The following is a 144,179-nucleotide window of genomic DNA, read 5'->3' as shown; positions in this document are numbered from 1 at the left end:
GTCTAACTTCGCTGATTCCGGCACCGTCGCCGCCGCCACTGCCTGTTGGTCCGCGCAACGGCAGCACGTACCTGCACCGCTCTTGGGCCAACGGTGACTTCGCTGTAGGTGTCGGAGAATAAGAACGCGACAGGCGTGACTTAAACTTCCATGCCGCGTCGTGCGAGTCGGACGGAAGCAGCGACAGATGACACGGTCACGCCGTGCTGCGCGAACGCTGCGCTCCCCGACGCCGTAAATCAGAACTACCATCTTCATCCCTCCGCTACGGAGGTATGCCGTGCGGGGATAGGGGGGGGGGGGGGGGGGGGGGCGTGGAGGCAGCGGTGTTTTTTTGGAATACTACATCTTCGATGGCGGGCCTAGACTCGAGGCACAAAAAGAAGAAGAAAAAACAAAGCTACGCTTCTGAGTTGCGACTCTTTTGTCCGCTATCTTGGCGCTCAAAATCACCGTTGCCTGTCAGCCAAAGCTTTCGCTAAAATCTCTTGAACATATTTCCCCGCCTCTAGGAATATTAAAACTGTCGGCGACAGAGCAAAGTGATATTGTTTGAGCTTCCTTACACATCATCTAAAGCTGGAGTCGCATTTTCGAATCGTAAGGATTGCCGCCAGTTGTGCCAGCTGCTCTAATCTAAACGCCAAATTGTCTGCACCAGTAAGAAACTTAAGGAGTGAAGTGCTGATACTCTAAGCCTGGCTTCTATATATTGACCAGGCCGTGAGAGGTAGGCATCCTCTCGACGTTGTTCGCTGACTTTGTGACGTGGATCGGACGAGTCCTGCTTCCGAGAAGGCTGCTGGCTCGTTCGTCGTGGCGGGTGGGAAGACCGGACAACATCACCTGTTCACAACTATTCGTAGCGGCGTGATTTGGGATATTGTGACGAGCAGCCGTGCACATGAGGAAGCCTTGAGCTTTCCTACGATTCTGCCTCGGGTGTTGCCGCGCGCTTGATGTGTTTCGGTGAGTTTAAAGCGCTTCACGATAAAGGACTTGAGGAGTGACTTGGAGGTGCAGCTGGGGGTTCCTATGAGACTGGGGAAGATAATTTTTTTAATGCATGTTTAACATTAACTTTAGTTCCGGTAAATAAAAACTAAAATAAAAAAACACTCTTTTTCACTTATAATAATTTTATTTAAATGCTCCGTAGATTTGATGCAAACATGTCCCAATGTCTCATTGCCGTCTGCAACGCCTCTTTTTAAAAGCTTACCGAATGAAAAAAATCGAAAGATAGCGAGAGAAAGAGAGGAAGGGGAAGTCATGACCTGCAGCATAATGGGAAAGAGTCAAAGGTCGGAAGAAGGTCCAGCGCATTCTGACACAAAGAGTGCTAGGACGAGGACCAATAAAAGAACGCACACAACGGGCGCTGTTTGTCCTACCTTGCTGTTCACTTCTGCTAGTTCTTGTCTTTAGCGATGTTTTTGTCAGAATGCTTCTTCTTCTGATGTACGACGTGAAGATCAGTCGCACCGCAGTTTAATGGTCAACCAATTTGGCTCGACCGAACAGCGAAAACTGTTTCGGATTACTCACCGTTGCTCAACAAGCGCTCGGCGTAGCTGGTCGGGCATAGTTATGAAGGATCAATTTAAGAATGGCCACAAGGCCACGTTCACGTAACCGCCTCCTTATTCTATAATTTTATTGCCGCCGCTGAGCAACCTAGCCATCCCACAGCAGAGATATCTCTGGGGACAAAGCGAAAGCTCGCGCTAATTAATATATGCGGTCTCGGTAGGTAGCTAGCCCCTGCAGTTCAACGAAAACCAACGGGAGGATTAAAAAAAAAAAGGCTTTTCGTTGCTTACGACGATGTTGCAACTAGCCTGCCAAAGAAAGCGGGGGGATATATTTGCGGCCGTCCAACGCAGGCTTTCACGGCGCAGACGGACATTTGGGACATTCTCTGTAGGTTCGCGTTTCCTTTCAAATGTGGCCGGGCACTTTCACGGGAAACTGGAGGAGCTGAGACGATCATCTGTCGTAGGAACTGAAGTGTAAAAAAAGAGAGGGGAGGGCAAAAACGAATCTTGTGTCGCGCAGACACTCGCCCGCTGGCAGCACGTAAGCGTGAGGGACCTAGAAGTGGATAAAAAATAAAAGAGATACCTTCGGGGAGAAAGTGGGACTCGGCGGGGCACTCACATTGGACGGACGGGCGAGAGTTTCTCTCTGGGGAACTGCGGGACAGGAGCGGAGCATTTATGTTTGTTTTGTTTTCGAGCAACGGGAAGCCAAGCACCTATAGTCCTACCACGTCCTGGTCTTCCGTATCGTTCCTTGATCCACTTCATTCAGTTCACTTTCGCTGGCCTCTATCTTGAGGAGTGTGTGAGAAAGAAGCAGAAATATTATCAGTAACGAAGCTTACGTTTTCTTTTCTCTTAGTTTTCTTTTTAGTATACCTCTCGAGTCACTGGCGCCAATTTGAACAAAGTGGGTAGAAAAAGGAGAAGGGAACTATGCACTTCGAGGCAGACATGAACGAGTTGCTGCGTCGAATTATGTTTACGCTGAAAGAAGCGTTACCGACGGACAATCTAGAGAATAGTGATCGTACCACACTACTTTGGCTATTTTCTTTTTCGTTTCTTTACTAGTCGAAATATGGTTGACTGGCAACACTAAAGACTATTTTTCTTTTTGTACCTAAGCAATTCATGACTCCTTTATTGCCTCACCTTTTCGAGTACGAATTTACATACACGTCTAGGGGGAAACGACAGAGATACATGTTTCAGATCTATTTGATGCAAAATGTACCCTGAACAAAACGTTAGTTTTCAGACGACTGAGAACTCAATCATGCTGTCTAGGTTACGTAACCTCACATAAAAAGTGGAATCTTCACTAATTCGGAAATTTTGAAATTTTTCAATGATCCAGGCCATGATGAAATGAACGCTATGCTTAAGCGTCCTTACTCCAACTTAGAGTAACTGCATAGTCCCTTTTCATAACAAACGCCACCAGGCGGTGATCCAGTCTTTGACGTCTCAGAGAACTTCCGATTCATAAAAAGAATGAATAAAACCAACTTAACTGATGCTTGCAATGTCAATGAAACGTTTAACCAGTTTCCCCGGTGAACGCCGAAAGAACGAAGAATCGCGAGATCTGTTCAGATTTTTCAAATGTCCTTGCAAACCAACTTCCCTCCTCCAAGACCTTTAATTGTACGGCCGAAAGCCCTTGATAAAATCTCCAATTTTGCTATCCGTGCAGCATTTATGCTTCCTTGCACTGGTGACATAAGCAAGCTCGGCGGGCTTGTGAAGACGGAGCGATCGGAAGTCCCTTGGGACGCAAGCGGCAGTTCGTGTTTGTAAACAGTATAAAGGGTCTATGGGAGTATTCACTGGTGGCCATAGCTGTGTGCATTACTTTCTGAGCGCGTGCTGACGGCTAGCTTCCAGTTTTCTGGCAAAATGCATTCCGCACCAAGATTACCGGTCTTAGCAGCGTAGTATCGTGAGCTTGCTAGGCATGCGCTCTAAACATCACCCTCTAAACATCACCATCACTCTCCCAGCCTGGGCAACAGCATCGAGCTGTGACCCGCATCCCGTCGCTAACGCCCGTGGGTTGCCTCATCCAGGGGCGCGGGGCACCCAACTGCGCGAGGTGCGACGGCCCGGTATGCGCCTTAATTTTATCGAGGTCGCGACCTTACCGAGCGAAGGTATCCATAGAAACCCGTGGCATTCATTGGCATGCAGTGACGGGAAGATACCTCGGGCATTTTTGTTTTGTTTGTTTGTTTGCTCGACACACTAGCTGAAGAAAGAAAAAAAAATACCTCTTGCATTTGTTGTTTATTGAGGGGAGAACCGGGGTGGAAATTCAAAAGGAAACCGCTACGAGGAACGAAGGGAGGCAGAGCGCCGACTCGTGAAGTAAAAAGCAAAACTAGGAAGAAAAAAAAAGAACAGGAATTATTTTGTTATAATATCTCTCTACAGAGGGGCATGGAAAGTCAGTTCCGCTTTATCAGCATCCATAGCTGCTTGAAAAATTGTTCCGTTCAGCCCATGCTGAAACGGAACAATTTTTTTTTTATTTGTTAGACGAGCAAACGTTTTTGCGACCGAGGCGGGCCCTCACCTACACCTCTATGTGGCAACAAGCGATCTTTCCAAAGCTTTGCTCCTCGTCGCCTCGTTTAAAATTTCAGGTTGTAGTGTAGCGTTATCTTCTAGTAAATTTTGGCTCATGCATTCCCTTTCATTTTTTTCTCACCTTTCTGGATACCTTTCGGAGGCGCCTTTGAAGCATCTTTCGGAAGTACCATGAAACTATTTTTCTACTATAGCTAAATATTACGCCGAATCGCTCCCTAACGTAAATAACAGAATAAACCTGCCTTGGGTTTTCCTTTCTAAGCAATGGCAGTCGGAAAAAAAATTCGAGAAATACGAGCATTGCTCAAATAAAGAGATGTCTCTCTCTCTCTCATCCACCCAACTCGTAACCAGAACAAGCGGCCACATGCACTGGTGTCTATCCTGTGTCGCCAACGTTAATCATAGCCACGCGCTGGAGTCGGCAAATTAGAAAACGCGTGCCCAGCTCCAGGCACTTTTAGAATTCGGCTATGAGAAGCACGCTAAGGGCGCATCTGTTTTCGTCACTATGGGGAATATACGTGCAACCCACGCGGTTACGTTTTAATTTTCATAGCGCATACAAGCTTGGCATTGCACTAGCTTGCACCAGCAGAGGAAGTAAAGTATCCTCATACTTGGTTGTGAAAAAATTCAGCCAGGTGGCGATACCTAAACTTCTCGCCGCGGATTTTAATCACCTGACAGAGCCACTACCCGAGTGTCCGCACACGCAGTTCCCGTGCCCAATCCATGAACCGCGCTCGACTGTCGTCAGGCGCGTGGTTTCGATCCCACAAATACGTCATCAAACTTTGCGATGGCAAGACTGAAAGAAATAGTCCCCTTTTTTCCTCAGAATTTTCCCACAAACAAGAAGCTTCAGTATCAGGGGCGGTCTGTGCGAGTATACCTGGGGCACACCAGGACCAGTACGCCTCTATAATTATGAACATTCCAACCCGACCTCGTTTCATCGCCCCCTTATGAGGTATCCACACGAAGGAGAAATCCGTCACTTTCCTCCGGTGATCGTGCATCACGTGAGACATACGTCATCCATTTTTGATGCCTCGTGGCGCCGTCTTCCTCCGTGGCGGAGGCTTCGTTCTTTCAGCACGAAAGCTCTGCGGATGGGCGGCGCAGTAGATCGCATTTAGCTGCGTTTAGCGACACTCTTTTGCCCCGCCTGGCCACGGGGGCCACCGCGTTCTTTTCGCGCTTTCGGGATCGCCTGCGCCATTACTGTTGTAGTAACGGGGTGGTAGACTAGCGAAAATAAATAATAACGCCAGTTTTTTTTTTTTCTTTTTTTGAGGAGCACCAGATTCCAAGTAGCTCAGTGTCAGCTGGAGACGGGTCTTCGTGCTCACAGTACGAGTGATATTTGTTATTTGCCTCTGCATTCGCGGATAGTAGCGGGCCAGTAGTTCAACGAAGACGTCATGGGGCACCCGAAGGGGTCTGATACTCCACGGTTTCGCTTTCTATAACTGGTTCTGTATACCAAGTTCTTTCTTCTTCATCCAACCTTTCACCCAGAACCTTCTTTTAGTAGGTAGAATGTCGTCGTCGTCCATTTCTAGCAGCGACTCTGCCATGACGGTATACCGCCGCTTCATCTGCGCCTCCATTTTCCCAACTACGGCGCGCACGCTCTCTTCAGCGTGCTCCAAGCATTGTTGTCTTGAGTGCGACCGCTAAATTCGGCTGGTAACACATCCCTCATGGCTCCCCGCAGTCCATGTGGCTGCTAGAGTCGAGGACGGAGCTTCCCGGGTTGCTGACGTCATGACATCCGTCCCCGGAGTTCTCCTTCGTGTGGATACCCGTTTAAGAGATGTGAGCGCTTAGGCTGCTCCTCGTAACCTGCTCAATTTTTGGTCCTTTTTCTTATGTTTTCGCAGCCTTTGCTGCGCCATCATTGGAAGATAGGAATAACAGAGGTCGAAGGAGCGTGACCTTCTGTGATTTTTCAGTTCCTTACGCTCAAAGATGTTACTATCAGTCTTGCAACGAGTTTTCTTGTATTAATTATAAAGTAAAGTTATTGACGCCGTGTTGTACGTAATTAAGGCTGAGAACTGTGTGGTTGCTGAAAATGGACGTTTCTGTTCGCGTGACAATCACTAATCATCATCGCGAGAATATCTCAACAAGCAAACTATCGATAAATAAGGAAATGCAGCACCCAGGGGTGAAATGCTTTCACAGCAATCTCGAACTTCAATACTGATTAGGAAAAAAAAAAGCATAGGTTAAAGAAAAACAATAACAAAAGAGACAAATTTCAAAAGCGGCTAGGGTAGTTATCGACGAATGAAGCACCTACACTCTTAGAAAAAAAAGAGGTATCGATAGTCCTCCCTAAATGGAGGAACGGTCTTGTAACCTATGTTCCTTTAGAAAGGGAGAAACTTTCGCCCCCCGAAGCAGAGGAGCAAATAGTTCCTCCGTTGCCTGCATCTCAATATGGCGGCCCTGAATAGAGCAGATCGAGCTCAGTGAGGCTTAACGAGGACGCTAGGTCTCTTGTACGGGACGAGAGGAGCAGCAAATAGACGCGTAACACGAGCTTTCCGCGAGCTGTGTTTATTTCCGAAGCCAGATTCCCCCCGCAGGTACAGAAACTTCCGTCTCTTCTCGTCGTCAGCACTGCGATGTTAAACGGAGACAACCGATACCCAGTTACTTCGCGTCCTTTACGTCTTACCTCTGCTGTTCCTCGAGTCACAATTTCTTCGTCAACCGCACATCACGGAGGAATGGAAAACCAATCCGCGAAACCGAAAGCCGCTCTCAAAAGAACAAACTCGAAGCCGCTGTTTATCGCGTAGCATGAAAGAAGGTTAAATCGCTTGCCACCAGATGGCAGGGTCAAGCAGAGTAATTGCAAGTAGCTAGGCTAGGTGGCGCTAGGTACCGCCCAATTCATGTTCTACAAAAAATATTTTATTTCCTCAGGCCGCCATTACGCATCGGGATCTTCTGCGACCTCTGCTACACACACATTTAGGCGCATTACCAAAGCACATTACGCATACTACAACCATCAGGTGAACATACATTGAGCGCATACACATACATGACACATACAAACATCAATACAACAGCACACTAACCCGAACACTACACCCGAGCGCTGCGTTTCCGTCTTTCATACAGGTCCTTTTGAACGTACGGAATTTCTCGGTGACTCCCTAAGCAATAAAAACTATTCCCAGCATGTTCATTTTTTACCAGCAATGTCATCCCTCTGAGAGTATTTTGAATGGCTCAGGGGAAGACTCTCTTATTAAAAAGTAAACGCTCGATCTTGCCGTAATTATTTGAAAGCCAATAAATCAAGCCGCTCCAATGCGGTCCGAAGCCATGAGTTTGTTTCCCTGTACGGCACGCCGTAGCCTGTATTTCTATTGTAGCGTTTGTTTTTCTATTTGGCTGCAATTTCCGTCTTGAACTAATCTCTGTAGAGTGGATATTCACTCAGCTGGAAGTGATGCTTCACGCAGAGAAATCGCTTTTCGATCAACCTGATTGCAGTCAAAGCCGCGACTTGCGGCAGGTGTTAAGTGTCCGGAGCTTCGCCGTGGCGAGCTCTAAAACTTCTAGCGCTCATTTGAACGCGCCACTCAAAGGGCAGTTTTTCGAGGAACTTTAGTATATTTAAACAGCAAAATAAATGGTAGCTTTTTTTTCGATTTTACCTATAACTTTTAATGTTAAAAATTTACACGGTAAATATACGTACTTTCCGTCATAATTTTGTACTGTTCAGTCCTTTCCCCAGAGCGCAATCGCTTTCGGCGAGGAGACAACTGACAGTCACATTGGCCACTGCACGATAGGAGCTTACAGTTCAGACCAGCGTTCCAACAGGACTATCCGCAAGTCAATCGATAGCGCGTGCCTAATCCCTCAAGTGGTCTTAAACTGTTTGATGTAAAGCGGAATGTCAACCTGTGATACCCCGCCCCCTCCGATCACGGCCCGACCAGCGGCATCAATGCCCGACAGTTTACGTCATCTCATCTTGTTGTTACACCACAGATACGCGAACACACGATCACATCGGCGATAATTCCAGTCTTCTGTTCACAACCCACAGCACTGCCATCACGATCTTGCTGCTATGTTGCTAACACGCAGAAATACAGAACCACGTTGAACGCCGGTTGGCACTCAGCATCGGAAAACAGAACCGAACTCAGCACGGAAGGCACCCAGGCAGCCGGCAGCAAAACCTGCCTGTCTTGAAAGCAGTTCCTGCGATTTCCATAACGTCGAAAACGTCGATGCAGTTCCGCGTGGTTCCGCTACTGTAGTTCGGCGTGGGTACCGCAATTCGGAGACGGCCATCTTACCCAGTGTACGTAGCGCTGCTGGCGCTGCTCTGGAACTTCGCTGTTTCTAGCTGCTTCGTTTGCTTTCTTGATAAAATTAGTGATAAAAACGTCAATGCAACCAAAACGTTCTGCGCGTTTGGACTAGAAGACGGAATTACAGGCGGCCTTTCGCTGCCGCTCTAGCTCAGTCAACTCAACAACTTTTATAAAACAACGTGCGCGACGTTCTCGAAAAAACAAAAGCGAAATAAGATGAGTCGGGAGGGCGAAAGCTCCCACCCGTCTGCCGGGAGAATGAGGAAAACGTTTCGTTCCTCCCTGTTTCTCGTGTCCGCTGGGGGGCGCGTCAGTAAAAGGGAGGAAGACGCGCCGTTGCTACCTTTTCCCTTCATTTTTTCTTAGAGTGTAGAATCTATACGTAAAGGGGAAAACTAGACGTTTTGATGTACCTTCCTCAAGGCTTGCCCGGGTTGTAAAATAAATTGATTTTACTATTGAACGCACTGCTGCAGGCCCCTGCGGTGCGAACTTCCGTATGAAAGTAGCCTTCACAGGCACCTCACGGAGTAATTTAGTTTATACGGCATTGCCATTTCGATAGCGATGTGGGAACATTTAGTTGGTCTAGTGCCCCAGTCATAATTAATAGGGTGACTTTTTTACTGCACCTTGCTTCTTTTCTTTGAGGTAAAAGAGGAGGCATCTATCTTACAGCTAATAAGGGCAGGGATCTGATCACATGTATTTTTCGAGCTGCTAGTTCACGGCTTTAGTAAAAACGCGGGGTTATTTTTACGTCTATATAGAGTGCTTTGTGGGATCCCTGAAGATGCGCAGTACGTTTGCCAACTCGTGGCCTTCGACATCTACATTGACGTCAATGACTCCCATTCAAATCGAAAACGACAAGAGTGCAAAGGCAAGTTCACAAATAACTTAATATTGATCGTTCTATAAAAAACATATTAATCTTTATCTTTCTAATAGTAAAGTGCATTCTTTCTTATCTTTCTAACTTTTGTTTTATTTGGTGTGCCAACGAACACAGGACACCACAATATATTGAGTCTGACTCTGAGCTAACATCTAAGTTGTTTTATCGTGCTACTTTACGCTTTGTGCCTTGGACATATTACCTAGCTAGATAACGCTCTTCCTGTAAATGCCGCTGGGATGTTTAATTAACATTCGACTTCGAGATTTGGTTCTAGAAACCTTCAACACCGATAGACTGATTCACCCCAATCTAGTATCTGGACCATACAATAGCGTATGTGATCTAGACAGATGTCATGTCACAATTATTTTATGCCCGAATAACCCCAAGATGTGTGGCTATTCGCAATAAGTCATTCTTCGTGGACACTTGGATAGGCGCTAATCGCCCGCGTATCTCCTCCGCAGGAGGATGGGAACTGATGGGCAGATGCAAATATAATCTGGAATGAAACAACTAAAAAAACACTGTTTAATATCGTATCTCATGCAGGTTCAGACTGAAATACCTTCTCACCTATCGGTGCCAGTCTGCAGGCGTACACAAGGCTTTCTTCGACCGTTGATTCTCGGTGCAATAGAAAACAGAGAGGATGGATTTAATTATAATTGGGTTGTGTGTGTGTTTATACAGCCTAGAACTTGGTCTGCCTCACAGGGGCGACGAGTCTCCCAGCTGTAGATGAGAAATTTAGCCAGTGCGGTACAGCCGCTAGCCTGGGGTCTTTAACGTGCCTCACGCAGTAGTGATACACGACCGCACGCCGGTACGATGCTCATCCAGATCGAAACGGGCAGGGGTGGGGCTCGAACCCAGGATCCCTGGGTTCTGCAGCGCGAGCTTTCGCTCCACGTGCTCCGAGCTGGTGTGCGCTAGACCACTCGGCCACCGATCCCCCAGAGGCTGGATTTAAAAATATTGTTTGAGCTATGAGGCACATGTGTTTGCTGTAACTCGTTTTTCTGCATTTTTTGCCTAGGTGGTATGCACTAGAAATATATATATATATTGTCGCTCTGAAGGTGAAGGCAAGTGTAGACTAATCGATTCCTCTTCAACTGCTTGCTATTCTAGGTTGTATTGGTCAAGCTGGCTCATTGTGTTTTCACAAAGCCGCGATCATAACGACCAGTTTGAAATGTATCCACAGGAACGACCCTTCTATACCACACCGCGTTCTTCATCGCGGCTCATTGAACGTACCTTCCCCGTTGTACGTAGCGATACCCCTCGAAGCGCGCTCAGCCATTCATTTCACCGCCATAATTCCGCCACTATCTCCAATAATGCCGCTCGTGCGGCTTCACAGATGATGAATGGCTCATTAGAATTTAAAATTCCGGTAGCCTTCAAGGCTCATAGGAGTGAATGATAGCCCGTCCGTTATCGCGCTCTCGTCCCCTACGTCATCAAACCCGAAGTAGCGGAAGTGGATTTAAGCTTGCGGGCATCTTCTAGCTCCGATTCCCACAGACCCTGTTCCCGTATGAATATGACACTGCAATACTTCGCTCTCGGCAAAAGGGTTTAATCACTCACTCATTGCCTTGGGGGGTTTCGGGATCGGGGGACGGTTAACAGCGAGGCCGCGGGAGAGTCCGCTGCCATAGCAGCTTCTCCAAGTCCCAGCGGTGGTCATCCACACCGCGTCATGGGGACGTTGTCGTCCAGGGTCGCTGTCCGGTCCGCTTGTCGAGTCCGCCACTCGACGTAGTGCCCGCACTCCCCCGCGCCAGCGTCCGGCGCCGTCCGAGCTCGCCTCCGTGACCGGTCCCTTGTGTAGTCGGCAGCCCAAGCCCCCTTCCTTTGTCTTCGTTCTCCTTTTGAGACCCTCCCAAGTCCTTGTCCCGCCGACCGTCCAATCGGGAACCTTGCTGCGAGCCGACCCTCCGACGTCAGCGCTGGGTGAGGGGGCGCTTGCCCCGTACCTCCCGGAGAGCTCGGACATTCCGCGACAGGCCGGCGACTGGAAACGGGAAGGTCACAGGGAACGAAGGAGCGCCCGACAATACGGCGGCGGGGACCGGCAAGGTCACGGAGAGCGGAGGAGCCAGGGAGAGGGGGTCCCCACACCTCCCCTCCCTCAAGGCTCGGACCCCGGGGGGCTTGAGGTTGCGTGGTCCCCAGGACCCTTGGCAGGGAGCTCGTTCAGCTGAGTGTCGCCGATGACGACGAGCACCCTTGATGATGATGATGGCATCAAACCAAGCAGGTCAGCGGTGAACGTTGATTCACTGGGAAGCTCGTGACCGACGGAGCACGGTCCACGAACTGGTCCGGAGCACCACAGCTCACAACACGGACGGGCACTCAGGCACACACAACACGCCGGCACTTAAAGTTCACTTCCGTCCCTAATGTAACAGACAGCGAAACGCGCAAAAACGAATAGCGGCACGCTATATCAGACAGCGCGACGAAACCAAAATCTTTCGATCGTTGGACATGCCACGAAATAAAAACGAAACTCTTCATCTCAATACTAGCACGCAGGCAATCATCAAGAACATCACGCTGCGCGTTCATGAGGTACTTAAGTGGAAAACCATTCCTGAACTAAAAGTATGAGCACTCATTGTATACTCAAATCGTACATACGCCCACTATACAACATTTGCTCCTATCAAACTCAACCGCATTCCTTTAAAACAGTAAGCAATCTACCAGAGCGTCAGAACCGCACACCTCTGACAACAATATTAATCTCCAACACACTCGCGAAGAACGCACAAAACCTCAAAAACTAAGAATAACCTTCCGTAAAACAGAAACGGTCACAAATCCAGTCCCGTTCGCGAGGTGCGACTCGAAAAAACACGCTGCCAACAACCCATGACGGGCACTCATGCACTCGGCGTTCACGCTACCCGAGCTACAAACACGCTACAGCCAAGCTACGCAGCACGCCTTCATCAGAAGGGGTAATCACCTTACTGAGAGGCCGTTGTTCCGTGGTACCGGCCACTTACACCAGTACAAAGGGAACAGTACCTGGATCGTGCGAACAGCAGATCTCATTGGACAGCCTATTTACACGGCTATGTCCGTAACGTCTGGGCATGTACCAGATGTTACCGCTTCACCGCTCGGAGGTGACCACCCAACAGGAGCGACGAGCGCGTAACGGCGGTCCGCACCGAACCCCGCAAGGGCTCGATAACCGCGACAAGCGCATCGACGCACGTTAGAGTTCTCCCCCGGCCAAACACCGACACCGCATAACTAAAAAGTCTTCCAGCTGATGTCAAGGCCGGCCGGGATCGAGCAATAAAGGTACGCCGTCAACGCGTCTCGCGACTCTTCAACGTTCTCGAATCGAGCAACGTGTCCACACACAAACGCAGTAGGTTACGCACAAAGCTCGCCCCCAGCCAAGTCAACACGCTGCATGACTGAAAAGTCTTCTTGCGACTGTGAGGACAGGCAGGATTCGAACAATGTAAGTATCCCACACACGCACCTTTCAACTTCCACACAACGAGCGCGATACCGAAATGCCAAATAATCTAACCGGCCGGTCTTGGAAATGGACGAGCTAATAAACTATATTTGCTCTGCATAAACAGTTTCCGCAGCGTCGAAGTGTCTACAGCATTTACCGCCGCATTCCAACACCCGCTACCCATTCATGCAAAGGCTGCAGTTAGTACAGCGACGGGCTGACCCAACGCACAACAGTTATAGGCCGCCGACGGCCATGCCGCTGCCATAATTTCTAGGCTTCCCGGGCACGTACCGGCCGACGTGAACCGTACGTTTTCCCGGGCCAACCGCGCATCTGTACAGGATAAAACTCTGAACCACTCGTCACATCCTCGCAAGACCGCCACTTCCCTCGTGCAGCTCTCCACTGCACGAGCACAGCTCTTTCCCCACCTAGCTGTCTTTTCTCCCCTAAATTTATATGTTATCTCTAATCCAGGCCTCTGCACGACCAATTACGCTCTCTACGCCTTCGCGTCCCAACGCGAACCAAAGCACGGCTGAGAACCGTACTGTACCCGGCGGCAGCGCAAAGCGCGCGCTAGCCGCCGCTCCTCCGGAAACGGAGAAAACGAAATTAAAGAGTAACTCCCGCCGCGAGGCTCAACCTTCGATATGGCGGTGTGAGGATCCGGAACCAACTGTGCACAGAATTAAACGGGATCAACCTCACGACTCTACAACCAGAAACGCACGGGTCATGCCCATCGCGTCAGACGGGACTCCACGGAGCATTACACACGCACAGCCACTGATAAAGTGAAAACGGAAACTCTGTGGTTTGCGGTATTCCGATGTCCATGCACCGGACATCGCGTACCCGGCACGATTTAGTGGGCCCAGCCCCTAAATGCAGCGTCTGGCCAGAAGGTACTCGTTCAAAGCGATCTTGGTCGGAACCACAAGAGCGCATCCGTACCTTAAAAACGCTGTCAACTAACGACGCTCCAAACCGCGCCGACAGCTCAAGCAAGGCCAACCGGGAGCTAGCATGCCGTCAAACCGAGACGCTAGTCTCCTCCCGGACAAAATGCAATGCGGGAATAATTTCCAAACACAGTCCATGCAACCGCCATCCGCAATGGGAGCATTCTCCACCCTAAGCGATGCCTCTTTAACGCGTCCGATCAGTAACAAGCGTTACAAACCATTACATCGATACGCGAACAAAGGCGGTTAGGCGCGTCACATCCCCCGAAGCGTGAGCCGGCATCTTTCCCAGCGGACGCGGACGGCTGGAGGCGTAGGTGGGGTGAAGCCCGACGCTACAGGCCTCGAGAGGTGCGGTAATTTCGACGCACACAGCGCTTTTGCGTAGCGGGATCAACCTACCAGCATTCATCGGCGCGTTGAACAGCAAAAGACTCATGGCGCTTCTCGTAACGGGGGATAAGTAAATTCCTGACAGGCTGGGCAAAAGGGTTAATCCCTTAAAACAGCGGTCAAAATCCGCGCCTCCTAGTCAGGCAGTCGATAATGTCAGGGCCTCCGTGCGGCGTGCCCGCAACGAAACTTCGTGCGGCGCTCCCGCGACAAAGATGACCCCCAAAAAGAGCGCGAAACAGTGCCCCAATTCAACCGGAAACAGGTTAGGAATCGGAATGCCTGCCTGATCCAAAATCAGGCCCCACGTTGGGCGCCAGTTTATGCGGGCATCTTCTAGCTCCGATTCCCACAGACCCTGTTCCCGTATGAATATGACACTGCAATACTTCGCTCTCGGCAAAAGGGTTTAATCACTCACTCATTGCCTTGGGGGGTTTCGGGATCGGGGGACGGTTAACAGCGAGGCCGCGGGAGAGTCCGCTGCCATAGCAGCTTCTCCAAGTCCCAGCGGTGGTCATCCACACCGCGTCATGGGGACGTTGTCGTCCAGGGTCGCTGTCCGGTCCGCTTGTCGAGTCCGCCACTCGACGTAGTGCCCGCACTCCCCCGCGCCAGCGTCCGGCGCCGTCCGAGCTCGCCTCCGTGACCGGTCCCTTGTGTAGTCGGCAGCCCAAGCCCCCTTCCTTTGTCTTCGTTCCCCTTTTGAGACCCTCCCAAGTCCTTGTCCCGCCGACCGTCCAATCGGGAACCTTGCTGCGAGCCGACCCTCCGACGTCAGCGCTGGGTGAGGGGGCGCTTGCCCCGTACCTCCCGGAGAGCTCGGACATTCCGCGACAGGCCGGCGACTGGAAACGGGAAGGTCACAGGGAACGAAGGAGCGCCCGACAATACGGCGGCGGGGACCGGCAAGGTCACGGAGAGCGGAGGAGCCAGGGAGAGGGGGTCCCCACAAGCTTTTGTCGAGGGACGTGCAGCTGATAAGAAATATATACGTATTATTCTTGGAAACAGATCGGTTTTTGGTAAACTGCCTGGTAGTTTATATCCTTCAAAAGTATAGTTCAACTTTAGAGCAAGGCACACGGCTGGACAGCAGTAAAGAAAGTAGCCGTCATCACTGACAAAAATGAATAGCAGGGAAGCAGAAACTTACTTCCAAAGAAGCACAGCCATTCCTTGCACTTTGTAGAGCTTTGCCCTACGAAACGAAAATCCCATGGGCTTTGCCGATGCATAGTGTAATCTTGGGTAAAGTGACGGAGACAGCTTCAGGTATGACTTAGATAATACGTAGACCTTCTTGGACAGCAAACTCAGCTTGTCTTTCGATGAAAGCCGCGGTGAGACAAAAATGACGTAGAAGGCGAGGCTACAGACTCCAGTAATGTCAAATGCAAACGGTGCGTTTCTCTTTTATATTTGTTATTTCGACAGCAAGACACACGTTGAGATAACAACCGCGATTCGCGCTGCAATTGAGGTATATAATTCGGTTGGTGTAATACGACAGCAAACCTTGTATCTGCCACGTGTAATGAAGCGATTGCAATTAATCTCCGTCCACATTTGTGAACACTGAACGCGTATCGCGAGCCACGACTTACTTGAACTGGTACTGCCATGGAACGGAGAACTTGTTTCGCTCTAGCTACTCGAATAGAATATATGATTACCATAATACAGTTGCTTTAATAAAAGACTCCTCGCTCGTATGCGTTATGGTGCTGACTTTGGAATGTACATTTGTACGTCAGTACGCCTGCTACACCAGACACCTCGTGAGAGACTATAAACGAACCGACGCCACCGGCCGCCAATCACGGTAGCGCTCAAATATGAGCATAAGTGCTAACGAGAAACAAAAAAAGATATTGGAATATACAAAATCTGCGTCTCTTTGCCTTTTTCAAGTAAACGCTAGCTCGTTAATCGATTCTGTGAGCGCGGCTGTATATAAAATAGACCCCGGCGCCAGCTTCTCGCGTATTCCTGCACTGTCGAGAAAACTAAAACTAAAAATAAAATGTGACATCTCAGCTTCCAATTCCCGTTTATACAGCTGCAAGCTTGTTCTTATTGGGGCCTCCGCTTTTCCGGGTTGAATTTGGCGCCCCCGCGCACAGGCACAAGCCAATTGACAAGGGGAGATGGTGGAGGCTGCGACGTCTCCAAGCAATCGGAGCACCGCGTTTGGCGTTAGCGACAAACCAGGCGTCAGGGAAACGAGAACAAAAAATAATGAAAATAATTCCTGGAGATGGGGAACAAGAGGGACAAAGGACGGAAACAATGCTCCAAACACACCTATAGGTGACTGGTGCGCGACCGAAAAAGCCACCGGGTCCGGGTATCGAACCCGGGACCTCTCCATTACAGGTGGAGCGCTCTACCAACTGAGCTAACCACGGGTTAGACGCCAGTAGAGCAAGCAGGTTTTATCAGCTGCCACCAATCTAATACCTCTGTCAGACGGGCACCTAAAAGGACCTTTACCACAAAGGCCTTTAGGATTTTCAAATTACCTTTACGTTTTGCCGTGCCAGACAGAGCAAGTAAATGTCATTTAGACGACGTTTACAGCGATTGAAATCTTGTAGCTCGGTTCAAACGCATAAATCACGTTCACAACAAAAAAAACAATGTTTTGGCAATATAAATATGGCTGAAAGTTTTTTTTTTTTTTTTTTTAAGCAGGCATTATATTAGAGAAGACACAATGACGAGTTCAGTCGAGTTCTGATAACAAAGCCCACTTTAAGCCCAAGGAAAGTGTTCGTTTGGGAATTAGCGGCAACCCTGGGCGTCTCCCGCTCACGCAGTCCCAACGTTGCTCAGTGCTCCCGATCGTTTCCGTGCTTCTGCTGCGCCTTTGCCCTGTCCGGTTCGGCAACGAGCTCGCGCTTGAGGTTCGTCGCACACGTCGGAGGTCCTCCAACCGGTCCTCCCCAAGTCGTTTCAGCGCCCAGGTTGCCTTAATTATCCAATGGAAGCTCGGCGATCCCTTCCTATACTCGTGGACGCACCTCCGTCGTTCGACGTATCGCACGACGCGAGAGTAAGATACAGAAATATATACGGACAAAAAAAAAAAACATTAAATGTATACAGTATGTATAGCAATACACTATTAAAGGATGGTAAAATATAAAGTAGAGAAATAAAAGCCAAATAACTATAGGGTCGCAAGAGAAATCGAGAGGAAGAAAACCGAGATGCCGAAGCGGACAATGCGAGCAGGCGGCGACGAGACCTACTTGATAGCTGCGGCCGTGAGCACAGAAAACTATTCGTAGAGCGAGGTTTGTACATTATATATGTAAAACACGCTCTTTTTCAATAATAAAAATGCAAAAGCATTGATTTTAGATATCGGTACGATCCTTTATTTGAATTCGCTTCTCTAGTTTAGACCGCTGCTGACGAGAGTAGGCTTTTACCAGCCGTAAAGGAGTTGCGGGAACTCAGGTCCACGAAAAGGACCTTTACGCTGAATGCTATTTCAGTTGCTCTGTGGCACTGCCTAAATGACATTTACACTAAAAGTCCTTTGGCGTAAAGGTACTTTTAGGCGCCCCTCTGACAGTGGTATAACACCAACAGGGGTGAAAGGCTTGCATTTTAATGTTTTGATTATAATGCAGTTAAATGCGTAGGTGCAAGCGAGCTGCACAAGAATGACGAAAATAATGTTGGTGCTAGACTGATGGCAGCTGATAAAACCTGTTTGCTCTACTGACGTCTACCCCCTTGTTAGCTCAGTTGGCAGAGCGCTCCACTGGAAATGGAGATGTCCCGGGATCGATAGCCGAACCAGGTGGATTTTTTCGGTCGCGCACCAGTCACCCAGCTGTGTTTGGAGATTGGCGTTTGTCCTTTGTTCCTCTTGTTCCCCAGCTCCAAGGATTTTTTTCGTCATTCTCGTCCAGCTCGCTTGCATCTTTGTATTTAATGGCATTATAAAGAAGATAAGCTTAAGACCAGCAAGCAGAAGAGCATGTTCAGCCATCCCGACTACCATTTGTACCGCTGCTCTCAGCGTCCAAGTGATTTCTACTCACTTGCTCACTTGCAGAGGTGGCCGACAGGACAGTCTCGATGGAGCTCCATCGAGAATTTGCTCTGTCGGTGTCGGTGCTCCTAGGAGCACCGACAAGCGGCCTTTTTACCCATCGCATTCTCCGGCTGGGCCCAGACCCGTAGATTTGAGCATTGATACCCGTGTCATTGTTAGTGTGTGCTGCCGGCGCAATCGCTCGGGATGCGAGCTTTGTTCTGTGCACGAGGTGTATTAAAGTGGTGCAGCCGGGGAGAGAGCTGCTTTAAGATACGCGCGGCACTATACCGATGCTGTGTAAAGGGGCGGGCATTGAGTTCGTTTACCAGACGTCGTTTTTATACTAATAGAAATGTACATTTGAAATTCGCGGCCTTGGAGACAGCAGCGGGACAGGTGGCGCAGTTGGAGGCGGCTGGAAAATTCGGTTGTTGGGGAAAATAGGGAGAGACACTAGAGGGCTCGCTGTCGGTGCCTTGATCTTGGGGGACGATCACGTTGTTTGACCATTGCCTTAGAGTGAAATGATTTCAGGTAATATAATGGGTTGTTCATGCGATAATATTTTTATAGACCATTCCTCGCCCCGTGAAAGAGACTAATTATGCAGCTTTTGCAAACTTTTTTACAGTGAGGCTGTCAAGCTTTCCGCTTTTGTTTAATTAAAAAGCGTATGCTGCAGCAAAAAAATAAAAAATAAAACAAGTTTCATTATTTTCACTGCATTTGCTTTTTTTTTATTTTTTTGATAGTTATATAAATAAAAGAAAAGTGGATGCATAACTCCTTTTTTAAGATATATGTTGCCTGGCAGACGCAGCCGACTATTAGTGAATGACCAAAACCACCTGGTGTTAATTTGGGGTATGATCGTCCAATCAAGCTTTCAATTTACAAGGCATCTCGCAAGCTCCTTTCGTATCATGCTCTACGGCACTCATTAATAAAATCAACTGAAGGGTATGTGTGCAATCCGTAATGAAAATTTTCGAGCGAAGTTTTAACTGAAGTGCCACAAGCTAATGATATCATCAATGGTAATTACTTCTTGTTGTCAGTTACAAAGTAAATCCTGTGCAGAAGCAAATCAAACTGGCCCTATTTACAAAGCACCGTTCCCGACCTCTTCGTACTGTTTATTTTCCTAATCAGCTTGAATTTACTAAAGAACCATATCAACATTTTTGACAGAAAGAGAAGCGAAAAGCTTGCAACCTTCTACACCCTTCGGACGCAGGCACCGCCTGTGCAACAACGAAGTCTCACCATAGCCCTGAGCTTAGCTAATACTCCCCGCTGAGATCCGTTTATCGTGGCTGCCTCGTCCTGCTAATCAACGACATTCCGCGCCTCTAATATAACAGTAACACAAACGTCCGCACACACAGCTGACACACGCGTAGACACATGCGCCCACATGTGCACAACGTCCACATGAATCTGTTCAGCTGACGCTACATCGACACATGGGAATGCAATTGCTCCTGTCATCTGTGATGCCGCTGCTTATCTGGCGCCTCCGCTTATTAATACGTGAGGCGACTAATTAAAGTTTTTCTGGCACCGCGAATGCCGGGATTAAAGTGTGAGGACCGAGGTTCACTGATATCGCCTCAGAAGCCGCTTCTGAGCGCTCCTTCGTTAAGCCCTCGCACTGGGGTAAGCCGACAGCGTCTCGTGCTTCGCGGGGCATCGCAATTAACCGATGTTTGGTTAATGTTGCGTAATTGTGCATGTTCTCACTTTTAATGCCACGTGCTAAAGCTGCGCGTCTACCCAGGTAGTGACAATACATTTCGGGGCGTAATATCAGGCCAGTTTTAAGGGGTCAACGTAGTCATTATCACAGAAACCATGTCAGTATCACTTTCCAGTGTTACAGCATTTGTTTAACGCGAATTCCGCTTCTAGAAGGCTGATCCTCGCACTTCATTGCATGCAGTCGAACCCAACAATGCCCGGAGGAAGCATCAAAACATTGAAAAAAACTCGATTGCGTTTTTTGTTTAGAAAGTATAGAACAATGAGTTTTTCGTTTTAGGACCCAGTAAGTGAAGTTTCACGCAGCATTTAGCGCCCGAGGAAGGTTAATTTTATGGTTTCAATGCAAAGTTCGCTGTGGACAGGCCAGTCGTGTGCACACATCTTTAATGTATATATTATTCTGAATATATTTGCATGCGATATATATTTCCTGTGGGGTATAGCGTGAAAGGAAACATAGAAGGCTTGTTTTTCAGATAAGGTCGTCATTTTAAACAAGTTTTGAGTTTTGAGTTACCTGAGAAACGTTTGTTGTCTAATCAATCTCAAATGTAGACTACATGCTTTCTGTCTGAAACGCAAATTCCCGAACCCTATACTAAACTCCGACGCAATAAAAGCGTCCACTACATTCTTTAACTTCTCAAGAGGTGCAGAAGTTGACTTCAATGCATTTCGAAGAAACCAGAAAGGCAAGCTTTCACGTTTTCCTATTACTTTTTGGTACTTACTAAAATTGAAACTCCGCACTGGAATAAACTCCCCTCTTCTGATAAAAAACAACATTATATGCGGCAGGGATTGTCACTCACCATGATGGATGCGCTGTTTTCTAAAGCAACTCCGCATTATACGGAACCTTATTGTGAACCAACAAAACAAAAACAAATACAAACGCAAAAAAACAAAATTTCTATCAGACAAGCCCTAATGTGCATGAGAAGAACCAGATAATGTATATATCAAAAAAAGGTTATCCCGTTATCGTGAGTGGCAGCGTCATTTATAAAAAAAGAGTGATCAACATTAACCGTGCTTCGCGGATGTCGGTCGTCTTTCCTCGAGGGGGCCGAAGCTACGTTTTGAAACCACGAGAGGATGGAGGAGCCCAGAGACTGCTCGGATGGTTTCCTGGTCACAGGGAGGTCGGCGAATTTCTTTAAAGGGCGTCTGATGAGGGATCAGGATCCCCTGGACGTCGTGAGAGCGACCTGCTCTCGATGAACCGCCACCACGACACCCAGGTGCGGAGATGGATCGAGGGACGCTTACCGAACCAACCATCCTCTCCCCCTTCTTTCCAGTCATCACGCTTACCCCACTCCATTTTTTATTTCGTTTGGAACGATGGTAGCTCTCTCTCCTCCCGAAGCTCACATCGGGGGACGTCGATCCCTATCAATATCCCAAGTTAGAACATTTTATTAGTGTTTATATTTTACGGCCTCCGCGTTGATGTATGTGTATGATCTCATCTCATTCATCAGACCTTTCCAATTTTAATACCTTTTCATTGCGGGTTATGAGCGAGGATCGAGGTACCCACGGTGGCTCCTCACTCTATAGGCAACGTCCCACGCAGTGGCTCGCGAGGCGCACCTTTAAAGTCTTATCTTGTACTTGCCGTGTAGCGAGATACAAAGGCTAATTTTAAGTTTTTGTTTTTATGTGAGCTGCCAAACGTTATTTCCTGCCTCGACCACGTCTGTGACTGCTTATGTGTTTTTTTTTTTCGCACGGTGCAGCAACATTGAGGGCATCTCCTCACGGCAATTACCGAATCACTAAATGCTTTCAGCAATATTTTATGCGTATCGAAATGCAGCTGACGAGACAGGAAACGGCGTTGCGTTCGATGAAGCGGGAACTGTTTGCTATCGCCGCGACACCGCTCAGGGAAAAAAAACACGGAACGAATCAAAAGTTATCCCGTATGTGAGCGGACAAATGGCTTTCCATTAAAACGTTTATCCCGCCGTAGTCCGACTGGCGGCTAAATTAAGATTTGTCTTTCTTCGAGAAAAAGAAAGTGCTGGAAGAAACGTGAAGAAGGCGAGTCGGGTCCCGAAGACGGCAGCATGGTGCGCTCTTCCAACCGTCTTCTCCGTGTTATTGAACTCGCTTTTAAAAAGCTGCCTTTATAGATGTTGACCGGCCCCGACTATGGGTTCTCACAACACTCAAAAAATTGCCTTTACAGATTCACACATGCCAATCTCTGCGGTGAAGCTACTGCCTGTGATCGCAGCAGCAGATCGACGAAGCGTGTCAGACGAACGAAGGGAATCTTTTGCTTATTTCATGAACGGTTTGTTCAAAACCCCAATCCTATTACACGTCCCTTTTCAGGGCCTGATTTTCGTCCTGCGTTACGCGGCCCATTAAAAACGGTGTGGCGTATTGAACATACAAAACGCTACAGGGCAGAGAAAAAATTCGATGCCTAGGTTTCATCTATCATCGTATACTTCTCAGCGCTTTCTTCATCGACGAGGTTTGAGCGGCTCCCAAAGTTGTAGCGGCTCGCTCCTCACTTCTGCCAGAATAGCTCAGTTTTTTATTTGCTCAATAGTTTGTGTTGGTGATTAGTTGGTAGAGATTCTGAGTCATCAAATTGCTCTAGTAACGACGTTTTCGTTTTACATGACAAGGATTTTTTTTTCCAGTTCGATGTTTGGTTGCTTCTTTTTGTATCACTCGAACGATCCACTAAATTGATCGTTGTTTTTTGTACCGATGCCAGGATGAATCAAAACTACAAATTTTACATATCTCGGCGATTGGCCACGCGACGATAATGTATGGTTGGAGCAGGTGCATGCCCACCAATGATGCGCGAGTTTAGCCTGGTCGTGAAAAGCGTGTACAAAAAATACCACACAAGCGAGCCTACGCTCGAAAAATTCAGCGATTGTGCCGCGTATCTATGGACGATGGAATCTATAATACTTATAATTGTTCGAGTTCCGTTCACGAAAATAAAGCATATGTAAAAATGACAATAACACTTACCGGCGCATCAGGAGTTGCCAAAAACACGTCGCTCATCTGTATATCTAAAATTATTGACGTCTTTCACGGCTCTCTGGGAAAGTGTGTGTGTGTGTGTGTGTGAGGTGTGCGAGTGTGTGTGTGTGAGTGTGAATGTGTGTGTGTGTGTGTGTTTGTCTGTGTGACAGAGAGAGAGAGACTCACGTAACGAACTTTTCGAACTTTTCGTGAGAACCATTGCTTCATTGCTGAATTGCGTCGCTGATGGGAATCACCGTATGACAGTACTTTTTAGTCCGAGAAACCATACAAGCTATGTCCGCGTATTAGTACGAATAAACGCGTTGCCATAGCAACTTTTATTTTATTTTTTTGCGGCTTACTTGGAATGCATTTGAGCTGAAATATTAAGCTTACTCCAGTCGCTGTGCTCTCATCTAGCAACTTTCAGGAATGGACACTATTGGTGGGACGTATGCGAATCAATTATATAATACCAAACTCGCGTTATTTCCACCTCTCTCTGCAACCTATTCTATAGAGGGTTGAACTTGATACAAATCACAAAAACGCTTATCAAGACGTCTCCGCTACCATTAAATGGCCCGCCTAATGACTTCGATGAACTGGTCGATTTATACACGAATATTCCCGTGAGTCCACTGAACGCGCATCAGTTTACGTACTTCGAACACGGGTTAAGTACGCGTTCACGCGAGCAGAATTGGGAAACCGCTCGACCTGAGAGCTGATATCTGTGAATCACGCAGCGCTGCGGATTCCGAACGCCACAGGAGGTCCGTACTTGGCAACTTATATAGCATGGAGTATAGCATCTCTTCCGTAATTCCCGGCAAGTCCTAGATGTTAATTAAACGTAGCAACATACGCGCTGTGGAAGCGGCTCGAAATGTACAGCGTGTCGACAAAGCGCCACACGTGTAATAGCTGTTGCCCTTGTCCTCTGTCTGCAAATGCGCGCTCGTATTCTTGCTTTGGCTTTTTCGCGTGTCACTGTAGTGGGTGCAAGAGTTAATCTAGTTTTCGGGCTTGGTAGGTGGACGGTACATGTAACTATGCGTGAACCGTTGATGGAGTCCGGCGAGAAGCGGAGCGACGCACCGCTGCAGGCTGTCTAGACAGGAAGGACCACGCCCTCGCAAGCGCCGCGTCACCGCACCGGCCGCCGCAAGTCACTCCCGTGCCAAGTGGCAGTCAGGTCGCCGCACGTCCCTTGTCAGACGATGGGCGTGCGCGAACAGCTTTCCGCGTTAAAGAGGTGTGTTCACGCACCTCGTTTTTTTTTTCTTTCTCTCTTCGTTCTTCCGCAAGCCTTAACTAGGTGTTAGTAAGGGGAAAAAGGCGGAGGGTGTTTAATAGCTTCTCGAAATAGACGCCGCGTGAAAGGACGCCGAAAAGGCATGGTTGCATAGGTTGCCTCAAACGGTGTCACACTCGTACGCTGCTCATAAAAGGGTGGATTGCTGTGTATTCTTTGTTGTTGAACGACATGATTAAAAACAACGCAAAAGGACGAGACGAATGTAGAAGGAGCACACTCATAATTCCCTAGAACTGGCGTATCAACCTAGATTTCATTTTTCTTTATGATGTGTGTATTGAAGGTAACACTTTCTGTTCTGATATAATTTTGTTTTAAAAGGCAGCATTTAATTTTCTCCTTAAAAAAATCAGTGTTTTTTTTATGTTTTTGTTAAGGGCGAACGCTCATTCAAAAACTGGATGCCACTTGTTCTAGCTTCCAGAGATTTGGACTTAACATCATGTAAGATTGAACACAAGAATGCTGTTTTAGAGAAAAAAGAAAAAGAAAAGAGGTTGTCGTGTTCTGTTTTTTCTTCTGGACGTCACTTTTACAGGTTGAGTCTACGGCTTTAAACGTGCTTTAGACACGATACTGGTGAGGAATTCATCCAGACTGACGTTGTTCCGTCACTCTATTTCTTGATGAAGGTAATAAGCGCCCTGCGCCGGACGCGTATAGCTGCTTCTTCACGAAGTAAAACTATCGGGCGAATCCCATGCGCCTGATTAGACTTTTTTTACGCACGACAGAGATGCGCGCGCCGCCGGTGGGTTAATGGGTGTCCAACCGAAATTTTTATTGGTTCGGTTCCGGTTCGGGTTCACGGCTTTCGGTTCGGTTCCGGTTCAGTTCCGGGGAGCCAAAAATAATGGTTCAAACCGGTTCGAACCGGTTCGAACCGGTTTGAACCGCTAAATTGAGAAGATATTTTCCGCGTTCTTTTGGCAATATACACTATTTCCGTTGTGAAACGATTAACTTTATAGTGTCGTCGATCGTCCGTGCAATTTACTTTTGTTCTTAGGTACCAAAAATATTAAATTCAGTTATTTAATTTTGACGCAAGAGTAGAAGAAAATCTACATTAACATACATAACGTCGTGTTCATACGACTCAATATCTATTTGTTTACCAGTAAAATATATTTTGCCTGAATCAAAATGTTTAAGTACAAGAGTAAAGAGTTGAGCTTGTTGGTACATACCTGTAAATAGATCAGCTTCCAATTTAGAACTATACTGTATTTTCTTGTCCTTTCTAAATTCTAAAGTTCAAGCTGATCTATTTACACGGTATAAAATGTTGTCGCGAAGTGTGGTAGGTCGTCTAAAATACCCGTGATTGGTACAACTTTGTGTGTCAGTATTAAAAGTGAAATCGTGTCATTGAACTAAGGAATTAATTACATCACATAAAAATATCAGATAAGCATGAACCTCGTGACCATATATCATGAAATAAGGTTTACGAAATACACTTCACAATATATATATATATATATATATATATATATATAATGATGACGACCTAACTGAGCTAAAAGCAATGAAATTTTCGAAATGTAACAAAGTTTTAGGATAACTCCTTTTAGTCTATATTTTATAGAAACACCGAGCGGCAATCCAAATGCCTGTTGTTCTAACCAAACATTGTTTACACTCAGCGCCGCACGCATGCGACTAATCATGGAGCAAGGAGTAATTGCAATTGTTCACTCTTATATATACGCACCTTTGCACTCAGATCGAATCTGGCCCAAAATAGCGCTTTCCCAAGGGAACATTTTCTTACACAGAATAAGGTGGCATAGCCTGGCTGTTGAGGTTAGTTGTTGACAAGATGCCGGACGATTTAATTTGCAAATGAGCATCACCCTTGCTAATTGATGATTTTAACACAATAGCGTTAACGAGCTCATGTCGCAGAAAAACCGATGTCGGTGGCGTGACTGGAAAATCCTGATTGGTCGATAGGTTCATGACGTCAGAGCTACATACCCTAGCGCAAGAATTTCAAACAACCCACAATGCTTACGTGAAACGTGACATCACGAGTGGAATGAGGGTGATTAAAACATGATGTGTAATGCGAAATAAAGGTCACCGTATGTTTCAAATGATTTCACTTTTGAAAGTAATTCCTTTGCCTTAAAGAAAAAGATTAAATATTTTAGGCAGGATTCGAACCCACAACCCTTTAGTTGCGAGTCAGACGCTTTTCACTGGACCACGCGAGGCACGCTTCCGCGGCAAATGAGAATGCGATGCAAACGAGGCCCGTTGACGCGATCGCGTTCCACTTTTAAAGGCGAAGCTAAAGCGTCCTTCAAAATTCTTTTTTGTTTACTAAAACGAAGTAGTATTTCACGTTCTACTCGACAAGGCAGCTACTTAATTGGACACTTTCTGACGGTTTGCGTGCGTAATCATCATAGTTCCACCGCGCGCCCCTGTTTACTTTCTTTTCGTCCAGCCCCACAGACACATAAAACTAATGTTCACCAGATAAAAAAGGCAATAACAGACTTCTATATGTTTGAAAAGTTATATGTGTGAGGAACACATAGTTATTTAAATTTGCTTCAAAATCAGCAATGTATGTAAGGCCGTCCCATATCACATACAACGTGCCTGTCGAGGATAAAAACGCCGGAAAAGATTGGCAGAACCGCTTTCAAATTATTTGGGGGGCATTGCAATTAAATATATTTTATATTGATAAAAAAATTTACTTTATAAAGTTCACATAACCGCTTGAGACCGACGCGGAAGGACGATACTCGAAACTACGCAAGCTGTGGAGTCAACGTAAAAGTGTTTTTCTGTTTGCTGATTGGCAGTGTGAAACATCGGGTTGCAGGGTACGCTAAAAAGGACTCTATGCTCACATTATGAATTGGAAGTCAAATACACGAAATGTTCAAAAAGAGAGAAATATTTAATGTTATGTTTTGCAAATAATCCCTTCCAGAACGCCTTACTGCAAAAAGAGATGCGTAAAGATGCGCGCAATGATATTCATGATTTTACATAAATAGCGCGAAGGACAGACAAAGATTCTTGAAATCTTAGTATATTACATTTCATCAGCATGCATGAGCTCGAAACTTCCGAAATACTGCCTCGGGAGGCAAATGTTATATTAGGGTTTACCTGCACTTGTTTTGGGCCCTCACTTTACAGCACTATGCTAGAATAGTCATGCGTTCTAACATTTCTCTAGGCTGCCATATCTCATCGCGAGACTGCTATAAATACTTCACAAATTTACAATTAGGACATCTATGGCTAGTGTTGCGAACATCATATTTCACCAGAAAGCTGAACTATTTAGCATGGTATGCACGTGACGTTATCACACTATAGGCTGGTGGTCATTCTGATTCCTTCTTGCTGAGAAAGTCGAATTCGACGGTGAAAAAGGCACGCTGCAGGAGGTGCAAGCTTAGTGAAGGCAAAGTATTTGAAAGGCTAGTATTATTATTCTTAGTGGATCGTCGTGAGGAACGGCGCCAGCGTCTGGCACGACAAAAACGTGCTTTTTGACAAGAGCGCTTTCCCAATCAAAGTAGTTTCCAGGGTCACGCTTTTTGGTCTGCGCCAAAGCTGCAGGGAAGAGGAACCTTTACAACACAGTATGTTTCTAAAACTCCCCCCCTCCCCCCCCCCCCCCCCGGCCCCACACACAGACGCACTTCTTTATACAGTGGTACTGTTAAGGGCTAGTCATGCGTTAACGCCATCTATAAATGGCGACGGCAACCAGACAGCCGGCTTGCCAGTTGTTTGGTTGCCACCGTCACTCATAAATGGCGGCAACCCCTCCAGCCTTTCCAGTCTGGCTTGCCGACTTGCGGCCGGCCATTACTTCATTCCCACCATGGTACAGCATTTCTGGCCTTCCTTCTTCACCAGAGTGGAAAGGCTGAAAGTATTCCTGAGGAAATGCCTCCTTCGTTTGTGTCTGTTAATTCGACAATTTTATTTGACACTTGTTAACCGCAACCTTTCATTGCTTTTATTTTGCACCCTGTGAAGTTTAAAGGTGTCATGAAACGATATCGGGTTGGGATGTGCATGACTTTTCCGAGGCATACCGGTCCCCTGGTCCAAGTGTGCTCGCACAGGGCGCCACTGATTCAGAAGCTTCTTTGTCGCAGTGAAATTAAGAGGATTGAACGAGACTATCTCTTTTAGTCTTGACTTCTCAAAGATTGATGTCGTAATTGTGGGATCAAAACCACCCGCCAGTTGACAGTCGAGCGCGACTCATGGATTGGGCAGGAGAACTGTGTGAGCGCCGTACATCGGCTCGATACAATCAATGCCTCGGCGGACACTTGGGTAGTGGCTCGTGTCCAACCACTGTGGTGATGAGAATAGTCGAACTCTAACAATGCCTGGAGCTCCAGCACGGGTTTTCTTTTTTTAAAACTCCAGCGCGGGGGTATGATTAACGTTGGCGGCATAAGATAGGCACCAGACCACGTGGCCGCTTCTGGCTCCGAGTTGAGGGGATGTACGATGCTCATATTTCTCTAATTTTTTTTCGGCGACTACCATTGCCTAGAAAAAAGAGCAAAGCCAAGTTCAATCATTTATGAACGTTAGGGACTGATCCTGAGTAATATTTAGTAATGTATAGAAATATGTTATAGCTCATTTAAACAAAATACAGAGGGGTCAAAACTTGGGCAATAACTTGCGAACGACGCTCGTGTGAGACTTACAGCGACTGCCAACGTTCGGCTGTTCCTCTCACGTCACTAAAATATCTTCTTTTTTTAGGTATTCCTTCCGTACACACGTGTAGTTCTATGTAACGTCATATTAATAGGTCGTATTTAGTCATTTCAAAACTTCTATTCTCGGGAACATCTTTCGGATATACTTCAGCAACAACGAAAAAATGTTTTAATGCCTCAATAATGTAAAATTGGTCTTGCAACATTTTTTTTGCACTTTCAATAAATAGTGTTAAGAAATAACCCGTGACGTTGATAGGTTGCCGAAACATCCATTAGTTTTTCTCTAATAACAGATGCAGAAAAAATAAAGGACAGAGACAGCTGTCGATATCTCCTCAACTGGCAATTTGAACAAGCGGCCACGTGATCTGACCCTAATTATATACCGCCAGTGTTCATCACAGTCATGCCCTAGGCTGCAAAGGTTTGCAAAGCAAAATCTTGGGCTGAGCTTCAGATATTGTTAACGTTGGGCCATTGATTATCACATCTAATTGACATGAGCCGTTACCTGAATATTTGGCCATGCTGATTGACATGAACCCGAGCACTCGACTAGGGGTTATGAAAATCGCTTACGTCACGGTGTCACGTGACTCTCGGTGCGAAATCGTGATGTCATGTTACGTCATGCTGTCAACAAGGTTAATACATCTAGTGACTTTCTCAAATTGAATCGATTTAACGCAGTGAGTTACGTGACGTCACGAGGCCACGTGACATTACTTGACAGCATGTATTGACACCATGACGTCACGTGACAACTTCACACATGGTTAATCATAGTGCCAACAAAGGTGCCACGAAAACCCACAATTTATCATACGTTGCAATTCTGTATTTGACGATTCGATCAACAGATAGAAATACAGCCTCCAATTGTTTATTCCCTTATGTTCATTTTGTGATACTAGCAAAGAAGAAAAAAAAATATTACCTTGAACCGTTTTGAACCGGTTACCGTTATATTTTTTTTCGGTTCGGTTCCGGTTCAGTTCCTAGATGGCTGCGAAGATTTCGGTTCGGTTCAGTTCCGGTTCGGCTAAAAATAACGGTTCTGTTCCGGTTTTCGGTTCGGTTTGGTTCCGGTTTGACACCCTGGTTAATATAGAGAGCCTTCATACACTTTCGCCGCGGTTAGAACGCACGTCAGCACTTATGCCGGAGTCCCAGTAGAGCGGCAAACATAAGCAAACGACAGCGAGAAGCCTCAAACCATAGTTTTTTTAGATTTGACAGGCTTTGTATAAGGGAGGCTATGCTAAAACGCGAGCACCATGCACGCGAAGGTATCTTTGGCAGACTTGCAATCACTCGTGCTTACTTAATGAGCACCGAACGACTAACACCTGCCAAAAGTGCCATCGCGAGCATGCTGCATGTGTCTGAGGCTTGTCGCTGTCGTTTGTTTCTGCTTTTCGCTCTAGTGGGACTCTGGCACTAGCGTGCCCACAGATACCGCCTCGGATATACACAAACTCAACTCTCCTACGACACGCCGCGGTGGTGGCGCGCCGGACGCACTTCCGGTCTAGGGCGGTGGGCAGAAGTCGCCATGCCAGACATGCATTCCTGTGTTCCTTTGGAAGAAACGAGACAAAAAACTCCTTTTTGTAAAAATACTGCGACGGGGGCTGTACCAAGAGAGTCTGGAAAGGTTTGAAGATCAGTTTTCATGTGTTTTTGCCCCCTCCGTTTGTCCGAGAACGTGGATAGTAGCCGTGAAAAGGGCAAACCAGACGCTGTCGAACTAAGGATTGCGTGTGCGTGCAACACTTTGTGGTCGCCAGATGTATTTGCTTTGTTCCAACATGAACGAGAGAAAACCGCCAAGTTGTCCGAACCACCTGCGGGTTCAGTGCGTCTTCAAATTCACACGGCCGCCTGATCGTCTGCTTTTTCAAAGTTGTCTGCTTTTTGTCGTCTGCTCGTTCAAACAAAAGCGGCCCGTAGAACAAACTTTGACCCGGTGATTGCAATAAGAAGTAATTGCAGGCCTCAAAAGACTTAAGCAGGCTCGGTGTAAACAGTAGATACAAGATGTTGATCATTGGTACCGGTGGCCATCACCGACTTGTTACGCTTGGTCTGTTCCCGCTTCCGATTTTCAGTATCGACGTCGTTCGTCGTCCTACCTTTCACAGTTTTGCAGCACGAGCGACGTCGCTACCTAAAATAGCTAGAAGAATCTCATCATGGTTTTGGCGTCCATTCTGCGGCGTTCATGCGAATGAATCGCCGCACGTCAAATTATTTACGGAATGTTTAGCGGCGTAACGAGCCTTGATAATTTCGCTCAGGCTATTAAAGTGGCAAGACATTGCGACGAGGACGTAGAATCGATAATTCCAACGCGAAAAAGAGTACGCAGACTCACACAGACGCCCGCAACGTGACATTCGAATGGTTTGTTGACGCGGGACGCGGTGCTTCTTGCCCGCACTCCATTACGCATGCGTTCGAACTGTCGTCTGCTCTTTCAAACTTGGCTGCTTTTTGTCGTCAGTTCATTCAAACGACAGCGGCCCGTAAACCAAACGTTGACTCGGTAATTGCGATACGAACTAAGTGCAGGCCTCAAAACACTTTTGAAGTTTGGTTGGGGTAAGTGCTAAGTGTAACCAGATACAAGAAGATGTTGATCATTATTGTTACGAGTGGCCATCACCGATTTGTAATGCCCGATTCTACTTGCAGTTTTCAGTATCGACGTCCACCATCTCAGATACGGTCCACGCTTTTGCAGTCCGAGCAACGTCGCGTCTGAAAACAGCGAGCAGAATCTCACCGTGGGAGTCAGGCTTCAGCGCCCATTCTGCGGCGTGCACGTGAAATGAATCGCCGCGCGTCACATTATTCACGCAAAGTTTTGCCTCGTTAGTTTTGCTGAAGCCGCTCAAGTAGTCAGACATTGTTAGGAGGACCTAGAATCAACAATTCCATTGCGAAAAAGAGCACGGGGACTCCCACCGACGCCGACAAGAACGCAATTCAATGGTTTGTTTATGGGCGACGGCGGGCTTCTTGCCCACGATCCACCGCGCATGCGCGGCGCCGGTGGCGTCCGCTAGGGGCGCTCCGGTTTGTTTGTAAACATGAGTTGGTGTATAGAGATGCCTGAGATGTTCTCGTTAGCGTTGTTCGGAAATAAGGGGAGGGGTCGGGGGGGGGGGGGGGGGGGGGGGAGAGAGAGTCAATCGCGTACGCGCTTTGGGCGCATTTTTCACAGCCTCACCGCCTCGAGAGATTTGAGCTTGTTGGCTAGTTGCTTGCTTGGGTGGGTTGCTCGCGGTCCTATCGGAAACCAACGCCATTATTTTTGCCCTTTGCTTCCACACGCCAATTAGGCCCGAGACGCTTTTAGTGCTCCACTCGGTGCAGGGGGCTTGTATTCGCCGCCGAAATTAGCCTCCTTTTGTTCCCGGCCAAAGATATATCGGGTGATGCGCCCAATCGTGTCGCCTTAAACGTGCCGCAGCACACTGTCGACGCGAAACGGCGTGAACGAAGGGGGTTTTGTGGGCTAACACTACGGCCCCAGTGAGATTTTTGTTTACCGCCAAATATCTATCGCTCAGCCGCTCCACTTGTGTCGCCTTGTCATGTGCCGCCCGCCGCTGACTGTCACCGTTAAAGCGGCGTGAAGGACGGTGGTCGGTTCGTTTAACACGCGCCCCAGTGACGCCGCCGTCATCAGTAAGAGCTGTCTTTTTATCTCAAACAATAAACAACGAGATCGCAAGGGTCATTGTCGTCTACTGCTTCCGAAAGAGAGGGAGGTTCCAATAGGCCAATCAGGTCCCTAGATTTGCTCCATGGTTTTACTTAGTCACCATACGGCCATGCGCTCCCCGGACAAGGATAGAGAGAAAGTCCGGATACAACCAACTCGTGGAACGTTTACTTTCTTCCTGGAATGGGCTTCATCATACATTTTAAGATGAACAGTTTTCCATTTTTTTGTTTATGACTTGAACATTTAACAAGTACCATTCTCTACTCTAGCGAATAATATGAACGGACGCATATCGTCGAGCTCCCTATAGTGCCCAGCCCACCCATGGCGGGAAGTGCTCTCTGTCTGGGATGATTAGGCCCACGTCTTTTGTATCTGTGGCAGAACTAGGCATAGCGCACCATCTGCGCCCGGAAAGCCTAACTGGAACCAAGATCACATCATATTTGATTTTTGACCGAGCGGGCGCTGTGGGCTACAACGTCTCGACTCTCCTCTATGGGTTCAGTCAGTAAGGCACGGCGACGGAGAACGACTGTCCAAACAAAACCCCGCTAGTATGGTGAGCAAAAATGGAAGCCAACAGCTGATGAATTACAGGTCGGTCACGGCAGTAGTGCTGTAGACAAGCGACGAGTTTCCACCAGTAGCATCCACTTTTCCCGTTCGTTCAAATCGCTGCGTAATTACTCCTTAAAGAACAACCCCGACTTTCATCCAATTTCACTCACAAGAACCATTGTAGAGGAAAGCACGGTTGAGATTTATTATAAAAAAATTGCATCAGTCATTTCTGATTCTTATTTTCACGTACTGTAGATTGCATAAAAAACATGGCACAAAACTTCCAGGTTGCATCGTAATCCCTTTGATGTAAGCGACGAATATGTGGCACTGCTCTTACGTATTGTTATGTCGCCTCTACTTTTCTTAGAACAAAAATTATATACTGAGATATAATTGCAGTCATAAATAAAGAAGCCAGACGATTTTAAAGCGGAATTCAACTTTAGCTCCGAATTCTTCTCTATCAGCGAACTTATCGTTCGAAAAACTACCAGAAGAAACAGGCCATGCGCCCGAAAACACAGTGCTCAAACAGTACGGTGCTCTCAAGTAGAGCGTTTTGAGGGAGACGGGAACCGCTGAGGCCGCATTCCAGAGGCAGCGAACAGCATTTTTATTTTAGCGCCCGCAGCTTTCTCATCGCATTACCGCTCGACGTCGACGCTCGAGAACTTCCAGAGAGATTGAACGAAGGAGCTCTCCTCTCGAACCTCCGGACGACATCGGAGAAAACCTTCCCTGGGTCTGAGCATCTGAGCGACGAAGCACAAAGAGCGATAGAAGCCTTTTTTCGGCCCGTGCGCGGAACCACAGCTCAGAGGCGTCCTCGTGTGGCGATGGAGCCATCAGGGAAAGAGCTCCGCGCAGGCGCCTGGCGGCCGGGTTCGAGCTCCGAGCTCGCTGCATTCCACTCTCCTCCGAGAGGAAAACACCTTCTGCCTTATCTGTCACGTACGGCCGGTTCGTGATACTGGCCCCTACGTTACCCATAGCCGCAGCCCGCACCTGAGCAAGACTCTCTTTCACTGCTTTTTTTCCTCTTTCTCAAGCAATCACGTTACAACGCGGCTAAGGTTGACAAATAGAGGTCGGACGCGTTTGGAGGGTCTTTGGTGGGAATCACCTGCTACTGCGTTTCGCCTAGTGGTCGTTATTGTTTTCCAGCATGTTACAGCTGCGTCGCCGAGTGACGTGTAAGGGTCAGTGAAACTCGATGAGGGAAATGCGTTCAACGTGTACGACGCAAGGGAGGCCTCCAGATTTCGTGGCGCTGAGGTTTGGATTTAGGACTAACCTTCGAGGTTTCGTAGTAATTCACCCGTACACCCACTACGCGATATAACCGTCGCATGGCGGGACCTACGCGGCAGTGGGAAAATTCGGCAAACGCCATTGGAGATGAAGCGAATTGGTATAGGAGCGGTGGTAAAAATAATTTGAGCAGAGCTATGCGATCTGAAGAATTTTTGTCGTTTTTAGAAGGTTTTGTTGTAGCGTCATGGAAGCGATCATTTTAAGCAGCAGTCCACCGTTCGGACGCTGATCTGCGGCACTTCGGATTAGGGAGGAGAGTAAAAACTACAATCGGTTTTCGTCGGGTCATGTTGGTTCTCTTTGTTCCTCCGTGTGCGTCGGAACCCACCGTTGAAAGATTCCAAAATGGGGCTGTTGCTTTTATCCTAGTAATTAAAAATCTATAAGATAGCGTTGAAAACAATCCTTATTTTTTGAGCTAATTTAGTTATTTTTTCATTTAGGAAAATGTTTATAGCTTAATCCTTAGTATGCACAATTTTGTAGCCAGTTCCAGAAAGTTTGAGCAAGTCAAGTAATTTTCTACGTTCATAATGTTCTCATTCTTTTTTCATTTACTTTTACTTTGGTCAGGTGGAAAAAGTACGTAATGTCAGTACAATCCAAATGAAATAAAGCAAACGATACAACTAGTAGCACTGCTCTTTCTGTACTTTATTCATAAAACCTCATTTCCTTCACGAAAAAAAAAAATGCTTGAGCCGCTAGGCGTGCGCTTTCCCGGCTAGGTTGCGCTTTGCCGTACAATGACCTGCCTGGAAAGTCCACAAATTACCGTAACGGTTACGGCAATTTGTGGAGTTTCCAGACAGGTCATTGAACGACTCTATTAGCGTGAAATCGTTGTACCACTCATTTTCTACTCGTGTTTAATGACTGACATGCAAGCTCAATAGCGATGTATTTTTTTCAAGTTTTATAAAAGAAAATGGGTGATCTTCAGCATTATCTACAGTTATGTGTGTCCATACATCGGTAATGGAGGGTACAACGACGGAACACAGAAGAAAAAAACAAAAAAAACATATGTGCTATATTCTGCAACAACGTGGTCCTTTGTGCGGCTTACTTTCGAAACTTGGTAACTTGTCCGCACGTAGCACAAGTTTCCTTACAAGTATTCATTGTCCCAGTATTTTGGGACCGATGGAGCGCATGGTGCTCAGAACCAGTGGCGTCGCCTAAAGGGAGGCTTATGGGGCTTCAGCCCCCTCTCCCTCCCTACCCCCACTCCTCAAACCCAGAGCACCCCCCCCCCCCCCCCGACACACACACACACAATTCTCCGCACTCCAAGTCACGGACATCTCAGCCACCTCAGCTCTCCTCTCCTCTCCTCCCCTCCCCCCCCCCCCCCCCCCCCCCCCCCGGAAAAATTCCTGGCTACGGCACAGCTCAGAACTAAATCTCTCCTCCCGCATGTGGGCCGTTCTGGTTTATTTTATTGAGTCGCGTCGACCCTTGGGTGCGCTGCCGGCAACAGGCGACGTTGTCCGGTGGCTCCAACGGCACACGCCCAGACATTGCGCGAAAATAAGAAGGCAATGGAACTGCGTAGAGCTGATCCTGTTTACCCGCTTGCGCTCCCTCTCCCAACCACGAGACAGCATTCGGACTCGTTCAAAGAAGCGCCGCCGACGCCCTCTTGAGTGCTTGGCAGCGAGCGGGGCCGGCTCGACCACAACAGCCCTAGGCGTCACTTTTCGCGGATATTCCGGCCATTTTCTCGCCCACTCGTCGTCGGCCCACAGTTATACGACTTCTTCCCGTTCTTCTTTTTAGTTATGCCTCGTCTTGTCCGCTTCGCCATCCGTCTTAGGCTCCGCCGGTGCTCTCATACTTTTGCATTTTTCGGGGTAGGCATATTCCCTCTGCAGGGTTCAAGATGGCTTCTTTCCCTCTTGGTTACCTCAGAATATTCTGTCCTTTTTTAAAGCACGTATTACGTTGCTTCGTGCTGTGTGGTCCGACATACGGGTTAACTGGTACGCGAAATCGGATCTCCGCATCAACTTATTGTTATATATATATATATATTTTCTTTGTCTTGTCGTTGCTTGAATTTGTTCATTTCTTACATGCTTACTCTCTCGAGCGATCACCTCTCTTTTACTTGGTCTGTGGAATTGCGTTAAGACGCCTACGTGATCGCGAGTAAATGATTCTCTGCGCGGGAGGACTGGCCCTTAAATGATAACTCACGCCCTGCGGCTGCCATCATTAGCTGCGATGGAGAGAGCGTGCGGTCCTTGTGGGAAGTGTTTGAGATCTTACCTTACTCGCTAAGAGCATCAACGTAAGCAAAAAGTGTTCCCTTTTTTTTCTTGGTTTTTTATAGGGGGCGGCGGCAGCCTAACTTTTATGGTAAACAATATTATGCAGCAGAATTGACCACAACTCTCTAGTGTTTGCTTTGACCGGTTTGTAGCCGATAACTGTTGTGTATATAAATTTATATGTGGCTAAGCAGTTCCTTCTTAAATTACACGATAGATCCAACTTTTGAAGAGAGCTTTGATGATGCCATGCTTCCCTTCGTTAAACTCCAGATCTGCGAGACCTTTGTCATGTTTGTATCGCTCGCATTAGGAATAGTTTTAAGTTTTAACACATGTTTAGCCCATATGTGGCTAGAACTATATTCTTGAAACTCGAACTAGAAAATCAGCATTTGCAGTTACTTAGCCAGGGCGGCCGCAGTGGTAAAAAGAAATGCACAAAAAAAGAAGGATGCATAACGAAGAGCTCGTCCTGCGACGAAAGAAGACAGCAGAATAATATTGGTTAACCGAATGAAAAAGACGAAAATACAAGAAAAATAAGTAAACGAAGGATAAATGGCATGTTTTTCGGTGAGAAACGAATCCATATATAGGTTTAGGATGCATAACTCCAAGACCCCCATGACAAGACTGCGATCTCATATACAAAAAATGCGTATACAGAAGGTTCTGCTTTTGTGTTTGCTTTTATACTTTGTTTTACTACGTGACTTCTGCTCAGACTTGTACCGTACGCATTACAAGTAATCAAATTACTTGTAATCGATTACTTTTTGGAGTAATTTTGTAATCACATGATTACTTTCATTAGACAGTAATCACAAGAGTAATCTGATTACGTTTTGAAGTAATAAAATTACTTGTAACCGTTGCAATTTGTCCACGGGACCCCCCCCCCCCCCCCCCCCCCCCCCCCGGCACACGCCTTTTTTTTTATGAAATGACAAAAATAAAATCTGCTTTTTTTTTTTTTCGAACGGAAAAAAGAAAGCTGTTTGCGGAGCTGTAGGAAACGAGGTCAATCTCTCTCTGTGTACAGTTTCTATGGAATGTCCGTTTTTTTTTTTCTTTTTTTGAGCTGGGATTGGGAGTGGGAAGCCCCAGGGAAGCCACAGTGCGTGACAAAGGCCATTGAGGGCGAAGTTTGAGGAAGCAGAATGTAGCTTTGTGAGTCCTTCGTTCAAACTAGCCCCCTCACGCACACACACACAGAAATAAAATAATAAAAAAAATCCTGCTTAGGGTACCTACTCGCACCCCGTAGGAGAACCAGAACCGAAGAATGCCTAAAGCGGATGCAAAATATAACAAAGGCAGTTGAAATATTTCCCCATTTTCCCTGCGTTGTCTTTGTGACAAGCAGTGTTTCGAGTTGAGAAGTGGTCGGGGCGATCTCTTCCACTAATGGATACTACACATGATCCGTTTCAAATCCTGGAGCTGCTGCTCTTTTGTATAACATGCGAGCTCATCCACATGTGAATAATAAAATGAGCGACGCAAACTTTGAGCGACAACCCTCGCTCAAGCTTAACAAGATCTAAAACCCCCTCCACTCAACCCCCCCCCCCCCCCCCCACACACACACACACTGTGGTGAACGCCCAAATCATTAAACGTCTTCAAACAAATTCTATGCTTCTGTCCGCATTGTGAAGCTGCAACGACCACGAAGAAGGCGCGAGTTTTTCTTCTTCAATACTTGTGCAAACGTGAAATATAGGTTGGAAGATAAAGATGTGTCTTCACACAATAAAGTAATCGGAAAAGTAACGATTACTTCTTTAAGTAATGTCCAATTACTTTTGCCGTGGTGTAATCAAGTAATCTAATCGAATACTTTTTAGCCAAGAGTAATAGTAATTGTAATCGATTACTTTTTTTTAGTAACTTGTACAAGACTGCTTCTGCTACTACTGTCGCTGTGCTACTATACTTCACCAGAGCATGTAGCTAGTACGTTGGAAGGTCCGAACAACGCCCCTGGTAAGCAAAGCCGCAATTCCCAGCAGCTCGATTATGTAAAAATATTGAATCTATCACGCACTCACCTGTCTCTCCCATACATTTATATTTGCCAGCAGTGTCCAGAGTCCTTGTTCTGTTTTCATATATTCGGGGTAATTTTTCTCATGCAGTGGTCGCGTTGGCTTCGCGATGTAATCACCATGTTTTTGCGCCGGCCTATACTTGCAGTTGTTCTGAGCTTTCTTTTCTCTTTTAACACTGCTACTTACCTCCAGTTGCAGGGTATTTTCGACGTCAATCAGTACATCTGCGGCAGTCAATTTCAGTACAATTTGAAATTAATTGCTTACGGGAACACCAGTTAGGTGGGACACTCGCCACCAATGCCAGTTGATTGTAGCTTGCGGGTTGTTCACGTCCCTGCTATTAATTGTGGTTCCAGGTAGTTGGAGGCGAACCCAGCAGAGGTCCTATTGCACGGTGGCAGCTGTCACTTGCCTACCTCTGGACGTCTTAACAGTTCTGCCGTTTATCATAGACAATTATAGCTGCCTCGCACATCTCCCTGAAATGTAGCATCTGCGCTTATCAGCGATAAAATATGCGTATTCTTTGCTACTTGTGTTACCTCTTCCATCAGTAACCGATATTACTAAATACAAAATGACTTTTGCTTCTGTTCTGATTATTGACTCAGAAACGCGCTTTAACCTGTTAGTTATTAAGACCTTGTCACCTAAGTAGTTACCTGGCTAGCGCTTCCGCTAGTGAAGCCGTCGCCATTGTGCGGCTTCCATTCGTTTGGTTTTGGTCTTGCCATGCTCACAGTGGTGATGTTATTTTATAGAGCGTTTGCTTATTTGTGGATGCAAATGCGGTATTTCTAGAAGACAAACAATCCTATAGACGTGCTTGGCTACACCGAGAGTTTCTTAGTGGTTTCTAAATTAAATTCCGAGCTTTTTTACGAACACTCATTATGCGTCTCCGTCGTTTGACGGCAAACACTTTGAACCGATGCAAAACGATTGCCGACATTTATTTATTTATTTATTAATACTGCATACTGCAATTAGAAGACATGGTAGGAGTGGAAAAACACTTCAAATATACAGAAACCAACAGTCTAACAGCTGACAGTGCCTAAAAATGAACAATGGGCTCTCAGTAAATACACCTCGAAGCATAAATACGAAGTCAACCCACGCCAATTTATATAATAGAACAAAAAGGCACACAAGAAAGAATAAAAAAAAAAATACGACCTACATATCACAGTTACAGCTCACAAAAATAATCCACACTGAGCAGAGGAAAAAAATTACTGGTAGTTGTTTAAGTGATTAAAAGATCGTAGCAAGCTGCAAGAATGAACAATTTCCTCCGAAAACTTGTTCGACTCATTGAATTTTCGCGGAAAAAATGAGTACTTAGACGCATATCTATTCTGCAGCTAAACTCGGCGAAGGCTCTGCTATTTCGATTTCTGGAAGGATATTTTGGGACCCCAAGCGGTGTTATGTACAAAGATTTATTCAGGTTTACATGACCGGAACTGAGACTCAACATAAACTTCAATCTGTGCACCTTACGTTTATGCTGCAATGTATGGAACCCTGCCTGCTCATAAAGGGCTGAGACTGAGTCAAGACGACCGTATTTGTTAAAAGTAAAACGGAGTGCTCTCTTTTGTACGTTTTCAAGTAAGAAAATGTTTTGTGCAGTGTAGGGATCCCATACGCCCGCAGCATATTCGAAAGTAGAACGAATAAAGGTCTTATAAGCGGTCAGTTTAATATCCACGTTAGCTTGGTTGAAATTTCCCGGCAAGTACCATAGTTTCGACAGTGCCGTACGCACTATGCAGTTAACGTGAGTATTCCAACGTAAGTCGTTACTAATTAGAACTCCAAGGTACTTATAGAACAATACTTCTGAAAGGATATGACTCTCCAATGCGTATTGATAAGTTAGAAGTTTGGGTTTGTGAGTAATGTGCATGTAGACACTTTTTATGGGGTTTAATGACATTTTTTGCCATGAGCAGTGACAATAGCATTTAGAATTGTGTACATGACTTATTTTTCACGGGCTCAATATTTCGCGATTAGGTCGAAGCTGAAGTTTTAGAATAATTCACGGGTTCTAATTTTCGCGACGCGGTGGGATATCAGATAGAGGTTCCAATCTGTTTAGATTATATCGGAATTGTTCGCGGAACCTCTTTTTCGCGAATTGTAGGTGATTTGCGAAATTTGCTAAAATTAGGTTATCGCGAATATTAAATCGTTTACCGTAGTTTAATTCTAAAGAGGTACAAATGCAGTGATGCATAGCGAAAAAGCAGGCCAAGAAACTATTTAACTATTATCTGAATCGCGAGGACCGAAGGTGGTGTACAAATTATGTGCGCACTGTTTGGTTTTCGCGGTCCTCCCATATGTTTCTCCTCCTCCGTCTTGCTTACATTTAACTTTTCAAACGTCCAGGAAAAATAAAATCCACCCCCTTTCTCTTGTTTCCAAGCCAGTGTAGTTCATGTTTAGGAACAAGAACCATCTCTTCCGTAGTAAACATAAGGACTCGGAGCGCAGATATAATAGAAGTGTATATTAAGAGCTGAGTATTCTCTTTGTGTAGTAACTTAAAATTCGAAGGTGAGTGCAGTCTCTATAGGTCCACGCTCTTTCATGTCGTAGGCGCCCTACACATTCATAAGTGCCATAGCATAAAAAAATGTTCCTATTATTCGTCGATACTCCTTTAAATGCAGACGACTTTTCGTCCTCACGACTCAACATTGCAGTGCAGTTCGGAGATATGTTTGGATAACGTAGTAGCGTCATGAACAATACTCGCATACGCAGACACGCGCGAGAACGGTCTCTAAATCAAGCACACTCATTCTCAGCCTTGAGCGGCGCTATTTACGGACACACAGAGGCGCTCCCGAGTAGACCACATGTACCCGCGGGGACGGATTCCCCGATGGACTGAGATGGCCCAGTGGCTCCCGCACTGACGAGGAAAAAACGCGTCTGGCGAAGTAACACCGGCGTGGATCGTCGGAGCGCGCCGACTTCCCACTTCAGTTTTGAACCGACGTGACAGTCTGTCAGGCGCTTGGGAAGGGAGGTTATTGTAATCAGGCCGGAGTCATTCCCATTCCCCTAATTAGGGTGGCCTCCGTCGGCCAGCGCGGTTCGCTTATATTAAAAAGCCGTTCCCCTCCGTCCCAGCCGAAGGCTGCTTAGAACGCCGGGCCAACTTCCACCGAATCGACGCCGGCCGAAAAGAAGCAGATCCTCGGATTGCGTTCATTCGCACGCACACTCTCTCTCTATAGTAGTGAGGCGGAAGTCGGAGGAATAATGTATGTAATTCTTGTTGTCATTGTTTATTTTTCAATAATTGTAAGAGTTGAAAGGGAAATTAATGTGCCCCTTTTATGTAATGCCCCAAATAGAGGCCTTTAGTATGATTAAATGAAAGAGAGAAAAGAAAAGAAAAAAAAGGGATCTTCAGCTGTCGGAGTTTAAGAAGCGCAGTCGAGTTATCAAATGCGGGCTGACATTTTTAGACTTTTTTTGTAGGTCTATGTAACATCCAATGTTGAACTCTTCGAAGCGATACCTAAGGCGAACCGACATCAAACTTACGATCGACTGTACCATGTTAAGGGTAAGATTGGATGGAGCGCGTAGTGCACGCGAACTTGAGAAAGCAGGTGGCATTAAGTGTGTTTTTCATCATTTTTCTTTTCTCATCCAAGGCAGAAATAATTCTATACGGTATGCGGTAGCTAACTAACACAGCTGGGGCAGGCGGGACAAAAGACAATAGGGACTCTCTCGCGGGTGGCTCCGACCTAAAGTCTCAACGCTGTCCCCTAGCGTGCATTGTTTTGGGGCAGCGCCTCCTAGACAGCTTTCAAGCCTGCGCATCACTTGACATGACAACACGTCCGGGAGGCCTGCACAGGCGCTCATTGGATGCAGGTGCTGGGTCAGCGTTCGCGTGTGGCTCGTTCCCTATCATAGTCCCACGTGAGCGCTGCCGCGACACTCGCATCCAATCAGCGCCCGTGGCGGCCTCCCGGACATGACGCCATGTTCCGCGACTCGCAGACTTGAAAGCTGTCTAGGAGGTGCTGGCTGGGGTAACGGCGACTAGGTTTGGTTGGAATAAAATTGGTGACTCCTTCACCGTGGGAAGGAGGCGAGGGGTGGTGTTTTTAGATGTTTGGCCTGATCGTCCAAATGTCGTCCTGGTTATATCCCACACCGCCTGGTGATAGTTACGAACTTGCAGAGGGGAAGCAAAGGGGCTTAGAATGGCAAGGGGAGGAGTTATACTTTTGGTTTTTAGTTTTATAGGCTAGGTGTTGCAAGCTACCGCCCGATATCAAGGGTACATTTGCTAGCATCTATCCATCTATCCTTCCTGAATAACAGTGGGGGCAGTACACTAGTATTCGACGCCAGAAGCGGGATGCTGCGGACTCGCGTACAGCGAGTAAAATACTCATATGTAGACGTGAGATGCACCGGGCGCACACAAAATGTAGCGGAGACGGTGGGACGCGTCATATTTGAGTGCGCGGGCCTGGAGCCGGAAGTGGTGTGCGGCGGGTACATGAATATGGTGCTGAGTTTCCGGGAGGACGACGAGGACGAAGCCGAAGCAGCAGCGAGCCAAAGGAGGGGGCCCCCCGATACCACCAGTTGAAGCAACAAAACGAAGACTGCAGAGTGGTGGTGGAAGGCGGAGCAAGCGGAGGAAATCGAGGAAAATAATACGAGTGTTTAGATCCAGCGTCTTAGTTGAGATCTACCGATACAAAGGGGTTAGCCCTAAATCCGAATTCGACGTAATCACCAGGCTTTCAAATTGTTTGACTGATCGTAACTATGTTATGCCGACATCTTTTTTTTTTTTCTGCTTCATCGCTAACTTGTTAAGCGCTTACGGCTTTCTTTTTTTTTTTCACGCGTTTGATATTTAATCATCTTTTTACAGCAGGCGGATAGGTGGCCCGAGAGGGCCAAGAGTCGAAGATGTCCGAAAGAAAGATAATTGGAGAATCCTAGAGGGGAGTGAGTGAGAAATAGGAGGACTGCACAAATACAGATTTTGAGAAAGGGGGTGCCCAAATTAGAACACAAACCGACACCTGGCAAAGCCCCCAACTGCGGAACGCGGTAGGCAGAGATGCACCGGCAAGCAAGCGAGGAGGCGCCACCATCTCCGGGATTCGACCATTACGCCCATCGTTTTCCTGGCGTCGCATGCCGTAGGGGGCACATTTGCGATGACAGCGTGGGCCACGGAAATACGTGGCAAAAAAATAAAAAATAATAAAAAAAACGGGCAGAGCGGGGGTGTCACGTGCCACAACCCATTTCCGTTTACTGGGAGACTGGGCTGTGGAAAGACATTTCGAGAGGACCCAGGGGAGACCTAAGCATACAAATATAGCGGAGACGAAAGGCAACTCGGGAGACGATAGCGGTCTGTCAATCGCCTATTGCTCTCTGCGCTTGCGCTCTCGATAAACATCCTTGGTTGAGTGTGGAAGTCGTTGAGATCGCGAAGGTGAGAATGTATTTATCTCCCTAGTTCGTTACCATGGTATAACAACTCAAATTCATTGCTGGTGTGAGGATTGTCGCGCAGTATAACAAATGGTAGAACGAAAACAGCGCGGCTGGTACTCCCTTCGACCTATGCGCTCCTTCGCAATTGGGGCGGAAATCTTCCAACAGAATACAGAAACGTCCATCAACATTTGTTTATTTTTTTCTATGTTTATGTTTTGCGTTCAATCCTACTTTGAAAGTTATGCCCGCGTGCCACCATTGTGCCACCTGCGCCGTTCTCATTCGGAAGTCTTGTCTTCTTGTCTGGCATGTTGTCTTTCGATCATGAAGTTAGTTAGTTCATTGTCATTCATTTTCTTGGTTCATTTTATCGGAGAAGAGCAAAAGTTCATAAAACGCTACCCCTACTAAAATATTCCAACGAATTATCTTTAATGCAGTACTTTTTTTTTTTACTTGATTGTGTGGTAAACACAAAAACTACACACACGCCCTTCTCCTTAAAGAAACATGTTCGGTGTTAATCTTTAACCTCTCTATCTTTAAGTTGTGTTCATTCTTGCTCGCGGAATAACAACGCCAGTCGTAAAAATTTTTGAGCATCCGATTCGACAAGCGGCAGGCCCCGGAGAAAACTCGAAGCTGTTCGTCACCTCGTGCTACGATTCACAATTCACGTACACTAAGCGACTCGTCGTAATACATGGCCGACTGACTGCCGGGTGCAGATGCGCTGGGCGGGCGCGGTACGTCCCTCGCCAGACATCCACGTAGGAGACAAGGGTGGCTCTTGTGCGTCGTGGGCTGTAGCCGTGGCTTTCTACGCGGCAGCGTATCGTGCCCTTTAATTTCCACATAACTCCGGAAGAGAGTTGTCTTGGCCGAAGTCTAAAGGCCCGTACGCACATTCGCGTTTGAGTGCGATGTTCGTCCTTCCGGCCAGGAGAGGTCGCTTGCGGTACGACACGCTCCGTACCGCAACGCTCGTTAGTGCCGCGGCTCTGGGTAGTGCGACATAAGGGAGTAGACACAGGCGTAACTTTCCACAGCGTTGCGGTGCTTTCGACTAAACAGAAGCCGAGTAAGAAGGGAGGGTCACGTGGTCGCTTGCGCTACTCGACGATGCGTATCCGGCACTCCGTTCGCGGAACCCGCTTTTTCGTTTTGGGGAGTGGTGGGGAATGCGTAAGCAAGTTTTTCAAAGATTGCGATGGTTCAAGCCGGACAGAATGTCGGGGAAGCCAGCGGGATTGTCCAAAGATCGACCACTTCGACGCTGTCGCCGGGCCCCGATGTTGACTTGAAGTTTGCGTCCTATTGGTGAACCAGTAGCGACGATACCGAGTTCTTATTGCCTCTTGACTGCGCTGGACTACGTGTCAAGGTAACTGTGACTACAAGCAACGCACAAGCGCTCTTCGCAAAGCTTTGCGTCCGCTTACCGCTACGGAACACACAACGCTGAAACGCAAATGTGCGTGCGTGCCTAAATAGGTTCCAAAAAAGTGCGCTAGTTTTCTGGCAGCCACGCTTGGAATCTCAAAGAATGCATCCTTTCCATTAAACCTTCGTGCTTCCAATATAAACGGAGGTGGCTTCTAAAATCTCCAACAATTTGTACCTAAGCGCATGGGCGTGCGAATGTGAAATAGGGATCGCATTCGTTGTCGTGGGTTTGACAAGCACGCGTCGCAGATGCCGAAAGGAAAAAAAAAAAAAAACAAAAAAAAAAAACGCTTTACTTTTTTTTTTTTACGTTTCAGAGAGGGCAGTTACAGGAGTGCCACGGGTACGATCTTCATGAAAAGTCAAAAGAAGTTACAATTTTTGTTACGAATGCTTAAATAGTGTCAGCAGGAACTAGACGCCATTTTTTATGCGTATTTCTCAACGGAACCCTTGAATGTTTCGAGCAGCATATAAATAAAAACGTAGTTTTACGTGAATTATAATTTATGACCAACAATGTGCGTATCCTATGAATAAGTTTCCAAGTCTCCAGAGAGGAGGCTTGGTGTGATATTGCCGCGTGCATGGCGCAGTTTCTTCTATAAATCTTAGCTATTTCAGAACGTTCCAGGCCATGCTTGGCTGTCATCGTGTGTTCTAGTTTGGAATGTTCCAGGGCCGACTTGCTAGAAACATCGACTCAGCTGAAACTGGGCAAAAGAAAAGTACTGCCAAAGCCACCACACGAGCTGAGCGGGACTATACTTCGTTTCAGCTTCGGTCCGAGCGCGGCCGATGTTATGAGCCGAAGGGCCAATCAAACACCGCAAAAAGCACACCGTCATGGCGTGCTCTCTGCGCTTATTAAGACTAGCCGGCGGAGGAGCACGCACAGAGAGACGGCGAATACCGGCTGGTCCTATCAACTGCAGAGAGCAGACCATGACGTTGTGCCTCTTTCGCTGTTTGATTGGCCCATCGGCTCATAAGATCGGCCGCGCTCGGACCGAAGCTGAAACGAAGTATAAAACCGCGTCTCAAGACGCTCGCTCGCCCCAGCCTCTGCAGTGCTTTCTTTCACCCAGCCCCAGCTAAGACGCTGTTCTAGCAATCCGGCCTATAACTTACTGCGTGTATAGGAGCAGCGCTAAGGCGCTTGTGAGGACAGTCTCCTTTCCCTCGCCGACGCAAGTTGCGTAGTATTTTTCTTTTAGTATGTATAGTCACATGTTCGCATCCTGAAATATTTATTTTCAGTTTCACATTCATGTCCTATTTTGTTTGTGACGATATTTTATTGGAGCACTGAAAAGAGGAAAAAGGAGAATCTGCTTCGCCTAAAAATGAAATTCATTTTTTTTTAGAGTAAGTGTTTCGTTTAAATAATCTTGCTTTCCTTATAACCTACCCACGTAAATGACATCCTCCGCATAGTAGTTTCTAGAAACGTAAATCCGGATAATCTAATCTTGAAGAGCATCACCGCGACAGGGCTAATCAAGCTCACAAGCGTTTCATCGGGCAGTAGCAGTTAACTAAAACATTTGTTTCTTCCTGCTTTATATCATTCCCTTTTTTATATGAGGTTAAACAATTTGCTACACTTATTGAAGTTAGGCTTAATCTGCGTGAGAGCGCTAACATTTTAAACCCACTGCATTACTATGAGAAAAGCACACTGAAAAAATAAGTTAATATCTCCTGTTTTCGTTTGTTTCAACCATTTTTATGGGAGGAAATACGCGAACTGTGGAGAATCCTTAAAATGTCACAAAACCTTCATAACCTATAAAAAACAAGATAAAAACTCCCCGCACCCCTCTCCGCTTCCCCCCCCCCCCCCCCCCCCCCAAAAAAAAAAAATAAACAAAAACAACAACAACGCCAAAAAGATGCGAACTTTTGAAATTATTTTCTAGAGCTGTCTGCATTGGGAAACCTACTTCACTTTTTGAAGTGTTGGATGCGGCATCGGTGGTCGGTAGTCTTTGAAGTGGTAGATGTGGCATAATATAACAAATTTGGTGTGCTTGCATTGTTTAACTTTTTTTTTTTTAAATCTGCCGTATTCGTTAGGGTTAGCAGACACCGGGAGATTGACTCGACATATATTTCTTGGTTGGTTCATTACACTAGCTAATTCTGCCAGTTAAAGTGGGAGCCAACACTTGTACATCTGCCACATGGTAAAATTTAATGTCTGTACCATCGAGAGACACGTAGTCTGCCCATGGTACTGACAAATCGTCAGCACCATCGGAGGAAATACGCGGCAAATCAGCTCGCCATCCCGACTACGAGCGTCGAGCGTGCACCGCGCTGCGCCAGTAGTGGTGGGTGCTGATTGGCTGGTCAGATGATGTCAGTCAATGGAACTGGCATTACACTTTACTGTGCGGCAGGTATATACGCTAGACGGTCAAAACGAACAAAGCTTATGATGGCCATTTTTGAGTAACGAGCGCAGTGTGGCGGTTTGTCCGCGAACTACAAGTGAAGGGCAGCCCAAGAGGACTTAGATTTTCCAAACACTATGACATCGTTCGTTTGTATCTGTTTTCATTCCTTTTTATGCCCCATGCTACCTTTACCCAGAAAACGAATTGTCAAAGAAGTCGAAATACTCGGAAAGATAAGCGCTGACAATGTTGGTCCTGCGGGATGGTGCCTGCGAAAATGGAGACCGAGAGAAGCACGGTCAGGGGAGATGGTGTACGCATGCGCGGAAGCTTACTGAAGAAAGGTTCATTGAGGCAGGTACCCCGACAAGAACCAGGGCAGCAGCTGCCTTATTCGTTGGCAAGACTGTGTGAATAGTCATTTTTGAACGGACTGTTTGTATTTTACGATTCTGAAATTGTCAGCAGTACATCAATTTTCGCTACTCAGCTCCTGAAGGACCGCTGTGCCGGTAACTTCGTCAGAGTTCGTCGCAGACCGTATATCCGATGTCGGCTGTTTATAGGCTTGCTGTGATACGGCTGCTGAAAAGCTAAGAAAGCCGGCGACAACATAACTGCGCGTCGCACTTATTTCTTGCACCAATAAAAGAAAAACCAGAAAAACGCGGAGCTGTTTGGTGCCACATTGTTCAGGAGAGCATACACACAGTCAGCAGGAATGAATGCGGCTGCAAACCTCTATCTCTAGCGATAACGCAAGATTTACGCGCGAAGAGAGTTCACTAACGACTCTCAGAGGACGAAATTAGAACTGAGAAAGATAAGACGAGAGAAATGAAAAATGCGCCTTCATTCTTCGTGTGCCTAGAAGCGAACTGCTTGGCGTTGAATGCTATCTACCGCTTCTGTGCAACTCATGGGTAGATGAGCAGATTATAATCCACCCATTGCCACTCTATTTAATGTCTAGTCGACGTTGTCACAGTTTGAGGCCTGGCGTGGAAAGGCAAGGTTCTCAAGCTGGGCTTCTAGTTTAATAAACGAACTCGGTTGGCATAACACTAACTATAGCAGAGATGGAAGGGCGGTTGTAATAAAGGGTAATAAAATTACGGAACACGTAACACACGTTGGACACTTTTCGACCCATAAACAACTAAAAAGGGATGTCAGGATACCCAGAAGGGTTCATATGGAAACGCGTTTAGCGACGTTTTGACAATGACTTCAAAGGACAACTGCTGTTGAAGCTTAACAAGGTTGTGAGTGACAAAGAGGAACAAAATGTAACCAGTATGAACATATGTCAGCATTTCTGATTTCGTAATAAAAAGTTTAAAGACGTAACGTGAAAAGTAATTAATTACTTTTAGGTAAGTTTCCAATTACATTTTTGATGCAGTAATTTAATGTATTTTGTTAGATATTTCTATAAAGTAATTGTAGTTCTAATCGGTTATTTTTTTTCAGTAACGCGTACAAGACTGCAGTCTGATATACCTCCGAAGCACAGAATGTGCCGTGCTTTGCACTATGTGTGCGTTATGATTTGGTATGTTTTTTTACGGGTTCCTGTGGATGATTATGGGTTCGTTTCATAGACGACCTACTAGGGGTGTTCGAACAGTTGTTCAAACCGAATAGCCCATGCAGTGTCATCTGTAGCAACAACACTGTTAAGAGAACCGGCTATTGTTCCTCTCCTTTGCACTGTAAAGGTAACGAATGATGCAACGCTGTTCGATTCGAACCACTATTCGCACACCCCTATGACCTACTCATGTGCTGTCCGGATTTATCAGAAATATCGAGAAAAGTTTAAATTTATCAGGGTGGGAGTATGTGAGGATTATTTAATATGAAATTTCCATAGGTTCTGCTTCTTGGAGCGTGCGTGTAGCGGTTTGAGTCTTTACTGCTCTTGAATTACGAGGAGCCCCTCGTGCTAACTGAAATATTCTCGAGGGAAGAACGTTTGTCACTCCCGCTATAGTATCTATTGGCTGCTTTGCGAAGTCGTTACTCATAAGCCGGTGGCGCTATTCGTTGGTGCGTTACAAGGGTGTTATCGTACATCGTTTTCACCGGCCCGCAACGCGCTCCGCAGCCACTACGATACCCGAAACTCTACAGCCAATGCCTTTAACGCGCAAACGCAGTAGCGTTCGTTTTTTTTTTCTTTTTGAGGAGGGTTTAGCGGAGGAGGAAACGCAGTCTACGAAAACTCATCATTATTCACCGCGTAACGCTGCAGGTGATTCCTAGGAAAGGCACCTACGGGCGTCCGGTAAATTTTCATCAAAAACAGAGTCGCTTTGCTTTATCTTGCAGTCGTAAAAACGCTCCTTCATGGCATTCTGAAATAATATCCACATAAAAACAGTTTGATAGACATTATGCACTAACCTAAGATCATCATGTTTTACAGTTAATTAGAAGGGACGATCATGATTGGCATTCCGCTATAAACTCTCTTGTCGCTTCAACTAAACTGCGGGACACTATTACCGCGGACACGACTTCGGAGCTTTTTCGTCTTTTCCTTTGAAAGGGTGCATTCGGGCATCAAAACTTTCCGTTCAGTAATCCAACTGAGCACTTTCTACCATTATAGCTGTTTTAATGGTAGTCGCGAGGGAAAAAAACAACAACAACAAAAAACGGCGATGCTTTTTTTTTTTGGTGTGTGTGTGTGTTAACAGTGGTCGTGGAGTGTACGTCGCAAACTTCATTCTTTCTCTTCCGCCTGGAATCTTTCTTCATTCAAAATGTCCATCGAAACTTCATTGATACAGTATCGACATACTTTTTATCATTCTACAATAGACTGAACCGCAAGGCCCCGGGCCACGAGGTCCAATCACGTTTCCACGCTAAACTATGACATGCTTAACATTGCTTAGGGGTGGACGAAAAATGACCCGGATCAAAAAGCGCTGCATGATTTCTATAGCTTCGACACTGCAAAGAGCCTATATGTCGTGGCTTTCTTTGCAACGTAAAATTGATGAGTTACTCAGTGCTATTTGATTCGAGTCCACCCAGCCCCATCAGTGATCCGAGACGCGGTCAACGATGCGTGCATCGAAGCGAAATACCACGCAATTTTAAGTGGCTCGTGATTGGCTCTGGCGGTTCGTAGCTTTTTTCCTTCAGTCCATTGTAGGGTGAGACAAGACATAAAAACGGTACATAAAAAATTACCCACAGCAAGAGGCAGTTTCTGATTTATTCTACGCGACTAAAGTTTGATACTAATTGACGTTGCTGACGATGAAAATGAACTACAAAAGTTCGCTTTCCGCCTGAAAGGAATGCACAACTTCCCTTTTTAATCTCTGGATCGTATCAGTGAAAACAAAATCGTAAAACCCTGTATTAATTGAAATGCAGTTTGTTTGCTTAGTTTCAGACTAAGCCCTTCGCACTGCATCACCGGTAGAGCTCGTAAATTTAGCCACAAAACACGGTTTATTTCCCGCGATATATTAGATACGCTGGACGTCTCATTTCTTAACCTATTATAAAAAACGCAAGCCATCACTATTCTTAACATTTTTGCAAGATGTTGTTTCTTCGCGCTCGGTGGTTATACTTATGGCCCATATAACCATAAGTATATTTACTTATGGTTATATAGGCCGTACTTGCAAACGTCTATAAGGGACGGAACGAAAGACCCGCTCTTATACCGGCACAAATATCCCTAGTTTCGAATATCTGAAGCGATCAGCAAAGTTACGGTTGCTTTTACAAGTAAGGACCAATTAGTATTATCTCGAGTCATCAAGTAATCTATTTGAAGTGAAATGAAATGAAATCTTTATTTCCAGAAATTTACTCTGGAGGGCCCCCTGACAAAAAGCTACCGTATGGTAACTTGACTGGGTTTGGGGCCCTAAAGCTAAATCGAGAGTAATTGTAATTCTAATCGATTAATTTTTTTTGAGTAACGTGTACGATTGTGCCGCTAGGCAACGAAATGGCTGCTGTCACGAGAAAACGGGAATTGTGGCTCTCGATAATCTAGACGTTTTCATGTTTTTCATTTAGTAGCTCTAGTTTATTCGAGACATTTGATGACCAGCCAGCACAATTTAGAGGATTTCTCTTGTGCTCTTTTTCGCGTAATGTGTCAATATAATATATCTTTATGTGCTCAACGAAGCGTCTGTATGTAATGTACGCATAGATGTTCTCTCCCCATTCAGTGTCCCTCATATTTCCTGCTCTGCGTTCCGTTGCAGTGCCCGGTCGGGCTCCCCGCATCACCGAGCACCCGGGCGACGTGGTGGTGCGCAAGCACGAGCCGGTGACGCTGCGCTGCCGGGCGGACGCCGAGCCCCCGGCTCGCCTGTCCTGGTTCCACGAGGGCCGCCCGGTGCGCAACTCGGCCACGCGTATGGTGCTGCCGGAGGGACAGCTCTTCTTCCTGCACGTCCAGCACAGCCGCAGGGACCAGGACACGGGCATCTACTGGTGCACGGCATCCAACGCGCTCGGTGTGGCACGCTCCCGCAACGCGTCCGTCGAACTCGCAGGTAAGCCGCACCATCCACTATTCGCGCAACATAGAACGTAGCTTCTCTGCTGCTTACCGTTTCCGTCGAAACGAGGCCATCCCGTGAACCACGGAGGACAGATATGACTTCCGCAGGTACAACTTAAACCACGAAGAAAAAGCCTGGAGCCTAAACATGAAGTGGCTACCAACACCCATATGCCACCAAAGGGAAACCTGATAGAGGAAGTGTACAGTCGGGGACAAAAGTCTCCAGGACACGCGAGCTGCGACTGAAACGCATTGCTCTGCCATCTGCCGGTGGGTCGCCTGGTTTCGAGATCACAGAAAAGCGCATGCGCGTCCTGCTATGCCTGCCAACATGTGCGCTTTCCCGCTCTTCTGCGGCGCGGCGCCTAACTCGGAATCGGGCGCGTGGTACCGCCACGGAGATAGCGCTTACTGACATGGCACATATCAAGCAAGAAGTCACGGCATCTCAACTGAGCGATAAGCTCAACTGGTTATAAAGCAAGATGCGCTGACGCGGCGAAATGCCCCAGGCGGTATCTCGAGTTTCGGAATGTGTAGCAGACGCTCGTCAGCCGCCAGCGCTATCTCCGAGGCGGTACCACGCGCCCGATTCCGAGTTAGGCGCTGTGCCGCAGAAGAGCGGGAAAACAGACATGTTTGCAGGCAGAGTAGGACGCGCATGCGCTTTTCTGTGATCTCGAAACCAGACGACCCGCCGGCAGATGGCAGAGCAATGCGTTTCAGCCGCAGCGCGCACGTCCTGGAGACTTTTGTCCCCGACTGTACATGCCCGCTCCGGTTTCAGATTCTTGCTCCAGGAAACGTCACTCAATAATCGGCGACTTATCTCGTGACACCATATCACCATGCTGGCGTCCAAGGTACCACAATATGAGAACCTAGAAAAAAAAAAGAATAACGCTAAGAAACAAAAAAAAAATAATTCGGTCACGCGAGATCGTTATTTGGATGAGATTACACATGAGATCCCACGAGGCAGAGGGCCTTAGAGCGATCAACTGGCAGGTGAATGTCACCCCCAACTGGCCGCCGTGATGTTGCAAATTTCTGACCACTTGACACGTGACCTTATAGTTTTACGTCTAGATCTTAAAGGACTACCATGCAGAAATAATTACTTACTTATCTTTAATAACAGCACAGACGAGATAAGTAGTGTTTCGTTTGTTTGTAGTCCAAAATATGACTTTACGACAAAACCTTGGGCAGCTTCGCAATGCCTCCGCTAGATGCCGTCAGCCGCGGTGCTGTATCTTGGGTTTTTATTGGAGCTGCAGAGTGATCTCTGGGGCTAACAGTCTTGAAAAAAAACATGGTTAATCATGTTTTCTACAGCGATCGCAGTACAACTGTCGGCGCAGTTGTGCATAAAAGCCTCAAGATTTGGTACGGTCACATGTCTAGTCGTCAAAATTGTACAACCGCCAAGTGTGGGTGTCTTTTGCCTGGTGAACGGGATACCAGTTTATCACTCTAAGCCCCTCTACTTCGTTGGTGTGATTACACATTGCCCATCATGTTATCGCCATATCATCTCTTTAGAGGTTTAATGTTTTTTTTTTTCCTTCGGGCACTTTCGACGCAGTCATTTAAGTCCTAGTGCGCTTGCTTTTTGATAATCGCTGGAGCCTGTGGTACAGTCATGTAATCAAGCCGCACACGGAACCAAACATTACGGAAGGGCCTTGAAAGGCACACTTACAGGGTCGGAACAACTTGTTCTTTCTTTACATTTTACGCCATTTTTTGCAAATCAACTGCAACATCGCCTGTCTTTGCTGTCTTTTTTTTTTAAGCTTTCAAGAAAGTATTAGTTAAAGATTCCATATGGTCATCATGAAAACAAAGTCACTACGTGTCAGAAATCAACGTGGAGTTTTAAACGTACTTGTTCGGGACGATCGAATCTGCCTAAAAATCAGTATTGATCGCAAGAGGGATTTTATCATACCTTCAGTGAACTCGCTAACATTTAATAGCAGAAATCGAACACAAAAATGTCGCTGCAATTTTATTTTTTTTATTTTGATGAGATATTTGAAAGGCTTGAAAATCTAGTTTGGGTCCGCCGCCGCATGCATTCAATATCGACGATTTCTTCGGTCATGAACAGCTGATGATAATGGTGAATCGATACGTGTAAACCTTTACTCGTATCATTCTGTTTACTTGACAATATAGTTTATTTTCTTGTTTCTAAAAGAGTTTGCTATCTATGAAGTTCAACGCGAGCAATGCCAGACCCAACACATCTTGCAGGCGCCTATCGGTGTGACCGCGTTGCAGCTATTTGTTTAGTTTACTTACTTAACTGGTTGAATCATGACGCTTAAGTCGAAATGACTAACATCTTGTGGTTCACTTGATTTCTAATTTGAGTTTTTTTTTGTATTCGTCATTTTAATTTTTTCAATACAGTATTTGTAAGCCACCTACCATTGGCAAAAAAAAGTTAGTTGCTGAGTTGAGCCCAGTGTATCCGGCCACTATGAACAAGTGTGAGTTTTAATGACCAGAACTATAGTCACGCTGCGTAATTTGACGACTAGCTCTAATACAAGACATTCCTAACCAGCTAGTCGTTTTCGAAGTTGACAGTATTTTGCACAGAATGTCACGAGTTCTTTGCAGCATCGTGGATGACATTGGAGCGATCGCGTGGATTTTAAACGTACATTCGTTGAACGAGCGCTCCTGAAGTTAACGTGTTCCACAGGGCTGCTTTACTCCGTAAGTCCCAATAGCGCTGTACATAACTTCGAGATAAAATATTTGTGTCATAAAATCTAATTAATGCCACTTTTTTTTTTTTTTTTTTTAATATGGCAAGTTACGAAGAGATACAACGACTAGTTTGCCTTTGTACCGTAAGGGCTGCTCTAGACGCACCGCTATTTCGTTAGATTAGACACTCCTCGTTTAACTTTTCTTTCGTCGTTGCTGTTTTTTTTTTTTTCTTAAATTTTTAGAAGGCGGAGCAGATCGAATTATTTGAAAGTTGTCACTTTGGATGCAGCCGTAAAGCTGGCTTCTTAGCACAACCGGTTCTGTACTAAAGAACGCGGCTTTACAGGATCTGCTCGAAGCAATCAATAAAGGCCGGTTCACACATGAATCGCAGTGCTCAGGGGATGAAAAGTTAGCACTGCACCAACTATAATGGGGAATCGTAGTAGACCGTTTCCGCAGCCCGCTAAGCAACTGGATAGCGCTCCGTAATCCGCCACAAGACCTTGAACTATGCAGACAAGGCTGGCGGTGCGCATGCGCAGCTGCGGCGTTTTCTTCGGGGATACCGTAGCGGAGGAGAAAAACGGTCTACTACAATTCCCCATTGTCAGCGCTCACTGAGCGCTGAAAACGAAAAGTCAAGAAAAGTCCAGCGGCAAAGGCAGCGGTGCCCTGATACAGGGCTGACATAGCGGAAACTTTAGCGATGTGTCAATAGCGCTGAGTTGGCTGCGGTGTATGTTTGAACAGGCCTTAAGTCCACTACATAATCCTGACGCAATCGTTTACCTACAGTTTCTTTTTGTATCATTTTCTTACACTGCGCATATTCAATGCTCATAGGTCAAATTTTCAGATTTTTAGTAATAATTAAAATGGCCACCGCACCCACACTCGCCAGCCAAATAACAACGTCAAGAGGCGCATTGCGAGCTACGTAAGCTAGCACTTCTGATATTAATTTCAAGTTTTTTCTATAAGGGCGCACACATTCATTTCAAGAAAGTGCAGTTATCATCCAGATTAAGGGGCGGGCATTGAGCTCAAGGTTGGACCAGGGCACCCGCGTTTTGGAACGCGAGCTCTCGCTCTACCTGCTTCAAGCTGAGGTCCAAAAGATCTTCAAATTTACCTTATGTTTTTCTGTATGCGTCTCTCTATTCGTATCTGGTATCTTAGTTTTAATTAAACGAAGGGACTGATCATTTCATGAGAGAAGTTGAAATCATAGGCGCAAAGTTTGGCAAATTCAAAGGTTTAAAGGGTTAAAAAAAAAAAAAATCTGCCGTATCCTAAGTTTGCTTCATATTCATTCGACCCCAAAGACATTGATTACGAAGTATTACGTGGAAATCTTGCGTCTGGCTTCCATCACCGTGTTTCAAAATCGCGTTCCTTGGACTGCCCGAAACGACCAAGCGACACTCCTTGTAGCATGATAAACAAAACGTCATGACAGCTAAGTAACAAAATTGAGCAGATATTCCACCTTATTTAATATTCGAATAATAAATTGGGAACTATGAAACATCAAATAATTTATTTCCATTCTTGTATCGACTGAATGCTGCTACATCACGTGATCGAGGTACAGTGTCGTTCTTAAACACATCCGTGTCTTCTGCCGTTTGGTAACTCTCCCAATTATACTGGTCGTGATGAGAATGCAGTTAATGCAGAGCTGAAAGCGAGCTGGACAAGTCTGACAAAATATTCTTTGGAGAAGGGTAACAAGGGAGAGAAAGGACAAACACAAATCTCCAAACACAAGTAGGTGACTGGCAGCTACCGAAAAAATCTGCCTGATCCTGGTATTGAACGAGGGACCTCTCCATTTCTAGTGGAGCACTCTATTACCTGTGCTAACCAGGAGTTACACTCCGTCTCACTTAAACTGTGCAGTACAACCAAAGCCACAGGGGAGAGAGTGCACCCCGACCTCTTCAAGTTGAGGGAAAGGAGGAACGGAGGAATCCAAAGGGAAATCCTAGTCAGTCTCTCCCGTTCCACCTTTCCCTCCACTTCAACAGGTTAGCATACGCTCGCTCCCCTGCAGCTTTGGCTGTACTGCACAGTTTTCGGTCGCGCACCAGTTACTTAGCTGTGTTTGGAGATTTGTGTTTGTCCTTTGTCCGCATTCTTCCTCTTCTCAAGGGATTATTTTCGTCCTACTGCCCGTCCCGCCTGAAAGCGAATCAGTACTTTTCTGGTTGAACCGACAATGTATTCGCGGCTCATCATTTGGCAATCGTACCTGAACGCGGCTAGACCGATCCAAGTCCGAAACGATTCCCTCACAAGCTCTCGTCTGTAGCACGACACAGAGTGGCACTAACAACATCCGGTGTCGGGCCTACGGCTTGAAGCCTAAAAGCCAGATGCGGTATAATAAGCCACGCTAGAGCGGTTAGAGCTTAATGTCGTCGGGCATACTTACAATTATCTGAGCGCCTCAGACGTCAGATGACATACAGGGTGATTCAAGGAGACGCCAGGCTCTTTAAATCGACCGCAAAATTCGGTTTCTTAAAATATCACGCTACGACTTTGTGTAGCGTTGCCCACAGATGGTGCATTTTTTTTTTGTAAAATTGTAAAAGATTGAACTTACCTGAGGAAAGAAGTAAAGAAAGAAAAAGGCTTAGCTCCTATGGAAACGCAGCGAAGCCACCGGTCTTCAAACAACACGGCGCGGTTTTGCACGGGAGACAATAGATGGCGCAAGCGGTCGCGACGCCAACTGCCGTCAACGAACGAGCATACGACGCTGAGAGCCGGCGTCCTTAGCATAAAAGGAACTGAACTTCCTTGTTGTTACCGCGCCTGTTTTTGTTTCTGCGACTGTCGCCGACTGCGGAACGCGCGCCGCTTTTGAGTCGAAAAGATTGTCTGCTAAAAACGCCAGCTCTCGGCGCCGTATGCTCGTTCGTTGGAGGCGTTCGTTGCTCCATATCTTGTCTCCCGTGCGGAAGGGCGCCGTGTTGTTTGAAGACCGGTGGCGTGGCTGCGTTTTTATAGCAGCTAAGCCTTTTTCTTTCTTTACTTTTTCCTCAGGTAAATTGGCTCTTTGATAATTTTACAAAAAAAAAAAATGCACCATCTGTGGGCAACGCTGCACTAAGTCGTAGCGTGATAGGTTAAGAAACCGAATTTTTCGGTCAATTTAAAGAGCCTGCCGTCTCCTTAAATCACCCTGTATGTGTCCACTTGCGAGATTGAAGCTCTTATGGCGCCGCTGTTGGTGCGATATCTGACGCTCTGGCTTCACCCATCATATCCGGTCTATGTTGCCATCTTTCGTAGACAACAAAAAGTATCTATTGGTTAGCTATATCTTGACGCATTTGTAGAACTGAGAAGGACGCTCCCCGGGAAGCCAGAATTATCTGTTTTGCGAGTGTAAACGAAAGCGGACGATCAAACGAATGAAGGTGGGCATGTAATAAATGACAAGGATTCCGAATAAACATCTAGCTCAGAATTTCAAGAAAAAAGCAAAAAAAATGTTTCACGATCCTTTAAGACACAGAACTTAAAATTATTTAATGGGCCTTGAGGTCCAGCAAATAAGCTTAAGTTGTTAGTGCGTCGCAACGTCTTTGGGAACTAGAACGAAGCCTTGATATTGGATGAAATTAAAATCTCTAGCTAAAATTTTTAAAAAAGAAGAAATATGAAGGGATGCGTAAAGACGTGTATTGAGTTTACGATCATTTTTCTTCAAGGATGGCGTGCTCAACGATTCAGCATGACGGCAACCACGCACGCCTTCAATTTAACTCTCCTTATTTTAGAGCCACTCACCGGCGACGGCAGACCGATAGCAAGCAGTCTTAGGTTGGATAACTTCCTTTTGGGGCGGAATTATCTTGACTCGACTCCATCCCCGAATAACCGGAAACCTCGGCAAAAGCATTAAATGCGGGGCCCGATAGCCCGCGACGGGCGTAAAAATGAAAGCATGTTCTAAATATGGCGCCATGCATTATGCTCCTCTCTTGAGAGAGTCGTTTTTACGACGAAACAGCGATGGCAACGGCCAGCGCCTGCAGTTTGGCTCCACCTATCGCCACGTTGTAGTACGATAGAACGGCCGCAGTGGTATGCCGCGGTTTGTATAGACTCGCGCATATGTTACCCGCGTTTACCGTGATCCTCGTGCGCGCTATCTGCGCGTTCGTGTCGTGCTTTCCGAGCTCGGAAAAGCGTGTCGCTGGGAAAACTTCACTTTGCCTCCAGAAAGCAGTGTCTCGGTAAAATGGTCGAGAGGACTAGGAGAATTGTTGTTTATTTCTGATGTGTTTTTTTTTTTCTTCGTCAGGATGCATTTATGGTGTATGAGCGAGGGTAACCCCAGAGAGACACAGACGTTCTTGTTCCTCGCTGAAGTCCTTCAATTTATCACTTTATCTACTGCAAAAAAATTCTATCGATCTAACTATCTCCCTCTCTCTCTCTCTCTCTATCTATATATCTATATATCTATATATCTATATATATATATATATATATATATATATATATATATATATATATATGGAGAAAAAAGAAAACAATACGTAAAGTTTAAGGTGCGAATGGTATGTTGTGTTCCGGGGCTCGCATTTTTCGCGAACGTGTGGCACTTGCTGGACTAGATAGCTAAAGAACGACTTATGTTCAGGAAATGGTCGAGCATGTAAAGTTTGCGGGACTAATGCGAAATATAATGCGTCCATTTTAAAACGTTTTGTGGCGCGTTTTCTTGGTATCGAGGTTTTATGTCGCCTTATCCAGTTCTCGAGCACTCTGTAGGTCCCTCCAGCTTTATCAGCAGGCGTTCATTGCGAAACACTTGCATACGCAATACAACAAGCTATCAGAGGCATATTTAGCTTCCTTGTGGTTCAGATTCCGTCAGTAGAGTGTTATAAAATTAAAATAAAAAGTGCGGGCCTCAATAAAAATTCATTAATAATATTTATTTTGAAAAAAAAAATAACAATCTGGAACGAAAGCAAAGATGTTGTAATATAGCACAAATTATGCCGCGCTTAAATTTTTATTATTTTTCAAGATTGCAAACAATATATGTTGACATAAATTAGACAAAAACCTAACTATGCGAGCCGACGCCTTAACAATTATCCGTCCTCCGCCAAAAATGCATCCTGGCTGGCATTAGAGACACGCCGAAGGGTCACGTGATGCCGCTAGATAAAGCGTTTAGCTTTCTTTTTTCGCGGATTACGCGTTTTTTTTTCTTGCGTGAAATATGGGGCCAATCAGCGGGCAACTGCGACGAACGTTAACTTATTCTTGGCAGGAACGACGAGATGCATCACCGCTCCTTTTGCTTCTCTGGGCATTCCTTCTTTTCGTCTTTCGCTTTGCCTCGTTCGTCTTACAATCTGCTCCCGTTCGCGTTTATAACATTTCATTAACTTACTATACTTCGTTTCAACTTCGGTGCGAGCGCGGCCGATGTTATGAGCCAAAGGGACAATCAAACAGCGCAAAAAGCGCAGCGTCATGGTGTGCTTTCTGCGCTTGATAGGACTAGCCGGCGGAGGAGCACGCACAGAGACTCGGCGAATACCGGCTGGTCCTGTCAACTGCAGAGAGCACGTCATGACGCTGTGCCTGTTTCGCTGTTTGATTGACCCTTCGGCTCATAACATTGGCCGCGCTCGGACCGAAGCTGAAAGGAAGTATAGTTCATTTGAGTCTCTTTTGTATCTTTTTTTATTCTTCGCGTGCCGGCTCAAACGGGCACTATCCGCCGAGAAGCTGAAAAAGAGGAGGCGACGAGAGCGCGCAGGGGGTGTATGAACGCCGAGCTCTGTTTGGAATGGTTAGCGGGTAGACCTAAAGCTAGCTGCCTTTGTCACGACTGCACTCGTCGAACGCGCCCTCGCGTGAAAGCGGCTAGAGAAGCGAAAAATGGCCGCAATTCAAGTATCTACCACGTGCTCGTTCTGCTGTTTTTGGTGCCTCTGAGCTTGATAGTGTAATTCACTCAGGAAACACTTGCTCACATGTCCGTCTTATAAAGCCAGACCGGTTTATTAAAAAAAAAAAAGAAATAACACTTTGTATCTTTTTTAACGTTTCAGTTTTGACCGTCGCAGTGTGAATTAATCCCTCCCCTACATGCTTTGACAGGGACATTAGGGAGTTATAGTAGATCCTTCCGTCAATTCAAATCAAATAGTTTATTTTCCCGTTCAACAAAAAAATGGGGGGAGGCCGAAGGAACAAAGCTTATATAAATCAGCTTGGCATGGTCCTCGGCCACCCACAGAGGCAGTGGCGGCGGCAATCAGAAAATATACACTGAAGAGTTAGAAAGTAAAGTAGTTAGTGAAAATACAAAAACGGGGGTCAAGAGCAATGAGTAGAAGTGTTAAACAACATTAAGAAACTGACTCGCACTTTCCCTATCGTTACAGAAAGTTGGATTTTCCTTAGGAAGCCTAAACTCTGGTAACGTTACCCGATACTCCGCCACCGCCTTTGCGTATGCATCGTATCGTTATCGGGTATCGTTATTGAAGTTCCGAAACTATCTACTAAAACTCTTTATGACCTCCCGTATCCTACTTCTGATGGAGCTCGTGAAATTCAGTCTCACAACTCGAGTTCGTCTGGATGCATGCGTGCGTGAACATGCGCGTGCTTTCATGAACGGTTACTACGAAGCTGTAAAGTTAATTACGGGATTCATTAACGACCCTTTATATTGAACTACAAAACAAGTTTTGTTAAGTAGACAGGCGCAACAACCTACGAGACCGAAGAAGAAGGTGCCCATATAAGTGCGGAATGTAGATCAGGGATCCGCAGATGACGGCAGAAACAAAGAAGCGCAGGCCCGACAACGGCGCTCCAAAAGCCATTCGGGAAAAGCCGTTCGGGAAACTTTAGAAGAGTTTAAGCGTCCCCCAAGCATCTGCAAACGCCGGAAGGAAAGAAATTACCTCCTTTAATTAAAGCAACTGAAGGAGCGGAACAAAGAAAGCGGAGAGTCATGGGAGTGAAATATTTCTTCTGGTAGCGAGCGCGCCGACCTGGGGCACGGACTCTGGGCGGCTAACGGCAGCTGCAGATTTACAGCCGGGGATGGAGGTGGGCCTTTATTGCGGCCTCCTCGCTCTCTTCTCTTCCGCGTTTATGTCCTTGCGGAGCTCCGAAGCGATATTAACAGGCTTGGGTGGACGCGGAGGCCTCCTCGGAGGTCTCCTCGGTCTCCTCGGGCGAAGCAGGCGTCTTGCTTTCTTTTGATTTGTCTTCTTTTTGTGAAGGGAAGCATTTGTTGCATAGCGAGGGCATGTTCGCAGTTTGCGGTGGGAACGCTTGCAATAGGCAGTTCGTGTGCCTTGGGCTACGTAAACTTTTACGCGCGTTGCTCTGGTATTCCTGAATTTTCGTATTTTTAATTTCCCCGACTCTTCTAGAAGACCAATCTTATATTCGTGGGCAATAATCAAGTGTAGGGCTTTGTATCACCAGAATAAATGTATGAATACCTCAGCAAAAAAAAATGACCCAGATGCATTCATCGCTTCGACAAATCAGTATTCTTGGCCTCAAATATTAACGTACATTCACTCACGCGAACCAAACCGATAAAGAAAATTGTTCTGCGCTCTCATGGCATCCAGATGTGATTAAACAACCGACATGCTTGCCGCCCCATTTGTTTCTATTTTATGTATGACACAAAACCATGGGACTACTTTGATTGGAAGTGGACCTAGCTTTTTCGTCCACAGAGAATGGCACCACATGACCAAAGCATAAAATCGCATCCAAGGATTTCTTCATAGCATCATCGAGTGTTGCAATTAGGCGCACGGTGAACAACGCGTCTAAGGAGCCGACGCTTCACGGGGCAGCATTGCGGCAACTAAGCCGGCCGGAGAGTAGCGAGAACCGCGTGGGTTTTAAGTCGTGTCAAAATAACTCCGGTCGAGCTCCGCCCCGGACTCCGCCAACGTATCAGCCTCGTTCTTTATGGGTCCGCCGTCATTAGGCTGTCATCGCTCCCGGGCGCAATGGGGAGCGCACTTGCATAGACCACTGCGATGCACTGAGCGCGCTACTGGCCGGCCAGCCGACAAACAAGCCGACGTTTCATACGCCGTTTTGGGGCAGTGTCCTCGACAATTAAGCGTTCCGCAGCTCGCCGCGCCGCCACACCTATCGGTCCGTGCGCGCAGCAAGGAACTGCCACGAAACCACGAACCCGGGCGGATTGTATTCGAAGGGACCAAGTGCCTCTTCTACCGATAGAGGCCTCGGCCAGGCCCCGGGGGTCCCTCGCAATTAATTACGTCTAATTGGCACCTCGAGCTTCCCGTTTGAGCGCGGAAGAGGGCGGGCTGCTTGATTGTTATGCTCGCTGCCCACGGAAGGTCCGCGAGTCTACATGCCGCTTAGGTGCTGCGGCCGTCGTCCTCAGAACAGGGGTATGGACAGCAGGGGTGTACGCCACCGGTGTACAAGCACAAGGCGCCCCAATTGGCGAGTGAGCAATTTCGAGGAGGGTAGGGCTGAAGGAAGGAGTGGCTCACGACACGATATTTCAAGTAATGTGGACGCCTTCACGCTCACTCGCTTACTGTCTCATTGTTTACCTTTGAGGTCACTCGCATCACCGACGTAGAGGGCCTTAGAGGATGGCCTAGCAGCTAAAAGTGATTCCCAATCGACTGCCGCCATGTTGCACATTTTTTGACGACTAGACACGTGACCTGATAATTTCACATCTTGATTTTAACGAAATACCGTGCACAAATAATTGGATGATGATCTTTAAGAACAGCACCGACGAGATAACTTACTTTCCGTTTTTTTTAGTCCTAAAAGTGCTTTTACGACCAAATCTTGTGTAGCTTCGCAACGCCTCCACTAGATGCCCTCAGCCGCGGTGGTATATATTGGGTTTTTATCGGAGCCAGACACTGATCTCTGAAGCAAACAGTTCTGCAAATATATATATATATATATATTTTTTTACACCGATTGTATCACAAATCTCGGTTCAGTTTTGCGTAAAAGCCTCAGGATTTGGTACGGTCACGTGTCTAGTCGCCAAAATTGTACAACATTGCGGCAGCCAGTTGGGGGTCACTTCTGCCTGGTGAACGGGATACCAGTATATCGCTCTAAACCCTTCTACCTCGTTCACTCACATGCACCGTCAAAAGATCAATAAGCTGTCTTAAAATAGGACTTAGCTTTTTTTTTTATCTTTTTCTAGAAAACGTGTCATTTTGCCAAAAATCGAGCTTCACTCCTTCAAAGTACACCTCACGTCTCCAAAACATTTTCGCGACAGATTGCTACTTCTCTCCGTTCGCGGCCTGCGTATGCGAAACCAAATGCACCTCCTCGCAGGGTATACGCAATATCATGTTCCTACAGGCAAACCTTTCCATGCCTCTGCGGTGTCTGCCAGCGATGGTCGGACGTTCCAATCTGCGAACAGCGTACTCCAAGTCTGCTTTTACCCTGGAGGGCGCAGTTTGGAGGAGTTCCCGTGAAGAGATAGACATCCCGCTTAATTAGCGTTCGCTGGCCCTTTTGCACTCGCCACTGCGGCTCACACTCTAGTAAAATCGGCGCCGCGTAGTGGCAACGCCGGGAAGCTCCGAGAGAAGGTCCTTTAGCCTCTGTCGCCTGCTATTATTTGCGTGGTTCTCGTAGGCAGCTTAGCTGTACGCACTTGTTTATGGTGCCCCCAGCGTCTGCGCTACGCATTGTGTGGTTCAGATGTACCAGCACGTGAAATTATTCAAAAAGCGAAGACAAAGTTGACGTTCGTTTAACTGTTCGTGATTTCAGAACGCAGATAAGCAAAACAGAGTATGTAAAACAAGTATGTAAAGCAAAACAGAGTACCTTCTTTTCCGTTCGCTTAATGTGTTTGTGTGTTAGCTCCTAAAAAAAAGTCAAACTTGGGGGTTTTACGTGCCAAACATACGACGGGCATCTGGCACGCCCCAGCGGAGGACTGAGGATTAATTTCGACCACCTGGGGATCTTTTGACGTGCAACCGAAAGCTCGGTTACACGGCGCCTTCTCCGCAATAAGCCTCCGTCATATTGCAAGCACCTCGGTCGGGATTCGAACCCGCCACCTGGGAGATCCGTAGGCCGACGCTCTCGCCTCGGAGCCACTGAGGCGGCCATCTGTTAGCTCCTAACAATATGAAGCAATGAGACGCATCGCTCCCAAAATATACGACGCGTTCGACCCGCCCCCCCCCCCCCCCCCCCCGAGCGCACATTCAAACAGCCCCACAATTCCTCTCGTTGCAAAGCCTCCTGGGATTTTCCGGAATTGTCTATGGCATTTATGAATGACCGAAAAAAATAAGGGTTGAAGAAGGACGTGAAAACATCTTAATGGTGTGCAAGTTCCCTCATCCGCGAGATCAAAAGAACAACAACAACAACTTCATCAGGCAAAATATGTTCCAGTACAAAAGATTGTTGTTAGACATTCGCACTGAAGTAGTCATGCGAAATAAAGATTGCTCCAGAAGTCTCCTCGGCAAAAGAAAAGCAGAAGTGAACGCCTAAATTCCGTCTGGTTCTTTTAATTGGAGTGCCATCACGCACGTTACCCAATTTGATTACGATGGCGTGTTGACGGCCCAAAACCCTATTCCCACGCCTGCCAGATACAAATTTTCGCGTAGATCGAATTTCCAAAACATCCCCCCCCCCCCCCCCCCAAAAAAAAAAAAGTGGTTGTGTTATCAGGTTAGGCAAAGCGTCAATATTCTGCAAACAACAACGAAGGTATTTTCAGCATCAGTTTAAATTATCGCGAACACATATCTAAAGACCTTTTCTGCAAGTGCACCGCCATCATGAGTTGACGTCACTTCCAGTATGGGCGAAAACATTGTTTTGCATATGCCACGCCAAGAGAAAGCATTTAGGATGTAAGCGTAACCGCCACACATTATCGTTTTGCTTCCCCCTTATTTTTTTACTAGTTTCAACTTTCAGGTTGAAACGTTTTAGTATTTTTTCATCGCCCATACCGGATACGCCTATTAGGTGGCTGGGGACGAGAGTACACAGAAAAGGTCTATAGGAGTTCCGCATAGGTTCCCTATCAATAATATAATAGGAATTGTAGTCTGCCCCGAGCCTACCCTCTTCTGATAACATGTCCTGCTGCAGTGCAAATGAACCCCTTTATTCGGCAATGGTTTCCTTATATTACATGCTAAGGGTAACAACATAGATAATACAACCAATACTTGAGACGCTATCTTGCTGATATCAACACAGTGGATATGCATGACACTTAAAATATAATAATTATTTTACACAATTCAATAATTCATATTCAAATAACACTATTGAATACTTCGAATTCTTTCACCAATATAATAAGCCGCGCCCCACGCGTCTTAAGCCGACAGTGACAATGAAAGCAAATTCTCAATCGTTTTGTCGAATTTACCGTATTTTTATTAGATATTGTAGTAATGGGCGCAAAGAGTCCGGCCATATGAAAGCTCTATTTAAAGGCATAAATTGCTCCTGCGAGAGCTTATTTTTCGACAGACGAGATTAGTAAAACTTAAAGGCATATCCGGTCATTTCCATTTTTTTTTTTTTCTCCTTCAACGTCACGCTCGCGCCCGAGAAGAGCGCATACAGCCCTCTCTACTCCATGGTCGCCGTCGTCGAACGTTTGCTACGCCGGATCTACCAGGGCCGTTTAAAGCGCGCGTTCCTCACACGCAAAGTCTCGGATCCTGTCACTCTGCACCGTGCTCGCGCCCCAGTGGTGCTTTTCGTTGTATGATATGCCTCTCAAGATCAGGGTGACTTCTTGCACTAGGGCCTAATCTCCCCTCCGAGACTGCATCCACGCTCGGGGGCGTATGACAGCACATCCTCGACGCTTCCAGAACCTTCTGACGTCTAGCGCGATAATCCCCTCTGACCCCAGCGGCGCGTTCGGGGACCACCCGTCTCGTCGATCCTTCGATCGACACTGTTCCCGGGGGCGGCTAGACGGCGGCGCGACCTGTCTCGTCGGGATTTATGGCTAGGGTACGCTGCGGCAGCGTCAGCCGCTGGCGTCAGCGGTGTCGTCTCCCAAATTCCCGGCCATCCGAAGCAAGCTTGGAAGTGTAGCTGCCGGCGCCGGCCTCTTTCATGTCTTACTGTGTGCTTGACGTCCTCCATAGTTTTACAACATGAGCGTGGCGACGAGGATTAGTCCACGAGCTGTTTTCTAGCCTGATTTTTTCGCGCTGACTATCTGACTATCTGGTTCCCGCCCTTCTTCTCATCTGGATCGAGATGCCGGAGATAATCCCACTGCATCACCGGCTCGACGGATGAAATTGGGGAGAGTTTTCGTTCTTCAGCTGAATCGAAAATTAGTTTCAGGTCGACTGCTCGGGTCGCGGTCTGCCTTTCGATACGATTAAGCATCCGCGTGGGAAGTGGAGGCGTGTCGGGCGACCGATGGACGTCCGGAGATCGGTAAAGGGGTATGCAAACTGGCTCTGTGGCAGCGGTGAACCAGAGAACGTTCACGGCAAAGCCGGAGAGACTTCACTCCTCGCCACGACGCGTTCCGGCAAGCTACGGCGTCCCGCTCTGTAACGTGTTTCACGAAGAAACCACTGGATTCTCCTAGTCGCGTTCACGAGCGGTGGGTGTAGAGAAGGTCAAGCCTTCGACAAGGCTTGCGTGGCTTGGGAGTCGGGTGTCGCGATGTCGCCCGACTCTCGAACGGGTCTACCCAGCGAGCGCGTGGACAGAGACCTTTTCATTGGTGGCCCGGTGGTCCAGTCACATCGCTTCCCTCTCTGACTCATTACGGCTCGCCGCAGCTCGCTTTCGTGTTCAAACAGAAAAACGGAGTGGGAGTCTAGCTTTTTTGACGGTGCGGTGAGCCGTCCACGGAACAAGCCGCCAGTTTGCATACCCCTTCAGACGAGGAGAGGCAGTGGGTCCTGAATATCCTATAGAGTCGTTTCGATTTTACCGGGCGTTTTGACAACTGGTGTTCGTACGATCGCCAACGCATCGAGGCTGCCGTACACCAGTGGCCATGTTCGTGTCCCATGGGGTGCACCACAGATTGGAGAGCTAGTACACAAAGCAAAACTTTAGACCCTGAAGGTGTATATCAGCTTGCCCCAGGGCTTGCACAGAAACATTATTCTTTTCACGATGTTTTCTATTTTGTTGTACTTGCTCTATCTTTGTGCTGCTGAATTTCTTGCTCATATTGCTCCAGTTCTGTATTATGTTCATATTTTCAAAACGTAGCGAGTAATTAAAGTAATCCGTTACCAATATTTTGTAACGAAATTACATTACAAAATAATTGCGATAAAAAGTAACGCGGCAATTTCCAAATTACTTAAAAAAGTAACGGATTACAAGTAATCCGTAACTTGTAACAGATTACTTCCAAAGTATGGATCTGTTACACGTCATCTGATCACGTGACGTCAATTTCCCTGCTATATTTAGCGGGGAAACTGAAAGTGTTTGGGTCACGTGAGATCGATTTTCCCGCTAAATTTAGCAGGGAAAGGGGATTGGTGTATATGTCACGTGATATCAATTCACACCACGTCAATTTTCCCACTACGTATAGGGGGAAAACTGAATTGGTGTATAGGCTACGTGACTTCAAGTCACGCGACATCAGTTTTCCCGGCCACTTTGATGAGGAAACTTAACTAAGGTATAGATCACGTGAGGTCAGGTCAGGTGACATTAATTGACGTCCCGCGACCAAAACGAGAATCTAGTTTTCCCGCTAAATTTAGCGCTACATGCGCGGGCAGACGGACGGATTGCCAAAATATCGGGATTCGGGGTTCCGTTAAAAAAATCGTGCCATGCATTAAAAAAATCACGTAGAACGTAAATCAAAGGTAACCCCGAAAGATGTATCTCTTAGTACAGGGAAGTGTTAGAAGCAGACATTATTTTGCATAATCGGTAAAACAACCTCCGCTAAAGCTTCTTCTTTGAAAGGACGAACGCACTTCGAACATGAGTTTTGCTTCACTCTACCGTAGCCCACTTTTCCACACCCTTCAAAATATGAAGCTAGCTCCATGCCCCCAGCGCCCTATATTACGACTAAAATGGGCGTATCACTCAAAATGAAGGTGTCGAAAAAGTGTGGCCATGAGTGTAAAGGCCCAACCATGTAGGTGCATCGCTCATGTGCTTCACCGGCATCCACGTCTCTCCGAGCCTGACGAAGAAAAGAGTGACTGTCACTATCCCCATGAGGACCGTGTCGGTCGGGTGCTGCGGACTGCAGTGTCACCAAATCGACTAGGCCCCAAAAGTCCAACAACCACCTAGTGTATTGGTATCAGTGTTAGACAACATACTCGGTAAAAGTATTTAAGTTGAGCTACTAAATGCTGCTTCATAAGATATTAAAAATACTGCTCAAGTTGCTTTCACTGTAACGTGTCTTGAGTAGAGTACAAATACTTAGGAGTGTAATTCAAATCCTTTTGAAGATACCTCTGCATAATGTGATTTGTATCGACGTCAGTGACAAACACAACTATACAGTTACGCAAATCTGGTTTACCAGAATGTTTTATTATCACGCAAAAGCACAAAACGTAAAAAAAAAACAAAAAACATTGTAGGGTTGTTTTATGTAGTTCAATTATAAGGATCGAAATAGCACTGATACATGTTACAAAATATTTCTGGGACAAAAAAAAAGTGGAAAGAGGTCGCTTAAGCTATAGTGACATGGGTGACATTCCTGAATATCACATCCTGCGGCGCACCTTATTTGCATCGTTTTACTACAGTCAATATTTTCTATAAGGGGAGTTAACTATAAACAAACTTTAAATACTGAAATGAGTGAATGGATATCAACACAGCCTACATAATAGCCACAGCTCTGGACGCACCTTCTTCAAGTAGGTTGCGTTCAGAAAGGCACTCAACGTTGCGGGGCGCTTTGTTGGCATTTCAAATCGGTCATCCTAGGGTGCCTTCATGTGCGCTTTGCTTAGGGTGGTGGCATCTCGCCATTTTGTCTCACACGTTTATTTTTATTTTTTGTTCAGAAGCGCGTGAAAGAGCGTGGCCCTGCACGCGTTTGTGGCGTTGACTGTATTATCGTGACATTTTGTTTTTGTTGATTTCTTTGTATTTTCCCCGTGAGCGCGCGCTGTCGGCATCGGGTACTACAAAGGGTGGCATCACCCTAAACAGAAGGACATTGAGGCACACTAGGTCATCCTACTTGTAGTTCTTTTCCTGTCGTGTTCTCTGCTCCTCAGTGTTCGCTTACACACAGTGTTCGGGAGGAAAATAAGAGCCAAACTGACGACACAAATAAAATTAAAAAAACCGCCACATTTTTGAGTAGCGTTGTGAAAAATATAAAAATGAACACAAAAAAATGTATTTTTGTGTCTACTTCTCATTTTCTTCTATTTGTTATTTCCTCGACACTAAAGTCTGCGTTGTTATCGTAGGTTGTTTCCCTTTCTGCGGTGGCTTTCAGTGTGGCGATCTTTACTTCCGTGCCACCCCTTTTTGTTTGAGGACCTTTTGGCAGAAACTCTAGGAAACAAACGCGCCTTTAAAAAGGCGAGGGGAAAATCTTCATTGTACGAACTTTGGGTGAAATATGAGTCACAATCGGCATAAGTGCGATGTTTTCACGAGCTCAATCTAAGTCACCGTAGCTAATCGTAGCTAGGAACAGGGTTTGGCTACTCGAAAGAACGTTCCCCTTTGCTTGTGCCATGCCCTCGCCACTTCATACCGAAGGACTCGAAAAATGGCGAAATATGAAAAGTGTATTTCAGATATTGAGTACAAGATACTCAGAAATGAAATTTAAAAAACGATATAAAATACTCTCGATCTAAAGTATTTGCAAGGTACCAAGATACTTCTAAAAAGTATTTGAAATACAGTATCTTCAGTAGAGTATCTGAGATAGGCACGCGTCTGATGGGTACTGCGTAAAGTAGGTTATCTGGAGCTTATAATCGTTTTAATTTTGCTTGAAAGATAATTAATCATCAATGCTGAAACAGTCGGAGACCTCGCTGCATCTGCTGAACGGAGACTGACTCGAATGTTGTAGAAATCGCACCCGGCCTCACTTCAGACCCGCGCGGCTTTGATTGGTCTCAGCCTGGAAAGTCCTTTCCGGCGTTAAAGTCGAAATCTGGGCGACAAAAACAACATCGCCTTGCGTGCGTCGCATTATAGTGGGTGATCTGGAGCGACGCCGCCCGACGCAGGGACACACTGAATAAAGGCTGACGTATATATCGCGCTTTCATGCACTTGTCCTCCCTTCCTCCTTCCCCATATCTTCTCCACCTCTCAACTTTCACCAACACCGCTCCTCCCGCCGTTTATGAGAGGGGGGGATTACAGGATTAACTTCGATGCAAAAGACCGATGTAGTACGTCGGCCTTTAGGCGTGTAAGCCTTCTTAGAGTGTGCTTCAGTTTGGATAAAACACGACACCAACCAAGCGGATCCCAAGTCGCAAGCAGCAGAAGCATGGCAGCGGCCACTTGCCGCTACACGATTGCAAGTGGGGCGGCTGGCCGCCGCCATGCTTCTGCTGGTGCGGGCACCTCCGTGCAATTGCAAGCTTGACAAAGCTGCGTTCATGTGCACGGTGCACGTGCTTGAACGCATGGGGCACCAGTCGGGGCTAAAGCCGCTCGATGTGTTTGCGTTTGTCTTGCAAGTAGCGTCAAATGTGCCAGCACACGAGGCCTGTGGCTCGAGCGGCCCTCGGAAGCAAATGGCGGCGCAGCACTGAAATGAGCGGCCCTTGGAAGCGAATGGGGGCGCAGCACTGAAATGAGCGGCCCTTGGAAGCGAATGGGGGCGCAGCACTGAAATGAGCGGCCCTTGGAAGCGAATGGGGGCGCAGCACTGAAATGAGCGGCCCTTGGAAGCGAATGGGGGCGCAGCACTGAAATGAGCGGCCCTTGGAAGCGAATGGCGGCGCAGCACTGAAATGAGCGGCCCTTGGAAGCGAATGGGGGCGCAGCACTGAAATGAGCGGCCCTTGGAAGCGAATGGGGGCGCAGCACTGAAATGAGCGGCCCTTGGAAGCGAATGGGGGCGCAGCACTGAAATGAGCGGCCCTTGGAAGCGAATGGGGGCGCAGCACTGAAATGAGCGGCCCTTGGAAGCGAATGGGGGCGCAGCACTGAAATGAGCGGCCCTTGGAAGCGAATGGCGGCGCAGCACTGAAATGAGCGGCCCTTGGAAGCGAATGGGGGCGCAGCACTGAAATGAGCGGCCCTTTGAAGCGAATGGGGGCGCAGCACTGAAATGAGCGGCCCTTGGAAGCGAATGGGGGCGCAGCACTGAAATGAGCGGCCCTTGGAAGCGAATGGGGGCGCAGCACTGAAATGAGCGGCCCTTGGAAGCGAATGGTGGCGCAGCACTGAAATGAGCGGCCCTTGGAAGCGAATGGGGGCGCAGCACTGAAATGAGCGGCCCTTGGAAGCGAATGGGGGCGCAGCACTGAAATGAGCGGCCCTTGGAAGCGAATGGGGGCGCAGCACTGAAATGAGCGGCCCTTGGAAGCGAATGGGGGCGCAGCACTGAAATGAGCGGCCCTTGGAAGCGAATGGCGGCGCAGCACTGAAATGAGCGGCCCTTGGAAGCGAATGGGGGCACAGCACTGAAATGAGCGGCCCTTGGAAGCGAATGGGGGCGCAGCACTGAAATGAGCGGCCCTTGGAAGCGAATGGGGGCGCAGCACTGAAATGAGCGGCCCTTGGAAGCGAATGGGGGCGCAGCACTGAAATAAGCGGCCCTTGGAAGCGAATGGGGGCGCAGCACTGAAATGAGCGGCCCTTGGAAGCGAATGGGGGCGCAGCACTGAAATGAGCGGCCCTTGGAAGCGAATGGGGGCGCAGCACTGAAATGAGCGGCCCTTGGAAGCGAATGGGGGCGCAGCACTGAAATGAGCGGCCCTTGGAAGCGAATGGGGGCGCAGCACTGAAATGAGCGGCCCTTGGAAGCGAATGGGGGCGCAGCACTGAAATGAGCGGCCCTTGGAAGCGAATGGGGGCGCAGCACTGAAATGAGCGGCCCTTGGAAGCGAATGGCGGCGCAGCACTGAAATGAGCGGCCCTTGGAAGCGAATGGGGGCGCAGCACTGAAATGAGCGGCCCTTGGAAGCGAATGGGGGCGCAGCACTGAAATGAGCGGCCCTTGGAAGCGAATGGGGGCGCAGCACTGAAATGAGCGGCCCTTGGAAGCGAATGGCGGCGCAGCACTGAAATGAGCGGCCCTTGGAAGCGAATGGGGGCGCAGCACTGAAATGAGCGGCCCTTGGAAGCGAATGGGGGCGCAGCACTGAAATGAGCGGCCCTTGGAAGCGAATGGGGGCGCAGCACTGAAATGAGCGGCCCTTGGAAGCGAATGGGGGCGCAGCACTGAAATGAGCGGCCCTTGGAAGCGAATGGCGGCGCAGCACTGAAATGAGCGGCCCTTGGAAGCGAATGGGGGCGCAGCACTGAAATGAGCGGCCCTTGGAAGCGAATGGGGGCGCAGCACTGAAATGAGCGGCCCTTGGAAGCGAATGGGGGCGCAGCACTGAAATGAGCGGCCCTTGGAAGCGAATGGGGGCGCAGCACTGAAATAAGCGGCCCTTGGAAGCGAATGGGGGCGCAGCACTGAAATGAGCGGCCCTTGGAAGCGAATGGGGGCGCAGCACTGAAATGAGCGGCCCTTGGAAGCGAATGGGGGCGCAGCACTGAAATGAGCGGCCCTTGGAAGCGAATGGCGGCGCAGCACTGAAATGAGCGGCCCTTGGAAGCGAATGGGGGCGCAGCACTGAAATGAGCGGCCCTTGGAAGCGAATGGGGGCGCAGCACTGAAATGAGCGGCCCTTGGAAGTGAATGGGGGCGCAGCACTGAAATGAGCGGCCCTTGGAAGCGAATGGGGGCGCAGCACTGAAATGAGCGGCCCTTGGAAGCGAATGGCGGCGCAGCACTGAAATGAGCGGCCCTTGGAAGCGAATGGGGGCGCAGCACTGAAATGAGCGGCCCTTGGAAGCGAATGGGGGCGCAGCACTGAAATGAGCGGCCCTTGGAAGCGAATGGGGGCGCAGCACTGAAATGAGCGGCCCTTGGAAGCGAATGGGGGCGCAGCACTGAAATGAGCGGCCCTTGGAAGCGAATGGGGGCGCAGCACTGAAATGAGCGGCCCTTGGAAGCGAATGGGGGCGCAGCACTGAAATGAGCGGCCCTTGGAAGCGAATGGCGGCGCAGCACTGAAATGAGCGGCCCTTGGAAGAAAATGGCGGCGCAGCACTGAAATGAGCGGCCCTTGGAAGCGAATGGGGGCGCAGCACTGAAATGAGCGGCCCTTGGAAGCGAATGGCCGGGGAGGACCCGCTCGTGGCACGTGTCTCGCGCGATACCACAACAATGGTTAGCGGTACTTGTAAAGAAACGCCTTTATCAAAAGGCTTTAGTGGGGGCTCCAGGCTTGTAATAGACCGTTCTCACCAGCCAGTTTGGCGTAGCCAAACTGGCTGGTGAGATCGAAGGAACTTTAGTTTTTTTGCACGTGTGACGACCTCGCTGGAGCACTGCGCGTGCAGAGCTTGAGACGGCACGATCCGTCTCGGGCACTGTCGCCTGCTTACTGTGAACTAAAGTTATGGCGGCCTCGCACATGCGCCGGGGGCTTGGTGAGATTGGTGTATTGTCTATAAGTAAAACCATAGTCTCCTGTATACTCACAAAGCCTGGCAGTTCGACGATGGAGTCATGGAGTGCCTGGCCGCAGACTTGGAGCGCGAGGATCTGGCAGCACAGAGAATCAAAGAGCCATTTCTCGGGGAACCTGGACGTCAGCGCACAGCTTTTGCATCGGCGAGGACTCGAAACACACTTGTTCTCTAGGAGAAGTGTGTTTCGGCTTCTCGCCGCAGCGGAGCGCCAGTCACGTGTCTCTCCTCTCATCGCTTGTCTGCCGCTCACCTTTTCCATTTCGGCGGCCGCTTCTCGTGGCGATCTGCCAGGCTTTGTCAGTGTATAGTAGGCTATGGTAAAACAAACTTATCTCAGCGGCTCAGGTGCCAGAAGCGAGCGCCTGAGTTGATGAAGCGTTTTCTGCGTTCGATCTTTTTGTGACACAGACCGTGGCCTGGCATCGCTTCACAGGCTCGGTTCTCACGCGGCACTGCCTACGTTTTTGTTCGCAACACATTCCTATAAATGCCGCCCCCCCTCTCTTTCTCCCCTACCTTATTCTTTCCCCGCGAATCACGAGTTTCGTCTGCTACCAAGGAAACTTTTAGTCTCATCTCCACGATAGGATTATGCTTTCAGCGTTTAAAGAGGATTAGCGACGTGGTTGGCGGTCCCTGATGCAGGCAAAATATGAGAGGAGGACGGCACTTGCTCTGCCCGTATCGCGAGCGCCCTCCACACGCTCATCAGAGCCTATTTGCATGCTGGGCGGCCGCTCCTTTAGCCACCACGGCTGGCCGTATTCGCGTGGGCGCACCCGTCCGTTTCCCCTGCCTCTTACGCGCACCGGTCGCCGCCGTGTCAATATTTGCATTCGGGGAAAACTTGGCAGGCGAAACTTTGTGTGCGCGTCTTCCTTTCGCCATGGTTTGTCAACGTGCTTCGAGACGCGGCCCGAGAAAAGAAGGGCCCTCGATTTGCGCATCATCGCTGGTAAGGCTCAAAGATTCGCCAATTGTAGAAGGCTCAATTGTAACGACCATGTGTGCAAGCAGATGAGACAACAAAAATTAACTAGCTATATCTAGGTGAAAAAAAAATCTCCAGTCGGTGACAGGTTTAGCATTTAGCCAGCGCGAGCTTCCTGCATTTCGCCGGGCTTTTGCTGCCTTTGTGAGGAAGTGCTCCCATATGCAGAAAGCTCGCGCTAGAGGCGGAGTATTTGCTGAATTCTCAACGCGGTCACCTACAGTACACCTTTTCCACAAAGGCGCAGCCATCTTGAATGCTGTCTCTTCTGGTATGCGGTAAAACATCGTTTTGACATCTCTACGCCGCTGGAAAGTGTTTACGAAAAATGCGTGAATGTCGCACATTCTTTGCTTTACCTCACCTATAGTTTCTAGTATTCCAGGTAGAAATGTTTTATTATATTTTTGCCCCGCATACCAGATTCGAAACTCACGTGATTGAGACCGACAGGAAACAGAAAATTTCTATAGCGAATTAGGATTCAGCAATGTTTTAGCAAAGCCTATAGGTTTCAAGTAAGGCAATCCATGGACCCTTAGACCTGCTTGCTATATTCTCGTAAGAATGTAAAAACGTAGCACTTTTTGTTGATGTTTCGTGCTTCGTGATTGGTCCTTTGGCATTCACATTCAATAATGCCGTAACCTGATTGGCTGCCAAGAGCTAGTAAGACGCTCGGGACTCACCAGGCTCCGCGTTTTGCAACGGCCATGCCATCTCTCGATCGCCGGGCCTAGTAGTATCGAGAAATTGAATCTCATGGGAGCCAGAAAAAAAAAACATTGTTGGAACTTGACAGTCACGGTATATCTTTTTTTTTTAGATAAACAATGCATCTTTCTTGATTTGCGCCTTTCCCGAGGAAACTTGGCGTGCGCCTTTCGGAAGGAAACCGAAAGGTGCACACCACCAAGGTTTGTCCCTTTCCCTTGCTTGAGTATTTATTGTCTTCCGAGCATCGATGAATAGAAACTCTGGCGAAACAAACCCTCATGCAAAACAAAAAAAAAAAAAAAAAAAAAAAAAAAACTCACCGCCTGTGATGCCGGCATGACGCAAGAAATGATATATTATTATTTGCGCATGGATAACAACTTAAATGAGCGATACCAGCAACATCTAAACTTCCATACTCCAGATAGACTAGCACCCCCTTTGGCGTCTCTTCAGCACTCGTTCTCTCCCACTATTACGTTGTTTATATTACTCTCCTCTATTTCAATGCTTCATATTTCTTTTTTTGTTTGTGTTACGCCATTATCATTTTCAGCGCAAAAACATTTTTTTCCGTTTGGGGTATGGCAAGAGGTAACCGCAACCTCACTGCACCTCTCCGCCCGCTGTCCATTACAGGTGCCAGCTGCTACACCGATGTAGCGCATTCCTCAGGGCAATATCCGACTTTGCAGTAATGATAACAGCGAAAGGACAGCATATAAATAAAAAAAACGACAATTTCTAGTTCTTGGGCGCTTGTGGAAAAACGTCTGCAACAAATAAACCGTTTTTTTGCTTCGTCCTTACCGATATTTATTTGCCCAAAGCAAGCCGTTCAGTCAGATAGGTTTGTAACAAACGCGCCAGTGAAAGCAGAAGCCGAATCAGGTGCAGGAAATGGCACCCCTAGTCTAAGGAGCTCTAGGCATATCGATTCGCACGCGAACGGCTGTGGCATCCAAAAATAAGCCGTTAAGAAAAAAAAATTATAGATATATACAGCAGCAGCCGGGGTCTTTCGAGCAAGGGCCTTCACATTTAGCGAAGTAATGCCGGCAAGGACCCCTCCTCTTAATTCTTTCTTCCTACGAGCTTTCCCGTAACTTTTGATCTCGTCCGCCTCTGATTACTAGGGGCACCAAAAAATTACTTACCAGACGTACTCCTCCAGCCCTACCGGCGTTGCCTGCCATAACACCCTCATTAAAAAAAAAGAGAAAAGAAAAACATTAAAGGGCCGCTTAAGTACTTTTGCAGAAGCTTGATTTTGATGGCATATTGTTTGCTGCGTTTTAGTCAATAAACATGACCAGTTTAGATGGCAAGACGTCCTATAGTCAGTTACAGGTTAAGAAGGTAGCGGCAAATGCCCCTCAAAGGGAATCAGATATCCCTCCGCCACCTCCGCATCCAATAGCGTCCCACCGTTTTCGTGACGTCGCGGCCAGCGCGCGAGGAGGGTCTTGCCTTTCTGTACATATTTGCTTTATCTTTCCACTTTGACTTCGCATTGTGGAAGCCACGAGAGGGAGATTAGAGTTCTCCCCCACCGACGGAAACAAATACGACTTTCGGGGATTAGCTTCCCCCCCGATGGATACAAAGGCTGCTTTCAGGGGCTCGGTTCCCTCTCCGATGAATACAAAGGTCGCTTTCTTAAAAAGTGGGATCGGAGACAAGTGGTAATTCATTGAAGCGGAACAAGGAGCGTTTCCAGTGAACTCTTCTTTCGACTGCGGAGAGATTTGAAACGGGCGCATCACACTTGTGGGAGGAGCTTCTCCTACCTTCTTGACTTGCAACCGACTATAGTAAACTCGCAGCATTAGAAATTCGCTACAACTATTTTGTCTTGAAAAAAGGGGGGGGGGGGGGGTTCTGGGTCCCCAGCACCTCCTTAAGATTTGATCAATGAAAATAGTTAAGTACGTGGAAATTCTAAGCGTTACGATTATTGCTCTTTTTAGGCGTGTTCAGCATTATATTTTGTAAAATATTTGGCTGTTAGAAAAGTAGTACTACAATTGTTCGAAAACGGCGTCCGACTGCACCTCCTCACGTCTACTCCAATGCGCAGAAAGTGCCACAATCTTTTATTAGATTTTTAATCGGGAAATCAGCCGCCCGAAAATAAACTTTAGGTGTTCTTTTTTTTTTTTTTAGGTTGCGTAGAGCTTGTAGATTTGGTTATCACCATATATAAGCAATCTTAGAATCCACTTGTGTGCCCCTTAAAAACTTGGGACCAGAGACGGCTCTGGAAGGATTATAAAAAAGCACCCCGAACGATGCAATGACGAAAGTAATCCCTGGAGAAGGGGAACAAGAGGGACAAAGGACAAACATAAATCTCCAAACACAGCTAGGTGACCGGTGAGCGACCGAAAAAATCCGCCTGGTCCGGGTATCGAACCCGGGACCTCTCCGTCTAACCCCTTGGTTAGCTCAGTTGGTAGAGCGCTCCACTTGCAATGGAGAGGTCCCGGGTTCGATACCCGGACAAGGCGGATTTTTTCGGTCGCTCACCGGTCACCTAGCTGTGTTTGGAGATTTATGTTTGTCCTTTGTCCCTCTTGTTCCCCTTCTCCAGGGATTACTTTCGCCATTCTTGTCCAGCTCGCTTGCACCTTTGCATTTAATTGCATTATAATTAGAAAGATAAGACTTTTATCAAAAATCGAGATTAAGTTCAACCTGTTCTTATCGTTGTTATAAATACCTTCGTACGCTACGTGTATGTGTTATCTTTATCTGTATAGATCCAGTAGTAGCTCCTGCTTGGTAGGGCGCTGAGAGCCAACTTTCTGGCCTTCGTCGTCCCTACCAAGCCGGCGCTCTCGTACGGTGCAAGCATCGTTCGGGGCAACATACTCAAGCAGGTTGCTACGACTTCGCTCCCAGAAATTATAACCCCTTATTAGGTCAAGCCACGTGACCTCAGTGTTAGCTTGTCACACACACACAAAAAAAAAAGAAAAAGCAACAAACGAACAAACGACAACAACAACTTCAAAGAAGATCGCGTTAAAGGGCTAATTCATTTGGTCGTTATGTTATGACGTTTCAAATCAAAGCATAAACTTGAAAAGGCTAAGATCAAATAGACTAACATGCACAGCTGATTGCCTTTCTTTGGCATTAACCTTGACAGCTATTTTGCATACGAAGCGTACTATTTGAGATTCGGTAGCATCTGAGCCGTCGAAGTAGTCAGAGGCACTTGTAGACGATTTCTCATCCAAGAAGGACTCACGAGTGTAGCTTAGGTGTAGTGTTCATACCGTAACTGACTCAATAGAGTAAACACCAAAACTTAGCTTCAAATTTAAAAATAAAAAATGAAAAGCATATTTAGTTTATATTAACTAAAATACGCCGCCAAATGTAGAAAAACCGGAGCGGTACATATCCGAAATAGGAAGACGTTACCTATAATCTTTTAGCTCAGGGTTCCACCTCTGCAAAATTTATATATAATTTTTGAAGGCTCCCTCCACAGAGGACGGCGCACTGCAAGCATCGAGCAGACATATCTACTCCACTACTTTACATCCCACAACAAACTTCATTTTGTTGGCCCAGCAACGAATGTTTCCTCTCACTTGGCAATCTCTCCACTTCTGTTTTGATTATAAAAGAAAAAAAAAAAAACAACCTGCGACACCCATTGCATTGAACAAAATCCTCGTGATGGCTTGTTACATTATACTTTTGGGGGTTTGGCGGCTGCACACTCTATATCTGTGGATGTCGACATTCACTCGTGTAAACAATGAGTCAACGTACCGCAGTAATTACGTGCGGAGATTTTACGTGCAGCCACCTCCCTTTCCTGATGTAAAGCGAAGCTTTATACACGTGAATGAAATAATGCTCGTTGTGTCTTTGAATTCTATATTTCGCTTGAAGTTTGGTGCGAGTGATTAATATTTTATGTTTCGCTGATGGTATTGTACCATCAAAATGTCTTTAACACACACAGCACATTGCGCCCCATCCACATATATAAAGACAGAACTGCGGCTGGAAATATGAGCCCTCCAAGAATGAAATCGCGAAACCTGAGGTTGTTACCAAGCGGGCACAGGATAGCTTATCTTGAAGAATCTGCAACGAGAAAGGCAATACAGCAAGGAACGAAACAAACCACAACGCACTTGTTAGAGCCCTGTAGTCCGCAAGCGTCCTACGCGGCGAGATGTTAACAAATACGATTCCAAACACGAAATGAAAGCAGGTCCGTGGGACTCCGCAATTCTCTATCCACTCAAGAGCGGCAGCACATGGTTGCTACAGCGTTGAACAACCGATTCTCAAATCGCCTGCGCGGCCCGAGCGCTAGAGGCTTTGTCTGAAGAGTTGCACGCTGTGCCGAGGTCAGGACGTCTGCAACATTGTATGCAAGGCCTACATAAAGCCTCACGACGGGCGATAAAGAAGAGCGAGAGAACACGTCGACGACGGCTCAATAGGGATTTGAATCTCCCGGAGGCATACAGGTTCTCTGGGTCACAAGCTGTGACGACAAAAACAAACGACATCAGAGCGATGAAGAGTCCTCTTTCACTGCGTATGATTGTTTTTTGTCTGTTTTTTTTACGTGGAAAGTCAATCATAAGTTTAACAGTTCTGCAGCCACATTTATGGCGATGTTCTACGGAATATAGTACGTGTTATGTAGAGTGCTACTGTGTTAAACATCGTCATGTTTTTACACGTGTACTGTTCTGTCCAGCTAGATTGAAAGCTGTGAGTTTGAATTGCAAACTATTTGATACAGGTCTGTTGCAATCGCACAATAGCAACGGACCTGCCTTAGAATGCGAACAGCTCGCGTCTTCGTTTTCGGTTACACCCGAGCAGAAAAAGTAAGGGAGTTACTTTTTCTGCTCGGGCGTAGCCGAAAATGGTTCAATGAAAATAAAAAAAAACAAACAAAAACAACAGTTTTTTGTTTTTTGCTTGCATAAATAAACAAAGCATTACATAAAGCTGGAACTCCATCAGAATGTGAAGCTAGTGGTGGGGATAGGATGCGAAAGTGTGAGAAGGACACGTGATCTGGTTAATGAAATAAAAGCCAAAGACAAAATTCTTCTATGGGCTGACACGCGCATCAGCTGAATTTAGTCTAGAGCAAGACATAATATTGTGGGTTTCTGTTGCATTTTTTGCACTAAAACAAACTCTCAAAAAGAAAGACGTTATTTCTTTCAAGCTGGCAAGTTTGTCTCACTGAAATTAATGACAGAAGTGCTTGCAATAATACTTCTTATGAAAAAATCAGCGTTAGGTGAACGTTGGCGCATACATAGATTTTGTCGTTACCTTTTATATTTTGGTCCATGTCACGTCATGGTCTCAAACGTTAGCGTCCTGTGCCCACCGCTAGCCTCATATGCTGCCGGATTTCTCCTTTTCAGCAATACGTAGTTTATTTATACTGGCAGACAAAACAGGTTTTATTTTCACAATCGAGCCCAGTAAACCGTCCTCTACTAAATCCAATGTTACTGCATGGCGGAAGGTGGAATTAAAATGAGTAGTGAGTTATGACTCACTACGTTGTTAGTGAATCAGCTACTATGTTAGGGAATGAGGGAACCATGGCGTCATAACCATATACTCTTAAAACATTAAAGGGGTAGAAACAAAATCCCTTTGTTGGCAGTCGTCAGTGCGCAACGATTGTCCATGCATATTTATTAGGATAATGCAAAAATATCATTTTTCACCGATTCTAAGATTTGAAGAAAAAAAACTACGGTAATAAAACATTGCTTCAGTCTTTTTTTTAAATCAAAGTTTTATCTCCGGGGGAGATTCATATGAATTTAGAGCACAAGCAAGAAGACTCCCTTTAACTCGTATTTTAATGACATTCCTCCGAACCGCAGTGCTAGTGTATCATTCTTTTCAGCGCTTGTAGACGCAGAAAATTAAATATCTGTGGAATTCATATAATTTACACGTATCGAATAAAAGTAGAAGTGATAATTTTGTCGAGAGATTGAGGCCTACCAACATAGCAATACGAATTTGCATTCGCAGACATTCAGGATGGTCGTACTAAGTCCCCCTTTCTTTTTAGGGAAATAGACGGCAGATCTGATTTTGTTTCTTTTATCACTGTTTCACCACCGCCTCGTGCGCCTGCTAAAAAAAATCTAGAAGCATTTCCGTAGCACAGGGTGGTCTGGGGGATAATTGGGTGTATAAAACCATGACAAGTTGCTTTGAAAATACCTGGAATTTCTACTCTTTTTTTCATTTAATTTTTTAGGTAACGAACTTCATACTGTTTTCTTCTGATCTGGTTTGGACCCCCGGCATAACCGCGATGATCAGTAACGAAAGTAACAAACAGATAAAGAGCGCATCACACACCTGCCTGCCTCGGGCACTGTTCGGAAGGTCAATCCGAGTGCAGCAGGGCGGTCAAAACAAACGTCACGTACGTTACCACCTCTGGGACATGCCACGACAATAAAATCTGCCAGCGCTTTTCCCCGGTAGCAGTCGTCGGCCCGAGTGTTCAGCGGCCCCCTGTCGGAATACCTGCCAGAATTTCGGAGCAGGTTCGTCCATTGTGTGCAGGGAAAATTCGGAGAGGAAAACAAGACGTGATCTGCATTGTCTCGCTCCCCGACTTCCTCGTTTTCCATTTGCTTCTTTGGCTGACTGTGCGTCCTTTCTTTTTTATTTCTTCACTACAAAGAAAAACAAAACATAAACAAAAGAAGTGTCCGCTTTTTGACTTATGCGTTTTTTAATTTTTCTTTTTTTTTAACATTGCTGGGAGAGGTAAATTGGGAAGAAATCAGGGCGACCTCGGGGATCGATACCTTCGTCCGGAGGACGGGTTCCCTTCTCTCGCTTCGGCTGCGACATACGAAATCGCTGTTCCTGCCCGGCTTGCGCCTGGGACCCGGTGACGTGCATGAGCGACTCCTCGCAAGCCCATTTACGCGAAGGAGGCCGGTATTTCGGTCAGCATCGAACGAATCGAGAATCAGAAGTAGACAATTGTGCAAGGAAGCCAGGAAGTCGACATTTTAGGGCTGGTATGCACTATGCAGTTGAGGGGAACGAAAAGGGGAACGCTTTGGTTTCTGTAAGCGCTTTCGGGAAGCGACTTGTGATTAAAGGACATGACATAACAGGTTCCGTGTCTTATGTATCTTCCCTTTCTGTAATATTCTTTCCTGAAAAAAATAAATAAATAAAAAATGTTTTCTTACACCAGATGATCTTGATGTATATTTTTTGAACAGAAACGAGCCACGTTCTTGTTTGTGATACTCAGGACGAGAGCATTACCATGGCTAGTGCCTGAGCAGGAAACGAGGGGTTTTAAATATATTTTCATGCACTCTTGTGCGTTTCTTTGCCTAAACTTAAGATTCCCTCCTTCTATATTTTTGTTCACTTTGCTTATTGCGGAACGGGTCAGATCATCTGTCTACGATTGCCGGTTTGCCACGCCATATATAAGCATGCTGGATAGAAGACATTGCCTGGTTAATCTCTTAGCCTACAATAAAAAAAAAGAAGAAAAAAATGGGTCATGTGAATTTTTTTTAATTGAATAGCGAATCATTTTTAGTTTCAATACTGTAAAGAGATATAATACGTAGCACCAGCTCTTGTTACCTTTCTATTGCAATGTAGAGGTTAAGATTGACGCAACGCAATTCGTATTGACCTACTACTCGTGCACTCCTATAACAATGTAAGAAGTAAATAGCGCCCTATGTGGGGGCTGATAATTCCGTATTGGCGAGGTTATCGAACTATCATCGATCGTTCTGTAACTGAAGCCTCCGAGAGGTTATATAAGGCAAGGTTACGCCACCACTCCTTTGGGATCTCAAACCGACAGGGATCCCTAAATGCGCTCACCGTACTTTTGTCGATCGCAGGTCAGTACAGGTTTCAGGGAATACTTTCCTAGAGTCTTTCTACACTGGCGTAATAGGGTAGTGTAGCGGCCGCGTGGCCTCAGCCCTAATGGGAGCCGCCGGCGCTACGAAAACGGTGACGTCACGATGTAGAAGGCGCTCTGCACCTTAGCCCACGACGTCCTGGGCTCCGCGCGCAGTCGTGTAGTGCCAGGAGCGAGTTGTCGGGTGTTTTGGGGGGAAGTAACAGCACATAAAAGATTTAAAAAAAAAAACTTCAATACATTTTATACTTAGGTCCAATGAACGAACGATAAACGCGCTTATAGTGGTGGAAAATAAATATTCAAACACAACCCTGCCAAAAAAAAAAAAAAAAAAAAAAACAGAAAAAAAAAACGAAATTTTAAATGGGCGCTTTAAGGACGTCGTGAGAGTCGGTTTTTTCTCGCGACTCTAAAAAAATACTGTTCCCCTAATTTTTTTTTTCGCTTGACAGCAGTTGATACACTGCTCCTTTTGTTGTGTCTGCCCTCGCAAGATAAATATCGGATGATATCCTTTCATTTTCGAGCACCATTTAAAATGGGCTTGATTCAGACGGCGCATGCGATGTGACACAATATTTTATACGTTGATCACCTACATAAATAAAAAGATTTCTATTCTAATTCTTCATCGCTTGATACACTGAAGGATAAGTTGTTTGAAGGTGGGTGGGAAATGTGAGCAAATTCTACAATCCCGAAATGAGGTATTTAGAATACTTTATCTCAGACACTGCTGCTTGCATCCTTGTGCCATTGGGCTTGCTTGCTGCGTTTGTCGGTCACAATATTCATCTGAAAAATGGCGCAAAAAAAAAACACGATTATTTTTTAGACTTATGGGAAAGTTTCTTTTGAAAAAGTTCTAAACGTAAAAGGTTTCTCGCTGACTCCACGCGTAACGATAGATGATGATATAAAAGAAGTATGTGATAAGAGAATTTATTTGCCTTCGCAATTTTCTAGCGTGGTAATTGGTTATTCATGCATTCAAAATGAAAACTTTTTTTACTGCTACTGCACATGAGTTCTTTTGTGTTCCACAAAATGAAAATTAATCTGTTTTGCGCCGAGCTTGTCTGCATAAAAGAGGGACTCTTGGGGTTAGCAGCCCCTCCCCCCTCCACCCCCCCCCCCCCCCCCGAACTGTAGATAATATTGATAAGCTCAGTCATATTAACACGAATAAAAACATAAAATTGTTTATTAAAACTTAAAGTGAACATTCAATACGGCTAACTTGTGTCGAGAAACATAAAGTAACAAAAGATGATCTTTGACGGCGACGGAGGGACGACTGCCCCAAGCAGCCATGCGAAGCTCCTTTTGTAAGCGCGTGGTTATGTAGAAGTTTCCAATGTCGAATAAACTACAAGATTCTCGAGTCATATGGAACATTTCAGTTATGCAAACAAAAGACACATAAAAGGGACAAATGCTGGCGGAGATGAAACCCCCGCCAGCGGCATGGGAGTAGAGCACGCTGTGACTCAGCTGTTTGCACGCGGCAATATGTTGCCTGCAATTCCTGATAGTTCCGTTATCATTGGAGGTGACATCAATCTGATGAATATCTGTTGGGTCAACGCCTCCGTTTACATCAATCATTCCATTTTGTATAAATATTTCAATGACTTCATTGTTTCGTTTTTACTTGGTCAGTATCTTCTTTCGCCGAAAAAAAAAAAAACTCTATTTTGGATCCCTTTATGACTAACAATCCCAGGTTGTTTTTCTTTCTGTCCCCCTGTGAACCAGGTAATCACAGCGCCGCTGTGGGTGATTTGTTACTGAATATGACAAAAAATATTTCCGATATCTCCACGAAAATATATGCTGGTGATTATGAGAGCATTTCATAGGAACTTTCAAAATATTTTCCCCCGTTTTTGAACTTTAGTTTGGAAAGGAATATTGACAAACTTTGACAAATTGAAGAAAAAAGGAATTGATACATTCTATTTAGGATTCCCAATGGAAAAAAATTATAAACTTTAACTGCCCTGAACGAAAACAAATAAATCGTTAACGTTGAGCATAAGAACAAAAAAACATAGGCGAAGTCAATTTTGCGTTACGAAACAAAACCCCGAAAAAGAAAAGTAAAAGCATATCACAAAAAAAAAAGATGTACAAGATATCAAACTTGATTTTTATAAATCTTTCTAGGACAAAAAAAAAAATGAACCTAGAGAATTCTGGAAATTTGTGAAAGCCAACAAAAAATGTCGATAGTATTATTCCTGCTTTGTTACAAAATTCAAATTTAGTAGTAGTGACAATAAAAACGCAGTACTTTTCAATTTTCACAGTTTTAGCGATTTCTGCTCCTTTCAATATTTCCCTTGTATCTGACCGGACAGTGATACGGTTATGTCTCATCTAATGATCGATGTAGATAAGATTGTGACATTGCTAAGAGGTAGAGACACATTAAAAGGTTACGGGGCAGGTGAACTTTCGCTGATAATCTTTCACGATTCCGCAGACGAAATTGCTGGGTGTCTTCATAATATTTTACGCAACTCTCGAGAAAGTGGTCTAGTCCCGAGCGACTGGAAAAAAAGCATATGTTACTGCGATTTTCAAGTCCTGAACAAAGGACCTGGTGGAAAGTTACCGCCCGGGGTGAATTCCGTGTATTTCTTGCAAACCGCTCGAGCATATACTTCATACTTTATCGCATAGTTCTCTAGATTCTTGCAGTTTTTTTCTCTCGCCTAGCATGGCTTTCGTCGTGGTACTCGTGTGTCACCCAGCTGACGGATTTAACTCATTTTGTCTGGAATGCCATAGAAAAGAAACAACGTATAGATTGTGCATGTTTGGACTTCCGCAGGGCTTTCGATACCGTGCCACATTATTTAATATTGAGGAAAGCTTGTATCCCTAGGTATCAACTATGAAATTATATAGGTATCAACTATGAATTTATATACTGGGTAGCTGACTACGTGTCCGGTTTCGAACGAAGTGTCATACCGAATCTTCAAAAGCCTTCACCAGTACTAGTGACATCAAGGATGTCACCAGTACTTGTTAATAATTATTTGCAGACGATTCTGTAGTATGCAGAGTGGTTGAAAACGATGCGGAAGCTCGTATACTTCAAAACGGTTTAAATGCTCTGGAAGACTGGTTCGACCACTGGTGCGACCCGTCATGAAACCTCCCAGAACAGTATTTTCTTTGTTTTTGAACGAGGAAAGTTTATTCTGTGATATTTTCATTTTGAGCTACCAGCACCTAATCGCTCCTCGGCAGTAAATTGCCGCGAAATACGTTGGGAAACCGATTTTTGCGGACCATAAAAAATTTTGTTGAAGGCTTAATGTACATGATGATGCATGGTTCTTTACTACCAAAATTGCTACAATTACTAATACTGTTCTAAGCCTACTGCCCTTGTTGTTTTCGTGAAGCTTTTATGAATTTAGGGAATCACGGTACTTTTTTTTTTTCGAATACCCAGTTCGATACGAGAGTGTGCTTTCAAAAAGTCATTGCCGTTTTATTTGATTTTGTAAGTGCTACACTAACCATTTACGCCATGCGCCCTAGACATCGCGGGCCCACCGCCTCGTCTTTCGCCTTTATTTTGATCTCACAGAACGCACACCGGAGCCGCTACCTTATAAAGTAGGGACTCTGTCTCCCGGCTACTTCGTAAAAAGTATTGTTCGAGCGAGGAAAACGCGAGGCCACGTAATTGATTGGAAAAAGCCACGCTTTGGAAGTGTGTAACCCGCGAGTAACGTTGCGCCTCCCCTCGAGAGAAGCGACCGGAGCAACGTGCCTCGCCTGGAACCCTACGGAAGGTGAGACTACACTCGCCCCCGCGTAGCGCTCCTCGGACTCAGTTGCGCCACTCGCCAACTCAGTTGCGCCACGAAGTTTGCTGGGCCGGGTCGCGTCAGAGCGGTCGCCTTTGCGGGGGCGAGTGGGGGGTCGTGACCTGTTGCAAGTTGTCTTTCTCGTTGGCAGTTTTCGCCCCTTTCAACATACCTCGGACAGCTTCACAGGCGGCCCTCGTGCGGGGCTTGACCTTCCAGTTTGTCTCTGTTATTTTATTGTCTTAGTTTTCGATCCTTTGATCCTGAGCCATTTCTTTTCTCCAAGACAATCAATTTTGTAGCGTGTGCGTGTGCGTACGGGGGGCGTATTCGGATTGGTGGATGCACGGGATGCTTCGGCTCGTCTCCGTCGACGTCGTGCGGCGTTCCGTGTTTCGCTTCGCTGTCAAGGGCCGCTTTCGCTATTTCTGGACAAGTAAAAGATTTTCGAGAACGGCGCGAAGATGTTTCCGGAGGTGCAGCGGCCGCCCCGAGCGGCCGCTTAGCTTGACGGGATTGCTGGAAGTCGCCATCCGCTCCCTTTTTCAACTGTTTGGTTTAACCTTTATCTCGTGTTTTTTGCGCGTTGGATATACATGTCAACCAACAGTGCAGCGCCGGCAGCCGTCAGGAGTCAGAGACACAAGTTACGGGTTCCAAAATCCCGACATTATCGGTGTTGCGGTTACGGAACAGATTTATATCAGTTAGAGTAAAATATTCTCGGAATATATTTTTTTTTGAGGGGGGGGGGGGGCATGTAGAGTGGGAAGAGGAGGAGGAAGGAGGTAGGGGCAAAAGTGTTAGATTTAACAACGAAAGGACGTACAGACTGGCAAACTTTAACCCTTGCGGAAACTCGTGTCCTTGAAACAAAACAAAAAATAATTAACAAACGCGGGAAGGGGTGGTGTTTACTTATTTGTTCTTATATATCATCAACGGATAATAATGCACTTTTATGTGCTATACCATTTTTCTCTTCCTAGGTGTTGAGTTTTCAGAATGCTTGAAGTTGTTGCATCGAATAATTTCGAGATAAATCTATCCTAATATATCTCAGAATCAGTGAATGAGGTATAAATCTCACACCTAACACGACGGCAGAACATATTCTTCCCCTTATTTTAAAATTTTATTTGTCGCGCTTTTGTGGACGCGTTTAACCAGTCTACTGTATACTGGTTAGTACCAAGAACACTCTTTTTTTTTCTTTCTAGCGTGTCTGTAAGCGCCTAGCTCGGCTTACGAACCATTCGCGCCGTTAGCAGCCGCGAACTCACTCCGAAGCACCGATAACGCCGCTCCCACAATACACCCTGATCTCGAGCTTGTGTCAGGAGATCTCTACTCGATGCATCAGGGCCTGATCGAATCGCTCGATCCTCTCAAGATTCGTTAGCTTCACCAGTCTACCTGTACTCGTCGATCGAACAGTTGAAAAAACGAAGAACGGTAGTCGCGGTGAATTAATTACCAACTCTCTCGTTACCTTTACAAAGTGTGCCAGCGGTCTGCTACGATATGGCACCGCACGTAGAGCTGCAAAAGCAGCACAGAGATAGCGGTTTAGCAGGGCGATGATGCGGCGACCCAGATGCCTCGTTAATTGCGGGGTGCGGTTCTGCGTCGCATCGTGTGCCGCCCAACTACGATGGATGAGCGCCAACAAAGGAGCGTCTTCTTGGCGTGATGCATACACCAGCGAGCAGATAGAGATCCAGGGAGTGCACATTAATAGCGAAATCGTCGTCAAGGCGGCATTTGCATCTTTACGTGCGAGCCTTATCACGTCGTGCTATATATCACAGCCAGACTCCGCGACCTATATTTCTATACAAATATTTCCCGACCTTATTTGACCAGATTAATGGGAGTAGCCAGTTCATTTGTACATTTCTTTCAGTATGTTGTCGTCTTATTGTGTTGGAGGTAGCTCCATTTATGGCTACTCTGAATCTGCTCCGCACATGTAGTACATAACGATTTCTTTGGTGTGAATTCGAAATTGTTTGTCTAAGCGTGGCTCCTATATAGTCAATGACACTTAAGGAATCCTAGCTTCACTATTATGCTCTCGCTCCGTGATTGGTTCTTCAGCCTTCTTGTTGACTAACGCTGCAATCTCATTGGTTGTGGAGTGATAATGCTCGAGACGCCGCTCGAGACCCGCCACGCTTTCCCATTCCTAGGCTGTCAGCATGGCCTCCGAGATCCCGAAGCGCACGAACGCTTCGCGCGCGCGCTTCGGGATCTCAGAGGTTATACTGTCAGTGACACGCTTGTAAGCAGACTCGGGGGATGGTGCTACTGTATCTTCGTAAGTAACGCATACATTTTAAAGAGCCTCGTTGTGAGACAGGGAGCGACTGCAAACCACGAAAAGCGTTCGCAGTTTAATGACGGATATCCCCTGCGCAGATTAGTTCCCCGTGCCCATGCGCGCGTTTCTGTGTGGCGAGAAGGATAGCGGGAAGAGAGCCTGAGCAGACTGAGCAAAGATTGGAGACATTTAGAGACGTTTTCGCCTCATCGTCGAACCATATATTGTCAGGAATGAAGGTGACGAGAAGACGAACAGTGAACTGAAAAATAAAGGTTTTATCGGCGAACTTGAGCCAAACGAAAAATAAAGAACGAGCGCCGAGGCAGCAGAAAAGCGGGCGGCGATTCGGCGGCTTAACAGAGAGCGAGAGCGGGACTGACTCGACAAGGTCGCTTGTAGCTGCTTATGTACAGCGCGTGACTATCTCACTATCTCGAAAGTTCGGCAAAGAAGCTTCGAGCATCGCGCGCTCAGGCGAGTATGAATTGTCACTTTCGAGAACAAGAAAGTAGGGGAAAGTTACGTCTGGTGCGAGATTGAACGCGAATATCCTGGAAGTCCGTGACCGAGCGTTGCTTTCTCGACACTGCGGGCTACAATATTGCAAACGCAAATACGGATTGTTGTACTTTTTGTTTCTGTTCTTTGTCAACACCTGTTAGGAGAGTGATTACTCTAATGTAACCGCAACTGTAACTTCGTGCATTTAATATTTTCTCCACTGTTTTACAATACTTCCGCCTGGTCGCGTCAGTTTTCTCCGCACACTTTGCTATAGAGCTGAGGTGGTAGCTCCCTGCTCCTGTTTTATCGAGTGCAAGCGTTTCGTCGTGACTTGCGCAGTACTCAGCGTGTGCGTGTGTGTGTGTTCTTGAGTGTCTTCAACCGCTAGACCGCGCTGTGACGTACGGTGAAAATAGCTATAAGGCGAAAGAAGTGACAGGGTTAGCGACGGGTTCGAATCTTCTCAGAAAGCTCGTATCAATATTACTTACAGAAGGGAACGATAACGAAATCAAACTGCATTCTCCCCCGAAAGGTTTAGCAGTAATCGAAGTTACCGACGAAAGCGCATTCGGGTGGCCATGATGACATCCGTGTACGAAAACAAGTTGTCAAGAAACAAGTAAAGGAACAATTTCTATTGTAAAATGAAGTAAAATGAAATGTTAGTGTAGAAACCAAAAAGCAAAGAACAGAGAAAGCCGAAGAGACGCGAGCTCATTTCACCCGGAAGAGGGGACGCTATCAGTGTGCAAACTACGGGGACCTCACTAAACGTGACAGAATGTAAAATAGAAGAGTATATCGGCATATACCTGTTAAAGGGCCTCATACAAACGCCGAGTGTGCGGTTCTACTGGAAAATGGCACTAGGTCTTTAACGATTGCTGATGTGATGCGGGGAAATTGATTTGAAAAGATTATGAGACTCCCGCACTTTACAAACAACAGTCAAGCCACGGACGAAACGAAAGGCGACAAAGCATAGAAGATACTAGTCTGGCTAAGTGCAGTTAAAAAAAAAGGAAAAAAAGAAACGATCGATTTTATTTGAGGAGCACAACAGTGTTAATGATATAATGGTTTCATTTACTGGCAGGTACCCAATAAACCAGTATATGCGTGCGAAACCAAACCTATCGGGTGTGAAGTTGTGAGGGAGCGCAGGGTCCTCAGACTTCCACTACCAATGCAATGTTTATCAAGGCCATGACAAAAGTAAAAAGCAGTTTTGCTTGGGTGGCGACATGGAAATGAGAATGTGTGAACGTCGTCCTCAGGAGAAAGGCTATAAAGTAGCCGCCGACAATTCCCTCTCTTATATAGATTTGGCGGCGGAATTTCACAAGAAGAGTCTGGGATTTGTAGAAACGCCGCGGAGTAACAGGCTGAAAAGCTGCCTCCTCAAGACAGAAAGTGTCCAAAAGGGACAGGGCCGTAGCGCCTTTGTCTATGCTGTGGAGAACACGAAACGTGTTGCGGTAGTAAGGTCGTTCGACAACAGAGAAGTTACACTTGTTTCAAACTATGCATTCACGGAGCCTGTCATCACAGCTCGACGATGGGACGAAAAGGAAGAAAAAAAATTACGCAACTAGAACAATTAAGCGTTGTGGCAACCTACAACTCCTTCATTCCATGATAGGAGTAGACCTGCTGAACTACTTGACTGAACTTTGTAAGTTTCCTATAAAATCCAGAAGATGTTATATCTACTTCTCAGCGCCTGGCTTTTGTACCGATGGCATTTTGCTCAACTGGATCAGAAATAAATCAACCTCCGACGATTTCAAGCTGACGTCACGGAGTAACTGATTACAGTAGCAAAAATACTTGTTGGGAGGCCACCATCGTCCATCATCCCAGCTGCTTAAAAAGGCAAGCTCTACGAAAGTAAGTTTTTGGCATAATTTGCGCTTTGATGGAGTTGGCCACATACGATTGTGGGTGGCAGTAGGCCACACACAATCGTATGTCTGTGGGTGGCAGTAGGCCACCCACAATTTAAGCCTTGCCCACCAGGAATGAAATTTTTTTTATATACATACTTACGTAAGTGCAATGTTCACCTTTGTTACAACAAAGACCGAAATTGTATTGTGGCCTACCAGAACTAGAATTTTCGGCAGTAATTTCCGCTGTATCAGATATGATACGTTTTGTATTGTATTCAAGTAATATTGGAAAACAATCTTTGTTTTGTTTGGGTTCTAGACGTATCTTAAGCATAAACCATCTTCCAATAATGTTTTGCATACTTAGACAAGTTTTAGGCATTACAGGGTTTTAATAAAAATAGTGGTATCGTTTGTATTTAAAACAAATTTAAATTCTGGTACACATTTTTTATAAATAATCTACAAATAATACAAAGAAGAATGGTATCAGCAAGCTTTTTTGGGGTCCTCATTCAAATTTCTAGTAGTTGATGAATTATTAATATTTATGCTAACGAACTTGTCTATTATTGCAAGTATGAATGAAACACTACGATGAATGCATCTTGCTAAGTTTTAGTCCCAATCACACAGCTTCCGGTATGTCACCTTTTCACATGGCAGTTTCAGACGCTTCATGGCAGCACTGTAATACCAGTATTTTTTTATACTCGTCTAATGATTACAAAATGGCCAACAAATAGACCACAAACGGTTTAAGGTTGGATGTAGTTACCGCACATATCACCGAAAATAAACAGGTGATCTTTAATGTGTATAAATACTCGCCAAAGAAACGTTACTTTTTTGTTACTGGACACACACCTAAAAATGTACGCCCAATTAAAAAAAAATCAAGCCGAAATTGTATTTTACATAGCATACTTATGCCCCCTCTAGACGTTTTCGATTCCTGAGCCATCGATCTTATGTACCAAGGGTCGTGCAGCGCTTAGCATTATAGCCACAACACAAAGAGCCAGTATTGGCACGCCGTGTATTTATTCATATCTAGGTATAATGCTCGAAACATATGCACCTATACTTGAATGTGCATGGTGTATTTGCACGTACTCGTTTGTACTATTTCTGTCAGCTCTAGATACACTTTATAAGTGTTTAGGCAGTATAAATTCTACAACGACTGAGCTTCCAACAAACATTGCAGGTAATGATGGGATCGATATTAGACTATTCGCACTTTAGATTCAATGTCTTGAGTTACTGTATAAGCAGCATCCACCAAAAAAATATATTCGCCGAGAACTAAATGTTTAAACACGTGCCAGTACCCAACGAGTCAACACATTGAATGCGACAACTCATTGGATAAGAATGCGCGCAAGCTGCAAGTACTGGCTAATTTATTGCGTTTTTCTCCTCGTCCGTTATAATTTTGGCCGTGCTTATTCATCGTGATAAATCGCACATCGCTTGCGCGGAAAATACTACATAGCGATTTAAAGCAAACGTTTCATTGGAACGACTGTCAGGCAGATTACCGCGCATTAATTGGACGAGCGCCATGACCGAACGAGCTCTCATATTTATGCGTCGCTCCTCGAACACTTTATGTTCACTTTCAGATTTTATTCTTTATCAAAGTCGACACGTATATATATTGGTGGGCTAAGTCAAATACTCCCAGTGCTCCGGCCACGCGAGGTATACTAACGGAGCACGGTCAGTCATTATTGCTTCATCTTCGCCAGTCCGTTCGGAGTCGCTGCTCAACTTCGCGAGCACATAATGCACCGAAGACAAGACCGCAAACGTGCTCCAGGGCGAAAGAAAGATCGTGCTCGGAGCTTGGCAGAAGGGCAGCACGTAACCTTTGCGCGCATAAAAGGCCTCGACCGCCCGCGAGATTATGTATCGCGTGCCTTTACGAATACCACCCATGTTCTCACAGGACGAGCGTTTTGTGCGGCCAGCTGCCGCTCGGGGCTTGGACCAAACAGAGGTATGAGCTCCTCACCCGCTCTGTGGTCGGTGCCTGAAAAAACAAAATAAGGCCTCATTTAACACGCTAATTGAGCCAAGAGAGACAAGCCCGCAGAAAGACGAACGGATCAATAAATGGGACTGAAGAAAAACCGGCCTGCTTCGTTACCTGAATGCTACGCAGTGTTTTGCTTTGTTCTGTTTTGAACACTACGGTTTATTGAGCTCACAACAGCGTGGATCTCAAGACCTCACTGGAAAACGATCCTTCCCCGTCGGCTCTGGATGTCATACTTGGTATCATAAAAAGCCGCGGGGGAACGGTACCAGCACAAAAGTGCGTTTGAATGCGATTTATAGTTCTCTGGTTGCGAGACTGTATATTCACGTTAAGGTGTTGTCCAGAGCACAACTCTGATTAGTTTTAGCGCTGCGTGGAGTACAGCCACGGCTGCGTGAGACGAAGACATTCGAAATGGCCAACGCAGGACTTGTCTTCTTACGTTGGCGCTTCCTACTTCGTGATTGGCTCCTCGGCGTTCTTATTGGCTGATGTCGGAATCTCATTGGCTGCGGAAGTGTAATGAGATGCTTCGGACTCGCCACACCCTGCGCCTCATAAGGTGTCAGTGACTACTGCCTCTTCACAGAAGTAGCTGGAAGCCTCCAGACCAGTCAGCTATCCTGAAGACATCTCTGCGTCTATTGGTCACAAAACTCGCCGCCGGCCGTGTCGGTCGAGAACGAGCGTCTGTCATTCGAACCCCGGGTCAGGCGACATGAGCGGCCAGCAGCACTCACTCCGCCATTTTTGTTGTGGAGGGGGGAAAGTATGACAAACACGGAGACCTTTTGTTCAGCGGGCGACTGCAATAAAAAAAATATTTGGAGGGGGGGGGGGCATTTGTGAAGGGGATTTTTTTTATAAATATGTGTATTTTGTTATTTGAATGGGGTCGGGGTGTATGACGGAAGTATACAATACTTTTTTTTTTTAGAAAACATGAATTCTACCAAGGTATGATACGCACCACTTTACCGATCTTTATGAGAAATACACATCGCATCTAAATAATGAGACAAAAAACGCGCAAATGCTTGGGATGTCATGAGTGCCCTGGGTTACAAAAGTCAAGGTTCTGCTAGAAAAACAAAACTAACGCGTCTTCCTCCTTTTAATTTTGTTCGTGCACTGTGTGAACAAACGCCACGTCCAGTCTGTCCAAGCGAAATCTGCCCCTGCTAACACCCCCCCCTCCTTAAAAAAAGTAATATATATATATATATATATATATATATATATATAAAGGCGGAGAGCTTTCGAAGGAAAGGAGGTACGAAGTACGCTATATTTTCAAACTTTCGTACCAACAAGCGAATTTTTGACATCCCACCCTGTTTTTTTTTCGCTCACTAGCGATATGCGATTGGTAAACTTCCAACCTAAAATAATTTATCCCAGTCCAAAATAAATTTCATAGTCCCTTTGACACCCTCCAAGCTTTATCGGTTTTATCACCCGAGAACCTTACTTCTATGACTAGCTAAAACGCTTTGGTTTTACTGTTTTCATTATCAGCAGTCTCATGTTTATGTTTCTACATGCCGTCATGGTATCATGCGGCGACGTATTGTCACGTGACGTCTGAATGTAAAGTGACGTCAAAGTGTCACGTGACGTCATGACATCACTGGACTCACGGTGTCACCTGACGTCATTAAGTCCCGTGGCGTCGCAGTGCAACGCGAGTTGACATGACAATGTCACGTCATAGTGTTAGCTGGCGCTGGGTTGACGCGATGAGCGGCCTGACGTCAATGAGGAATCTTTTGGCGGAGTGCCGAATATGGCCCGTGTCGACACGGAGCGCGGTCGACGGCACGAAACCCGCGAAGTGTCCCTCTATCTGCTATCACAGTAAAAACAAGTTGTGTCCTGAATAACAAATGCTATGTACAAACATGTCCAAATACCGCCATATTTTAGAGATGCGTGAGGACTCACGCGCAGCTACGGGATCAAATACAAGGAACTCCGCTTACTTTCATGGACGAAAAACATCGAACCATCGACACGTAAATAATTGTTTTCCACCGCTGCATAGAGGAAAGTTCGCCTCCCTTCCACACGGCAAGTAATAATGTGTTCATGAACCACTTACAAACGTAACCGCGTTATTTGGGCACTGTTCTCGCCTCTTTTAGTGTATCTGCATCAGTTTCCCCACTGCATGCCGGCAAGAAGTAGCCCAACGAAAGCACAAGAGAACGCGAGGAGGCCGAAATGTAACACAGGTTTGATCCTGCTGAGCAGACACTAACGACCGTGCGCATCTTTGGCAATAAAAACAAAAACATTTTGTTAGGTGAGGTATTCAAATGACAGAAAAAAATATCGGGTTGGACGGAGTTTTAAGGCTTTTCCAGGATGCTGGGGTGGGTTCTCTGAAAGCGCTTAGAAAACGAGTTATAAAAAGTATTTGTGTGGTGAACTAATGCGTAAAATTATGCGAATATATCAAGTGACAGTATATTGATATTTTGTATTCACTCTCTCTTCCATTCTTTGTGTGAATCAGTGCTCCGCGATGAGTTCCGGGTGACGCCCAAGTCCTCCCGCGTGGCGGCGGGCGATTCGGCGACGCTGGAGTGCGTTCCGCCCAGGGGCCACCCCGAGCCCTCGGTCACGTGGTTCAAGGACGGCACCCAGGTGGCCACGGGCACGGGGCGCATCCGCCTGCTGGGCCACGGATCGCTGCTCATCGCCGACGTCAGGCACGCCGACCAGGGCCGCTACGTGTGCAGGGCCGCCAACCTCCTCGGCACCCGGGAGACCCCCGCTGCCACGCTCTCCGTGCACAGTGAGAGACCCACTCCTCCCTCAAATCTCGCTTGACGGGATCTCCTAGACTGTGAAAGCGAAATCCGTGCGAGCAAGATATCGTCGAAAAGAAAGATCGATTGGCACACAGCAGCCAAAGTGAATCAATCGCCATACTTCGAAGGACGTATTTTGCTAATGCACAATGCACAATGCCAAATTTCTCACAACAATACGAAATGCATTCACTTCCAACTGTTGCAACATTCGTGGAAGTACCCCTGACGCTGATCACGCCCTGAGAAGTGATTAATCACGCTTTCTTTCGCCAATAAAAATGTCACCTCCGATGACTTCCTTTCGACGTGATCAGTTGCTGAGCTCCTTCCCTCAGTAGACCACGTTGAAGGACTCTCTACCTCCTCTTCAGATTAATTTTGTGTGCGAGCATTTTCGCCTCTAAGTACTATTGCTGCGTGCCGAAGAGGAGCATTCTCTTAAACTAAAACTAAAATTATGTCGTTTTTTTTTATATAAAAAGGCGGATTGGGGAAAAAAATGTACAACGGCAGCGTGAAACAGTCCGAACGTCCCTTTACAGTTTGACTCAGAACGGAACATAGCAAATAAATATTGAAAAAGCAGTCCAGAATACAAAACAAACTAAATCATTTATGATCTGATCCCAGAATAACAGTTTGATTAAATACGCACAGTGCATGCTTAACAGTATAATTTTTTTCGGCATTATAGGCGCATTGAACAGGCACGCTGGAATTGTTTTCCTTAATTTATTAGTGTAATCTCAGCTAAGATATATATGATAATTTACCTGAGTGCAGATATGCAAAAATAAATGCTAAACGATTTTTATTACTATTGATATCAACATAGTTTGATAAGGTTCGTTGTTCAAAATATTGAATATAAAAATGAAAGACTTTTAAAATCTCTGTAATGCGAAATAAGAGCGCAGCTCTTGAGGAGGAGGAGGGAAGGGCACGGAGGGGAGGGTATTCTCCTCCTCCCCCTCTGCACCCTCTGCTCCTTCCCTTCTTCTCTTCCATCCCTCTTCTCCCGTCCTCCTCCAATTCTGTCTCCCCGCTAAATTTAGCGGGGAAAATGACGTCACATGACTTGGTGTCACGTCACCTATGAACGAATTCAGTTTTTCAGCCAGATTTAGCGGGAAAATTGACGTCACGTGTCCGCGACATCCACTCCCTTCCCCGCTAAATTTAGCGGAAAATTAAACTGGTGCTGAGGTCACGTGACGTAAACTTTCCCGCTAAATCTGGCGGAGGAACTGGATTTGTCCGCTAAATCTAGCGGAGAAACTGAATTTCACCGCTAAATTTAGCGGGGAATTGAATTGGTGTTGGGGTCACGTAGCGGGGAACTTAGTTGGTGTTGAGGTCGCGTGACATCAATTTGCCGCTAAATTTAGCGCGATTACGCCGACGCCGTTGCCGACGCCGACACCGCGGAACACGGGAACGTGGGCCTAATAGCTGCGCTCCAAAAAAAATGATACTGGGTTTCATGGAAGGACAACTTTCTGAGAGACCCTCGGGATAAAGACGCGTTCAAATTTCCGAGCTGCAACCGTCGCCCCATAGCTTTTTGTTGCAGTCGCAAAATCGATCGCTTCGTGGCAGCCTCTCACGGCCGATTTTTTGGACCGGTCGACCGGTCACCCGGAGGCTGGAGGAATCAGCGGCGCCTCGAAAGTGACGCGGGGTGCTCCGCGCGTTTGTTTACATCCCGCACGTTACCGGGAGTTGCAACCAACATGCCCGTTTAACGCCTCGGTTTGCCGGAGCGACCATGGGTACAGATCCATGGAGGTCTCTACGGCGGCTTTGATCAACGCTATAAAAGAGTACCCATTTTTTTTACATATAACAAGCAGAACCGCATTTTAATTGAGCACCCGAAAAATGCTCCGCCTTAAAGAAAATTTGTGGCTTTTAGCTTGACAGTCACGTACTGTACGTCAGAAGCTCGTATGAGAGCACTTCAATGCAGCGATTGTGCTTTTATTGTACGGCTCCAAACTACCCAGGCCAATATCACGAGTCTTTATCTTATGGCGAAAACGAGCACGTGTAGCTGTGCTACAACCAAAATGGGAAAGCAGCGAAATGCGAATGTGATCAGCTGTGGCGGGAGGACGGAATCACCTGCGGCTTCCGCGAACTTTCGAAAAGCGACTCGCGAAATCGCCAGTAGTGCGAACGTCGGTGGTCACTCGTCGCCGGTCGGTCGTGCGAGGGCGGCGAGTCGCAGGTGTGAACGCGCCCTAATGCTATTGATTGCTACGGACGTCAAAGTAGGACTGTCACATCATAACTATAGCCACTGGCAGGATGAAAAAGGCAGGAAGAAAATTCAGCTGTCCCGCCTCCAGCGCGAGCCTCCTATCAAAGGTTACGCACATGCACATGCAGCCAATGCACCACGGAAGGCAACGAGCGCGTGCTAGAGGCCGGGCGTTCCAAAGGAGATCCCAGTACTCACCTTGTCAGTTACTTCTGCGAACTTATTACGTAAGGTTCTCCACTAAAACACTAGCGCCTTTCAAACAGAGATTTGTAGCCCGTCGTTGAAGTAGACCTGGGCAGTTGTATTTTGAAAGGATGAAGTCTGCTTTGTAACCTACAGTGGCGAATTTGGCTCGCGTTACGAAAACACCTGTATACGAAAAGACGTCCATAACACTCGGCGCCCAAGAGGCATCAGAGGCCGCTGTGGGAGCAGGCTGCGAGTAGATTTGAGCTGATCAAGTAATGACGCGATATTGTTACGAATGAAAAGAGAACTGAGTTAAAAAGCGTCAGGAAACTTTAATTCTACGATGACGACAAAGGAGTCGAGAAGTTTACATCTCGAAGCACTCTCTGTTTTGTTGTTTACTGAACGGAACATTTCAGAATTGACTTGACTGGGTGCATGAAACAATTCGCATCTCCTATCGAATTTGATAACCGCCGAAGTAACTGTAAAATACAGGGCACGGCACAAGTATCGTAAATAAGCAATCGCCAGTTTTGTTTCCTTAGAATTTAGAAGTTGTCATTACAACCACAAGTGTGATGGATACAGCGTAATTGGGGCACTAACCTAAGCTGTAAAGTCTGGTTCCAGCCAAGATCATTTGGACGTAAAACGCGAGAAAAGCGTAGATATCGTGTCCACAATAACATTGTCGTGCAGTGTATGCACATACCAAGCTCCTTTAGCGACGTTGACAGGGCTCTCGTGTTGATATATTTCGAGTACTTGCAGCAAACATGCCTTAGAGGCACGTAAATCTTTTAACAAAAGTTTTACTGATATTTGCGGCAACCTTTTTTGACGACTGGCTACAAACGTACAGACTTTTCCACCCTCCGTCGCATGGGCGCTGTCATCTTGGAATCACATGACGCGGCCGCCATAAAGTGGCTTTAGCTCGTCGCTCGTCTTGGCCCTCTGCGCCTTGGCGAAGTGTTGTGTTCGTGTTTTTTGTCGCGTTTCATCGCGATAATTTGAACTTCCTTATGAAGTGTCGTGCGGTACTTACTTTTGCTACCTAACTGCATGTCATCAATATATGCACAACTGCTGCACTTGATTTAAAAACATGTTTCGACAATTTGCAGCGTCGGCATACCTGATGTATGTGAGGAAAGAAATTTGCGTTAGCACTGGCGCACATTGAGTATGCAGATGTCACCAAGACACACGGTGGTTAAGAGTCAAATTATTTATGAGAGTGCAAATTCGCTTAAGTGATAGTGGCTTAAAATGAAGCGCAAGGTATATTTATAATCACGCACTTATGATATTTAAAAAAAGAAGGCAAATATATTCAACGCAAGGAGCTACTATGCTTGTTTTGCGAAAGCACCATGCTCTGCCTTCACAACAAATCCAAAACAGTCGCTTTCGATTGTATGGTGGAATAATATTTGAGGTATAAACATTCGCTCGACCCGTTTATTTATAAATTGTATCCCATTGTATATTAAATTGTATACAATTGTATCGTGTATCCAGTTAAATTAATTTATTTATACACAAAGGGTTTGCCTCCCCGGGGGAAAAACGTGTCAAAGACAGTTTGTGCGTGCCTGACGCAAGCAACTGAGGCGAACAATATGTTATGCCGAAAAGATGCTGTCCGCTCAGAAATCACTCGTGCGCAACGTTGTCAATGCCGGATTTACTCTTGACGCGGCTGAAAGTGAAAAGCGCATCTGTTCAAACAAATAAAGATCTGTCTACACAAATCGATGTAGTGGTGACTGGCATTCACCTTCAGTCAAGCTTGTTGGAAGTCAGTTCTTTTTTGCCATTTAATTTTATTTCGCAAATTACATGGAAGACAGAGACCAGACTTCACTTGACGGGTTTTTCCCTTATTTGATATTCTAAATTCGTTGTAAGGAAATATCCGTATAACAGATAGTTTCCTAAGGCCAACGAGGTAGAGGGGCTTAGAGCGATAAACCGGGGTTCCGGTATGCACTCGAAAGTGACCCCCATAAGGAGGCTGCCATTGTACGCAAATTTGACCACACGTCACATGACCAAACCAAAGACGTGACGTCACAGGAAAGATGGCAGCGCCCATGCAGCGGCTGGCCCCAGCTGGGCCGGAGCATTGGCCGGAGCTTGTCGGATGCTTTGTTCGTTGTCGTTCGTCTCGGCGAGTTGATTTTAAACGCGGAAGCCGTCATATGAGGTTGTGTTAAGCCGGTCGAAAGCGACTTCATAACGTGAAAATACGGAGGGACGGTGAGCATTTCGCTAGTGACTTACGGGGACATTGCCACGAAGGAGACAATCGGCCTTACGTTGCTTGGACCTCGGATTGATTCGGACACCGCTAGGATAAATTTTAAGGCGACATTTTTGTGCTATCGCTGACCATCGGAACCTTCGAGATCTGCAGTAAGGCGTGTACAACATATTTGGATACACAGTTTAGCGACGGAAATTGCGTGAGTCGTGCTTGGCAGTGTGCAATCGTGGTGCCGCTTCGTTCAAGTGTCCGAAGGCTCACTTTGGTTGTGCGGTGCACCGGAGGGCTGCCTTGCCACTTGAAGTTCCCGTACGTTGCTAAATGATACTGTGCTGCTTCCCAAATTGTTCCGGCGTAGACGTGCACTTTCACGGAGCACAGGTGTGCGGCGCGCCGAAGAGCTACCTTCAAGCTGATAGTTCCTGTGCCGTGCTTTAGGTGATGCTGTGCTGTCTACTAAATTGTTCTGGCGTAGACGTGCACCTTCATGTAGCACAAGTGTTACAGTTGGTATTGATTCCGCTAGTCTGTCGCACGTTTCGTCGACACCAAAGTTTCATCAACACTCGTTACGCGAATTGCAAGCTGTATGGACATTTCATCGCGCGTGTTACCTACCCAGTCCACCCATTCACGCCGCTTTGCGACGGCAGTCTGCAGCGGCTCATTACCAGAAAAGTGGTCTCACATCGATTTCAGTTCAGCTCGTCCACAGCAGTCGCCAGACCCCGAAGGAGAGGATTTATTCAGACAGAATGCCACTAAAGCAGTGCAGCTTCTTTAGTGGTCAGGATAGACTCTTTTCTGTCTGTTTTGTTATATTGTCACGGATGCTTGCTCCAGTCCTACCTTCTGTCAATATTTACTATTCTGGAAAGTTCCAGGCCATGCTCAGCTGTCATTGTATGTTCTGGTGGAGGTGCTGCGCACTTTACCCATAGCCCTTCACTCTGTGTATGCCGTGGCGGCTCCCCAGCCGAGTTGCCCGATAACAAGACACGGGTGGCACATTATCCCGAGTCAAACCCCCAGCGAGCCGTGAACCAGGTCCTATCCCGAGCCCGGCAGAAAAACCGCAAGACGAGCGAGTATCACAAGGACGAAACTCGGAAATACACCACGAAGAACTTGAAATCCAAGCCAGTCGCTGCTACCTGCAAGAACCACCGGAATTAGGTCTTTTGCCAGAAAAAACCGAAGCTGACTAAGTCAACAATGACAAACCTGTAGCAGCAAACCACATCCGCTCCCACCATCGTTTGCATGCCCGTCGCATTTCGCACTCTGATGCCCTTTCACGCAAGGTGCATAAGACGTCGAGGGCTGGATTGAACAATATGACTGTGTCGCCCGCCACAGTGGGTAGATGGACAACCAGCTCCTGCAGAACCTATACTTCTCGTGGAAGAAACTGCGAGGCACTGGTTTGAGAGCCACGAATCCTCCTTAACGTCATGGGAAGTTTGCAAGATCGGGCTGAAGTGCATGTTCATCAGCCAACATTGACGAGAGAGAGCCGAATTCCTGATTCTGTCCAGGACACGGCCCCAACAAGAGCGTCGCTGCCTTCATGGAGGATGTTTTGCGCTTGATCGAGCACCCACGCCAACCCCGTATGCTACAGAAGACAAGAAGCTAAGAATCCCATGTTCCTTATGTGAGGTACAACACCTTCAGCAGCCTTGTCCGCAACCCCACGACAACAGTCGAAGGCCGGGTTCATATCAATGAAGCTTCCAACATTGAATGTACACTGCAGGCCTGAGCATGTCACTATCAACAACTCCCCAGCGTCGCAACACTCGAGTCGTCCAGCTGCAACTTCGACACCAGCCCCCCAGGCGTCCGTGACATCATTCACAACGGTGTCCGGGAGGAGATAAGGAAGCTAGTTCCTGCCATCAGTTGCCCGGCTTTTATTTTGATCGCCGAGATTGTTTCGGAAGAAGTTCGACAAGCATTTCAACTGGAGACTTCTTCGAGCGAAGCGGCATATGACGAAACTAGGGCGACTTATGCCACAAAGTCACAACGACCACCACAGGCTACCTGTTACTATTCAATGCCAATTCAACGAGACACCCCAACGCCGAAGCATTCCTGACATCGGGAAGAACCAGTGTAGGTCCGCGCTGAACAAAGTACACCGAGGAAAACAAAGGTACTGCGAATGGCCAACCGAAAACCACTCTGCTGCCACTGCACGAGGCCGACCATGTCTACTAAAGGTTCCCGTACCAATAAATTGGCCTGCAAGGGTTTGTGCCGAACGACCCTCGACCACGTCTCGACGAGCGTCCGGGGAAGATTGAGGACTATTTTCGGCGGTCTTTGTCCCTGGTGCCGACATTACCCCGAAGCTTGTGATCTACTTCATCTGGACGGGAGGTAAGCACGACAAAGCAGGTGAGCGGCCATGCAAGGAGAGCTGATCTGGTGTCGGTTGTCGTCCAAGGACAATACCTGATAATTTGCTGACACTAATTATCTGTGTCCACACCACGAAGCACACAATTTCCAACGTTGACAGAGAATGCCGCTCAGTGACCTTAAGAAATAGAATGGTTGGTTGCTCTCAAAAGTGGACTGCAAGCATCACGAGACTTCACTTTGCCACACAAGACTTGCACAAGTTGCAGTAGTCGTGGGATGCAGAATAAATCTCCATTACGAAATGGAAGTGAAAATTCTTGGATAGCAAACAAACATTGTTGCCAGCTATCAAGTCAACGGTACAGCAAAAGGCACAGCCACCTAATGAATACGTGCCCGAGCTTGCTGCATTGATGCAGAAAAATACCAGGAAAGTTTTGCAGATTAGAAGCCACCCTGGCAGCTTCAGTGCATCAGATGTCAGTGGGCACACATGACGTATGATTACAAGACGCCATCAGTCGGTCAAAGTTGTTACTCAACCAAACTGAACACAGACGTGCCAGGAGCGTCGTCCTACAACAAGGTCCACAGGTATTACGACTGAACGCCTGACGTGAAACTGTCGCAGAAAGAATTCGTTCTGGAACCATTAACTAAGAATCAATAATTATGTAATCCAGTGGAAATAAACATATTTGATACACTAACCAGATAAACCTATTTCCGCTTGCCTTTACGCCTTGAGAGTTTATACACCAAGAATTGTGTTCACCACACGCGCAGGTCCTTTGAGGACACACTCATCTCTGACCCTTCAATATTAATTAATGGGACATACCAGATTGGCAGACTTGTTGCATTGGGCTGCACTCATTCCACTTCTCCGGAGCACACCTCTGTGCATATACTTTAATCGTATGTGTTGATGCATTGTTATATGGCATGACATTTCCTATACGTAAGACACAATAGACCCTTTGCAGAACCCCATCAAGCAACACAACTGTCACCATTTTATTTCGGCGTAAAGCATACGGATGGGCCCCAGTTCATGTCGAATGCTAATGCAGCATTCGAGTCCAATAGGCGCTGAGCCGAGGTCAGAGTGATGGCGTACATAACATTCTTGTTGAACAAATGACCGAAGTATGAAAGCCTGGGGTAATTAGAGTAGTAGCTACTGTAATTCGTTTCATCACAACTTGGCAAACAGCAAAGGCTACAGTCTCGGTGAGCCAATATGCTCGTTGGAGAGAGGCACATGACAACATGTCATTCAGGGTGCTTGTCTGCACAGATTTGTCACACACCTTCGCTCTGTTTATCTGATTGGCTCGAGGAGGCTGTGGCGGTTGCCCTTTTCCAGGTTACAATGATACGAAGTATAGGCAACCCACACTCTTCAAAAAAGGCTATTGAAGAGACCGAAAGAAATGGTCAGCATTTTTCAACAAGACTGCTCTTCAGGCAAGGGATGAACACAAATATTCATCATCTTATCAGGTAATTAGAACAAGTAAATAATTGACCGACTAATACAACGCACTCTTGATTAAAAAGTATTGCTGCACTAAATCCTACGAAAGAGAAAAAGGTGCAGTTAGTCTATGCATACACCAAAACAATTGTTTTTATTGCAAGTTGAATAGCTTTGAAGCAGGTGCTGCAACGATTTATTCATCCCCACACTCAATAAAACGTCGTCCTCGTAGCTGAAAATAAGTGTGCACTTCGCATTCACCAAAAAAGGAAGAAAAGCGATCGAATGTAGAATCTTCGATTAGCACAAGGGGTTAAAGATCGCATGAGCTTTAACCCCTTGAATTGCTATGGTTATTCGGTGACGCAGGCCTGAAACAACTTCTCCTAGGCCCTAACGCGACGCATACCTTTCGCGTCGATTCCCACACATTACAACGTTCAAACAAAACTAAGAGAATGCAAAAATTTTATGCTAAAACCACTCAAAGTTCTATCGATCCTCGAACAGATCCCGAATCCGAGCACCGGTAACGGCGATACGGCTGATGCTGTCTCACAGGTGTTAATATCCAGATGATCTCGAGCAGAGCGATCTCGAGCAAAAAGGGTATAAAGTCTCCTTCCTTCATGTTTTTCACATTATACCTGCGTCAGCGAGCACGAAAAAGCCCGAAATCGTCAGAAAGCCGCTGCACCTGCCGCGCACCGAACAAACTCGCATCCGTCAGCTCTGGGCGCTGCCATCTTACCTGCGACGTCACGGCTCTTGTGAGGTCACGTGACGAGTGGTCACATTTGCGTAAAGCATGGCGGCAACCGGGGGGGTGCCACTTCCGAACTTCCGGCTTATCACTCTAAGCCCCTCTACCTCGTTGCCTAAGGCCAACATTGTAAAATATTGCGTATGAATTATTTAGCAAGGACGATAGTTGAAGACAAAATTCCTTCATCGCCTAGGATGGACCATCAAAATATATCTCGAGCGCCTTATTTCATTCAAGAAATCTATAAAAACAGTATCGCCTTTTCTGCATTCTATTTGTTGTTACAGGGGGATTTTCCAGTCGGAAATGTTCACAAGACGTAGGTGCCGTCGAAAAACAGACAGTGATCATTAAACTTGCGAGTTCATCTGTTTTTCGTGATTCAGCGCATTGTTAGTCGGGCTGTCGACCTGATTTTTCACTGTGCCTCTAAGCATTAGCCTCTTTATTATTCTATTTTTATGGAGACTAGTGTAAGCCGGTACGTCCAGTTCGGCCGTTGAGATCGGTAATCTTCCTCCTGCACCATTTTAGTCGTTTCGCTGCCGCAGTTGGCCGAACGACGATCATGATCAGACGAAGGTGTTCGTAAAAACGTCCATAATTTAGGCTCATAACTAAGCGGTAGCTCTCAAGATGGCCCATACCACAAGGGATGCATTTATATGAGAAAACAAAGCAAAACGACGTAACCCACCAAGAATAGCCGCGAGCCCGCTGAAACCGAAACCAACCCAATTAATACCACCTTATGGCGCCGTGTGTTTTAGCGTCCTCTGTCCGCCTGTTCGGTAACTACTGAGATTCAAATGTATCTACTTTGGATGTGTCTACGAAATAAAAGTTTTTAACTATAATTAGTGACTGTTAGTAAATCGGCCCGGTAGCTATAAAGTTACGCGCGTTTTATGTTGTCCGCTGCAGCCGACATTACCTCGACGAAACTAGTTCTGTCTAAAAAAAGCCAGGCAAAGAAAGAATGATATATTATCAGATAAAATATTTCGCCTGATTTCCAGCACATTTTTTTTTTTACCTGGCACTAATACATGTGATTTTATTCTTCACAGCAAAGCCGTACTTCGTTCGTGTTCCGGAAGATGTGACGACGATTGCCGACGATTCCGTGGAGTTCCAGTGCAAGGTCAACGGGGATCCAAAACCCACCGTGACCTGGAGGAGGCAGGACGGAAAGATGCCCGTCGGCAGGTGATTGCGTTTTTAGTTGTTGAAGAAGTTCCCATCAAAACATTCCAAAGTAAATGCAGGTAGATGGACTAATTAAAACGGTATAATAGTGTAGCGAGATATGCACTTATCATGGAAGGCAAAACGTCTTTTCTTTTTTGCAGATTTGGAAATCTGCCGGATTGTTTCTATTCTCATTTGAACAGCTGGCATCGCGAGTTCGGTCGGCGTTTGTCTTAATCTTGAACCAAATAGTTGCGATTTGTGGCTGGTGGAGGCGCCACTAGTTTCTCTCGCTCAAAGTGTCTTCATAAACACGCACCTTTCTAGGCCGTTTTACCGCCCAACTGTCTTTTATGTGTCCCAAACTCCACGCATTCGTGCACCGCTCAACTCAAACGCGATGTGTGGGCTAATGCTTCGATGTCATATACCCCCTAAAGTATCTTTATAGCTTTGCTGCTTAGCGTGCTAGCGGCACTTGGTGCGACAAAATATGTCTCCATCCTGAGCCAGCAAGATACCGAGGCACCCTAATCTGAGAAGTTCTACGATCAACTAAGGATGTACAAAATTGTGTCTTAAGAGGAACGCGGCGCTATCTCCCGCAAGCTGGTTGCACCGCACTTAGAGTGATAGCGGGGGAAAGCATCTTAAAAGCTGCGCGGTCCACACTTCAGAGAGGAAGCAAGAAGGCTATCGAAGGCTACAAAAACACGCCATGCGTAGGCTGAGAAGCGCGTAATATTTAGCTAGAGTTTTGCGTCTAAGGTGTGTTTCTACTGATTTATAAGACTTGATACGCTACTGTGCATACTAGTAACCCTTATTGTTTTTTGCGCATTGTCTAATAAAATTACGTAAAAAATTCTAAAAAAAAATCAATTTACTTTTTTAATGAAACGTTTTTATTCATAACCGTAGGCACAAAACAAAATTGTTTGAAAAAGTTGTTTTCATTCCCACGTTTAAACACGTCAAGGGATAACTTACTTAAAAATATGCTAACGAGGCTAAATTCATTGTTTAAAATTTCCGTGAGAAGCTGTGTTGTTTACGTATTGATTTAAAAAAAATCAATGAATGAAGTGATTCATTTATTTTTCTTAAATCAACTTGCTTTCTGAAGCTGGGAAAGATATCACTTGACAAATTCACAACGCACCAAAATCAGCGCACACTTTGATAAAAAGGGCTCCCAGGTTATTTGTTTCACTATATCACATGTACCAAACTACACGCCACATTGGTAAGGCGATTCTGCTTTAAAATTATTAAAAAGTACAAGAAAACAGAGGTGGAGCAAAAGTAACATGGACGTATGCCATTGGTTCCTTTTTTCATCATTCTCTCTTTCTTCTTTTCCTTATTTTTTGTTCACCACTGTTTTTTCTCCTTTACTTTCCCGCAGACTTTTGTGTTTTTCACTTTTTAATTCCCCCTTCATCCACAAATTGAGGTAAAAAAGATTAGGCATGCAATATAAAAGTGTCATAAGTCATATAAATTTAGTGAACTATAAAAGTAAGAAGAAAGTTGCTTCTTGGGTGCATTAATTAGAATCACTCTCTGCGCTTTAATATTAGATATAGTATACTGCACTCAATTACAGTTTAAAAATTACACATGCAGCTCTTTTATATTGCAAGATTTAAAACCTTGTAATAAAAAGTACACTACATCCTAGAAGCTTTCCGGGTCAGGCAAGATTACAGTGCTTTTAACGTTGCAAGGCAGGCTGATTACTACTCTGATGACTCTAACTTTAATACAAACAACTGCAATTTATTTTGCATCTTGCATGTATAATTTTTATGCCATTCTTCGCTTAAACAAGGACTAAAGTTTTCAGGTTTTGTATTTCAGAGCCTTCATCCAGGAAGACAAGAGCTTGCGCATACAGAATGTCTCCCCCATGGATGAGGGAACCTACATCTGCGAATCTGAGAACTTCGTTGGCTCCGTTTCAGCCTCTGCTAGTCTCACCGTGCATTGTAAGTGCCGGCGTGCATGTTATACTTAATAATGTTTTTATTTCATTGGACTATCTTATTTATTATTTCCTGTTTCATATACATTGTGTTTTCGTTGATCTTAGAAATAGAAAAAAATTTCAAACACAGCTGAATATTTTCTACAGCTTTCTGCAAGTATTTTAACTAAATATACTGGCTGCAGTAACAGTCGAAACTTAACACAATAAAATTAATCACTGAATTTAGAAACAAAAGTGGACCAGTCATCAAAAGTTGTGTAAAAATCTTGCATTCCCAACGGATTTGAACGGAAGTTCAAACTTATCCCCTGGCAAAGTTCTCAGGTAGAAAAATAAAAATAATGTCGTGCAAAATGACCTGCGTTTTTCAGTGTTTTTCAATCTAGAGCATTGAGGGCAAAATCATATTTCACCAGATTACCCATTTTTCAGCTCGACCCTCGTTCCGGCTGACACCTGAAGACCAGAAGGTGGGACTGAATGGCGTCGCAAAATTCGACTGTTTTGCCACGGGCAATCCTCAGCCATCTGTCTTCTGGACCAGAGAGGGTGACCAGGTACCTTTGCTACAGCATCTTTAATTATTGCTTTTGCATACCCTGAGCCATCTCTTTTCTTTTGCTCTTAAACTTGTCTGTATATTTTACCTTTATCTTAATTTCCATCAATTTATTTTAGGCCTTTTAACTGAGGTTGACTGTACTAGCAATAAAATATGCGACAAATTATCAATCCATTAAAGCATACCATTAGAGTGGGCAGTTTTGTTCTTGGTAGATAGAGGTAAGGTATGTGGTTGAGCAGTCAAGATAAAGTCCAGGAAATTTGTTTTTATGATTGCCTCACTTCCGTTTTTTCTATCTCTACTGCACTAAACTGGCTTGCAAAATTTATGCAGGATAGAAGTAAAAAGGGCATCATAAGTTACAAAATTGTGCAAAAAGCGATTAAAAAATAGATATGCTAGGAAATAAACCCTTATTCGAAACTGGCAGTCTTAATCAACATAGAATACATGTATGTTATGCTATCAAAACAAAATATAAATTTCAACTGCAAGTCATAATGATAACTTGGAACTTTGCATAAAATGTATGTAGTATATGTAGTGTCGTAGTAAATGCAGTACAAGCCAACGTAAATATTACAACCCCAAAAGAAGGTTATCAGTATATTGAAATGAATAAAAAAAGGTTTAGAAGCTATTCACGGACTGCTTTTGGGCAGTTGAGAAACACAAAAACAAGAATATTTGCTTCCGGTGCTTCTGTCATTTTTGGAGCAGTACAACTCTTTAAAATAATGTTTTTAAAGATTTTAGCACATGTCAAATGAAAGCTACAAACTCAAGAGATTCAAACCATCCAGCTTTTGAAAAATGAGTGCCATTAATATGAGCCTACTGGGTTTTCTTTCTCGCAAAACACCCAAACTGACTTGTGGTTTCTTGCTTCTCCAATGACAGGTGCTGATGTTCCCTGGAAAATCACACGGCCGGTTTTTGGTCACAAACCAAGGTACTCTGGTAATCTCTAGTGTACGCAAGGAAGACCGTGGCTACTACACTTGCTCTGCACTCTCCATCGTGGGGTCTTCCATGGCTAAGGGCTACCTGGAGGTCACTGCAATTGCCGACCTCCCACCGCCCGTCATTCGCCTGGGTCCGGCTAACCAAACGCTGCCCATCAACACTGCAGCCATCATGCCATGTGAAGCGACGGGCAAACCAACCCCGACGGTGTACTGGCTGTACAATGCGGTCCCCTTGCAGGCAGATACTAGGCCCAGATTTGTGATCCTTCAGTCGGGAACATTGAGGATAAACGGTAAGTTGTGTATGATTACTGGCTAGGGTTCAAAATTGAAAAATAACCATAAATCGGTCAACAAAATTATATACATAAGTAATAAACTCCTTACCAGTGATTCTCATGGATACACAATAAACGTATCTTATTTAATATTTGTGAATTCCTTCGTTTAGATCGTAAAAAGTCATATGACATGCAACAGGTGCAGTTGACAAAGAACCCTTATGAGGGTGTAGTATATTCTCCTGCCCCAAAATACCGAACTCTCATTCTCAATAAACTTTATGGCAAATTGCTATGCAATTATGTTGCATACATGAAACGTTCTAGCATCACAAACTTATGGCGATACTCTGAGTGTCCAGACGCCAGCCGTCTACGTTCACTGCGCTCTTCATCAGATAGTGTAACGCATGTTAATTGATGGGTCTTAGGATGAAGCGATACTACCAATAATCGGCCCGATAACCCTGGCGATCTTCCAGAGCCTTTCATACTCTCGAGCTCATCTCCCTTAGTGCGCACTGGTGGTCGCGCTCCTTGCATACACCTCTGGTCACATGATCTCGCTGTCAATCAATCAGCGTCAAGCACGTCACTCCTCCTCTCCCACCAGTCAACCAACCAGTGTCAAGCTTCGCGGACACGGTTTTATCTGGGATTCACAAAATGCCGCAACCTAGCCAAAGAACGTTACAGGTTAGAGCAAAATCAAACTTTTACAAACTGACTGACCTTCCTAAAAGGTTCCCTCTGGTAAGGCTGTGTATCTACTGCAGGAAAACAGTTGTAGTTAGTTTGGTAACTTCACTGCGCTAGATCTCCTTGGATTGCAAGGTGGAAATTTATATATCATATTACAAAAACATTTGTGGTTTCAAGTTAAACAATTCATTACATTGTGAAATCACTGAAGAACATAAGGTGTGGTGGCATATTCATTCGTTGTTTAGCAGCTTCGTTCAAATGTATGTGCACGCTGCAATAAAATGCAGAATATTTTTACTAAGGACGCATTTATTCTTTTGTCTGGAAAACACTCTTATATTTTAGTGCACACACGTATTGTAGCTAGCCTTGATCGAACAAAATCTAGACGTATTACACATTGTTTTAATGCAAATTACGGCCCTTCCTGATCAGGCGTAAAACGCTATAGTACAACTCGCACATTCCAGAAGCGGCTGATTGTTTGAGAACTACTGCTCTGGTGCTTAAACATGGCATTAGCAGTAGGCATATGCATATACTATGCGGTTTGCTTGTCTGAGGTAAAAGTATAAACCAATCATCCTAATATATCGCTTTTTAAAAGACAATATTATTAGCAGTACTGACGAAATAGTTGTACAAAACTACAAATGTGTCATGCATGTATCGGCCCAAACTAGCGTAAAACAGCAGAGAGTTCTACAGGCACTTTACCCTAACTAATATGGCTGGAGCGCGTCTCCGACTGGTGTGTTTTGTGTCCTATGCTTCCCATATATCAAAAGTGGTCCCGAAGGGCCAACAAATGACGTCAGAGAAGCCGAAGTGTCATGCTGTTTCATGTCGTGATGATGGCGGTTGGTCGTAGAAATGCTGGCGAAAAGCCCGAGCGAACGCGAGTGTCGCTTTCGTCACGGCGTCCCAACTTCCGGCTGTGGAAGCTTCGTTGGATTGTCAGATGGAGAGCAGCCTGCAGCAGAACAGGCGTTTGCCACATACACCACGGCTGCTGGGACACCTTCAGGATTGCGACCGGCGACAGCATCGCACATTTATGACGTCATCACGCGGAAATTGAGGGTCCACTTTCTTCACGCGGTAAACACACCATTTGGAGGTGCGTTCTAGGGACCGTATCCTAACACTGTTGTTCTTTTTGGTCAGACAAGGAAGGCTTATTTGTGGCCGCTATAAATAAGAGTCCTAATATAAAGCACACCCTCGCTTGAATATGAGTAATTGTATATATATATATAACGGGCATGGTGGCGGGGGTTGAAGGCGTGGGTATAGAAGAAGAAAAGAACCTTTAGTGAAAACAGTAACAACGGACGATTTAATCTTCGACGTTTCGGCCGGAGTCCGGCCTTCGTCAGGAAGAACTTTTACAAAAAAATTGGTTTGCTCTTTACGTTTATTCAGCGTTGATGGAGATGCGCCTCAACGGGTAATCAGTCTCTTAGCTGTGGATGAGAAATTTAGCCAGTGCGGTACAACCGCTAACCTGGGGTTTTTAACGTGCATCACGCAGTAGTGATCACACGAACGCGTGCCGGCACGAAACTCATCCAGATCGAAACGGGCGGGGGCGGCGGGGATCGAACCCAGGAGGTTCCCAGCGCAAGCTTTGGCTCCACAATCCGAGCTGAGACGCGGCGGGTAGTATTTATACAATGCTACGTTCGAGTCCAATGGACCTTTTTCCAGTAAGCGTCTGCGCACGCCCACACCCTTTCCACTTGACCTTGACCGCCCTTTCGCCATTTTTGGGGGGCACTGTTTTCTTGCAACACTAATCTGTTCCTATGGGAGAAGGCGAGTCCGGTTGCCCTCCATTTGTAGTAGGCGGCGAAACCGTCATGGGGCACTCCTTACTGGAAAAAGGTCCAATGGACCTTTTTCCAGTAAGGAGTGCCCCATGACGTAAGGTGACGGTTGTAGCTTTTGTAAGAGAGAAGCGTAGGGCAGTTCTTATCCGGATGAAGAAGCTTGACGGTCGGGGCCAAGTTTCAAGAACGGCGGGGTGACTGTTGTAGCTTCTTGAGAGGGGGCGCAGGGCCATTTTGTGTCCGGGCGGGCAGGGGTGACCTGGGTGATGGCGTACAATAGATGAAAGTTACACGTGCAAACTAAAGTGCTGTCTCTCAAAAAAAAACAAAAAAAAAAACAAACGGCACGGTCATTTGTGTTGTTTTCTGGGGCATGCATGAGTCAGACCTGGAAGGGAACAATGTTAAACCTAGAAATAAAAAGAAAATACAATGAATATCAAAACCTGGAAAGGAAAGAGAAAAGTTGATGGTCCAGTTTCGGCCACAAACACAGTACCACTGTTAACAATGAAGTCTAGAACCCGAAGAAAAATGCTAACAGAACTACATTCAATGCTAACAACAATCAAAAAACACTTTTTTTTTCTTCAGGTTATAGACTTCGTTGTTAACAGTTGTACTGTGTTTGTGGCCGGAACTGGACCATCAACTCTTCTCTTTCATTTCCAGGTTTTGATATTTATTGTATTTCCTTTTTATTTCTAGGTTTAACATTGTTCCCTTCCAGGTCTGACTCATGCATGCCCCAGAAAACAACAAAAATAACCGTGCCGTTTTTTTTTTTTTTGTTTTTTTTTTCTTTTAGAGACAGCACTTTAGTTTGCACGTGTAACTTTCATCTATTGTACGCCATCGCCCAGGTCACCCCTGCCCGCCCGGACACAAAATGACCCTGCGCCACCTCTCAAGAAGCTACAACCGTCACCCCGCCGTCCTTGAAACTTGGCCCCGGCCGTCAAGCTTCTTCACCCGGATAAGAACTGCCCTACGCTTCTCTCCCACGAAAGCTCCAACCGTTACCTCGGCGAAAATTGGACTCGACGGTAGAATTGCATAAATACCACCCGCGTTCATCTGTAAAAGTTCTTCCTGACTCCGGCCGGACTCCGGCCGAAACGTCGATGATTAAATCGTCCGTTGTTGCTGTTTTCACCAAGGGTTCTTTTCTTCTTCTATATAAATATATATATATATATATATATATATTCTTTTTTTTAAATTCAACTTCCAGGATTGCAAATTTCGGACAGTGGAACGTACACCTGCACAGCATCTAGCGAGAGTGGGGAGACCTCTTGGACCGCCTCTCTGACCGTCGAATCTCCACACAACCCCAACGTAAACTTTCATCGGACTCCGGATCCCTCCACTTTCCCTGGGCCACCTTCGAAACCCGTTGTTGTCAACATAAGCGAAACGTCAATCACTCTCACCTGGAGGCGGAGCGAAAAAGTGGGAGAGTCCTCATTGAGGGGATACACGAGTAAGATCACTGAACCGTGAACTACCAAGCTCATTTTTTTAGAACTTTCATCACATTTTTAATAATATTTTGCACTTGCACTTGGAAAGTTAAGATTTTAAGGAGAGGTACATGTAATGACACTTTCTGTTACGTTAAATATAAAGGATGTGTTCCTTCTTCATAGGCTTACATTATTATCATCGTGATAGCTAATTTCAAATATGGAATAAAACCAAGTATGCATCATAGGAAGAACGAAAACTTAACAGTGTGTTTTCTTCCATTTTTTCTACATTTCAGTTGAATACTACAGTAGCGACCTGCAAAGCGGCTGGGTTTCAGGAGCACATCGTGTACTCTCTGAAACATACACAATTCAAGCACTTCGGCCTGATTCGCGCTATGTCTTCATCGTTCGAGCCGAAAATGCTCATGGTTTGGGGCCCCCGAGTCCTGCTTCAGATACCATACGCACTTTAGGTAGGTATTACTGATGCATTTAATGCTCTTCTAAGCGAAATGGTATAATTCGTGCTAACTACAGAAAGACATAGCTCGTATGAAGTGTTCCATGAAATTACAGGGGGAACTGTAGGGCACCCTAAAGCTGGGAAGTTCTAGGTCTCGACATTGGTTTTCTAATGCTAAGTACAGTGCTCAACGAAACGAAATGGGCCAGCGGAACGCGTGGCCTCCAGAACTTGCTGCGCCATCTACCGATAAAAGACGGGCTGCCTGGTGACGCGAGTCGCACATGCGCAAAACTGATACGAGCGCTCAGCGGCTGTTCGCACACAGGCGCGCAACCCCCGATAATCTGCGCAGGCCATGATTTTGCGGAGTGACCACGTTTATTTTTCCTCAGAGACACTGTCGTGATGATGTGCATGAGTTTATCTTGCTTCAAATATATAAAAAAGAAAAGATAAAGCTTCATTTTTTTATTCCATAAAAGATTGATGAGCCAGCGCGTCCGGCCTTTTGCAGCTATAATATATTAATGCAGATAGTTTTATTTTTTCGTGGTTTTATTCAATTTTAGCGAGCGTCTGACAGTCATTAAAAAGCGTGTGCTGTGTCAACATAGTTTATTTGACATGTTACACAATGCTGCGCCTACCAGAAAAAAAATAATATAAGTAACGTGCTTGTTTTATTATCAGCACCTTACTCTAATATTTGCAGAACTCTCCATTGGCTTCACAAATAGCATTCATGCGACGCGGAAGGGATTCATAAAGATTCACCACCAACTCTGGACATTGCCGCAGCCTGTCCCATTCTTCCTTCACAGCATCCCATAGCTGGTCAGCCGTGACGGAGTGAAGTCCTCGCCGCGATAGCTGGATCTTCATGTTTCCCCAGATGTTCTGGATGGGGATCATGTCAGCCCCTTTTGGGGGCCATGGCATAACCGCCACTCCGCGTTCCTCTAGAAGGTCACGCACACGATTTGACTGATGAACAGGACAAAGGTCATGTTGAAAAAAAAAGCATCCGTCAGGGAAAGGTCCCTCAAGAACGTAAGGAATGAGCTCGTGCTCAATGACGTCGCAATACGTTTCGGAGTTAAGCCTCTGGATTCTTACAAGTGGACCAAGTCCTTCCGCTGACAATGCCCCAGGGTTGGGCAGCAATACTCAAAAATGTATTTGGAAATACAAATACTGGGATACATTAAAATAGTAGCTAAAATACTGATACTGAAATATATCTGTAAAAGTGTATCGCGATACGTATCGGAAATACATTTTAAGTAGAAGCAAAAAGTATTTGGAAATACAAATACAGGAATACATTTTAAGGAGGGCAGAAATACAAATACAGAAATACTGATACTGCAATACCTTTTTTTTAAATTTGTTTGAGACGCCAAATGAGATGAAGCTTAAAGTTGGAAGTGGAAGTTTTCGATTCTGAATTTACTTTCCCGTAGGCTTGGCACTTTGCCTTGAAGGTAGTGATTTCGGACGACGAGGAGTCTTCAATGTGCTCGAAAAAACGTTCCATCAAGGACTGACCGCGGTCCCTTCCCTGACATCCTGTTTGTCTGACGAGGGATGCGAAAAGACTTCGACCTCTAAATACATTCTATGTCATTCTAAATCACATGAAAGCGTCACCACGCCCCTGTCCAATTGACCTTTTTCAGAGAATTTTGTGCGCATGCCCGAACTTGAGGAGAGAGTAGGAAAGGGAAAGGCGCCATCTTTGCGGGCTCTCCTCGTACGCTGCCTCGCTTCGCTCGCATTGCTAGGCGTGTCTGTCCGGCACTGTCGCAATGCCTCACCGCTGCTCGGCTGTTGGATGTACAAACAGCAAGAAAAACACTCCGAACGTGAGCTTCTTTAGATTCCCGAAAGCTACCGCGCACCTCAAAAAGAGAGAAAAATGGATTCAAGCGCTGCGACGCCAGAACTCCGACGGGACGCCTTGGCAGCCATCTGCGAACTCGCGTGTTTGCAGCGTCCACTTCACTGGAGGTTAGTTCATTCATATTTGTTTGAACTCAGGATATACCCGTCCTACTCCGTGCAGGCTATTCATTCATAGCAAGGTTTTTGTTCCTGATTTTTACGACGCAGGGGTATCTTCACGAGACCAGAATCACCCAGACTTCGCTCCCTCCTTGTTTACATAGAAGCCGACACCTGCCTCCGCACCGAGTTTGCTTGCACGGTACAGCAGGGCAGCGAAGAGGCGGGACGCCAAGCCGTTGTCATGGAAAACAGATCTTTATACTGTCGCATAGTGTAAAGAGCAGGCCAGCTATGTGCTGGCATGTTCCGCTCAGCCTGCAAAGTATATATTTACGTTTGAACTCATTAAAATATTTAATAAAAAAATGTCCTACTACAGAATTTTATATCAACACGTCACTTAGTTCGATGAGTAGATCAATGACATAGCTTGGCCCTTTTTAGTAGCATGCTGAAGTACCACAAAAAAGACGAAGACGACAAATCTTGTTTTTTTTGTTTTGTTTTATTAGATAACTTATCGCGTCATGCATAAAATATGATCAAAGGACTGGCACACACGGATCTTGATACAAATCTTGTAATCCTTAAGACACATTATTACATCGCCACGGGTTTTACCGAAGAAATAAACTCACACTGCAACGCAGTCGCAAGACGCTTGAACGATATCGGCGCTCTTGGAAAGCGATATCAGTTGCCTGTAATGTCCCGGCTTCATAGGCGGTGCACACGTGCTCCTTACAAGGTGAACGATGTGGTCGGGATCAAAATTGTTCACCATGACCTTCTTGACGTAGGCTTCTTTGAAGGCCCATCCTTTCCGGAGTTGTCTGCAGTCCTTCGAAAGTACCGACCGACGTACGCTGTGTTGACGACCGGTACTGATGCAGCTTCGGCACTCCATTCGTCTTGAAAAGCGTACAGACGGATGAAGTCCGAAGTGTCGAAGACGGTTGCTTTACTCGATCCTCCGGGATCGTCATCAGCCATTTGTAGAGAACGACAGCCGGAAAACAGCGAGAAAAACTTTCCACAACGAACGCACCGAAACGATCGCGTCTAGGAAGCGAACAGGGTGACGGGAGGACGGACTGAGCCCGCAAACGTTTTGAATTATCTCCACGAGGGTGCGCCACGGTCGCTTTAACGAACTCTGAAAAAGGTCAATTGTGCAACTGTCAACATTTATCACATGACGTCACGGTGGAATGAACTGGTATTTTTTATCTGTACGTGTGGCCTTGAACATGAAACTTTACCATGCTGCTGTATGAAAAGACAATACGTACTTTCTTTGTAGGTTACCTCGTTGAAGATTGTGCAGGCAATGTCATTTGGAATTTTCGAGAATAGTAGACCACCTGAAGCATCTTGAAACACATGTCTTATCTTCTGTTACGGTTGAAAAACGATACGGTGGCATCCCTGTTGTGAAGGTCCTACCTGCCGACCTCCCGCCAGCAATGCATGGATTGCAGTCCTCAAGTTTCGTCTTGCATACTCCGAATAAAGACCTCGCGGATTGCGACCTGATATTGCCGGCACAGGTGCGAGCTTTCCGAGAAACAGCGCGCTCGAGACGAGTCGCAGGTGTACGAAGTCTGGGTCTGCACAGAGAGTTCACGTCTGACCTCCTTCCTGGGTTCGGATCACCAAAACAGAAGGTCACTTTCACGTCGGCAGATGACGTACCCTTGAGCCGTGCAATATTATGGGCGCAGCCGCAGACGCATTCGAATACGTGTTGCACTTTATTGCGTAAGTCATCCTACTATTTCAAGCCAACCACCGCCAGGCTCGTGCTGCAACGGACTGTGACTCAGCTTTGCCGGCTGGGTGTACTATCACTACTGTATACGCTAAGGCAAGAGAGACGGTTAGCAGTGGGCTTTGGATGCCAGGAAACAATGACTCAAGAAACCCCTACCTAAAAACCTGCGGCACAAGATGCTCTGACTCCACTCCTGGCACGCCACCTGGTTCGAGTCCCCGACTACGCAACACTTCTCAGAAGAGAGAAGAGGACGCATAGAAAAATAGTTTGGAGAATCGGAAGGAACCTTCGTCCGCATAGTAACAATGCCCCAGCATCTCCCTGACCCTGGTGCCCTCAGAAAAAAAAAAAAAAAAAAATGCGTTCGAATTCGTTTTTTTTTTTCTTTTGGCAGGGGGAGGGGGGGGGGGGGGAGTATTTCTCAAGAAATGTAACGAAATACATTTCAGCCTGATTGTATCGCGATACAAAGGAACATTCAAAATGTACTTCGATACAGGAATACAGATACTGGTGAAAAAAATGTATCGCGATACAGAAATACAGATACAAAATGTATTTCTGAAATACTATCGCGATACATTTGTATCGCGATACTGCCCAACCCTGCAATGCCCCGCCAGACGTTAACGGTTTGTCGCCCACTCCTGCCCACACGCTGCAAGTAAGGGGCATCATACCTGAAACATCAAAATCACAAATTATAAGATCCGGCTTGTTAAAAATTGTCGTGTTGCTCAAAAGTAACATACCGTGCACCTCGCGGTCTCCAAACTTGTTTTCCTTGGTGCCAGTCAGTTGAGAAAGAGGACTCGTCGCTGAAAACAACGGTTTTCCAGTCTTGAATCGTCCATGATGTCTTTTCCATGGCAAACCGCAGGCGGATATCTTTTTGTCGAGGAGTTAAAATTGGCTTCTTGCACGCAGCATAGCTCCTAATACCCGCTTCTGCAAGACGGCGTCGCACAAGTTGGTCACTGACATTCAGACCAAGTTCGCCTCGAATGTCACGGGCCGTAATAAAAGGCTGGTCGACTGCAGCCGCGACGATCCATCGATCTTCCTCATCGGTAGTGGACCTTGGGCGGACGTCGTGAGGAGCGTCATGGATGCGGCCGTTGTCGTCTCGAAACGCCGTGAAAATTCGGGCCACTGCGGTTCGGGTTCTTCCTGTCATCCGGGCGACTTCTCGTTGGGGCATTCCCGCGCGGCATAGGGCCACAATTCGCCAGCGTTCGTGAATTGGCACTCGCGACGGCATCTTCACGAATGGATACTGATGGCAGTGAACCGACAATTTATAGAAAAATAAATGTGAAGTGAAATGGCACTGTGCTTTTTATTAAAAGAAAAAAATATTGCCCTTTTGTTCCTTTTCTTTCATATTTGAGACAAGATAAAAGTATGCACAGGGCGTCAAACAGATCGCGATAAAACCACGCGGCGATTAAATAATAAAAAAAGGCTATCACTCTGCAGAGATTACCCATCGGGGGTTGTGCACAGCGTGGGAACAGCCGATGAGCGCTCGTATCAGCTTCGCACACCTCCGACTCGCGTCACCAGGCAGCCCGTCTTTTATCGGTAGATGGCGCAGCAAGTTCTGGAGGCCACGCGTTCCGCTGGCCCATTTCGTTTCGTTGAGCACTGTACTCTGATGCAACCTTAAATTACACACGTATTCAGTATCCGAGAAATTGCTACATATCAATTCTGTAAAAATTCGAAGAGTCATGCTCAGATTCGCCCCTCTAACTTGACTATAAGGTTTGACCGTTTTTATCTTAGAATAGAGTGGAACGGACTTAATTAGTCTTGTCATCACGCACTCTTCGCAAATCTTGCCAAATAAGTTTTTCAATGCAGGATGAGTGTGTTGTCGATTAATTTTATTATATTTTATTATCCTTAGCTTTTCGAGATTCGAAAAGTAATTGGAACGTCTTCTGCTTCAGGGTTAGCTCCTCATTTTCTTCCCGAGTATAATCTGGACGAAGCCCGGGCCAAGTTGACCTCTTGCGTGGTGACTCTACAGGAGATACGTGCTACAAGCTCCACCGCTGTGAAACTCACGTGGAGGGTATGAGAAACTTGTGACAGTTTCATATTATGACTACTCCTAGAACATAACTAAGAGCAAAATGTTTCATTAAGACAAGACAAAACAACCTAAATGCTGCTTATCAAGAATAAATTAAACTTGCTAAGATATTTCAATATTATCTTGGAGATATTTCGACTATGTACTCGTCACAGTACAAAACAAGCAGTACTTATTTGCCATATATTAGCACACATTTGTGCTTCTCAGTTGCAACTGTCTATTTGAATGGGCAAGCGACAGATATTCAAACGCTTAGCAAAGTGCATAATCCATGCATGAGATTCAAGAGTGAAGATGGAAGCTGAATGAGGATTTGGGAACATTGTAACTTTACAGTATCCTCTGCTGCGATGTTTCTGAGAATGACAAAAATTTTCAGAAAGGAACATAGTGTGCATTATACACATATGTATTCCTTAAGTAACAGTGACATCATTATAGTGTAAGTGAAAAACCCTCGGTACTCTAATTTTTGTGTTTTTTTTATTTATAAACAGGTTCAAGGAGACAAGGATTATGTGGAGGGATTCTATATTCGATTTAGAGATGTGAGCGGGGGATCACAGAAGTTTAACATGGTAACTGTTCTTAATGGAGGAGCTTCGTCCTACGTCCTCAACGATCTCAGGGCATATGCAAAGTATGAGTTCTTCTTGGTACCATTCTACAAGAGTGTGGAAGGTCCACCCAGTAACTCAAGGAATGTCCAGACATTGGAAGATGGTGAGAATCAGGTTTGACATTGTATAATTTGTAACAGAAATTCTAGAGCCCACATTAAAACAATTTCAGTCATAAGATATGAAAGACCACCAATGTTACAAATATTCAAAAAACTACAGCACATAACTACTACCAATAAACTGCAGCATATAACTACTAATAACTACAGCATATACAGCTTTTAAGGCAATTCAAACGACCTCCGAAAATTGGTTTCTTAACATATCGTGCTGCATTTTACTGCAAAGGTGGAAGCAGGTAGTGGAAGTTTACAGTGGAACAATCAAGGAATGAACATACCTTGTTCAAAAGAAAAAATGAAAAACAAAAACATCTCCTAGAAAATCGACGCCGCCACTTTGCAGACAACGCAGGCGTAGAAAAAAGTGCTGCCGACAGATGGCGTACGCCGTGTCGAGGGAGCGCCGGCCGATTCGGGTTCTTTTGCGAGTATCCCATCTGTCGGCAGCAGGTCTCTCTATGCGTGCATCGTCTTAGAAATGGCGGCGTAGATTGCTCAGAACATTTTTTTTAACGAGGTAAGTTAATTCCTTGCTTCTTTTTTTTGTTTTGTTTTTTCACCATAAACTTTCACTACTTGCTTGAACCTTTGTAGCAAGTTGCAGCGCAATATGTAGAGAAATCGATTATTGTGGGCCGTCTCAAGTGCTTTAGAAGCGTTAGTTTACATGCTGCAGAGTGCAAAAACGATAACTGTAATTGAAAAAAAAACACGACCTTTTGGTGTTTTATTTTGTTTGTGCGGAAGCATTAACTGTCCCATGGAGCGAACAGGCGTTATCAGATGCTGCGCCAAACGGCGCCTAAGCTCCCCTGTCCCAATAGATCGAAGCCTGTCGCCTTTGGAAGCGATTTGGTAGATAGCCTCCCATTGGCTGGCGTGCGTCATAGTTTACATAGTTTCAAGGAACGAGACTCCCATTCGCTGCCGCGGCGCATAGTTCCAAGGAACGCCACCCCACAAGGAAGCCCTCTCCATGGCGGCGCAGCGGCCCGGCCGCTGGTAAGAGGGGGCGACTGGCCGCAGAGCCAGCGGAGCCCGTCCGGGCAGACTCCGGAGAGGTTGCACGGCCGAGTTCAGCGAGGCGCGGTCACTTCACTAGAGCGCGCGCTCGGTCGTCGGCTGTAACTTCGGAAGTAGCGAAACGTGGACGTCCACGCCAGTATAGCGCTGACGAACTAAGGAAGTGGAAAAACTGCATTCTTGCTTTCGCATTTACAACTCATGAGGGAATAGATGCCCTCGAAACTTGTTTACCTGAAACGCATTTAGCGATGCATTACATGAGGATGAAAACACGAAAATGGGAAAAGTCATGATATAAAGCTCGATTGGTTCCAAGGAAAGATTATATTGCGCTTCTTTTCTTGGATTTGAAAGTTCTATCGGCACAGGTGCTTAGTCTAGTTTGAAAGCAAAAATAAAATAGAGCTACAGCCATTAATACCTTGTATGAAACATATTCACCATAAAGATAATACAGAAAGTGGTGTCGTCAGATATTTGTCTCAAGTCTACATCAGCGGAGGAACTGGCAAAATTATTCAGCACCTCAGTGTACTTTCTTTGCAAACACAATATTGCGACCATCATCTATTGTCGGCTGCAGTGTGGGTTACAAACGTGCATGATTTAAAAACAGAGTGGGAATTATAAATGGTTCGTTGATATTTTTACGTCCAGGAATGCTTCAGATGCCCCGTGGTTCATTTGAACATTGTTTACATCAAATTTGTACCAGAGACACTAGATGAAAGGCTTACAATAGAAAGCTTAACAAGGTCCGGCGTCCCTGCACGTACTGAGCACAATAGAATAATAAAATAAAACAGGTAATGTCAACTTAGAGCCTATACAAGGTGTCCGGAGGTAAACAAAAACAAGCTTCTGTGGGGGAGTCTGTTGATTCCGTTTGGCTATTGTGTTTGCTTGTTCTTGAAAACCCGCAGTGAGTAAAGCGTACTTTAAAAGTCTCATTGCCAAGCACAAAATGCGGTACCTCCTGAAATATCTTTACACGTAATCGAAACGCCTTCCTGATCGTTTGAGTGAAAATAAAACGCACTTAATTGTTCCTCAAAGAAATTACAAACGTGCCGAGAATAGCGCGGGCCCATCTCTACGAGGTGGCGATCGAACCACCTGGTTCATATACCTGAGAGCGACTTAGGAGGGCATCGGCAATAGTCGGCTACCTCCCCAAGGCGCCGAATATACTTGCCGAGCTTCCTCGCAGGTGTCGCCGAGCTGGTCTTGGTTTTAGTAGAAGACCTTCCGAAAGTTTTTATTACGATTCTAAAAGCGCGAGGCATGCGAATCCCTGTATTGCCTAGTTTTCTAACGTTTCGATTTGATTGCTCTGGTATTCAAGGTTATTTTTCTTTCGGAGCACCGCCTCAGCTTGCATTTATACGTGCCGTAATGGCCCGGTTGGTGCCTATCATTGTACGCAGATGGCCGATCGAGGCATCGTTGGTGCCGCATCTTCGCGTTTGTCGCGTTTCGCCGTCTGTCGGCAGCACATCGAATTAGGCAAGCACCGTCTGCTTAGCAGCGATCACCAGAGATCGGTGGCGTCGGTGGCCTTCATTGTCTTAAGATAATCTAAACAACTTCCCTTGTGTCATTTTACTCGTGCCGGTGCGCATCGGAAACTTAAGGGCACACGACTGCTGCAGTAGCTTCCGCGCAATTGCTCGCTAGTGAAACAAGAGTCGCAACGCAATCACCCGAACACAAGTTTAACATGGGAGAACCGGAAGTATTTATATCCCTCTGTAACGGCGGCCGAAAGTGGGGCGAACACCCAGAATACTAAAAAAATAAGGTTTATTACTTATATACTAACCGAAAAAAAAACAGACTTCAACATGCACCTAAGCAACATCCGTGACATTAATAATGAATACGACGATGTCAGGTTGTTAGTAGGCACGACATGCTTCATAAATACTCATGTATAACGCACACCTGCAAAATTGCTTGCACAGCTATTCTTCAAATGTAGAATTCTCCAAATAGTAGCATGAAATATAGTTTTTACATTTATAACCATGAACCTTTCCAGTTCCAACGGCAGCACCTGAAGATGTTAGAGCTCATGTGATAAATTTTACCACTGCCAGAATCATCTGGTCTCCCCCTCCTCCTCAGCACTGCAATGGAAAGCTGAGAGGCTATAATGTGAGTCGGAACTCTTTACCTGCACTCTTTATTTTTCTACCTAGACCCAGCTCATAACCGTGTCCCTAAACATTCATAAATATAAAAATTAATGATCCTTAAACTACACATTATTTACCCATCATGTTAGAAGCAGTACATTAATAATAATAATGTGCCAATATAATTACAGATCTATGTAACAGGAAACCTGTCTGAGCCATTCTTGAACAAGAGTACGAACACTACGACAAACTCTCTGCTTCTGACCAACCTCAAAGCAGGGGCTTCTTATAAAGTTCGCATTGTTGCTCACACCTCGGTCGGCAGCGGGCCCCTGAGTTCTCCTGTTCTTTTCAGAATGGGTAAGTTGAGACTCCTTCTGAATTTCAGTGAAGGCAACCAGATTGAAAAGGACTTTAAGAAAGTGCCTTCATGTGGACATTCGTAGCTAAAGTGTTGGATTTGTGTTTTCTTTTTTTTTTTATCAACAGATGGCCCATCTTCAACGTCATTGTCCACCCCTTTTCACAATGTTGTAAAGCAGTTCTGGTTCATTGTTCTCATTGGCTGCATCATGTTTATAGCCGTCAGCGTGTTTTTACTGTTCGTGGTTTATAAAAGAAAGCTCGAATTGAAGAAGACATCTACAGCAGGTGAGGGAAAGGTTTCAAAACTCCTATCATATTTCTTATAATATCACGCATACACTGAAGACTGGTCTAAAATTAACTGTTTTTCAGGTCCTGTTCGCAAGTCAGAGGACCTAAGGTAAGGGGAAATTTAGTCAATTTCAGACATATTTTGATATGTTGAAACTGCATGAATATGCGAAAACCAGAGTGAATAAAACTGCTCAGCAACCGCGTCAATTCACTAACTGGCAGGACGGGCCGTAGTCCTCACGACGCCCTGTGGATTAACCATGGTGCCTGGAGGCCCTGCGATGCATCCAAGGACACCTTTTGCGAGACTAAGCTGCTTAGCAAGGTGGACTGCGCTTCGAATGACCTAATCTACTCCAGGTAAATGATCACTCATTTTTAAAGCTACTTTGCTTGCATAAAATGCTGACTGAGAAGAAACATTCACATTGGGCAAATAATAAAACCTAACTGAACTAACATGGTGGTCCCACTGCTTCGTCCGGAGATGGCATACATGTATGCCATCTCCTGACGAAGCCGAGCCTCTCGGCGAAACTGTCGTAATACATACAATAAACTCCTAGCATAACAACTCCGAAAGTACGGGTCTTTTACTTACAATAATTCCCCGGCCCATTGTTCTCAAACTAGTCCGCCTCTCATAATATATATATATATATATATATATATATATATATATATATATATTTTTTTTTTTTTTTTTAAGCTTAACAGATTTGTTGAAAAAAAGCCGAGAAAGGTACGCTTATGCCGCTTGTGAAGGTGAGTAATACGGCCAGGGGGACATATTATAGGGGGCTAATCGTAACGATCAGTCGTCGAATGAACTAAGATTTGTTAATTAATTTTTTTAAATAATGAAAATAGACATATGGTTCTAATTAGAAACTTGCTCAGCGTCATCGAAAACCACTAAATCAGTCATTTCCAGAAAGAGTTTCGGCACGTGAGAAGCGTAGTATTGCACTAAAGTTACCACCTGTGGAGCAGGTACAAAGCTGAGGCTAGATAAGAGACGGAAAAATCGCGCGGGCGCCTTATCGCAACCGCTAGCTTTGTACCTGCTCCACGAGTGGTAACTTTAGTGCGCTACTACGCTCCTCACGCGCTCAGAGTCTTTCTAAAAATTACTGATTTAGTGGTTTTCGATGACGCTGAGCAAGTTTCTAATTGGAACCATATGTCTATTTTGATTAATTAAAAAGTTAATTAACAATTTTAATTAATTAGCCCACAGATCGTTATGATTAACCCCCTATATGTCCCCCTGGCCGTATAACTCACCTCCACAAGCGGCATAAATGTAACTTTCACGGCTTATTTTAAACAAACCTGTTAAGCTTAAAAAACACCCTATATATATATATATATATATAGAAAGAGAGAAAGCGTAGCGCAGGATGACGAGAAGTATATACGGACGAAAGCGCACTTGAGGCGGTTGGAGTTTTTGAATCATACTATTCCTTAAGTTGGTAGGCGTTTCGGCTGATGTGGTAAGCAGAAAATAATGCTGTTGCTCGACATCCGTTAGGGCATTATACAAAGGGGGGGGGGGGGGGGGGGTCAATGACACACTAAGAGTTATGGTTTAAAATGAATTAACGCTCGCGGAAAAGAGGTCAGCAATACTGGTGAATCAGAGAACAACAAAATACAAGCAGTTATCGACATTACACTTCATTATTCTGTTTTTTAGAATGCTAAATGATAAATGTGAACAGTAATAAGGACGGAAAAAAGTTAACAGATGGACTTATTTGCAAGTTCAAGGTAATGGATCAATTCTTCGGAAAATTTATCGGAGTTAGTCTCGGTTACAACAATATCGGGTAAATATTCCAGTCCTTGATTGTCATAAGCAGATGCGGATTATAAAATTCCGCAGATGAACCAAAATCGAGCGAACTTTTCGGTAGTTATCGTGACCGAGAGATATGCTGTGGGGTGTAAGGAAGAGAGGTGCTCTAATAAAGACATCGTTATGGTACAATTTATGAAACAGGGTTAGACGAGATAGAATTCGCCTAAATAAGAGTGAATGAAGGTTAGATTTGCTCCTTAGACCTGTTACGCTAGTGCAGCAAGTGTAGTCTGTGACAATGAACCTTAAAGCTCGGCTTTGATCGAATTTCCTCTAATTTCATAATCAGGTAATGCTACAATTGGGACCCTACAGAAGGTGCATACTCTAGACGAGATCGAACAAATGTTATGTATGATAATTGTTTAATATCAGCTGATTCCATTTTGAGGTTGCGCCGAAGATATCCCATTTATGAATTAGACAGATAAAAGAAAATTATTGTGAGTTGCTGAAGGCTAAAATGAACGCAGAGGTATTTATAAGATGTGCAGGGGTCACTTGTTGTGTCATTGAGTTGAAAAGGTGTGAAAAGAGTGATGGGGACTGTGATCTCTTAAAACAGCATATTTTTTTTTCTATTTACCTTAACTGTCATATGCCATTTTCGAACAAATTCTTTTATAATTAGTAAGGCAGTATGGTAAGAGTAGGTGAACATTATTATTTCTCATTGGTCTGTATAGAGCACAATCGTCAGCAAAGAGACGAATTTAACATGTTAACAGAAAGATCGTTTACATATATTAAGAACAGCAAGGGGCAGGGAACAGTTCCCTGTGGTACACCCGACGTCACATGAGAAAGATGTGAACGTTACTCGTTTACAACAGTATATTGAGTACGATCAGAAAGATTTTTTTATCTTAGTGAATACTGAATTATGAATACGCAGTTGGCTTAGTTTTTCTAGAAGCCGTTGTTGGGTCACTTTATCGAAAGCTTTAGAAAAGTTATAAAAAATCACATCGGTCTGTAAGTTTTTATTAAGGTTACTATGAAGCTCATGAACGTAATGTATTAGCTGGGTATCACACAAATATGTCTTACGAAAACCCTGTAGATTTTCTAAGAGAAGATAATAATTTTGCAGATATTTCATGATACAAGAGAAAATGACGTGCTCGAGTAGTTTACATGAGATACTGGGAAGCGATATTGGGCGATAGTTGGATACAACATTACGATCACCATATTTAAAGATAGGGATAACTCTACCAATTTTCCAGTCAGACGGAAGCTTGCCGACATTAGGTGACTGCTGAAAAATAACGGTTAAAATTGGGATGAGATATATTTTGTGTTTTTCAGCAATTTCGACTTGGTTTGGTCGTCCCCGGAGCTAGCAGAAATCTTTAACTTTTTTTATAGCTTTACCAAAGCTCAACATATAATTTCGATAGAAAGCATAGCAGAGAGAGAAAGATGATTTACGAGAGGAATATTGTCATTGTTTTCAAATGTGAATACTGAGGTATAGTAAGCATTTATAAGTGAGGCGCTTTCGCTATCTGATGCGGAAATTCTATTAATATTTGTTAGGTGGATGTATTTATGCTCTTTAGAATGAATGATCTCCCATAACTTATTAGGTTTATTTTTTAAAATGTTAAGAAGGTCGAAGTTAACAAAAAGCTCTTTGCATTTTGCACTTCCCTTTTATATTCCTAATTTAAATTCATATTAAAAGAAATTGTTCTTTCAGAGAAGTTGTTTTGAAAACCACCATAAAACTGTTGAAGGTATCTGTTAATTGTATCATAGTCAGCTTTATTATTACTTATTACAAAACAAATCTAGACATTTTATCACCTTCCAAAAACTTTAAATACCGTAGCTTATTTTTTAAAGGGGCTAGATTTATATATGTTTACGTAACTACCATACACCATGAAACAATGAACACGGTACAAGACACGTAGACATCATTCACGAAAAACAAGGTATGCCAGAGCCATAGTTCGTTCTAAGTGGTTATCCTAATTGACGAACGGTTAATTCTGATGATTTACCACTTAGGAACATGTTTAGCTCTGGAAAGTGAGAAGTAAGGACATTCAACATTTCTATACTGAATACATTTTGTTTTAGAGGTTCAGTAAGTGGCCTTAACGTAGAGTGCAAGATGATGATAATGTCATAGAATGAGCATGTTTTTGTGGTCATCAGTGTCCCTCGTGCAGTCATCGCTCTTGAAGTAAAAGCATTGCCTGGGGGCTAAAAAGTGTCTCAAAAGATCAATCGTTTTTATATAGCAGTGTGCATTGGGGGGGGGGGGGGATCTTCTGCCCTGTCTCTCCAATGTTTTTAGAACCTTCTATTCCATTTTTTTATCACCATTTACGTTGTGATAGTCCCCCCAATCGACTTGGTGATCCACACCCACACTACTATATATCTTCCTCAGACACGGACGTTTCTGCCTAGAAATCAATCGCAATTTGTGTAATGTTATTTAAATGCAGATATTTACATAACTTTGAGGCCTTGGTTAAAGAAAAAATGGGGCACTTCCGCATTTGAGAAAGAACGCTTGAATTGCGTTCATTTCGTTTTTAGAATCACAGATATCACAATTTTGTATCAATGCGACGTGCCGGAGAGCTATAAGAGCATTTTCAAAATAGGGCTGAAGCCCCGCCTCCCTAGCCTTGGGCAGCCAAAAGATCCGTCGATGACGTCATGTACAGCGACTGTTATTCGCGTTTTCTCGCGTTTAACAATACTTGCGCAGCAAATGGTGTGGGTATTCAGGTTCGAGGGGTAAAAATACATCGGAATTGACTCCTAACTCATTTTTTTTCAAGAATCTCCGTAGCTTCCCTTTAATTGCGTGCAAGTTTTTTAAATTTATCAGAGCGAAAAATCGGTAAAGCTAGGGGACGTTTTTAGCATGCTCAGGCGTTTAAAAAGGCCGTTAGAGAAGAAATTAGATCAACAGGGCGTTTTTCACCTTTTTCTCTTAAAAAAAAGGTTAATACATTATTTAAAACAAAAAATATCAGATTCACTCAGTAGTTTCCGACTGCATATATGTTCCCTGTAGGATGGTGTAAATTGAAATTCAAATAATTGCCAGTATTATCAACAAAGTTGACTAATATTAAAACTTTAATAATTGCCGCGATTGCATAATCCAGTTACTTTTTATTACAAACAAAATAAACCACTTAAGAAAGAGGTTGATCGTAATTAAAACAATGTTTTGGTTTCCCGGTGTGGCGAACATGCTGTTTCACTCGTGCCGAGCTTCCTAACTTTGACCGACACGTGCACATCAAGCTTCACGGTGATGACAACGCTCCAGGAGCGGTGGCTCAGAGGGGGAGGCGGGGGGGGGGGGGGGAGTTTGGGTTGGCTCTATGTGCTCTGGAATATAGTTGACAAATATACGTCGACCTTTTGCTATAGTATATCAAAATCAACATCAAAATCAATAAACAAATTACACATCTATTCCAAAAGCTATGTAGCTAGCCAAAACCCCTGAAATTGAACTACAGAGCAGTGAACCTTCTGCTGGCAGCGTAATAAATTAGCCAACAAAAATAATTTTTATCGATATACAAAAAAATATCTTTCATGAATGGCAAAGCAACTTTTTTAAAAAGTATTGCAAGCATTACGTAAAGCTAATATGGTAATATTTCTTGCACGATTTCTTTCGGTGTGATTAAAAATGATGCTCATGTTCAGGATAAATATAAAATAACTGAGGACTTCGTAATGTCTACCTACTAAACTACATGTTTCTTCTTTTCTTCTAGTGTCTATGCACCACTTAATTGTGGCATAAATGCTCCTGACTATGCAGAGGTTGATACACACAACCTGACAACTTTCTACAAAAACGATGTGCCTTCAGATCCCGAGCCATATGCCACAACTACATTGATAAATTCTTCACCTCAGAAAAGCTTCAATGAATCTGTGAGTGTCAAGTCACTGTCGTTCTCGGTGGAGGATTTGAGGAAGTGTCCACTAGTCATATGCCGTAAACGCAGTCGAACATATGCAACCTAAGCTCACCCCTTCATCTTTATTGTTTTCATGATAGCTGAAAACATTATTGTGATATCAAACATAATTTACTAAGATTGTAGCTAATTTGAATTCATTAGAATTATCCCGAAGAAATATTTTTGTTTTTAATATTTAAATAGATTCAAACATGGATGTGTGGACACTTGTAAAATCAAGGCGACGTATCATGAAGAAGAGGTATTTAACGTTTCCTATTTCCAGGCTAAAGATGGGCGCAGCGGTATCTCAGGTGAAGAAGGAAGCCGCTTATCGGTCGAGGATTTTGATATTGAGTTGGAGAGATCAAACAAAGGTACTTAAATTCTCACTCCCCGCACAAAAGCTAAGTGAGTGTCGTTCAAAGCGTATCTTTTGCACGATTATTTTATAATAGAATGCAATACAAATCGACTGCTGGGGTCTGAGAAGCACTCAAGTCCAATCAGTGGTTCTGGAAGCCACACAGCAAGTAAGAAATCTTTAGAAAATATTTCGCAAACGAGTACAAAAATATATTTTCAATGGTGACCACATTCTACTGTTTTGATTTAGTTTTAATCTTTTCTTCTTCTAACCCATAGATGATTATGGCATGCCCATAAAGAAGAGCCGGCAAAAATTATTCAAAGCGAATGGCCACCCTATAGGCCCCACGATGAACTGGGCCGAAATTATTCCTCCACCTCCGGAGCAGCCTCCCAGCGATGCTGGTTCAGCACCAAGCAACCCCGCTTCACATCGGGGAGGGTCTTCATACAGTAGGCAACTAAAAAAAAAGGTAGGCACTCTTTGTCATTTCCGTATCTTGGGGCGCTCATCACACAGAAAAGAGCAACGCTTGATACGTTTGTGGCATGTTTGTGCAATTCCTATAACTCCTAGAAATAAAGATAAAGTCTGCATCTCTAAAAATAGCCCACCAAGTGGGGGCTAAGTGGTGTGAAAAGGTACAGTGGTGTGAAAAGGTATGTACCCCAAATCAGCCTAAAAGATGGATGATGTGGTTCATCATTCAATTATGTCTAAGTCAGTTAGTTGCCCAAGGCCATGTCCTTCAAGTAAAAATAAATAATCACAAATGGAATGGGCTATTTTTTTTGGGGTGGGCTGTTTCTTAAGATATTAGAGCTTTCCCAAGGTAAACGTTTTGAAAAAGCATAGGCATCCAGAACAGACTGATTTCATTAGTCATTCAAGTAGTTATGTATCTAACCAACACGTATTTGATTAATTTCTGATATTTCTGCTTTTCTAGTGTTAAGAATCTGAACATTGTGAGGCAATTTCAATTGTTAATACAATGTCATCGCCAGGACTAGTAGATTGTTATATTATGTCCAGTTGGTCGTATAACTCACCTGCACAAACCGTATTAGTGTAGCTTTTGCGGCTTTTTTAAAACAAATATGATAAACAAAAAATGCAACCCTGTATCAGGCATGTAGCCAGGATTTTGTTTCGGGGGGGGGGGGGGGGGGGCACGCATGACAAAATGCTGCGTGAGGGGGAGGGTGAAGAGGAGGACCCAGCAAAATGGAAGATTTTTTTTTGGGGGGAGAGGGAAGGCCCGGGACCCCTGACCCCCCCCCCCCCCCCCCCCCTCCCTGGCTACGTGCCCGCATGCCGAGTGTTTCCGCGCATAGTTTCAAAAGTCCCGACAAACAGGGTGGTCGAAAAATGCGCCAGCCACTGCAGACGTCAGGGGTTACGAAAAACACAGAAACTACTAAATCAATTTCCTCACATTTTACTACTTAACCTCCTAACCTTTTAACTCCTAATACTTAACCTCTTAAGAATAAACGTAAGACACCGATTAGAAACTTCCTGAGCGTTATCAAAAACTTCGAAATGAGTCAATCTGAGGAGGCCTTCAAGCATATGGGAAAAGTGAGGGTGTACGTACTAAAGTTTGCCCTCCTGCAAGAGGCGGTAGGCTGGCGATGGGAAAGGGCACGTAAGAAAATTATCCGCGTTTTCGCATCGTCAGCCTTCTACGTTCCCTTCGGCAGCAACGGGGTGCAGAAGGGAAGGTGGACCTTCACCGTGCACCCTATGCACCCTCACCATTTTCGCGTGCTTGAAGGCCTCCTAAAACTGACTGATTTAGGGGTTATCGTTGTTGCTAAACAAGTTTCTCGATAATTGGAAAATTAAATGAAAAATTAATTATTTTTATAATTAGTGTTTCTTTCTTTTTTAAACCCTGACGTCTGCAGTGGCTAACACGTTGTTCCCGAAAATTTAGTTTACCTTATCCACATTATTGGTAGGGATTTTTGAATGCATTCACAGAAACGCCTCCCTCTATTTCTACAATACACTCAATATTCCTTTAGTAGCTTCCCCTATCTGAACACTTACACGGTCCAGTAATCTTTCAATGCTATGGGTTCATACTCACAGCCTTCACTGTTAATAAGATGGAAGTGAGTTCTAATTTAGTACTACGATTAAGACACACAGATTGCCTGAGGAAAACCATGCTCCCTATTGTTTCAGTCACCCATATAACTTATTGATATTGACCTGAAAACCTTGGAGAATGTTATAATACCGCACTTCCTACGATTAAGATGGCCTGCTTTCAAGTTTTTCAGTGATGCACTCTGATTTGCTTGTGCAGCTACTCTCCGGCTGCTCCCAGGCCTCCCCTAGTAGTGCGACGGTGGTACACGAAGCCCCCAGGTTCATTGCTTCCTCCCCAAGGGCTAGTCTTGACAAATTCAACCACAGCCTCGGGACCTGCTACACGGACCCCATCACGGGCCCCCTTTTCACCACGAGAGATCTCAGGCCGCTGCTGAGGCCTCCCCAGCAGCCGCAGATCCAAACGCAACCATCACCCTTCTGCCAGCCTCTCATGGACAAAGGGGTGCAGTCGTCTCTCCCGTCACTAGTCAGCGAGTCACACTCCTTTTCACCTGCCCTTGAGCTGTCTGGGCCGCACCTCGCGACGCCTCAAGGTCAGTTGGTATAGCGCATATATTACTTTGCAGTTGTAACAAACTGTTTTATCCCATGGCCTGAGAAAAGGATGATCTCTTTGGTCAGACATGTAGCTTGGTAATATGCCGCAAAGTTTACATATTCTCTCAATAATTGTTTTTTCTTGCATAAGAACCATCTTTATGTAATTCCAGTGTTTACCATAGCAATAGGTACTCTCCGGCAATATGAAAGACCCACTGGGAGCGCGTGGCCGAGGCGGTGGCTGGCGGGGGCGCTGCGAGCGCTCCGAGCATTTTCATTCTGCTTCGAGGAAGGGACGTTCACTCGGGCTCAGCTAAAGCGAAACGCGCTTATCAGATTGTGTTGAACCCCGAGTGAGCGTCCTGCCCTCGAAGCAGAATGGAATTGACCGGAGCGCTCGCAGCGCCCCCGCCAGCCAACGCCTCGGCCACGCGCTCCCAGTGGGTTTTTCATATTGCCGGAGACTGTACTATGTGCAGTATACATTAATTAGGACTTGGTTTAGGTATACCCATTTTATACCATAAAACATCGAGCAAGCACCCACCAAATCTTAGGTGATAATCGTAAAAAGCTGGTCAATAAGCACTTGCTAAGTTCAAGTGAAAAAATAAAGACACATAAGAGGGCAGATTTCCCCGCTTCTCTCTGCCGTCCCTTACCGATTCCAGCTAATTAGGGCTAGGCTAAACTAGGTGACGTAAAACCTAAACGGCGCACCACCACCACGCTTCTCACGGGGGTGCTTTTAAAAAGGAGCTGACAAGGAGGAGCATCTTGGTTAGGTAAATGGTATCAGAGGTCTCGGGTGGATGCTTGATGTGCCTTTTGCTTAGTCTTCAAAGACTTCAGACAAGTGGCCACATTGTGACATTGGTGCATGTTCTATATTTTATGGTATTTCACTGCACTGTCCAATTAGATATATATGTGAAGTGACGGCGGTGGTGTCCTTTTTTCTAAGGGCATGATCCTAATATAATCCGAAAATAACGTTTGTTTTTTAAACTGAAACAACAAGAACACATTCCGTTATGTAGAAGTAATTTCCACCTGCAATTGACTTTTACTCATAGGGACAAAATCCACAATCGCTTCTCTGCTGCACAGCATGCACCAGAAGTCGCGCTTTTCCTCTTATAGTTGTTCTATCCCTACTTCAACTGGAGGGTGCTTGATGTCTGAGTGTGTTAGCATGAAGCCTGCACCGCAAACTCACATGATATATGTTTGCGTAATGCGCACCAAGGAACCCATGCCTAGTCATAGTGCAACCTCCAAATTACCCCACAGACAAGACACATGTCACAGCATCTGAAAACAGGCTGTGTCTTGAAATACTTAATCACAGTTTTGGCATACCAAGTACGTTGTGTATGAAAATAATATCGCGTCTCAAAACCCCCCCAAAAAAGATATATACAAATATTTCATCTCTTAAACGCATCTGAAGACATGACAAATTTATGGAATCAACTATTCTTCACCTTCTATGGGCGTAGCATTGTCACCGATATTTTTGCAAAGTCAACTTAGTCATACCAATCCATCTGTTGAACCAGGAAATATTTACCAGTTCCTGAATGGAGAGTCGGATGCAGAAAATATTTCACGGCCACGTTCCCTTGAGTCCAGTGTGGCCGGAGACACAGACTATGCACCGAGTCATGGTAAGTTAGGCACGCTGCGCTCAGTTCAAGCAATACAAATGTACATTTTAAAATAATCTAAGTTTAACACGTTTACTCACTTTTAGCATGAAATACCATTAATCATTAGCCTGTCTTCTTAACGTGCAATATGCGTGTTGATTTCATGATAGCATTCCACATAGGTAAAACAAATATGGTGATGTAGGGCTCTCAGCATGCACTTGGTAAAAGTGTAATCGAAATTCCGCTAACGTAGAATAATGTAAGGTTTCTTGCCCCCTGCACCAGCTAGTACGTGTTTCTTTCTTGGCAGATAGAAATTGGGGTTGTAAATCTTTAAACTGTTTTATGACAAAGATATAATAGTTCCTTGATAGAACTTTCAGGTGGCCACATATACATTAATTAAGGAAAGCTGTCTGAAATTTCAGTCTGATTATCCCCTGTGGTGTTAAGTATATGTACCTAAAACACACGGTTCAGGATTTTGACCTCACCTATATTACTTATGTGCACGGTTACAAGTTTACTTTTGTTCTTCCTAAAGCAAAATGCTCCCATAGTAACGCTATAAGCATCCATGAATATATATGTATATATATTACCATGTTTTATATTGAAAAAAATACAGAACGTATTTTACTGGATATTATAACATTATTTCTTATGTAAACATACAGCTGTAGTACTAATACTGTTAAATTTTTGTTGTCGTGACCCATATTTTTGCATATCCAGCATAGAATGTTTGATGTCCTTAAAGGGGGATGCAATGATTTTCGGAGTTCGGTCAAAGATTTCTGGAAGGTGCCCTCTGACACTTCTGAAGTAAAAAACAGAAAACCGATTTTGCCTGCTTGTCCTAGTTGTTACGTAAAAAAAAAAAAAAGATAAATATTGGCATTTCGGGCACCCCTCAACTCACTCCCAGCCTCCAGGGTCACATTTGGTCCCCCTACTAGCGACGTCATTCGGAGTGCCGTGTAGGTTCCCGTGTGCTATCTCGGGGGATGCTTCCTCTCCCTCTCTCTGCTGACATTAGCGGGCATTATGCTGCAGCTAGAGCCGAGCGAGGTCACGTAATCTTTTCGCCGTAGTTCCTTCGGCTGCCACTTGGGGCTGCAGTGGGGGGGAAAAGCTCGACTTTTGCTTTGCGAATATGCAGCGGAATCGCGACATTTTTAGTAAAGGAGATATTTTTTCTATCCTCCGGGACACGATAAACAACGTGAAAATGACGAGATGCAAATTCTTTTACTCATAAAATCGTTGCACCGCCCCTTTAAAGTTGAAGCCCAAATTTCTGGAGTGAAACAGAATATTTAATGACCCTAATTTTGTACGTTGGGTAGGCCAAAATTTCGGTCTGATACAAGAATATATTCCGCAACAAGACATTCTTTTCTCTTTTCGCCTTGACGAGCCGCGATTGTGTAGGGTAGTATTCTATAATTTCTTCAAATATACCACGCAGTTGTGAAAAGCCAGCCATTAACTCAACCCCACTTGTGTCCATCTTTAATAAACCTCTTGATTTCTTACATATGAAAATTGTATTTTTAATTAAAATCTCACAATGATGTAGTGTTTTACAAGGTTGGCTTTGTTGGTCATTTTTGGCGCCGTAGTAAACGAAAGCAAAAGGTTGTGACGATGGGTGTTTGGCGCCAAGTTCTTGTTGCTAGGAAATAACCGGATTAAACTACATCTAAATTCTAATTTTTGGCTTCCTATATTTCTTGCAGTACCATCGTGGGAAAGCACAACAGAACACAGCAACAGCTCTTGCACAAGCGGCCGCTCCAGTGGTGCCAGTTCTTACAATGACTCTGTCTACAATGAAGTAGATTTCGCCAGCGCTGTGGCTTTGGCAGCACAAAATGCTGGCCTACAGGCCAACGGGTCAATTATTTCTACAGCTCGCATAATAAACAGCTACGATATAAAAACGGCACGTGAGAACTTGACAAAAGCTCGGTTAAAACAGCAACTGGATACAAACTGCTGAATATCATTGAGAGCTTTTGCTTTAAGTCCTCAAAGCATGCGTCAAAGCAGTTGGTCAAGATCCGCTGAGAGATTTTTAATGCCTGCAGTGAGACATTCTATATGTTCTTTGATGTTTTTTATTAAGTAGTGCATGACTATTTTTTTTGTTATTAACGTCTTGACGAGTTAGTCTCGCTTCTATTGTAAGAGAGCTTGTTCCAAGTTTAATTGGTGTGAGGCTGTCTAGCTGATGAAGTCTCTTCGCAGATATCTTTGCACCCTCCATTGTGCGTTAGGTTCTAATATTACTCAAGCATGTGCAGATATGTTTTATGAAAGAAGATTACAGTTTATGTCGCCGAATGACTGCTCCAAGATATGCCTCCCTTTAATAAGGCGAATCCGCTCTCAGAAACTGTAGACAAAAAGGTGTTTATTCACTAGTATTAATTCGACGCATTTTCATATCTTAGCAGGAAAAATGCAAATTCATGCCAGTCAATCACAGCAATCTGCAAAAGGGGCCAAGCAAATAAGGAAGCATGAAAATGTTTTTTCTGCAAGTCTAGCAGCGCAAACGGCGTTTATATGAATACTTTTTATATCTCACTCGTCACTTGCTGAAAACACTTAGCCATACATGCGTTGTCTGTAAACAGGGTACACGTTATTTGAGTAAATACAATAAAAATATTCGAAGAACCACAAACGACATAAATAATAATATTTCGCGACCTAAAAAATGAAAGCAGAAAAAAAAACGCGCAGTCCGAGCCTGCACCACCTCGACGACTTAAACGTTAATAGTGCGCTTGGATGCGTTACTCCTCGTAAATTGAAAACTGTCAAAAATATTACGTTGCATAAGAGTAAAAATGAAAGGAGATCAACATAATCCAGAAAACTTCATTAGATATTACACAGGAATTAAAAAAAAATAATTGAATATTACCTTCACATATTTGTTCAAGTTTTCTGCAGTTGTTTGCCGGCACGAAAGTTAATTATTGGCATGCAATATTTTATTTTTCTCCTTTTTGATAGAAAATCCCCTTCAAGCTTCGGCAGTTATTGCGACAGATGCCATACGTAAAACAAAATGAAGTTTAAATGGCGTTCTGAAAGAAAAATAGGAAACCAACGCTTAATGCTCTGGTAACAAACGATATGTTAGTCAAAGGGTATTGTGACATATCTTTTATTATCAATTTCATGTCATAGTGCTCTCTTCTGGGGACCACCTGGAAAGAAGAAGTAATCCCTCTTTGAAGTCTCTGAGAGTATGCTCGCAGTGATGAGGAGAGGGACTCGATGAAAAGAGGAGGCAAGGATCTCTCAGTGTTGCCAACCGAGGCGAGCTTCATCTGGCTCAGTGTCTAGAACTCACGTAGATACTCGTAGGGCTAGAAAACCTGAATCTCTACGGTGGCTGTGAACCGGATCGTGAGGTGCAGGAATGTGGCTCACGGTGTTCACCAGCGCATATAAGTCACTGTCGGCGGAAAACTGGTGGCGAATTACCGTGTGCCCGGATACTCCCAGACAAGACATGCAAGAAAATGTGCCCCGAACCCCAAACTTTTCCCCTAGATGTCTGTGATTGTGCGGAATGAACGATAAAGAACAGCACCTGTGTCGCGCCTCAGAAGGTCCACGATCGCCGAGAATCGGCGAAAGACGATTGGCTTGTGTCTCCCTCGGGGAATTTACGACTAGGGGCCCACCTCCTCGCCCAGGGGAGGCAACAGAAAGAAACGGTTCTTCGGGAGTTCTTCGTCTTCCGCCACAACTTTGCACTATGCAATAAACCTTTGTTAAGTTTGTCTTCCTGTGAGTCTTGATTCCTAACTGCACCGGCGCCGCTCCTGCGAGTCGATGGACGCCGACAGTCTTGCCATGCTACGTTGCGTGTGAGGTGGCACTCTCATCGCAACCAGCGCCTATTGCGCCTAGATTACATGCTCGATCGGAGTCGCGTGGTTTACAAACCTCGTTTGCAGTACAAGCTTGAAGGAAGAGTCGAAAGTGTTTATCTTCTGCAGGCGTCTCTGTGCCCTCTTTCCCCCTGGCCCTGAGACAACGCAAAACATACGAACTTGTGACTAACCCGCACAGGAGGCGTCCGCCATTACATCTCAAACGCTCTTTACGGTTGGAGTTTCTCCTACTAAAGTCTAGGCTCTCTACCAGCGCGTTCCAGTCCGGTCAGGCTAGGCTCAGGGTGTTTGTTTGTTTCTTTTCTAACTCGAACTTGGAAGAGTCGAGGGCCGGTTCCCGATTCCTCTGCTTCTGGGTGGTATTTTTTCACAAAAAAACTTAGTCACTGAAAAACAAAACATTATACGAAGGCCCTACGGTTTTCGACGTGTAGGTAACGCCAGCACGCTAGTGTCATGGCCAATCAATATAGGAACGGCTCAATGAGCTCAGACAGTAGAAGCTCCACCTCCAGTGCAAGCTTTCTATCCTAAAGACTGACGTGCATTTCGCACCTTTCCAGTTTAATATAATTACTCCTTTCGCTATTCTCTCCACCTTTCAATTTCCCCTCACACGGCTCCCTTCGGCGCTCAGAAGACGAGGGCGTTAAGAGGATTATATTACATGCAGAAGACCAATGTTGTACGTCTGCCTCTAAATAACACTTAAGCGTCCTATATTCAAAGCAGAATATATCCTACAAGCGCGTGCTGAGGTAGCGCTCCACTCAACAACGCTCTATGGCAGCACGCACTCGCGAAAAGCGCCGAGTACGGCCGTCGGAACTGCTGCCAGAAGAGTCTGGCCCTACCTTGCAGTATAGCGACTCATTTGCACACTCCCTGGTGCAATTGAGGTGCTAAAAGTTACCCTAAAAGGGTGGTTATCCTTTAAGCCTGTTCTCGCTTTTGCCTTCTCATTTGGACGTCAGCGCAACTCGCATTTAGGAACCACGTATGAACAAAGAAATCGAATTTCCCCACATCTTAAGATGAAAAGTTTCATTTACCACTATTAAAGCTTTATCTACTATTTAAGCTATATATAAATTTGCAATTCAAAGGGCTAAAGTATAGCACAGTCAGCAGCCATATGCAGCCTGCTATTATTCAAAGATCGTAAAATTAATTTTTCATATATACGGCGCATGTCTCAAGTTCTAAGTAAAAGTTATTGCGCTGCTTATTACATGTAAAAACACAATTACTAGATTCATAATCATAAAAATAAAAATATTCGTTTGTATAGATAGGATTTTGTATATAATGGTTTGTCTGCATTTGTGAGAATATTTCACAACAGAAAGTCTTTTGTTAGAGTTCTTCGAAGCTTGTGAAAATGAATTATTGCTTATAAGTGTTTGTTATTGATCTTCTCAGGCGAATCACACCTAATTTCCTCACTTCGTGAACAAATATGTAGTGAATTATTTTATATTCATATGCAAAACTAAATGCTTGCTTTCAGAACAAAACAAGAACAACAACATTAACTTCCGGGGCTGAATATAGTTATCACTTTAAGAAACGCAGAGTTTGCGCTTTGTGTCTTAACAGTTACATTCTTTACACATCAATTTCCGTGGCTCAACATAGCGACCTTCTTTAATAAACGCACCTTTGCGTTGACAGTAAAGTGCTTTATTAAATGTTGATCACTCACGTCGAGAGAACCACGCGGGCCATATCTAATCGTGGGAAACATTTACGCACATTATTTCTATTAGACGCCACATTATGGTTATGGAGATTTGGATGGAAAATACACTAAGAAAACACAGCAACCATCCGGCGTATAACAAAT

General features: G+C 45.5%; 1 protein-coding gene and 1 non-coding gene across 2 annotated transcripts; both read left to right on the top strand.

Moving 5' to 3' along the window:
• Positions 1 to 52,720: 52,720 nt before the first annotated feature.
• Positions 52,721 to 140,510, top strand: LOC8027587 (roundabout homolog 1). Its single transcript, XM_040499925.2, has 22 exons — positions 52,721 to 53,013; positions 98,304 to 98,585; positions 109,027 to 109,165; positions 111,011 to 111,138; positions 111,573 to 111,697; positions 112,606 to 112,966; positions 116,726 to 116,977; positions 117,260 to 117,439; positions 123,172 to 123,296; positions 123,818 to 124,043; positions 127,133 to 127,248; positions 127,421 to 127,592; positions 127,722 to 127,883; positions 127,971 to 127,998; positions 128,088 to 128,252; positions 133,527 to 133,689; positions 134,005 to 134,095; positions 134,177 to 134,251; positions 134,364 to 134,560; positions 136,430 to 136,748; positions 138,318 to 138,425; positions 140,153 to 140,510. Exons 1-22 carry the CDS (start codon positions 52,875 to 52,877, stop codon positions 140,413 to 140,415), a joined length of 3,816 nt encoding a protein of 1,271 aa, XP_040355859.1. The 5' UTR covers positions 52,721 to 52,874; the 3' UTR covers positions 140,416 to 140,510.
• On the top strand, positions 79,666 to 79,739 carry Trnaa-ugc. Its single transcript has one exon. It is a non-coding gene; the product is annotated as a tRNA-Ala (tRNA).
• Positions 140,511 to 144,179: the final 3,669 nt, after the last annotated feature.

This window comes from Ixodes scapularis, unplaced genomic scaffold (genome assembly GCF_016920785.2).
Source record: "Ixodes scapularis isolate PalLabHiFi unplaced genomic scaffold, ASM1692078v2 PGA_scaffold0__279_contigs__length_252992795, whole genome shotgun sequence".
Taxonomy (NCBI): Eukaryota; Metazoa; Arthropoda; class Arachnida; order Ixodida; family Ixodidae; genus Ixodes; species Ixodes scapularis.
Note: the sequence above shows the minus strand (reverse complement) of the source record. Positions and strands in the feature narration are given on the sequence as shown.

Coding starts and splice junctions, on each gene's coding strand:
- LOC8027587 (XM_040499925.2), top strand. CDS start 52,875: ATGGTGCTGCCGGAGGGACAGCTCTTCTTCCTGCACGTCCAGCACAGC. Junction 127,249..127,420: donor GAAAGCTGAGAGGCTATAAT/GTGAGTCGGAAC, acceptor ATATAATTACAG/ATCTATGTAACAGGAAACCT. Junction 128,253..133,526: donor AATGACCTAATCTACTCCAG/GTAAATGATCAC, acceptor CTTTTCTTCTAG/TGTCTATGCACCACTTAATT.